Here is a 144,179-nt window from a genome sequence, read left to right on the forward strand (position 1 = left end):
AGAATCTTCTGTTTATAGACACCCACTGCTTCCCTGTTTCTGGGAATGATATTCAAGATGTTCCAAAAATATAGTCCCAAACCTAGTTTACAGCCTCAACTCCAAGTATTCCCAAACTCAGGCAACTGGCTGATTCTCTAAGTCCAGCCTGATTCTTTGAGTTCATGTGTTCACTCTGAACCTTCCATCAGCCACAGATGCACCCATTTGTAAGATTACATTTTCAGTCAAAGGGTCTGAAACACTGCACCCACTTTTAAGACCCTTTCAAACACCATTTCCCCTGAACCCTTCCCCAATTGCCCCAGCCAACAATGATCTTTCTAGTCATGAACCACCACCACAGTTCATCTATACCTCTCTTTTAGAGCTTTAGACTCTGCCCCTTGATTTTTAGTCCGTAGTGGACATTTCTTATCCCTTTGAGTCCAGGGGCTGAGTCCTCAGCTTAGTAGCACAGGCTAGTGCTCAGGTGAGGCACAGTGAATGTTCTTTGAAAGGAGTAAATGAATAGCTTTGGCTCTCTCACAAAATAGCAGCTCAACAAAGAATGTTGCCATTAAAATCAGTGCAATGCAAACAGTGCAACATGAGGATAACTTGGGAACCCCTGAAGACCTGGGCCAGGCTGGGAAGACAAAGGTTGGTATTGTCCAAAGTGCTCTTTGGGACTCCACTAACATATCTTGCCACATCAGGGCCAGAAGTGGCCACCCACTCCCCCTGCTGGCCACCACAACTGTTGCAACAGGACTCACAGCATGCAGCCCTGTGAAACCTTCCATCTCAGCAGCCACTTAGCTCCATCAGAAGGGAACCTGAGAATGCAAGGAGCCCTTGGAAAATTCCACATTTGCAGCCACTACTAACACCTGGTGGGGAATGCTGCCTCCCATAGACCTGAGTCTTAGGTCCAAATCTTCTGTTGCCATCTCAGGAAGATGGGGTGGACCTATAATTTCTCTCCCCCAGGGCACTTGCCCAGTGGTCCCCAAGAGGTGTACCTAGATTTATGGTTTTGACTATGTGGGCCTGCGGGGAAGAGATACCCAGGCCCGACCCTGACACTGGGGGGGGGGGGGGGGGGGGGGGGCGGGGGAGAGAGATACCGTGCAAAGAGAACCTGACAGCCAGTGGGAAGTCCGAGTAAAGAATCCAGAATCCACCAGAGAGAAATGTATGAGAATCAGAAAATGATCACCAAAATAGGGAGCAAGAGAGAGGGAAACCTGAGTGGGTGAATGGGAAAGGACAGTTAACTCAGCAGTCTGAGGTTGACATGGCCACAGCCTGGGGCTCCAGCACCTGGAGTCCTAGAGATGTCCAGGCACAGGGGTTTGAGTGCTTGCATCCCTTTAGGCCAAGGCCTCTTCAGACAGACCCTGGCCTTTTAAGTTAAAGCTCCTTCATGTTTGTGGCACCACAGTCCCCGAAAATAAATCAAAACTTTGTGGCTCAGCCTGCCTCAGGATTGCCTCCCTGATCCATGAGTCCAGCCCTAGATGCAACCCTCCTGGTACACAGTCGTCCCAAGCTGCAGGAGGGGTGGCCTGGGGGATGGGGTGTTCAGGGCCCCACTCACCTCACTATCCTATCTAATAAAGAGGGAATATGCTAATTGACCATCATGCCCTCACAAAAGATGGTGGCACCCACAGCCAATAAGGAGAAAATATACTAATTAACTGCCATGCCCTCAAAGATGGTGGCGCCAATAGCCACAAGATGATGGTGCCCAGTCCCCTCAGCTCCACTAGGGCGTCTGCCTCTGGAGTCCCCCAGTCCCCTCAGCCCCCCGGCTGCCCAGGGCCGGCCCAAGGCACAGGTAAGCCTCAGATGGCAGCTGCCCAGCCACTAAGGACTGCCTGAGGCTCAGGTAATCAGGGCCAGCCGAGGCTTGTGCTGCCAGCAATGGCAGCAGCAGAGGTGTGATGGGGGTGTTGCCTTCCCCTGATCACTGGATCACTTCTCACCCCTGATAGCTCCCAGACCATGAGAGGGGGCAGGCCAGGCTCAGGGACCCTCGCTCCAGTGCATGAATTTTCATGTACTGGGCCTCTCGTCTTTTATAAATCCCCTCAAGTGGCTTTCATTTACTTCTCCATGAACATGTCTGGTGGGATACATAAATCCCAGGGCCCAGAGGCAACATCGAGAAGCGGACTTGGAAGAAATAAGAGAAACCAGAAAGAGTGGTTGAGTCTGCATAGGGACTGGAGAAACTGGGTCAAAGATGAAAGTGTTGCTTTTCACTGTTTTACTCAATTATCCTATTTGTATTTTTATTAATTAAAAACACACTTGCCTTAGAGAGACAATAATTAAAAGGACAAAAATAGACAAGTCACAAAAGGACATCTTATAAAATACTTATAAACCCCACTAACAATACAAAGGAGGTTAACTTGCTGAAAGAGGTCAGTCTGTTATTCAAGAAGAGGTTAATGAGAGGGGCAGCTGGAGGAACTGCTATGTTTTTATATTGTTAGTGTCTGTGCACATTGGTATAGCCTTGAGAAAAGCAACTTGGCAACATTTATAGACTTAAAGTTGTGTGTGTGTGTTTTTTTTTCCACTTGATAACTCAGTAATTCCACTTCTAGTGATGAATTATGGGTTAGGAAGTCAATATTTAGAATTCTAGACATCCAATAATATAGGGGTGGCAATTAACCAAGTGGAATTCACTCGATGGGATGTTAAGCAGCATTTTAAAACATAATAAAGATTAACATCAGGAAACATACTTATTCTAATGCTAAGTGGCAACAAAGCACACTTAATCACAAACACCATGACTGTAGTTATCTTTAAAAAGTGCATAGAAAAAAAGACTGGAAGGAAATGCACTAGCATGCTTCTGATGGCTGCATTAGGCTGGTGGGATTACTTTCCAGATTTGGGGTAATATAGTTGCCTTATTTTATATGGAAAAATAAACAAATGAGGTAGGGAATGAAGAACAAAGGTCGAGTCTTCAACCCTATCCCAATGTTGTATTTCTTTTATTTGAGAAGGTGAAGCAGGCAAGACCAAACGTTAATCACTGATAATTCTTGGTGGTGGGAGTACAAATTCCTCAACAGAACAAACCAAAGTCCTTCCCAGTGCCATGCTGTGTTACTTGCCCAGTTATGTCTTCTTGTCTTTCCCTAATTGTCTTTGTTGTTTCATTTCCTATAAAATGGGAGACCATGGCACCTGCTGTCAGCCTGCTATAAATCAAGAGAGCATATGTGCAGCTCCAGGCAGTGTGCTCAGTGGTTAGAGCATTGGCCCGCACTGAAGCTTTGCAGGTTCATGCATGTGGGAGGCAACCAATCAATCTCTCTCTCAAATTGATGTCTCTCTCTCTCCCTCTCTCTAAAAGTCAATGGTCAATGGGGTGGGTGTAATATCCTTAAGTGAGGATTAACAAAACAAAAACAAAAAAGGTGAGAGATTATGTGCAAACTGATGACAAGAGAACAAGTTTAGTTTAGGAACAAGGAGTCAACAGGAGCCGCCTCTTTATTCTCAGTTATGAACACACTTCCCCGTTTGCTGGAAATGGGCAGTTTGAACTTCTCAGCACATCACAGGCACCCAGGCACACTCACTCTCCCAGTTCACCCTGACCCACGCCCACCCTTCTGCTTCAGAAACGGCTCTCAGGCTGGGATGCCACCGTACTTCACTTCCTGGAGCAGCTTCCAGCCATTCACTGCGGCTGTTTCTTGGCAGACACAGAGCCCCGCTCTGGAGAAAACAAGGAAGTCCAAATAATGGGAGCGCTGAGATTCCTGTCGGGTGATACGGTTTATTGAAAGGCAATCTTGCTTGATCCAGGAGTTCACTTACATGAGGCAGCTACGTCAGAACATCTCTTCCCATGACACACCTCAGCAATCAAACCAAAGAGTGCGGAAACCCAACGGAAGGAGCCGACCGGCGTTGTCGAATGACTCTCAGAAGCAGGAAAACAATTATAAAGATATAGGGTGATTGTCTCCTCGGCATTGCATTTGGCCACGTATTTGTTTATTAAATAAAATATATTTTGTTTTCAAGCTAGCTAAAGAATATATTCTTGAGTAGGGTTAGTCCTTAAAACAACAAACAAAAATCATGTGTATATAATAAAATCAAAAGATGAGAGCTTGCCAGAGCTGGGAAGGTCTGGGCTCTGGTCCTCATTTATTCTGGGAATCTGGGGCTCCGCAGGCATGTGCCCCATCGGGATCACCAGGGCAAGATAAACTGGGACTTGGAAATACCCCTTTTAACGTCCAGGCCAGTACCCACTCCCCCCACCTCAATCCTCACCCCCCACCCTCCACCCCCAGGCACCGAGGTCACTGCCGGCTCCAACACCGTGTAGAAGGGCACATGTAGCATGCAAAACAGCCCATTTCTTAGATAAGGATGCAATGGTGAATGGTGAGCTCTGGTCTCCATTCTCGCAGCCAGCCCATGGGAACCAGAAGGAAGTTGCCAACGTGAGGGGCAGGGACTTCCTCACCAACCAAGACGGACACTCACTGGCTCCCTCAGCTCCTGGGCCTCAGAGCTTTCTCACCGCCCAGCCTCAGCTACGAGTGGGCTGAGGCATTACCAGGCAGCCTCTTGGCAAATACCTCAGCATGGTGGGAGCAGCGGGGGAATGAGGGACCTGCTGAGGGTGGAAGGAACCCTGGAGTTGACCACCTGCAGGCTTGGTGCATCCCGAGAGGACAGCGGGAGCCAGGCTAGGTATGGAGGGCTCGGCCCCTGTGTCTGTTTGTGTGTCTGCTGTCTATCACGCCCTCTCCCCTGACTGTGCTGCAGTAGGAGTGGGATTTTGATCCATTTTATGTACTGTTTTATTCCCAGTGCCCAGGACCAGGCCTGACAAATTGTAGATGCCCAATAAATATTTGTAAATGAATCAACTGCTAAAGGGAGGAATTTCTCCACAGCCCAAACCAGAGGTGGCGGAAGGTTTGGCTCTCCTGCTCCAGGGGCCTCAGTTGTGTGTGTGTGTGTGTGTGTGTGTGTGCGTGTGCATGTGTGAGTGTGTGTGTGTGTGTGTGTGTGTGTGTGTGTGTGTGTAGCGTTAACACATGCCTTTAAACCAGGCTTCTCCCCATGGCAGCCGTCATGGAACTCTCCGGTGCACAGGCCTCCCATCTCTCGGATGCGTGGGCCTCTGAAGCAGATTAACGCTGCCATCTCTGCTGCACCCATGGCCATGACTCACAGGGTCCTCTCCCTGGCCCTGACTGATGGCAGCCCAAATGTGATGGCCCTGGCCTCTGGGTGTGCCTGGGGACTGGCACAGTGGGAGGAGACACCAGGATGGCCAGGAGGAAGGACGGGATACCCTGCACCCTCCCAGTGCCATGCCTGCTCCCTATAATTCTGTCCCTGCAATGTGGCCTGGCCCAGACGGCACCTAATGGCAGTCACTCCGTGCCTGGTGCTGGCTGATGTCCCTCCCTCTGCCCCTGGAAGTTGGAAAGAGCCTCCCCGTTTGCTCAGACACATCTCTATCTGGTTTCAGCTTCTTTCCTCCCTTTCCTGACATAAACCTGAGATCCTGTTCAATCCACCTCCTATCTACACATCCCCCAGCTTTCAAGGACTTCTTCCTTCCCACCCAAACCCACACACACCTGCTTCTCTCTCCTCCCTTCCCCCTTTCCTTGTGACCTTACTGGATACCTCCTGCCTCTTCCTGGCCCCTAAGTCCATGAGCCTTGACCCATATCCTCCCCTCTTCCCCATCCAGCAACCACCCTGCCCAAGGACCGGAGAGCCCAACACAGAGGCCTGCTGTCGGAGGAGGGAGGAGAGGACCAATGACAAATGACAGGCCAGCCCCAAGTTCCAGAAACCACATCACCTGTCAGAAGCCCTACTTGCACATCTCCCCAAGAAGTGGTGCCTGGGAACCAGTCTCAGCCCAGTTCAGAAATCACAAGGTTCCAGACAAAATGAACCACCGAGGCCATGGACACAAGTGACCCCCTGACTCGCTCCTCCGTCAGGAAGTTGTGTACGGAGACCCCCTGAGTATCTCTTCTCAGGGTTCACGGTCCCTTAACACCAGGCCGATGCCTTTTCTCCAGCTCTGATGTCCACGTGGTCTTCATTCTATCTTCTCTCTCGTGCCTCTGCTCCTCAATACTTAGAATCTAGTAGCTTCACATTTTTAAAAAATAATACTCAATACAGACGTGTGAACCTGACAGACAAGCCCCCGGGAAGCCTCTGTCACATCCCGGAACGGAACAGCAGCGGTCATGAGAAGCTGCTTTAAAATATGTACAGCCTGAGCATCACTTCCCACCGTGCACAGCGGCTACTGAACAGTAACTAGCATGTGGACGCTTTCTCCTGGCGGGGGGAGGGCAGGGGGCAGGAGCAGCAATGCGGACAGCGGTACAGAGGGGACTTGGGCTGACAAATTATATTTCCAGAGCACCCCAGCGGGCGGTGGCTGCCGGGCCTCAGGTGTCTCAGCCATTACCCTGCAATAGCTCCCTAAGACGGGAGAGCCAAGTTCGCCCACACACCCCTGAACGGAGCGGAGCGTGGAGGAATCGCAGGTTATGGGAAGAGGCAGCGAAGGTCTCCACTCCGGAGGACGGGTGCGGCCTCCCCGGCCTCCTGCTGCCGCGGCTGAGGGTCCCTGGGCGGAGCACGGCCACGTGAGCCCCCTCCACAGCCCGGAAGTGGGCTCAGAGCTGGCTGGTGGCATCCTTGGGGAAGGTGTAGCTCAGCGGCGCCTCGTAGAGGCTCCCCCCGTCGGTGCTGAGGTCGTCGTCGTCGTCCATGTCGTCCAGCACTTTACTGGGCAGCTTCTTCAGTCTGCGGGGACAGGGAGGTCGTGAGTCCCCGCCCTGGGGCCCACCCCGATCTGGAGATGGAGGAAGGGGCTGAGGGGCTGGGTTCCTGCCTCTCCACCCCGCTGAGTGGAAGGGGGCACGTGAATTTACCTCAACTAACAGGGAGCCAATGCCCAGCTCTCAGCACAGAAGCCACTGGCTGGGTGGGCGGGGCAGGGACAAGGTCAGTAGTGCTGAGTTTCCCTTTTGTCTCAAGCTCCGATGTGGCTCATCAGGTGGCTATTATTGATCCCATCTTAAATTTTTTAAAAAATATATTTTATTGATTTTTTACAGAGAGGAAGGGAGAGAGAGAGATAGAAACGTCGATGAGAGAGAAACATCGACCAGCTGCCTCTTGCACACCCCCCACTGGGGATGTGCCCGCAACCAAGGTACATGCCCTTGACCGGAATCGAACCCGGGACCTTTCAGTCCACAGGCCGACGCTCTACCACTGAGCCAAACTGGTTTCGGCCCATCTTAAATTTTTGATATCTTATCCAATGGAGGGTTTTTTTGCATTTAAAAAAAATATATATCGCATTTAATATTATCTCTCTTGATTACTGAGATTTTTGTGCCCCCTTAAATGCTGTCCTCTAATGCTGGCCCTGGACAAGCCCTGTGGATGGGATTCTCCAGGGGCTGGAATCTTCTGGAATCAAAGAACTACCAGTGTCGCCAGCACAGTCAGCCTCCGAGAAAGGCTCCACTCCACGGGGGGCGAGAACCTAACCCACCCCAACCCCAATGCCCACGGCAGTGACCCTGCAGGGAACGCCACCGCCACCCCACCTTCAGATCACGGAGGTGGGGCTGTACAGGCAATTCTCTCCTGCAACCAGGGATATCCTAGTCCCCATGAGGATGCACCCCAAAACTTTACCCTATTTCTCCCAAAGTTACGTGTACATAGGAGTGCTAAGGGCTGACCGAGGAGCTGCCCGCTCCGGGGCGGTGGGAGCTAGTGTTACCTGCTCTGAGCCTCAGCTTCCCTGTTGGACAACAGGGACAGTATCTGCCTGGCTGGCACTGGGGCATTGGTCTGGGGATGACCCATGTGAGACCCTACTGAGCACGTGGGGAGACTGCAGTGGGCACAGGCACTCTCGTCTGTAGATGGGATGACCCCGAAAGGCGACAGTAAACCGGCTTGAAGCAATAGGAGTGAGTGTGGCCTAAAAGCACTGAGCTCTCTTCAAATGTCCCTGTGGGGTCTCCGCACTTGCCCACCTTATGTTCTTCTTCAGATTGTTGAGCTGCCCCTGCAGCTGCTCATTCACGTCCATCTGCTCCTCCAGCTCCCTCTGCAGCTTCTTCTTAGAGCTCTCGAGCCTGTCGATTTCCTCCTCGGCCTCCTCCACCTGGCGCTTCATTGCTTTCAAGCGCAAGCTCAGCTGCATAGGGAGAGAGGGCAGATCAGTGCTGCTGCTCACCAGCCCAGCTGGATGGACAAGAGCCCAGCATGGACAGGCCAGCGGTCCAGCCACCTCCCTAGGCAACCACGACATGCGGGGCGGGGGGTCCAACCAGTCTCATGGGAAAGCGGAGATAAGCTCTGTGACAGACCAATCGCGTTCTACAAGTCAAGCTCAGGGTTGCAATTGGCTGAGACCTTCACTAAAGCAGCCCAGAGGGACCCCATTCTATGGGGAACGGGGTGGCGTGGAAAGACAGGGATAGGTCCACCACAGTTCCCTCGCCATCCACAGAGGCCTCGCTGCCCTCTGGCTTCCCAGCCTGGGACATGCAGGCTCATCGGAAATGAACTTGCAGAGGGCCCCTCACCTGGTCCTTCTGGTCAGTCAGCGACAGGTGCTCATCGTCCACCTGCATCACCAGCTCCTTCACCTTCCGCTCCAGCCGGCGGTTGCTGAGCTGGAGGCTGTTACGGTCCCTGGAAGGATGGGGGAAGCAAAACGGAGGGCTCTCGCAGGCCAGCCCCACCAGAGGCCCGGCCCAGGCTGTGCAGGAGGGCGAGCCCCAGCCAGAGTTGCCTGGTCCACTCAGGGCTGAGGGTCAGAGAGACACTCGACTGCAGGAGGAAAGGGCTGGTCATCTAACAGATGAGGACACGGGACCTCTAAGAAGGGGAGTGACCTGCCTCCGGCTGCAGAGCCAGCAAGGGGCTGAGCTGGGACTAGACCTGCCCTGGGATCCTCCTGTCCTGAGCTTTACTTTGTAAGACAGAGGTCACTGCCAGGCTACAACTATAGGCTGCTCCAGCCCAGCCTCCAGAATTCCTACTGCTAATAAAGAATGTGAAATGTCATACCCACACCCCTCTCAGAAGGAGAGGGGCCACAAGCAAGAACTGAGGCTGGTCAAGTTCAACCTGGTGCTGGTCCTCGGGCTGCAAAGGGAGAACTAGCTGCAAAGAATCATGGTATTGGAAAGGTGTGGTCGCCTGATCCCATGTTCCTCCCACCCACTGTGGGGCGACCTGCCATCTCTGACAGATGGCCGCTCGGCCTTTGCTAAGCTGAGTGAATACACTGGTCCTCAGAGCAGAGCCAGCCCCCATGCCTCTGGCTCAAACTCTGTAATTTATGAGGAAAATAAGCAGCAAGGAACAGAGAAAATGCTATGGACTAAGAGCAGGAGTCCTAAGTTTTAGACCGATGTTCAGGCTACCTTTCTCAAGTACTTCCTTGGATGGGTCTCAGTTTTCTCATCTGTCAAGTGGGAATAATAACAGCAAGGCTGAGCTTGCTCTGCCTTCCTCACACGAAGGCCTCCGGGAAGATGCAAAGGCAAAGCACTCTGCAATGTGCTGGCCCCCGCCCGCCAGGCCTCGCACCACAGCTGGGCAGGCTCACCTCTCCTCGCTCTCCAGACGGTCCTCCAGCTCTGCGATCCTGGCCTCCAACTGCACCACCAGCCCCTCTTTGCTGGACCGGTAGGAACCTTCCAGGTGCATAATCCGGCTCTTTAGGTCTTTGTTCTGGAATCAGACAGGGAGACAGTGAGGGGCTCTGTGTCCACCTCACACTCTGCAGAGCAGATCACGGGTGGAGTCAGCATTCGGTCAGTGACTGCGATGAACCCGCTTCCCCCACCAGGGTGGGTGGCCCGGGGGGACCTGGGGAGCCAGGGGTGTTTCCAGGGAATGGCTTTGCACCCCAGTCCTGGCAGGCCAAAAGGAGAGATTCTGTCACATTTGCTTATAAGCCGGAGTGAAATCTTTGCCATGGTCTAGGACTCCTATCAGACAAGGGATCTTGACCTCTCATAAACCTATTGGCAGGAGAAATAGCCCCTTCCCCAATATCACACGTCATATTCCGTGGAGAACTTACATGAACAGCATGTGAAAGAGATAACGAGTAAGTAAGCTTGGTTAGCAGCTTGTGTGTTTGGTGACACAAGTTCTTTATTTTTCCCTTTACCTTAGAATTTAGCCTGTTTTAGCATACAGAAAACACCTGCAATTCCACTTCCCCCACCTGTAAACTCCCAAGCATATTTAACATTTACTGAGAAAATTCTCGCTGGAAATAATTTTAGAAATACCTCTCTTGGGCAAGGTTGGCCCCCGATATCTCTGCATGCTGTGCAAAGGAGGGGTGGGGGGAGGGCTCACGGGGCCAGTGGCCCTCACCTGTCTCTCCAGGGAAATCTTGTCACACTCCAAGTCTTGCCTCACAGCTCTCTCCTGAAGTAGCTCATTCCTCATCTGCTCCATCTGCACCAAAACAGCAAAAGCCGGGGGTCAGAGGGGCTGTGCCCAGAGCCTGTGCACTGAGACGGCTCACTCATGGAATTGCAATCCCAGCCAGCTCCTCTTTGTGGCATGACGGGCCTCCTGCCTTTTCCCTTCCTGGGTGCAGGAGCTGTTTCTCATGTTCTTGTTTCTCGATGATTGTGAAGATAATGATACACACAGCAAAGACAGTCCATCGCTAGCCCCGCTGCTGTGAGTCACACTGTGTCCCCCAAAAGATACAGTAAAGTCCTGACCCCCACCCTGGGTGCCTCAGATGTGGCCTCCTTTCAAATGGGGTCTTTACAGAGGTAACCAAGTAAAAACGAAGTGGGCCCCAACCTAATGGCGGGTCCTTAGGAAAGGGGACATTTGGAGGCAGAGACAGAGGTGCAGGAAGAGCGCTATGAGAAGACAGAGAATTATAATGCAGCATCAACACGTCCAAGAACAGAGACTGCCAGCAAACTCCCAGAAGCCAGGGAGCAGCCAGCAGGGGCCCAGAGGGAGCACGGCCCTATGGACACTGATTTCAGACCTTGGCCTCCAGAACCCAGACAACAAACTTCTGTGGTTCTGGGCCCTGTATGACAGCAGGAGACACCCGCCGAGCACTCCACACACACTATCCTGTTACATCCGGGATAAGCCTAAGAAACAGGCAATACCGTCTCTGCCAAGGGCGTCAGTGCTTGGAAAGGTCATTCAAGTTGTGTTGTGACCAGCCATCCCGGCTTGCCCAGGACCAACATATGCTCAGGACACAGGACTTCCAAGGCTAAGGCTGAGACCGTCCCAGGCAAACCGGGACAAGACAGTCACCCAACCTGCCCGAAAACCGCACAGCTGGTAGCAGGCAGAGCTGGTGTTCCCGGAGCCCCGACTGCTGTCTTACAAGCTCAAACCACAGAGAGGCTTCCACAGTCAGCACACTCAAACGCGGCGAGACTTCCCCCCTCTTCAGCAACAGCACAGGGCAGCTCCAGGTGAGCTGGCAAAGGCCACGCATTACTTCAGATTTCTTCTCTGTTAGCAGGAAAGGAGCCTCGCCAGGCGGAGTCAAGAAAGACATCTGTCGCCTGCCTGGACATCCCGCACCTCTGTTCCTCACCCCCAGGGGGGCTTCAGCTGCAAAACAAAGTGCGTCATAGGTAGCGGCCCCAGAGCTGCTCCCAGGGCTGTCCATCAGAGAGGGGCCCTAGACCTGCTCCAGGGCTGTCCACCAGAGGGGCCAACGAGCACATGTGGCACGCGAGCCACGGTTTGCTGACCACTGCTCTAGACCAACTCAGTGAAAGGGCCTCACACAGATGTAGGGTTCAACTACAGCTGCCACATAAAACCCAAGACTTGGGGAGGCAGGCAGTCCGCCCAGGCTGTGCACACCAGGGAACAACGCCAGCCACGCCAGGGGTCAGCGGGCAGAGCAGGTAACACTCACCTGCGGCCCGTTCCCACTCCTCCTGGCCCAGAGCCCTCGAGTCACATGGTGGGAGCGGGTGCGGGAGGGAGGACGCCTACAATTGCTGTATGAGCACAAAGGCACGGTAACGAATGCGGGCGCACAGCCCCACTCCGAGCGTGGCTGAGCCAGCTGATGGCACCACACGTGGCTGGGCCACGGGACCGTGACGTGCACCCCTGGGGGAGAGTGTTCTGTTCACACCCCTGGGTGCAGGCCGGGCCTCGCAGAGGACACAGTGAAACTTTCACCGCGATGGGAAGTAATTCACAGGCCAGACCAGCAGCCTAGCTTCCCTCCGCTCGCTGTGACCTTGGTCCTCTCACCTCTGGGAGGAGGACTTCCAGTTCCCAAAACAACAAACAGAACGGGAAGCCTTGGAGCTGGCCTACAACAGTGAAAGCACACGCTAGCATCCTCCCCTTTTTGCTGGCAGCTCCCCTTCCGAGGAAGCCAGGGGACCCCTCCTCCATCCACAGGCTCTCCACACATTCTGGAATGTCCCTAGAACAGACTGCTCTGTCCAGGTGAGAGGGGAGTGTGTTTGTGAGCACCCATGTGTGTGCCGGCACCGGGGTGGCCGGGAAGGATGGGTGGGTGCATCTGTTTGCTCAGACCATACTATCAGCCCTGGGACACGGGGACAAAAAGCCCGACAGAGCACCCACCCGCCTTACAGCCTCGTGGGGGACGCACGGACTTGTCCTGGTCAGTGTTACTGCAATGGAAGGACGGGGGGCTGGGGCAGGGTGCACAGCAGTGGCCACAAGCCAGACACAGAAGGCCAGGGAAATTCTCCAGAGAAAGGACCCTACCTGGGACCTAACTGAGTGCCTGTGTCAGGCTGGGTGGGGAAGGGGGCAGGAAAGGAACTGCAGCTTTCCAAACGGGGACCCCGATGAGAAGGAGCACGAGGTCAGAGAGAGGACGGGCTGCTGGAAGAGTTGGAAGGACCGAGTTGTCATGGTGGCATCAGGGTGTAGGTTAAGAGATCAGGGGGATGGTGAACAACATAGACTAATGAACAAGAACAGACTCAGAGATAAGGAGCCATGGGTCAGACTGTTGGACCTCAGAGGGAGGGTGGGGATAAAAGGGAGAGATCAACCAAAGGACTTGTGTGCATACATATGGGCCTAACCAGTGGTCAAGGACAATAGGGGGGTGGGGGCATGAGTGGGGATTGGAATGGGGCATTGAGGATAAATATGCGATACCTTAATCAATAAAGAAATTAAAGAAAAAAAAATGTCAAAGAGAGAGAGAGAGATGAGGGGGAGGTAGACAAGGGCCGTCACACGGGGCCCACACAACAGGTGGCAGCAGCGAACACCTACTAAAGCACGTGCAGAGCAGTGTGACAGTGTTACCCAGGTAACCAGCTCCCAGGAAGTAGGTAAGTCATTGTCCCCATCACCCCGAGGGTCCAGGAGCGGCTGCAGGTGCAGGTGTGGAGACGGGGTGGCGCCACATGAAGCCACAGGACAGATGAGCTCACCAAGGAGAACACATGAAGAATGAGGGGGATCCAGAGCCCTGCCTGGTAGGGGAGACAGAAAACCAGGATGCTGTCCTGTCCCAGAAGCAAAGAGGGGCAAGGCCTGAGTAGGTCAGGCAGAAGGAGCAGGGAAGGAAGCACCTGGTTCGGCAAGAAGTTGGCTCTGGGAGGCTGACACAGAGGGAGCCAGGCTGCAGGGGCTGGGGAGGCGCTGGCCAGGAAGAACGCCTCCCTCTGGAACTCCCGTGGGGTGACAGGATGACAGCCTCAACCAGAGGGCTGTGAGGGCACAGAGGGGGTGGCAGGGGAGATGCCCTGCATATAGGGTTTTGGGGGGGGAAGGAGGAGGCAGGCTCCTCTGTCTCAGAGGGAGAAAGAGACAGGGGAAAGAGAGGAAAGAAGGAAGTGGGAGGTTATTTTCCCAAAAGTGAAGGAAGACCTGCAGGCCTGGAGAGAGAGAAAGACATTTAGAAATCTCGTTGCTATGGGATGTGAGGCCACAAAACGCCAAGAGACCATAAAAGGCCGGCAGCACAGAGGCAAGGGTCTCGCTGCAGCTGTACAGCATCTGCTTCCGGGGGTCGGGTGACTTCTGCAGCTGTGCTCCAGCCCGGGGGCCAGGACCGAGGAGGGAAGGAGGAAAAGGAAGAGGCCCTGGAGACAGCGCTGAGCGACTGGGAGTGCCTGCTGGGAGCCCATCAATCCTCCCGCACTCTCCGAGGCCGACGCCGTCACCCCCACTTCCAGGGGGAGGCTCGGAATCGGTGGAGGTCTAACCTGGGATTCTAGTCCGGGATTTCTGGCTGAAAGCCCTCTGTTCCTTTCCTTCCTATCAGCAAACCTGTAGGCCCAGGGCTCTCGGGAAGAGCAGCCCCTACAAAGAGGGGGAGCTCTGGCGAGGACTTAGGAGCCCGGAGCCCCAGAGGACGTCGTGTCTAGGAGGAGGGACTCGAGAATCGCTGAGCAGGCACACAGCACTGGGCCCACGCTGGGCTCTGGTCAAACCCCTGGCCAGGTCTTGCTCCCTCCCTCAGTGGCCTGCCCTGAAAGCTCTGGACCTGCCAGGAAGCGGGCCTCCGGGGGAGAGGAGCCTGGGGGAGCACCATCAGGGAGGCCTCCCTGGGTTCCAGACTCCCCGCTTCCTCCCCGGAGAGCCCCAGGCAGAGGGTGCCTCTCCCAGGAAAAGCACAAACCAAACAATAACCATTTCTCTCCACTCAGCCCCTCAACGATGGCCATTAAAATGGAAGGATCAAGCAGATCAGAGTGTGGAAGAGGAAGGAACACATGTGTAGCCATAAAACTTAACAGTTACTAGAACCAGGCGGCCCATTTCTCTTGAGTCTTTTGGAAACCCAGGTTTTTGGCAAACCCGACAGGCTTCCTGCAGCTCTTCACCGAGGACAGCCCGGCACTAAATTCTAAAATAAACCTGCCGTGCAGAGCCTTGTACAAGGCACGTCATGCGATGTTATGGGTAATGTTCCCGAGGATGAATGGGCTGGAGCGTAGGCCAGGTCCCGGGCCCCCGGGGAGTGGCCTGAGGAGCTGGGACTATTCCAAACCTCCTGAGCCCACGAGGCAAGACAACAGCAGCCTCCAGCTTCCTCCTTTGGGACCGGGAAGTGACTCTGAGGCTGGGAAAACAGTTTTACGTAAGCTCAGCGCCTCATGTGCTGTTTACCCACCAGCTGTATTAAATAGGCCAAATGAAAACCTTCCCGTCAAATGAAAACCAGAACGGGAGCGGGAGGCAGCCGCTCATCACAGCTGGGCTGAGCGAGTGCTGAACCCTGAGCCCGGGGATCAGAGCAACAGCATCGCTTGCCAGTGGGCTTGGGGTCGGAGGCACCGGTGACCTGAGCCAGCTCTCGGGAATAGAAGCAGCTGCCCTCTGGTTAATGAGCAGCCAGAGGTATTTATGATCGCTAATAACAATATCCAACCCCATCACCTGTGTTTGCCATCGGGCGGGAGAGGGGCGGGTGAGCCTGCCCTCCTCGCTGGCATTAAAATGATACTCAGTCACAAGGAAGGAAAACGATCACAGACCCAAAACCAACTGTTAACACTGGGGTTCTGAACAGTTGATATCACGGGAGGCGGTTCTGAGATTAGGATTGTTTTAATGAAAAGAAAGAAAGAAATCCCGTTTGGATCTCTCACTCACTGACTGCCTGGATGGAGCCCTATTTCCCAGTCCCCTACCCTGGCAGCTGCACCCCCCGGTGCAGACTAACGAGCAGGAGGGGCCGGCACTGGGCAGCCCCCGGAAGCTCTCAGGTTGGCATGTTTCATCCTGCCTGCCAGCTGCCTGGGCGGGAGGAATCGTCTTCCCACTGGGCTGGGTCGTCTTTGCTCTGCGGCCCAGCGAACGGCTCTCCGTTCAGACCCAGCTCCCTGCTCCCTGCCTGCACTCAGCCACCAGCGACACAGCAGTGCCCAGGAGCTAGGACAGTGCACTCACTTAAAACACACCAAGCAGGGCCTCCTTCTGCCACCTGGGTCCTGGACTCGTGAGGAGAGAGGAGAACAGGTGAACGGAAATCCTCAGCCATATGGAGAGACAGCATGGCGTGGTTTTTAACTTGGGAACTGAGACCCCACATGTATTGGGGGGGTTACTCCTACAGTCTGGTGCTGGGATGATGGGAACTGGGGGGGAAGGGGGGGGGGCAGTGGGCTTTGGAGTCATGCTGTGTGACCCCAGGCAGTCCCTTGGATCTCAGGCTTTTGAAAGCCAACCAAGGCCCCGGGCACAGAACTCAGCACCTAGGAGTCCTCAGTAAGATGGTATCTGTCAAAATGGCTTTGGAGGAAGAAGAGAAAAAAAGGATTATCTAGATTTAAACAGAGCAAATCCAGTAAAATACCTCTATTTAATTAAATTTTCCTTCAAAGTTAAGTCAATCAGAAACATCCCCCACCTCAACACACACACACACACCCTGTATAAGGTAAAACTGTATTTGGGTGAGAAAAGAAATATTCACCTTTGTTTTGTAAAAGAAATAATTTCACCAAATCCAAATCCAAATCCATCCCTCTCCTTCATGCTAGTCAGATTTGAAAACAAAACCCGGACATGCAAAAGGTTGAACAACTTGTCTCTCAGTTAGGATTCCCTGAATCCATCAGTTTGAACAATAATATCCTAAGCTCATTTGGGAAATAATGGCCTCAGGAAGGCTGGAAATTCAGAAAAAATGTGGCAGCATGTACTGAGCACCAGATATACTAGTACACAGGAGAAAGAGGAGGACGACGTGAAAAGAATAGAATGTCTGATCTCACACTGCCTTTCCTGTGATCTCGCCCTAAGAACAGCCCAGATGAGGTTCCTCCAGGTCTCCCCTTCTCCTGTCCTTACCCCCACCCCAGCTACAGTAATCTCGAACACTGTGTATACTTCATTGTTCTGTCCAATGACCTACTGTGGTCCCTGGTGCTGTCAGCATAGAGTCCATTCAAAACTCTCAACCTACCTGTCCTGTTAATCCTGTAGGAAACCAGAGCCCTGATCAAGCCATAGTGCCCCTACCTCCCAACCCTGGTTCACATTTGTACTTTCTAGGATTCCTTTCCCACTCCTCTTCATGTCTGAATCAGACCCTTTCTTCAAAGATAACTCCAGGCCCACCTTCCTCTAGGAACTTTCCCACCGTCTTGTTATGATGGTCTTTTCCTCATCAGCTGCCTGAACCCTTCACTTGACATTTAGTTATCTATTGCTTTTTCTTGTTAGATCCACTTTTCAGACATGCACCATCTCTTCAAACAAGGCACAGTACCTCAAGGACAGGCTAGAGACGAGTTGACTCAGAGCCCAGTGCTCTTCCCGGTAAGCCAAGTTAGTTCCCATAACATCCTCCCTGAGCTTAACTTCAGGCCCTTGGCTCAGTGAGAATATGTTCAACCATGGCCACAGAGAGCAGTTCTGCTCCCCAGGACCCCAGAGCTCAAGAAGAACAGTGACCAGGCGCCAAAAGCAAATGGCTCCTCGGGGTTGATTTCTGAGGGTGGGGCCATCAGCTGACCACGGGAGGCAGCCATCTTCTGGGTCAGCTTGTCTGTGTTTTGTTTGGGTGTAGGCCATGGGTCGGAAGTCTGTTTTAACCGCCTGGTTACTGACAGGATGGCATGCTTTCCTACCATTCCTCTTTGCACAGGTGTCACAAGAAGCACTGGCAAAACAAAGTTATGGCCACTTCTTCTCTCATCATCAATGTTTGGCAGATCCCGAAATGCCCTGTGGTAATGAGGCTACTTAGTCAGTTGGGTAACACAACAGCTTTTCTACCAGCAAGAAAATTAATAAAATTTTTGTAAGAGCCTATTAGGGCACAAAGGTCATGGTTGGGCTCTCCATCTGGCCCTCAGGTTTTCACGAAGGTCTTTCTCTACAGTGCTGCCACTCAGGCTGGAGGGAGGCCACACACACACACACACACACACACACACACGCACACACACACCCTGCCCAGGGGGGAGGCCGCTAGTACAACACTGGGCTCAGTGGGGAGGGGGATGGAGCCTATGGGTGGAACTTCCCTCACGCTCAGGAGCAGCATAGTGTGACCACCTTGTTAGATTGTAAAGAACCTGTCAGCAGGAAAACAATGGCGGATGGGAAAGAAGCCAGTGACTCCCCTCCAGCCTTGAGTAGAAGTTACCAGCTCAGAATGGCACCATCCCTCAGCATCGGAACCCGAAGTTCTTGGTCAGCCTGAGATGGGGGACGGTGGTGAACGTGAAATGCGTAAGAGAGGTCAGAGGAAAGTGCTTCTTTGAGAAGGAAGATTTTGCAAAAATTAATTTGTATTTCAGATTTTTTTTTTAAGTCAATCCTTTATACAGATAATTTCCTAAATTTTACTCAGTGTCGCCCAAGGCTTTTAGGTGTTGTTTGCATTGTTTAATTAAGACTAGCCTAAAGCAAATCAAAGTGGCGAGTTTTCTAAATGTCTCTGTCCAGTTTCCCCAGCACCATCCTCAGGAGCAGGGCGTACTACTCAGTAGTCACTGAAAGTGCGTCCCATGAGAGGTTTCTCCAGGCACCCTCAGGCATCATGTAAATGAAATGAGCGAACAGAAGTTCTCCAAATCACAGCGTGCACACATTTTCTCTCCCAGGTGCTCTGGGCAGGCAGTGGGGATGTGGCCACCAGGCTCTAGTGAGGTGATACTGCGTCTCCAGGATGTGACGTAACCACTCTGAACTTTGCCTTAGTTAAACATGGAAACACAATCTAAAAGTCTTGCAATTACACTAAGTGTAGTTTGGAAAATTAGCTCCATTACCTACAGGGTGAGGACAGGGTGAACTGTGCCCAGCTGTCTCCCCCCTACTCCCCCCCCCACCCCCCCACCCCGGTGGCTGTAAGGATCAAATGTAGTGAAACTCCTTTCAAAACTGCAGAAAGCATTCGCTTGGAAGGTACTGCTATTGTGCTGTGAATGCCTCATAGGTTTATATATCGCCAATTAGCGTGCAAAGTCCTTAAAGTAAAAGCCTACATCATATCATTGATTTCCCATCGCACTCACGTAGTGCAGCTACCGAATCTCCCACAATTGCTTGCTGAACTAATGACTCTTAGAGCTTCGGCTCTGAAAGCACTTCGCCTGCGATGGCTGAGGCTGTTATCCACAACCACTCAAGAGACTTCCACGTTACATATGACACCTCCCGTCTCGTAGCTTCCTATGGTGACGACTCTTCCGCCGTTCCCATAGGCATGAGCTTTCTTCCCTCCTCCAGCCGAATCCTCAGGTTTGACCTCTCTCATTTCCTTTTCCATGAGGGACAACCCCCTCATCGTCCCACCATGTGCAGTACCTGCTCCCTGCTCCGAGTGATCCTCTCAGACAGCAAATCCGAGTTATTTCTTTCTTCTTCCAGCTCCAGCTCCAGCTGAGACACCTTATCCTAAGAAAGAAGACACAAGCACAGCCCACTGACTTACCCTGACCTGGCTCTGGGTCAGGAGCAAGGAGTGCCCTGTGGAAGGAACCCCCATGGGGCACTGTCAGAGCTGAGTGTCCTCAGGGCTTGGGAAAGAATGTGTCTATTTCTCATGCTGCCCAAGCAGGTATTTTAAATCCGTGTTTTACTGCTCTCATGCTGTAAAATGTAATTGTGCAGTTAGGAAATACGTTAAAGGAGGAAAATATCACCCCAGACCCTGACATAAGCACTGAGGATATTTAAGTACATCTCTTTCAAGTCCGTTTCCTCCTTATGAAGCAATAACCGCTAAGATCTACCTTAGCCTAAGGCATCTACGTTACGTGTGGGAAATGAGATATCATCCAAGGCAAATGCCTCTAAACACTCCAAGCTCACGACAATGTTTTGCCTTCCTCCTGCTCAGGGTTCCCAAGAGCCTTGCAGGAGTAGAGTCTATAACAGCCTTTCTGCACCTGCCTCTTGCTTCCAAGCTCTGCGGGCCCAGCGTAACGTAAACACAGTATGGCCCATTCTGCCAAGCGAACCGTCACAGAAGAAGGGTAATTCCTGCCTTCCTTGCTGGCTCCTAATGGAACATCATTGAACACTAAGAGAAAAGAAGTGCAAAGTATCTTTGTATACAAAAAAGGTTTTTTTTACACAAACCACCTACCTAGACTGGGGATGTGGACTTTATGCATGTGTTTCTACTACCACTAACCAATTTGTCATATGTCTGGGTTAACTCAGAGTCGTGCACACACACACACACACACACACACACACACACAAGCAACCAGCATTGAGAGTTTTTAAACACGAGAGTCTGAGGCATCTGCACATAAATACTGTCTCTGCCATCGTCTAAGTTGACTGGCAAGCTATGGGTGCCTCTCTAAGTGCCAAAAAGAGAAGTCACAGAATCCATGTGAATGACTAAATGTGTATGCTTGCCTTCCCTGTTACTGACGGAAATCTGTGGGGATCCTGGACAGCTCTCTCATAGGAGCCAAGGGTCCCGAAGCCCAACTCAGGAAGCACAGCTGACTCAGCACCAAACCTATTTGTTCAGTGGTGCCAACCCCTCTGAGGCCAGTTTCACTCAAGCTGGGAAACCACAGACCCACAAGGGCCACATTTACATAAGACCGCCTACCACCTGAGTTTCCGAATTTACCAAAAAAGCTCTTCTTGAGAGCGCTCTTGAGTCCTGAGGATTAACGGAAATGCTGGTAAAGGAACAGGCAAGATATTATCACCGCAAGACAGCATGCCAGCTGGCTCTTAGGGGAGGAAATACCCCTGCAGGGTGCCTCTCAGGCTAGGCCCTTGAGAGCCATTCATTTTGTAATTAACAGAGAAATACCTAAAATATCGCAGAGGGGCAAACAAAGCTTAGCTATGCCATTGCTTGCAGACCTTGAGTTAGCAAAAGTCAATGCTCTTTTTGTTCGTTTTAGTCAGAATATTCTAGAAGGGATGACCTGACAACCCAATGTTTAGCTGAAAGCGGCTCTTCTCGGTGCTCTCTTCCTGCCTCGCACATGCTCCATACAGAACCCAGCCGGGGTGCTCAAGGGGCCAGGCCCAGGGTCCTTACACCAAAGGCTCTTGGTCTACTGCCTGACGAGACCTTAGCTTGCTTTCAACCAAATCATTTGGCCCAGAATTACTACTTCCTAGTTAACTGGGATGCATGGAGCTTACCTTAAAATGATATCCCCTAATGAAATCAAAACCAGGACATCAGCAAAACACAGAGCAACCCTAGAAAACTAACTAGGTTCTCCCAGCCTCTGAAAAGCACCCTTCTAATAAAACCTTTAATGGCTGAAACATCACTCCCTAGATACGAACTGCCTCTAAGCCCCTGGAGGTTTTAAAAGTTATTTCTATTTATTTGCAAAGTTGAATCAGGAATTCCATTGATTTTAAATTTAAGCTCTCTCTGTGGCCGTGAGCACTCGCTGCCCTTCATCAAAACCTTGGCAATTTTATCTTCTCCCATAGATCTAGGCGGATGTTTAAGACTCTTTCTCCCGCTACAAATTTCACTGGGATGTGGGATGTGGTATGGGGAAAGGGGAATGGAGGGTTTTTCTGGTTTGGCATTGATTTTATTCTTGAGGATTATTCTTTTCCATAAATTCAGGTGACCTGATATTAAGTTTCTTCCTGCCATTCTTGGTAGACTATTCCTATTTAGATTCTATGACTTGATTCACTTTCCTAATCTGTTGCACTTTCATCTTGTGAACAGATCTCCCCCAGCTGGTGACTCCGTTGAGCACTTTCTGACATCCTGCCTTGGACTGTGTTTATACTGTGTGTGCAAAAGTGAAATGAGCCGGTTGCTGCTAGCTTTGGCCAAGTTGGTCATCTGCAAGGGGAAATGGGCCAAAATTGGCAGACAAGAACGGATCTAGGACGTAGAAAGTCTGGCCTCACAGCACCGCTCGGCCCCTCCCCAGATCTGCAGCAGTCTCATCTCCTTTGTAGTCAACAGCGCAGCCCAACGCAGCACACAGAAAATGAACTGTCTATGTTCCCTGTGTGAAAGCCCTTAGCCTCCCGGGGGTTCTGTTTTGCTTCCTCTTCAAGGCAATGAATGAGGACACCAGGCTAAATTACTTCCATCACTCCCTCCAGCGCTGATGCCCCAGGTCAAGACATGACCTTCCTTTCCTGGCTGGGTGGCTCAGTTGGTTGGAGCATCCTCCCGGTCACCAAAAAGGTTGAGGGTTCAATTCCCGGACAGGGCACATACAAAAGATAAGAAACGGCCTTCCTGACCTCTGGCTGGTTGAGAGAATAAAAAGCACAGACTCCCCAGAGGCCGAGGTCTGCGCAGCGAGGCTGCTTCCCTCGTGTCCCCCTCCCGCTCCTCGCAGACCCTGGCCGCCCAGGTGGCCCACAGACCTCCATCTGCTTGACAAGTCTGCCGCGGTCGTCTTTGAGGTGGCTCTTGGCCTCCAGCTCGTACTCCAGGTCCTTCAGCGTCTGCTCCAGGAGCTGCCTCTTTGTGAGCGCCTCATCCTGAGCTCTCTGGGAGTCCCGCAACTCTTCCTCCATCAGGTGCATCTAGAAGGAGAAGGGGCTGCTCAGCTGGGGCACGTCAAGGCACAGAGCCCTTGACAGTGAGCAAGCAGAGCCCAAGGAGGAGCAGCTGGGCCCCACTACTGAGGTCACCGGCCTTGGGGCCTCAGGTTCCTCTTCTATAATTAAAAAAAAAGGGGGGGGGGGGGACCTTTTCCAGCTACAGGTAGCAACCCATTGGGTTATACATTTAATATAGTAGATGTTAGCCAGGATTTTAAAATTAAACATAAAAGAATACTCAGAGTAGAGTACAAACAAATAATGTTTTGTGAAACTCTTGCACTAAATATTCACATACCTGTAGGGATGTATCACTGGTTGCAATGCAAGAGGTATGTCTCCCCTTCGGACATAATCAGAAACTCTGAAAGCCACTGAGCTAGGTAAGGGCTTCCAGGGGATAACTGATTACCTGCCTGGATCAGCATCATTTCAGTAGAGGTTTAAAGTTAGGGGGAAATAAAAACAAAAATAAGGACGCCCAGTCCCTGCCAAAGCAACCTGCATGCACAAAATCTAGTAATATAAATACACCAGTGAGGTGAAAATCATGGTTCTCTAGAAGAAAAATCAGTGGTCATAACTGACAGTGCTCCTTTCATCCACAAGGTGGCACTGAGCTAACAGCTTTGAAGGCTGCACAGACAAGAGAGTTTGATTCACAGGGATGGTCCTGGTTTTCCTCTTCTCTGGAATCTCCCGGTTGGGACCAGCCACCTGCGCACACACCAGGTGTTACTGAAACCACTGTGTGGACAGATTCGGTGAAGCCCAAGGCTGCCCGTTTTGTTCTCAACTTCCTACCCTCCTGGAGAAGGTTGAAAGCAGTCTTAGGGAGACTACCCCGGAGGGTATTTCCTTCAGGAAGTAAATGAGGGTCAGTGACAAACTCCATGAAAGAATACTATTGCTTGGGAAGATTTTCACAGAAAAGATGTTCTTGGGAGGGTCAGTGGACCCAATAGGTTAGACTAGTTTAGAAAGATCAGTGGGGAAACTTTCAGATATTGTTCCTCTCTTGGTGGCTGACGGATCACCCGGCATTTCTATGAAGACCTCTCCTGGTGAAAACCCTGGTTTTGGTGGAAACTGAGTGAAAAGACGGCTGTGAAATGAAACTGTAGTGAAAACACAAGGGAACATCGTCCCATGAAAAAGGGATGATGGATCAGGGTTAGGGTTAGAGTTAAGATTAGGGTTAGAGTTAGGGTTAGGGTCAGGGTTACTCATTCGAAATCTCTCCAAAAACGTCTTAAAAATATAATCTCTCCATGCCTCAGTGTTCTAATTTGCAACACTGGAACAATTTTAAAACCATCTAGAACTGTGATGCGAATAAAAATAAAAAAATAATCTCAGAAAAAAACACAGGTTTGAGAGTCAGAAAAACTGACAGGCTGCGTTTCCTGGCTGCTCTCAGCACAGCCCTTCATCCCACCGCCCAGTACATCCCTCCACCACACCAGGATGAGCCTGGGACATCTCCAGGGCTCTGCATACTGAGAGCACTTAACCAGCACATGCACGAGAGCATGTGTATAGCACCTGGAATCACAAGTAAGCAAGTAACTGTTGAACCTACTCCTGCTGTCTTCCCAGAGTTAAACCTGCCCTTTGTTAAGTGAGATTTAGAAGATAAACTGAACAATAATGCATTCTGTCTTCACTCTCTAAAGATTACCTGCATCAGAACTTCCCTAGCTGCAGACCGAAGACAAAATGGGTAAAATGTCTATTTCCTCAAAACAAAGGAAGTATGACTGCATCTGGGTGGACCCTGTAGCTTTTGTGTGTGTGTTTTTTTTTTTTTTTTTACTTAGTTGGGGGGGCGGGGGGGAGAGATAAGTGAACAGAGTTGAGTTTGAGTTTTTAAGGATCCTGAGTGATCTTCACTTGTTAATTCACTTTTGTCTTAACTCCATGAGCCCAGCAGCTGGACTCAGGAGGTTCTGTCATTTCCTTCCAGAAGGATGAGGTGTCCATTTCTGCCATTCAAATGCAAACAGTCTCATAGGGCTTCACCCCTGAGAAAATCTACCATCTTGTTTTCATCACAAGGAATCCTTTTTTTCATTAGGGCCGTTTTATAGACAACATTGGTCTCCGTCTGACCTTAACTACCCTCTCTGGACCTCAGTTTCCTTATCCAACTAGGACATCACTAAGGCTCCTTCCAAAATGAAGATTCCAGCAGAAGAACTAGTAGTAGAAAAGGCAACAGAAGGGCCCGGCCAGTGTGGTCCAGTGGTTGAGCACCATCCATGAACCAGGAGGTCACAGTTCAATTCCTGGTCAGAGCACATGCATGGGTGTGGGCTCGATCCCCAGGGCATGCAGGAGGCAGCCAATCAGTGATTCTCATCATTGTTTCTCTTTCTCTCTCCCTCTCCCTTCCTCTCTGATATCAATTAAAAAAAAAAAATTTAAAAGAAAGGAAGGAAGGAAGAGAGGAAGGAAGAAAGGGCGGAAGGAAGAAGGGAAGGAAGGGCAACAGAAGCAGTTTGCAAGGGTCACTCTGATACTATGAGTGAAATCATAACTGCAGACTAGCCCTAACTGGTTTGGCTCAGTGGATAGAGCATCCACAGGCGGACGCCCTATCCACTGAGCCAAAGGTCCCAGGTTCGATTCCAGTCAAGGGCATGTACCAGTAGGGGTTGTGCAGGAGGCAGCTGATTGATGTTTCTCTCTCATCAATGTTTCTAACTCTCTCCCTTCCTCTCTATAAAAAATAAATAAAATATATTTAATTAAAAAAAATAAACTGCATACCAGGTGTTTGTTGTTATCCTGGTGAATATCTGAATCCTCCGCCCACCTGCTGTAGAATGGAACGAGTTTTTAATGCCAAAGAGAACTGTGATGTCAATGAGCTAATTTCAGTTTTTCCTTGGATTCCTGTAGCCTATGACCTGCGTCAGGGGGGCGTGCTCCCAGGATGCTTTCAGACGTGTTCTAGAACTCTGTGATAAGCATCCATTTTCTCCCACACACTTAACACTGACTCATGGGCTACTTTTCTTTGATCACCAAAGATGTTAAAAGTTTGTTTTTTAAAGAAAAACATGTTTTCCTGTGAAATCTTAGTGCTCTTGAAAGTGTTTATGGAAGGAAAAAAAAGGAAAAAAAAGGTAAGACTTAGAATAAAAAATAAAAATAAAAATAATGTTAGTATTCAGGATATACAGACTTTTTGCTATATAGCCTTGCATGTTAATTATTAAATCATTACTATTTTGTATATTTTTAAAGAGGGAACAACAAACAGATGCTCAGAAAATTGGGGCAATGTGCTCAAGGTCATGCAGCTGGTGAGAAGCACAGACAGCAATCAGCATTCACTGTATGCGCATTTCGAAGCCTTCAGCTTTCCACTGAAATAATCAAAACCATTTCCTTTATGTTTCTCAGTCCTTCAGAAGTCCAGACTTAAGGGAACTAACAGTTGGGTTACTTTGTTCTATTATTCTTCATGTAAAACCATAAATATGTTTTAATAATTCCAATACTCATAAATTCCTAAAGATTTCTTTTTGTCTTCATTATTCTGAAACTCTTGTCTACCACTCCCACAAAAGTCTGTATTTTCTAAGAATGGCAGAAAAAAAGAACACCATGGTTACTATAATCCCATGTAGTAATTCATTTCTAGGACTAAATTAAAACATTAATATATATGAATCATTTGGACACAACTGGTGCTCCATAAATGGCAGCTCATCTTTTTAGGCAGAAAATCTTGGATTCGTCAAGGAAATGGTCAAGTTACAGTCATGTCAATTTCACCTCCGAGGCCCTGGGTGCATCGTATCTTAGAAAACCATTTACCCCATGGAACCATCCAGAGCTTTAAGACGAGGAATCAAGCATGGATGTTGTCTTAAGAATGCACCCCCAGTCTTCCTAGAAGAAGTGCAGTCTGGAAGGGTACTCTGAATAAAGGTAGAACCAGGAGCTGGTCTGGCCTGGCATTACCTCCTCCTGCATTTTTGAAGCGGTCAGACGGGACTTTTCTGCCTCTAGGGTTTTCTCCTTCAATTGCCTTTGCATTTCTGCAAGCTCCCTGCGATTTTTCTCCTTGTAGTCATCCAGCTGGTTCTGGAGCTCCAGCGTTGATGTGCGGGACACCTCGACAATGTCAGCCATCTGGAAGAAGTGACACAGGGTGAGCCCACCTGCATGCTCCATCTGGAGCCGGGGAGCTAGCTTTGGAGCCCATGAACAGGTAGCATCTCCTCCTCTTTCCCCTTACAGCTTCTCCAAAGACTTTGCAAAGCATCTAGTCATGTGCTGTCCAGGTGTAGCCCCCTCTAACTGGGAAGCAGCTAGGCCCAGAATCCAGAGGGACTGGCACAGTCTAAACCTAGTTGGCTGAATCTGGGATTCTCAACAAGTCCAATGAGCTGTTCCAGGGAATCTGCGTTTGTGCTTTCACATGACTGCAGGTTCCTTAGCTTTCATCAGGCCCCCAGAGCGGCTGGATTCCACACCCTCTCCTCCCCCTGCTCCCCTCCCTCTACTCTCTCACCTCTTCCTGCTCCCTCACCTCCTTCTGCAGTTTCTCAATGGTCTTGTCAAGGTGCCAGCGCTCATTCTCCATTTCATTCTTCATTCTCCTTAACTGCTCCTTCTGCTCAGCCTCCTCTCTTAGCTTCTCAGACAACTGCTTCTGCTCCTGGGTGGCCCGACTCAGACTTCCCTGCAGAGAGCAGGGAAAGGGCAGTGTTGTTATCAACCCACTAGGTCAGGCACAGGAACAGGCGGCAGAGGGTGTTTCACAACTGCACCACAAAGCAATCAGACCCGTTACATGGGTGATAAGGAAAGGGATCAAAGTCAAGCCCTCTCAGAGACACACGGATACTGCTGCTTCTGAAGTTCAGGGGCCAAGTGCCCTTGGCCAAAAGCACGTAGAGGCAGACAAAGGATGCGAAACAGCCAAGGCTGCTGGGGGTGGCGATTCAGGGTAGGGTCTGAAAACCTGATTGCTCAAGCTTGGAAAGTGAGGTAAAGTTATATATGAGTTCTGGCCGTTGCGGCTGAGTTGGCTGAAAGTTGCCCGTTTGATTCTCGGCTAGGGCACATTCCCAGGATGCGGGTTCAATCCCCAGTTTGGGTGCATATGGGAGGCAACTGATAGATGTCTCTCTCTCATATTGATGTTTCTCTCCCTCTGCTTCTTCTTTCCTCTCTCCCTAAAAATCAATTAAAAAGGCATATTTTTTTTAAAAGGTTGGTTATACATCAGGCCAACCTAAACCTATGTGACAATTTACAAGTTGTGATATACAACATTTTACCTAATGTTCTTGAATTTGCTCTGCTGGGCAGGTGACCGTTGCCATTAACAATGAATCTATGAGGACAGAGAACACTGTCCACAGGCCAAGCGTCCACCTGAATACAGGAAGCCGTAATCCTCAGAACCCAGGGTTGGACTCATCCTCAGCAGAAAAAGAACGTGGCAATCCCCAGGGTGACAACTTGATAAGCAGGAGGTGTTACATGAGAGAGGCGCCAGCCAGGAAAAGTGCACGCATGGTTACCTAGTGACTCAGCCCCAAATACTAGTCGTTTAAATGCAACCATCTTGGGGGCAACATTTCCCCTAGGTTTCCCTGGATCTCTCATCTCACACCCTCACATACTCTAAAGCCCCTTATATAAAAAACATGCAATTCTAAAACAAAATCCTAAGGTATCTTGGGAAGGTCACAGCGGCTTCTATAAAGGGCTGAGGGTGAGACCACCAATGTGAGGATGTCAAGAAGAGACACAGCTCAGGAGGGGGCAGCGGGACCCACACCTGGGCGGGATCATCCTGAGAACGTCAGGAGGTGCTGAGGGCTGAGTGGGGGTTAGTACAGGTACCGCTGAGGACCTGCTGTCCCTGTCCCTGCAGAGGCTGCATACCAATGGTTTATGTGTTTACAGTGCTTCACAGTTTACAAGCTGCTGTCACGTGCAATAACTCAGGCATCTTGAAAACACTCCCAAATCACTTCAGGCACTCCTGGTTTGCAGGCCATGTGAACAGCTCCGCTGGCCAACCACCTGACCTGGGGCCAAACAGCCACCTGGGAGGCGTCCTTGCCCCTCTGGCTACAGGCAAAAAGGCAGCCAACCCAGCCGGCTGCTGGAGTTAATTGCTGTGGGGATCCAAAGTCAACAAAAGCCGTTGGGGGGAAATGAAGGTGCTAAGGAAAGGTAATCAGAAGTTCAGTGTGGGACCATGAGCAGGAGCGCTTCCCACCACAGCCCAGCTGGGTACACACCGGAGACGGAGACGGAGACGGGGCCAGTGCCTGCGGTCTGCCTGCAGCTGACACAGTGGTGTTAGGACCAAGGGGGCCACACAGGGTAAGGTAAGCGGTGTATAGTTCCATTGTGTGGGAGAAAAGTCTCAGAAACATGTTATCTCAGGATGTAAATTCTTGAAAAACAACAGTACCAACCAATCAATGGCTATCCATAGAACCTCCAGGATTCAACTCAGCCCCTGCATCTACAGGTCCCCCCAGCCTCTCCTTTTCTTCCTCCTGGATCCCAATCCCAGGGCTCCAGGTCAGCAGACAAGCCAGCTCCCGCTTTACTCAACTTCATGTGATGGGTGCATCTTGGCTCAACCCACCCAACGCTGCTCTCCTGCACGGCTGGAGCCAGGCCAACACCCACCCCCTCAACACACACACATTTTCTTAGAAGAATAGTTTTTGCTAAATTATTTTTAAAATATTCCTTGTATTCTTGCCTCTCTTGCAGGGTATTAAGATCTGTAAAATCAAGGAATCAATGTTCTATCTGGGTATATCTCATAACCCAGACTCACTGTTAAGGCATTTAATAATACTCATTGGTTGAAAATTAATATCTATTCCCAAAAGTGACCTAAAGACTTCTTATACCTGAGCCATCAGGCAAGGGTGCAGTCCTCCTTCCTAAAAATCACATTCTGGCCCTTTCTGATGCCATCCACAAATTCTTGGAGTGGGGCCCACACATTTGCACTTGAAAGTGACCCAGGTAATTCTAATATACTCTGAAGTTGAGAGATGTTGTTTAGCACATCTCTCCAGCTTTTCCTCTTTGGTTATTTAAGAAACAACGTTCTGATACATCATTGCTGATAAAACATGTCCCAAATTCACATGAAATATGTCCCAAATGGCAACTTTGCATTTAGCAGTTAGGGGGACAATGCTCTATAGCTACCATGACTATATCTCTAAGTCCAGCAATACAAGCCCCTCGACACTAGGGCCTAAACTTGGGAGAAATTTATCAACTTGATAAACTTGTCATTCATGAAGGTGCAACAGATTGCTAAAGGCAAGAAGACGTTGAAATGTAAAATGCTTCCCCCAGGGCTAAGTCCCCTTCAGTGGCTAGCCTTGGGAGGGGGCGTGCAGAAAGAGGCACTGCCTATCTGCTTTCAGATTTTAGAGAAAACGTAGTGGTTTAGGGTGATGGTGCACTACCATCACAGCACTAACTTTTGAGACCAGATAATTCAGCTGAACCACGATAAGGTGGCTGGGCCCTTCTGAATCCCTGTGGGACTGAGTGAGGATGGCCACACACTGCACTGAGCATCTGCACCAGCTCCCCACCTGGGAAAGCAGGCCCAAACAAAAGGAACAGGTGAGGGATAACTTCCGGTAATTTCCAAGGCATGGCGGAGCTCCAGAGGAGGGGGAGAAGGGGATGCATTATCTGGAGGCCTGGAGGCCGTCTGTTCTCTCCCCTGGATGGACTAGAAGCCTGGACCCACTGCGGGTGAACGACTTCCTTCCGTGTGAAACACCAAAGGACGATGGAGATGCAGGGCCCGCAATAGCTGCGCCCCGCGCTCCTACGGGCATGACCGTGTGTGTGTGTGTGTGTGTGTGTGTGTGTGTGTGTGTGTGTGTGTGTGACAGAGCTCTGTCCCTACAGAGGATAAACGTCTCCTCTTCCTGTCCCCAACTGGCTCACAGGCTGAAACCCCACATTTTGGCAGCTGGGCTGCAGCCATCACAAGTCTTAAACAGGCGCACAGGGAAATGGCCATCCACACAGGGAGGGAGGGAGGAAGGGAGGGAGGGAGGGAGGGAGGGAGGGAGGGAGGGAGGGAGGGAGGGAGGGAGGGAGAGATATCCGAAGCAAGGACATTCAGATGACCAAAGTCAGGGGAAAGAACAAACAAGGTTTTACCATATATATAAAGTCAAGGTCTCTGTCAAAAGCTAGAAAGAAGGTGGAGACCGCTGACAGGCTGGGGGCCCTGAGTTAAGGGGACCTGACAGAATCCTAGTACCTGGCTCCTCTCCTCCACCCTGAAGGGATAAAGCTGGGTACGGAAAGGAAAGCAACGCGGCCATGAGGCCTACAAACTTGGACACTGCCTGCGGGCAGCGCTCACCCCTTCTCACTGCCCCTCCCCACCCCTGCCCTCGATCTCCTAAGGCAGTGTTTCCCAAAGTGCGGTACGCGAATCCCCAGGGGTACGGGAAGAGTTTGGTGGGGGTACGCGTTGCACCTGAGTTTGGTGGGGATATGCACTGCACCGTGCTTAGCTGCGCCTAATTCTACGTTCTCGTGAGTATGAGGGGTACTCAGCGTTACGGAAATTATAGAAGGAGTACACACATGTCAAAAGTTTGGGAAACACTGTAAAATGGAAAACCTTAACAACCTCCTTCCAGACAATTGCTCAAAAACCTTGGCTTTCACCTTCTCAGCAACTCGCCTGCTGGTGCTGGTTCTTTAAAACCGAGAGCAGGAGGAGAAAGACACCTGGGTCACATGGAGGTCGCTGTGCAAAGTCAACTTAGAACTTCAGGGCAGACTTTTTTTTTAGAACGCACTTCAATCAAGCTTTCTATCCTTCCAGTGGGAAAAGCTAATGTTTCTAAGGACCTACTGGTTCTGATGGAGACAGCTATCTAGTTTCAAGGAACAACTTCCCCCCGCTCCTGTCAAAGCCATCTTCAAGGTCTGCACTCGCTGGAGGCTGAGGAGAGAGAAACTTGGCTTCTGCCAGAGAACCAATGCCACAGGGCCCGGGGGACAGCCCTGCCAGCTTCTCACACAGCTCACGTTTATATCAGGAAAACCGTCAAGTTCTTCAATGTCGAGATCAGCATTTTTCTTTTTTAATATATTTTTATTGATTTCAGAGAGGAAGGGAGAGGGAGAGCAGACAGAATCATTGATCGGCTGCCTCTTGCACGCCCCACTGGGATGGAGCCTACAACTCAGGCATGTGCCCCGACCAGGAATCATCAAACCACGACCTCCTGGTTCACAGGTGAACCTCCTGCTTCATAGGTGGAGCCATGCCGGCTGGGCAGGATTTTTTAACCCCGGTACCACTGACATTTGGGGCCAGACACTTCATTGCTGGGGGGCTGTCCTGTGCACTGTAAGATGTGCAGCAGCATCCCTGGCCTTTACCCACTCGATGCCAGCGGTACCTCACCTAGTGCGAGAATCAAATCTTTCTCCAGACACCGCCAAATGTCCTCCAGTGAAGACCCACGGGTCTGGGTGGACACTCTGAGGTCAGTGGTTACTACAAAGGAGCAACCCGGGAGGCAAGGACCAATGGCCATCTGGACACATCCCTCCGGCTCTGCTTGCCGGGCTCCCTGTGTGAGGGATAAAGATGACAGCCTCCGTGCTTACCTGAGCATCTTCCAGCTCACTCTGCAGGGCCCTTCTGGCTGCCGCGGCTTCCTTTTCTTCCTTTCTTGCACATACGAGGGCTTCCTCTAACTGTCGGATTTCCCCCTACGACAAAGCATGGGGTTACTAAGGTGACCAGACGTCCCGCCTTTGGCGGGATAGTCCCGATTTTTAACAATTTGTCCCGCCAAAAGCGGGACGTCTGGTCACCTTACCTTTTACATGTCTTTGTCCCCTCTTTTCCTGTCAGCGGCCCTCAGTGCCTGTCTCTTTAGAACAGCCCCCCACCTCTAGGAACCCGGCAAACCAGAGTTGGTTTGTGAAATCGGTGTGTGACTTCAAACACCATCAGCTGTGTGTTAACAGGGAATAGACGGTGATGAGAGATCACAGACCCCATGGTGGTGCTGAGATGGCCTTTTCAGGGATGCAGAAGCCGCTGCCCAGGGTCCAAACACTGAGCGTGTCTGCTGTCTGCGGTCTGCCCAGGCGTGTCCCACCCTGTTCCCAGGCCTCACTAGGCGCTCAGCTCCCATGCAAACCAGGCCTCACTAGGCGCTCAGCTCCCATGCAAACCAGGCCTCACTAGGCGCTCAGCTCCCATGCAAACCAGGCCTCACTAGACGCTCAGCTCCCATGCAAACCACTTGTGCGGAAACAAACAGCCTCGTGTGCAGAGAGGACGCAGTCACGAGTGCTGGGGCCCTTCCTGCTACATTACGGCACCACGTCCCTTCCCGCTCCTGAAACCCTTCACCCAGGAAGGCGGATCCGCCGCTGCCCAGCGCCACGAGCCTCACTCACCTCGTACTTCCTGAGGGTGTCCTTGGCTTTGGCCTCGTCGCCTTCAAAGTCAGCAGCCTGCCTCTGCAGCCGAGCCACGCTCTGCTCCAGCTCGCCCAGGCTGCCCCGAAGCCTCTCGTTCTCCTCCTCCAGGGCCCGCACGCGCAGCTCAGCCCCCTCCTGGGTCTGCTGTGAGGTGTTCTGACTGGCCAGGACCTTGACATTCTGTGCAAAAGACGTAAACCAGTGTCAAGGGGCAGTCCCCAGCTCGGAGGATAGCTGGCATATTTATTACAAAACCATGACGTGCCCCTGGTTGGTCTGCCTCAGTTATTAGAGCTTCAGCCCTCGGACTGAAGGGTCCCGGGTTCGATTCCGTAAGCCAGGGGCTGGCACATGGCAGCCCGCAGGCCAAATCCAGCCCGCCACCTGCTGTGATAAATGCGGTGTTAATGGACCACCACCACACATGGACACACTGCCGATGGCTGCCTTCCCGCTACCACAGCAGAGTGAGGAGTCGTGGCTGAGACCACAAGGCCTGTGGTGTCACAACACCCAACGAACGCACTAATTGGCTCCTTAAACCCCTGCCTGTGTAAGTGCTTGACGTCTAGAGGAGGCCCTTGTGCGCACGAAAAAGGAAGAAAGAGAAGCCAGAGGGCCTGGGAGAGTGAGCTAGGAGATGCTCAGGTCAACACTGAGGGCTCACACAGGTCTTCAACCTTGAACAGCTCTAGGAGGGTAGTACTGTTCTTATTGTCATTTTACAGACAAGACGCTGAGACTTGGGTGGATTTAGGGACTTATCCACGTTCACTCAGGAGGAAGTACATGCAGGCAGAATGAATCTGCAACCTGTTCCATAACCTGTAACCACTGCCTCCCAGTGAGGTCACTTCCCTGACCCCTCACCATATGCAGGGCCCCTTGATGAAGGGCAGTTTCTGTGTATAGATGTTCTTTAATGTCCAACACCAACTGAGAAATTAAAATGTGCTTTAATGACAATATAGCTCCTAGTACAAGCTCTAGGCACTATCACCTGAGAATGAGCCTATGCTGCACACAAGTCCTAACAGAAGGAACGGCAATAGCAGGATGGTTCTCGTTAGTCCCATAAGTCTCATGGACTTATCCTTTTTTTTGGCTCAGTAACTTGAAGTGATGATAAGTGGCCTTGTCCAGAATTCCACCTCTCCCAGCAGATCTCTCACCTTCATTTCTCCACTACGACAACGATGCCCAGACTAGCAAACCGAAACGCAACAGTGATGCAGATGCCCGCAAGGAAAGGAAGGCCCAGGGAGGGCGAGATTCACTTCAAAGACATGTCACAGCCCGCCTGGGAGAGCTAGTTGCCAGATTGCTTGCTTGCTTACATAGCCATTCAGAAAGATCTTTAAATCTTTTAACAGTACAGTAAGCTGTTCTATCCTTAACTTTACCAAGCAGAGAGTTTCAGAAACCAGCACATCCTTTCACAACCCAAATGTTCAATTCTATACATTCTACTGAGTCCGAATGTTCAATTCTATACATTCTACTGAGTCCGAACACAGTTAGCTGACATGGTGAAGAGAATTCAGGGGCCTGGCAGCAAATATTTTTCAGCACTTCTTGGATATCATCTCCTACTTAAACCAACAAGATGAACAAGGAGAGGTAACATGTGGCTGAAAGCTTGAAGAGGGATCTAAAGAATCCAATTAACTGGTCAGTCTAGGAAAAGAAAAAATCAGATTGCCCGTTCCTGCCCTAACTTTCCCATCTATATATATAAAAGCCTAAGCGACCATCTGACCGTCCAATAGTTATGATGCACACTGACCACCAGGGGGCAGAGGCTCAATGCAGGAGCCGAAACCACAGGCATGGATACATGGAACAGACTGATAAAACAATCTCAGAGGGATGAGGGAAGGGAAAAGAGCGGGAAGAAATTAACCAAAGATATTATATGCAGACTAGGATCCCTTGGTGTGGCCTGAGAGATCGGGCCGAAACCGCTTTCTGACATCCCCCAAGGGGTCCTGGATTGCGAGAGGTTGCAGGCCAGGCCAAGGGACCCCACCAGTGCACAAATCTGTGCACCAGGCCTCTAGTTAGAAGATAAGACACTACAAAGCTACAGTTATCAAGACAGGGTAGTACTGGCAAAAGGATACACATATAGATCAATGGGATAGAATTGGGAGCCCAAAAATTCATCCTCATATCAACTGATTTTCAACAAAGGGGCTAAGACAATTCAATGAAGGAAAAACAGTCTTCACTCTTCAACAAATGCTGGTAGGACAAATGGATACATATATCCACATGCAAAAGAAAGAAATCAGACCCCTTTCTTATACCACACACAAAAACTAACTCAAAATGGACCACAGACCATGATGTATAAGAGCACAGATCCAAAACTACAAGAACAGGACAAAGACACAAAACTGGATCTGGTTAAATCTGGACTGGGGCCTAACTGGCACCCTGACACACTAGACAAGGAGATCGTGCTGTGTTTTGATGTTTCGAACTTGGTATTTTCGGTTTGAAAGTTGTGGGACACATTCTGGTCCTGAGAGGACTGAGCAGGCAAGCAGATCACTCCGTGCGACCAACAGGGGTCAGCTCCAACCCCAGCTCCCAGCTCCCAGCTCCCAGCTCTCAGCTCCCAGCTCCCCAGGGCGAGCGAGCAGGAGCCTGAGTGTGTTCAGATGCTCAGTCCTGTTTCGACTGTTTGTAACAGATTTTTCTTTGTGTCTTCATAGTTGGTAGACCACATTATGTTTACAAATAAATTAACTTAAGCTTCTGTTGACAGTCCTTTCCAGAACTCCTTCCCTGTCCCCACCCTGTCACATGCACCCCATCTACTATTTTACGTAAAGCCCAGGGGACAAGCTTCCTCTTTCTGAAACCATACCCGACTCACCTGCAGCAGTCCTGGAATCTAAAAACCTCAAAACCATATCCCTTTGTTCAAGGCAAGTCCCCCATGCAATTCTACTCCATGACTTCCCAGTGAAAAGAAAACTGGCTCAGAGGCTCTCCAAAAGCCCTTACAAATTGGAACTTTGGTCTATGCGTCATCTTTTCTTTTTATTGATTGATTGATTGATTGATCGATTATAGTGTTACATATGTGTCCTTATTCCCCCATATGCGTTGTCTTTTCCAAATGCTTACAATGTGTCTCATGAATGTGGCAAAGGCAGAGGAAGGCTACCAAGGACAGGAGGTCACTGGGGACAACCACTGACCTCCCTGAAGCTGCTGGCGCTGCAGTTCAGTGAGTCTTTGATCTTAAGCCCTGCCTGTCCTGAAACTTGGGAGGAGGTTCCATCATAAGGACTCATTTTGCATGTCATGTCACCTATGTGACACCTATTTTCAAAAGGATTACATCCATTTGCTTTTTAACATTTTAACTATTATTCAGTCATAAGTAGTTAAGAAACAGCAACTTCGATGCCTATGCCACTCATTCCGAAAGGCTGAAGGCTCCTCACTGGGTCCGCACCGCGATGGCAAAAGCAGCAGATGTGCTGTTCCACGGTTTTTCAAGGTCAGACCATCCCCTATAATCGCACTGAAATCATTTCTGCAGCCACCCGACAGTCAAGGCCCAAGGCGGGGTAATAGTGTGTCGGGGGTGTAAGGAGGCAAGTTCTCTCATGCCTTGTTAAGGGGCCAGGAACTGGTGTGCACTCCCAGGAGACAAATTGTTAGCATCCATCAAAACGATAATGTGCGTTCTCTCCAACCCAGCAACACTTCCTCTAGCACTCATCCTATATGTGTGCAAAAGGAAGCATAAAAAAGGTATTAATTGCAGCACTATAAGGGCAAAAGATTGAAAACACCTAAATGCCAATTACTCAGGCATTTAGTGTGATATTTAAAAAAAAAAAAAAAGAGACCGAAACCGGTTTGGCTCAGTGGATAGAGCGTCGGCCTGCAGACTGAAAGGTCCTGGGTTGGATTCTGGTCAAGGGCATGTACCTTGGTTGCGGGCACGTCCCCAGTAGGGGGTGTGCAAGAGGCAGCTGATCGATGATTCTCTCTCATCGATGTTTCTAACTCTCTATCCCTCTCTCTTCCTCTCTGTAAAAAACCAATAAAATATATTAAAAAAAGAAAAAAAAGGAGAAGAAAATGTAAGAAACAGACTATGACACACGGTATACTCCTGTTTGTATAAGAAGGAGGTAAGGGGGATAAAGATGTATGTACTTGGCTACACAAGGAACACTGACTGACTGGTGTGAGGGAGGGATTGCAGTTATGGAAAGAAGCAGAGGCAAGGATTCCATTGTAAAACCTCTTATGACTTTTGAATTTTGAACTATAGAAATTCAACAAATACCAATTTAAAAAACATATATATAGTTTTCTTTGAAAAATGTGACTCTCCCTGGCCACAGGCATGCACTCGGAGGACAACCGCCTCCCCTGCCCCGCGCTCACCTCCTCCGGCCCCAGAAGCCCTTCCCGGCACATTCGCAGATACGTGAAACGTGAAAGATAGCCCAGGGAGCAGCTGTACAAACAGAGCGTGGCGCCAACTCCCCCACGCCGGCTGACACAGTTCAGAAGTTCCTTTTCACCACATAGAGCCGGGAGAGTGGAAAGGCCCAGATGGCCCCGGACTTGCACTTAGGGGAGTGCTGCCCCGAACTTCCACCAGCAGCCCCGAGGCAGAAACGTAAATGCGGGGCGATGAGAGACATCCACGGACTGCAGGGAGCTGTCTTCAAGGCCTGGGTTTTCCATAAAAAATGCACGGACATGCAGCGTTCGACACCATCACATTTTTCATCCCACTCCGTGTCTCTTTTTATAGTACGATACCGTGTCATCGGTGTTCCGGGAAAACCTGCCACTTCTCCTCTGGAGCACTGCCAAGCCCACTCCTCCCCGGCCACCCAGCACACATGCACACCTCCCAGCCCGAGTAACACAGACAGGAGTCATCCCAAGAGTGGGATTCCCGGTTTCAGTCCCGCAAATGCGTACCTAACAATTAGAAGGAAAAGCAGTCTCTCCTTCAGGCTGCGCCTCGATTCTGGTTCTGGGGCCTTTCAGCCGGCCTGGTCTCACAGAGCCTCAGTTTCCTCATTTGCAAAAGGGGGATGAAGCTACCGGCCTTGAAGCTATTGAAAATACCCAGTCAGATGAGGTGGTGGCTCGTATGGTGGCCCCCGTTTTACCACCAGGCCAATGAAACCCACAAGCGTTTCCCAAAAGGGCAGGGCTCTGCACAGCTCGCCCCTATCCTCAAACTTGGCCTCAGACAGCAAAGTGCACATCGTTACCAGGTAAACACCAAGCCTGGGTTCCTCAAAAAGAGGCTGAAATCTTTGAACAGTCTCTCCGCACAAATTAGATGACCCCTTCTTATGTCAAAGGCAAGTGAGGTTTCTTGGTTGGCTAATGTATGAAAAATGTAGTTCCGCCCTGGCCAGTGTGGCTCAGTTGGTTGGGCATTGTCCCAGGTACTGAAAGGTCACTGGTTTGATTCCTGGTCAGGGCACATGTCCAGGTTGTGGGTTTGCTCCCTGGTCAAGGTGCATACGGGAGGTAACTGATCAATGTTTCTCTCTTCTCTTTCTCATTCATATTCTCTCTCTCTCTCTCTCTCTCTCTCTCTCTCTCTCTCTCCCCCCTTCTCCCTTTCTCTTTCTTTAAAAACTCCAATACAAACAAATATATATATATATATATATACACACACACATATATTTAGTTGTAAAACACCACTGCACTCGGACCAGCCATATATATATATATATATATATATATATATACACACACATATACATACACACACACACACACACATATATATATGTGTGTGTGTGTGTGTGTGTGTGTGTGTGTGTATATATATATATATATATATATATATATATATACATATATATATATATGTTTAAAATGTAGACCCATAACCCAGTCAAGGATGGGCTGGTAAACTAATGACAACTAAAAATATTCTCCCAAAACAGACAAGCAGCACGTTTCAACGTGCTGAATGGCTAAATTTCCACAACTTCGGAAATAGGTGATTTTTTAAGCATATGCTCCAATTACTGACTTAAAGGGGGTGGAGAAAGAACATATAATTGTATCGTGCACACAAGTCCCAGTCTTTGCCAAGTACCACCATTCACTGCAAATAATGGCCTGCTTACAAGCGGGCACATGCTCATGAGTTACCACCCACATTTGCAAATGCCCGCAGCATCCCTTGGGGCCAAGGGAAACTTACCCACGGTGAGTGGGAAACTCCCATAGCACCACGCGTGGCACACCTGAGTGTCTGGTAGTGTTTCCTGCAGGAGCACAGACCGGACCTCACACAGGTTTGCTCCTGATGGACCACAAGTAACCTCAGGGGACAAGGCTCCCGGGCTTGTCCTCATGCAGACGCAACACAGACACAAACATCAGGTCTTACTCATTAACAAGGCCTCTGCCTCCGCCGGCTTTTGTTTCCCTTCTGTCTCCCTTTTTGGCTGAATGAGTGGAAACATCTGAGGCATGGAGGCCGGGGAATGGAATGTGGGTTTGTCGGTTCCGGGTCACTGGCCGCCCCACACGCCGGTGTTAAGGCTGCAGGAGCAGAGGACGCCGGGTCAGGTCATCTGCGGGGGGTGACCACCTTTGCGGACGTCCGCTCTCATTCCCACAGTGAGGACCGTCTCACAAACATCATGAGACCCTTTCTCACCCTGAAGTGTGAAGAACCAGGTCCCCTGTACTGTGTCTTCAACGTCCCCCTCATCTGAGCAACAGTAAACTATTTTGGAATAGAAACAACATATATATTTAGTCACACGTCACTCACTTCATCTCTTCCCCCCCCCCCTCGCTGTCTGTGAATTTCATAGCTTCAGGCCTCTAAGCCATGACTTATCGCGTTTTAATAAGCACAGGCCTCACCCAGGGATCTCGTTAAATAAACGCTCCTTCTGACCCAGGAAGGATGGGGTAGGGCCCAGATCCCGTAGTTCTAATGGGTTCCCAGGTGGTATCAGTGATGCTGGTCTGTGGCTCCCACTAAGAGAGGAGTGAGGTCTGGGCTGAGAGGCTGCTCAGACGGCAGGGCCATCGGTGGAGTCCTTTAGGCTCCTCAGAATGACTCCAGTGCAGGGGATGGGGCGTCAGGTGACTGAGGTGATAACGCAGGCTTTGCAGGCAGCTCACACCATGACCTCTGCAAGCCCCTGACCCCTCTGAGCTCAAGTCACATCCTTAAAGAAAGTGTAATAGGTAATACTTGCTCTAAATGGGCCAGAAAATCCAAAAGAAAGGCGAGACATAAACACCTGAAAAGCTGAACTCACTACATGAAGGAACAGCGATGTTTCCATCCTCAATTTTGACTCTGTCTACTGACTGGTCCAATAGGGGGAGTGAGCATTGAAAAACATCATTTCCAAACCCCTGTTCTGAGAATGACATCAGTTTCCAAAAATTCCCTCACCACGTTTCCCCAGGGCCAACACCATTCCTTCCTCACGTATTTGCAGTTAGAGCTGCACTGGTTCAACAGCTGGATACGCTCTTGCTATTTGTCTGTTTGTGTTTGTGTGTTTGTTATTGACAAAGGAGCCATGCATGAAAGAGATGGGAATCAATGTGGCAAAGAAGAAGGTGATACTCGTGGCCAACACCCAAGCATTTCAAGGAAGAGTTGATTCCAAAGCCAAGGAGAGTAGAGGTCAATATTCCTTTCCTTTTGTTAGAAGATGTGGATTCGGGACCAGAATCTGCTAATCATTTACCGCATGAGCTAATCATCTGACCTCCACCTGCCTTCAGTTCCCTCCTCTGGAACTTGAAGTGGTCAGCCTTTCTAATTTCAAGGTCTCTGCCAGATCTAAAGTCCGGATTTCCAGGATGCTCCCTTTCACTCAGACTTATAAATCAGTGATCCCATAGATTAAAAATGTGATCGACTTTCTTCACAGCCTCCTCGAGAAATAAGTCGCTATGCGTCCCTTTAAATAATTAAAAACCAACAAGATTTGCACTCTGAGAGGACTGCAATTCAGACACAGGCCCGAGACATAAGTTATGCTAATAAAGTACCTCACACTTGGTCACAGAATGCGTTTGACATAGGTGCTCATTTAAGCCACACAACAGATGTACAGAAACACTCATGCTGGGGATAGAAATAACTATGATAAAACTACTCTGCACCTAAATAGGTCAAGTGTTTCTTCCCAAGAGGCAACATGCTCAATAGTTCAGGCCCTGACATACAGAATGATTCCATTGCCCTGAAATGTCCACAGCAGCCAAACCCACAGAGAAAGAAAAAGAGGCTAATAGTTGTCCCAGGTGGGGGAGAGGAGAAATCACATATAAGGGGTTTCCTTTGAGGGTGGTGGACACCTTTTGGACTTGGGACAGTGGGAATGGTTGACCAACATTGTGAATTATACAAACCAGTAAATTATATTTAAAATGGTGAATTTTATGTTATGTGCATGTTATCCCAATTAAAAAAAAAGAAAAAAGAAAAGAAAAAAAGTCTAGGCTTTGGAGTGACCCAACTCAGACTGGCCCTACTTCTTCTTCTTCTTCTTCTTCTTTTTAGATTTTACTTTATTGTTTAGAGTAAACACACAGTATTACACATGTCTCCTTTTCCCCCCATTGACCTCTCCCCACCGTCAACCCCCTCTAGCCCCCACCATCACCCACATGCCCTCACCCCACTAGCCTACTTCTTGCTAAGCCTTGGTTTTACCCTTGTTCTGATACATGAGTGGAGTCACGCTCTAAGTGTGCAGCAATGTTTCCGTCACACAGGTAGCCAAGAGCTGCACAACTAGGACTCGCCCCAGCTCTCTGACTCCCTGTCTGTGCCTCTGCCACTGGCTACCATGTTCTCCCAAGTGGGACAGCAACCTCAGGGACAAATCCCCACCCGAGAAGGAAACATGAAGAGCCACACCTGCCAACGAGGGCCGTTAGCCACATCCACACACCCTGATTGGGGGCAGGCAGGAATATGCAGTATATCATAAAAACAGAATTTCAGCAACTTCTCTGAAACAGAGCCTGGGTCACATGCTTTTAATTATGTTTTTGCCTCTTTTTTTTTTAAACACCACCACTCTTCAAAAATTTCTCACAAAGATTTTCCCAGTTTCCTTGGATCCTTTCAGTTCCCAGCAGATAAAAAGAGCCTCCGTTGTGTTTGTAAGGCTCCACCTCCTTCACCATGATGGCCGCAGTCTAAGCTAATCTTCCCACCAGTAAGTAAACGTTCTGTTTCGGTGGTGCCGTTAGCCCTTCAAGCAGCTGCTGGCTGGAGGAAGGGACCCACCCTGCCAGCCGCTGTGAGACCGGGAATGGGGGTGGGAGTGGGGGCTGGGCGGGGGGAGGCACAGCAGGAAAGTGGGAGTGAGACACTGGGTTACACTCACTTTGTCACTGACAGGCCAGCCGGCTTTACAAATGGTTAAAATTGGCCGCTGTCAGCACACACGTGTCCAACAGGTTGGACAGGATTTTTGAAGACAGACCACAAACAAGCAGCTCCCCGGAGCACCGCCTCGCTGTGGGGACCCCTCCAAGATAAACCGAAGGCTCGGCCTGGAGGCCCGCGGCTCCTAAGCGTGCCCACAGTGCCATAGTGCTCCCTTCCCAGAAAGCTTTGTTATTTTTGAAAGTAAACCTTTCAACATTCCCATTTTGCTGCCCTTGTTTCCGTAAATGATGACATCAACGCCATGCTTTGGAAACCGTGCTATTTAAAAAAACTTAATGAAAACGCTCAGGTCGAGAGCTCTCATTCCGATACCCATTCCCATTAGGGCCTCTTCACACCTCCAAACTAGACCCGATTCCCATGCAGAAAACTGTGGACTCTTTTCTCTGTTCCCCCCCGCTCTGGCCACAGGACCTGGAGACAGAAAAGTGGAACTGACATCACGGGGCTGGGCGGCAAAGGGCTGGGAGGCAAAGGGCTGGGAAAATACCGTCACCTGCTTTGAAGCTGGTTCCCACAGGACCAGAGTGAAGACACACAAGGGTGACCTTTATGTATTTCCTCTTAAAATGTTGGCTGTTCCCTGGGACAGAGGTGAGCAGACCGGGCTCCGGCAAAGCCCACGGCCTCTGGCTTCCTCCTTGCGGGGCAGCCTGCGGGCCACCCGCCAGGTCCCCCTGAGGAGCCCAGGGTGCAGGGCCAGCAATGGGAGCGTCCGAACCCAGGTGCGGTCACCTGCGCCCTCTGAGGTTTTATCTGAGTAACAATGACTCCACATCCAAGTCTGGTTTCCTTAAAAAAAAAAAACGGGCGGCCTGATGGATCCATTCACTGCATGGATCAAGAAAAATGAAAGATAATAGTGCCAAGTGTCAAAACACTCGTCACTATGCAAACAGTATGCAGGAAGGAATTAGCATGAACCGCCCAGAAGCTGCGGAGCATAAATCACAGAGTTCCTCCGAGACAGGGGCGTGAAGGAGGCAGCTTTCTGGACTGGTCCCTGTGGACCAATTGTTTCCCAGCGTGGCTGCTGGCAGGAGTCTCACTCGGTCCCTCTGTTCCTGAATAAAGGGAAGACAAAATGCCACCTACCCCTCGGAATTTCTGGGAGAGACAGAGGGGGAGGGATGGAGTAACCACGTCTAATTGAAAACCTGCCCCAGGACTGCTCGGGGCCAAGGCCCATCAGAATTTTTTAAAGCCATAGAGGCCCCCACAAATCCCTGAGTTGGTCACTAAAGCTGCTCAACCATTATTTCAGTCCCTTCCCCTCCAAGCACATGTAAGATGGAACCTAAATGCCCCGCCCCCTTCCCTCCTTGAAGTCAGGTGTGGCCATATGACTAACATTGGTCAATGAAATGTGAGTCTGGTCTGTCATCATCCTGATTGCCAACCACCCCCGAGACAAAGTCTCCCAGTAACTAAAATAAATCCCTCAGAGTCATGTGCCTGCATAGAGGCCAAAGACGAAACCTGGTATTTAAACTCAAGTTCACCCAGAGACTCACAGACATCCATTAGTCCTTCCCAGACCCTCACCCTCTTGGAGAGCAATACTGCAGGGACCAGTGGGGCCAGTCAGGGCACCACTGCCAAGGTCCAACTCTTGCTCTCATCCCTCCTTCGGCTGCCAGTACCTTTCCCCTCCTTCCTTCCCAATCCGGGTAATTCTGACATCACTCTGACTGGCATGCATTTCTCAGACAGCTCCTGGGAGCTCAGCCTGTCACCCCAACGTCACTCTCTTTGCTGGTGAGTTATTCCTTAGCTCCTCTGGGGAAAGGGAGACAGATTCCTTTTCCTTTGGCCTCCTTCCCCTCCCACCCGTCTCTCCCTCTATGGCCAATGAGCTCCACCCCATCTCATTCAGGGGCTACGCTTGGGGACCCGGCCAGGGGCCCAATTCACTTCTGGCCCCTGATCAGTGAGCTCCTGGTTGCATCCCCAGGGACAAGTCTCTGAGCCAGGCAGGCATAACAACAGCGTCAGAGAGCACGCTCTCTCTGGATATTGAGCTGACTTCCATGGGCATCTCTTAAGTTACCACCTTGGGGAGGAGCTGTTCTGTCCTTTGCTGTGAGGAGACAGAGGCACTGAGAGGATAACCTGCTGAAGGCCTCAGGCTAATGAGCAGCAGAGCCAGGATACAACCCAGGAGGACTGACTTGAGAACCTAACAGGTTGGAAACTAGACAGTGAGCTCTTCACAGGCAGGACCTGCCTCTCACTCCAGGCCCAGCCTAGTGCCTGGCACAAAGGGTGCTCACAACCTGAGTTCTGTGAACTAACTGGCTCTCTTATGTGTTTTTCAGTGCCTGTATATCAATACTAGAGGCCCGGTACATGAAATTCATGCACTCGGGGGCGGGTTTCCTCAGCCCAGCCTGTGCCCTCTCGAAGTCCAGAATCCCTCGGTCCTTACCGCCTGCTCACTGCTCCTTACTGCTCGGCTCACTGCTCCTTAGCACTGCCATGGAGGTGGGAGAGGTTCCTACACTGCTGCACTCGGCTTCTGTGAGCCCGGCTTCTGGCTGAGCCGCACTTCCCCTGTGGGAATGCACTGACCACCTGGGGGAAGCTCCTGCATTGAACATCTGCCCCCTGGTGGTCAGTGTGTGTCACAGCGACCACTCATTCTGCCGTTTGGTCAATTTGCATATTAGGCTTTTATTATATAAAATATCCAGTGACTGTCCCCACACATACACACTGCCACATTACTCGTTGGTTCTATATTAATTTTTCACAGTCAACACATTATTTCTGCTATGTCATGAGCTAGATCAACTTTTGCTACTCAGCCTGAGAACCTAACCCCAATGTATAACAATGTCTCCATGAGAAAATTCCTTCAACTTCCAAACAGCCGACATGAAAATAAGTCTTAGCACTTTCCCTCCCTACACTGAGTCCCCCAACTAGCAGCTTCCCTCACGAGGGTGCGGTTAAGCTCTGCATCGCTAAGAAGTCTGTCCTGACGGAGTCTGCCTCGCTTTGCGCAGCTCTGCCTCAGAACAGATGTCTGAGTTCCAAAGGAATGTGAGAAATTGGACACCCCTCACATTTTTTACAAAGGCCCCATTCTCAACCCAAATGCTCACAAAGTTACGGTTCTCTGAGAGGCACGGGGTCTTGCCTGACCTGATGAATGCCTGCGCTGACTCATGACATTTTAGTTCCCTGAGATAGGGCTGGAATTCTCTGCGCGGGCAGAGCCTGGCAGCTGTTCTCGCCACGCACCTTCCGAACGAGCGAGCCGGGGCCTGGCGAGGTGAGGCCACGTGTTCAAAGCCACGCAGTGGAATGGCAGCCACGGCAGGAACCTGCTGGACTTCAATGTCTCTCCCTCCTCCTCATTATCTGTTAAGCTGAGTAACCCCCTCTCGCTCCCCAGCAACGACAATGCCATTCTGAACATGCGCCTTCTCTTCTCGCTCCGGCCGGGAGCCCAGGCCCTGAGGCAGTCCTTGCTTACCTAGCCTCAGAAACACGGCAGAAGCTGTCGTTTGGCCTCCTGTGGCTGACAGTGGCCACCTGCCAGGGGGACTGGGTGCGAAGGGAGATGTCTGACGTTTCTTTCTCAGCCTGAAAGATGCATTTCTCATCTACTCCAGGCTCTTGTCCACTCACTTCTAGAAAGCGAGGGCACCCAATTCTGACACACGCCTCACCACCCAGCTCATGGACGGTGTGTCTCCCAGAATGCTCTTGCCAAAATGACTCCTTCACCATGACGCAGCTCTGCTCAGAGTCCAGAGTGGCTCCCAGCACAGACAGACTGAATCCAAACTCCTCGTAACCTGGCCTCCACAACCTTTCGACATGGACTTCGCCTACCTAGTCACTCTGATCTTGCCCACGTCTTCAAACTGTGTCAAACTAATTCCTCTCTCTGTGGTTCATTCCCAAAAATATCCAGAAGTCTCTGTGGAAAGTAACCCCAAAGAGAAATTATGTAAAAAAAAAAAAAAAGAATTTTGAGGTTATGCATTTCTGAGAAATCCTTACAGTTGAGTCTCTTCTTAGAGAATCGTAACCTACAGATTAAAGGCTCTGAGAAGTGCTGTAATAAGAAAAGCCATCTAATTTTAAACCAGGAGTTCCTAAACTTATCTCAGATTTACCTTCCTTTCTCCATCTCCCAGACACCACACCAGTCCAAGCTGCCATCACCACCTTCCTGGACAACAGCTGGGTCCTCCAGCATGTCTACCCACATCCCATCTTCTGCTCAGAGGCCAAAGCAGGGACCAATCCCCACACACAGGGGCAGGAGAGAGGATTCTGGATCATGTTCACCCACTGCTTACATATTTCTATGGTCCAACTGTGCTCTTAAGGATAAAGGCAAAAACCAACAACAAAACTTAATTCAGTCCCCGGGGCTTACGCAGACTGCCTAACCCTCCTGGCCTGTCACATATCACACTCCTCTCTCCACCCAATCCTTCCTCTGGCCTTTTGGTGTGAAGTTCCCTCCTGTACCGTGTTCCCTCCCACCCCAGCACCTTTGCACATCTGCCTGGAAGGCTCTTCCTCTGCCTCTCTACACCATTAGCTTCTGCTCAGCCCATTCATCACCTCCTCAAGGAAATGGCCCCTGACCTCCCAGATGGCAAAGATCTAGCCTCTCTCCTCCATGAGCCTTGTCACAGCTGCAATTAGATTTTACTTACAGGATTCTCCACCGTACTCTCTCCCACTAGATTGTCAGCTTTCTGAGGACAAGAAGCATGTGTCTATTGTTGCTCACTAGGTTTTTGTTTTGTTTTAATATCATTTTATTGATTTCAGAGAGAAAGGGAAAGAGAGATAGAAATATCAATGATGACAGAGAATCATTGATCAGCTGCCTCCTACATGCACCCAACTGGGGGTTGAGCCTACAACCCAGGCATGTGCCCTTGACCTGGAATCAAACTGTGACCTCCTGGTTCATAGATTGATACTCAACCACTGAGCCATGCAGGCTGAGCTTGCTCACTAACTTTAATACAGTACCTGGCCCAAATTAAATAGTCACAAATTATTGAACCAACCAACCTAAAATATGAAAGAAAAAAAAAAAAGTATACTACAATCTATATATAAAAGCCCAGTGACTGGAACAGTGGAATGACAAGAATGACCACTGGCTATGATGTGCACTGCGGCAGCCAACCAGCCTGATCTGGGGCCCAATAGTGAGCGTCCACCCCCACCCCCCCACTGGCCAGCCTAGCCCTGACCAGCCTCCAACATCCTCATTGGGGGTGGGGCCAGCAGGCCAACCACCTGCAGCTCCCCAACCAGCCTTGCCCGATGGGTCCCCATCAGGGCAGGCTGGCCAGACCCCACCCATGCACGAATTTGTGCACCAGGCATCTAGTATAGCAGTCACTGACCTTTTGGACCTCACGGTCCACCAGTTGTCGACCACTGCTTTAGTATATTCCATAATGGAGATATAAACCAAATACCATGGGAGAGGAGATAAGCAGAGCCTTAACCCTATCTAAGGGGAGTGATGGCTAACACTGAGCCGAAAGAGAGGGGTAGGGCAAGGCAGTGCCCTTACGGAAGAACAGCACATGTCAAAGTAGGGAAGCTTGCACGGACCCGTCACCTCCTGGTTGATTCTGCTTTACACCTGGACCATCCCCATTTGGAATCCTCCAGGGAAGGGAAGTTCTTTCCACTCCCCTCTCCAGCAGGAAACCAAGGGCACTGGGAACACACGAGCATCCACTGATGTGAGACGTGAACATCTCCAGCTCTATACACAGGAACCCGAGGGCGCCTCCCGTGTGCATGTGCCCAGGCCCACATCTTTGCCGCCCAGCACACACGCTTGGCTTGCCATGGCCTTGACGTTAAAGCCGCTACTTGCAGATCCTGCAGGGCCTGCCCTTGTGCCTGGCCTACCCTCACCCTCCACTCCTGTGGAACTGGCCCCATTTCTAACTCCAGGCCCCTCTTTACTGAATCTCATCGTGGTTAGCACTGATTCCCAGCAATACTCCTATTGGTGCCGAGTAAGAAGCCAGATGAAGAGGGTCAGGTCACTCAGGACCCTTCTCTGTGGGCTTTAGCATCGCTGGACCAAAGTTTAATCATGTGCATCTCACTTTATTTTATTCCCCATCTGTGACAGAGAGACACAGACCAGACGCTGCTCCTAGAGTTTGTTTTCACCAAGAGAAGTCCTGCCGGGAACCACCCCTGCCCCTTCCCACCCCTGTTCTCACCCCAACCTAATCAAGCCTGTTCTTTGTCCCACAAAACAAACAGCTAGTTCCGCCTGTCAGAAAGACAAGGTGCACACACACAAGAGCAAACAAAGGGGCCTTCTTGCCCAGGACTTTCCTTTCCTGTTGGTGACAAGGTCACCGGGGGCCCTTTGTAAGAAGTCACCAGATGCGCCGGGCAGCCTAGGAACCTGCAGCCGCTGGGACTGTCACTCCTGGCCTTCATTTCCATTGCCACCCTCACGCCACCCACCCACTAGGTTGCGGGGCCAGGGTGTCTGCCTCTCTGTGATTACATGCATCAAAACATGCATCCTCCAGAACGTGAGAGTGTTGTCAAGCCCAGCCCCTCTCCCCTCTCCTCCCTGTCCGAGAGCACCGCCTGGCACAGCCACAGAGTGCCGGGACCGTGCTGCCAACAAGCTCGGTTCACCCTCACAGCAACATGGCTCTGTTATTAAACTCATTTTACTGAAGGGGAAACTGGGGCTCCACTGGTTAGATGACATGCCCCACATCCCAGGGCCAGGGTTCAACATGGAACTGTTTGGCCCAAGCATAAGCCAGGGACCTCTCTCTTGAGGGCCTTGAAAATTCCCTTACAAAGCACACTTGTGCAGAGGGGAAGGCGGCCCTCCACCCAAATACCAGGCCCAGGGACTCCCAAGCTGTTCAGCAGACAAATCTGTTGATAATTAGAACAGATTTCTTGGAAACAGTCACATTTTGGTTTTAAGAGCCAACAAAGAAGGACGCGAGGCAGCTGGGGTTTTGTTTTGACTTCTGAAGGTATCAGCTGCCTTTGTGAGCACATCCAATAGTACTTCATAACAACCCTGTGAATGTTTCCCCTGAAAACGCACTTCCCTCCTCTTGTCTTTCACTCATTTATCTTATCTGCACTCCCCAGAGCTCCCAGGCTCCATTCCCCAGACACCCCTGGTTATCACTTTTGCTTTTACGAGCAACATTTATCTGGATTGCTAAGACATTCTTGGCCTTCTAGAAATATGCTTTCATTTTTCTTGACAGTTAGTCACTTTCTATGCTTCCAAAGCAAAGGTTTTTTTTATGAAAACAGATGCCTTCCTAATTCCCTCACCCTTCACTTGGCTTTAACCGAGGCTACAGTGGAGCTGCAACACATGCTTTATTTATTGATTGATTGACTTTGAGAGAGAGGAGGGAAGGAGGAAAAGGAGGGAAGAAGGTATCTGAGAGAGAGAGAGAGAGAGAGAGAGAGAGAGAGATTTGTTATTTTCCTTATATGTGCCCTGACTGGGGATCGAACCTGTACTTGGCCTATTGAGGTGATGCTCTCACCAGCTGAGCTACCTGGACAGGGTTCCAACACGTGCTTTATTAAAGTTGATCCACATTAGGGAAATAATGCTGGTCATCATCCAAATCACATGAAGACGGGTAACTCTTTCTCGGTGTTTGTCAGCACCTCCCCAGACTGTTCATCGATGCTCTGACTCTACAGAAACCCAAAACTGTAGGGTGGCCACACCTCTGTTTTCTCCCAGGCAGTCAGACAGCCCTTCAGGCTAATGTTTATCATCACCCTTCCTTTCCCTCCTCAGTGGTCTTCCTAGGCCAAAAGGCAAAGGAGGCTGCTGCTCGGATTTTAAAGAACCATCAGGTAATACAGGAGGATTCCTGACATGGAAGGGAGGCCCTCCACCAGGACAGGTCAGAGCATCCTCGAGATGTGAGAGATGGCAGAGGTTTCACAGCCCCTGCATCTCACAGTCGGTGACCAGGAGGCTGGCAATGAGACCAACACAAGGAGGGCCTGGCGGTCGATGAGCTGACTGAGAAAGCAAGAAGCGTCCTGTGATACAGTGCAAACCAGCTGCTGAAGGCTGGTTTCTGGTTGCATGTGCATGTGTTTCAGTGCCTTTGCAGGAAAGGCTTCCTATGGAAACCACAGGGCAGGTTCGTGGTTTCAAGACCCACGGGGTATGACCAAATTACATGAACTGATCCTCTAACCTAGGAAGCCCCCAGAAAGACGTAAAGAAAAATAAAGGCCCTCTGCCTTTGAAGAGTTTCGACGTGATGACAGCCATCTTCACAGCTCCTGTCATACCAAAAAGGGGTGATAAATCCCTCAGAGAAAAGCAAAGAGAACACTATTGCATCCAGAGGAGGAGAGGAGCTACCTTCTGGCCTTATGGTCGGTTTTTTACAAGAAGCACATGGAGCTATTTAGAGGACAGCAAGCGTGCCAGTGTCTGAGCTCATGCCTAGACTCTCAAGTTTCCAGGGAACACCCTTGGCCAAATCTGCTGGACGGGATACCAGCTGGACGCTGCGCACCATCACAAGTGGCTGGGGTTCAGGAACGAACAGAGAAAGATAGAATCCAGTTGTTCTGGGATGGAAGATGTAATAGGCACCAGTGTGCAATTAGTCCAACGTGAACAATCGGGGCCATTTAACCCCAAACAGGAAGAACAGAAAGTTCATGGGATTGGGTCCGTTACCCAAACAAAATCTATCCTTCCCAAGGCTTTTAAATTTTCTATTTCTATTTTTAAAAGCCTAATCGTAGATGAGTAATTTATAATAAGCCGCTCACAAGGGAAAGGTGTTAACTGCTAAATCCAGGTGCAGTGGGGGGGAAAGGACTGAGAAGGGTGGTAGCAAACGTGGGTCCTTTCACACCCTGGATTCCAACAGAACCACAACGGGGACCTGAAGATAAAGAAGGAAGAAAGAGAATCATTTGTATTTCTACCATAAATAAAGCTTTTTGGGCCTCCAGAACACAGATCCTTCTCAACCCCTCCTTCTCACTGACACACTATCCAGTTACAAATGTTCATACGATGGCTACGCCTTTAAAACACTAAGTCACTAAATGAGCCTATAAATGTTAAAATTTTAAATGGCAAAAGCAAAGGATATAAAAATGACGGTCTTTAGAGCCTACACTTCCTTGGCTTGGGAGGCTTAACTTTTAAATGAGATTCAGGTTGATATCCCCAGTCAGTGTTCTCGCATCTCCCTCTGAGTGCCTACTGCTTCTCTGATTCTTCTGAGCGCGGTGGGGTACAGCAGTGGCATTTGGCTTTCTCCCTCAGCCACACATATTTAAGAGTGAACCCTGGATTTCTTGGGAATGGAGACCATGTCTCACTCCTTAGACCAGGGTCATACACACAACTGGAGCTCAATAAAAATTTGCTACTAGCTTAATAGCTCTGAGTGAGGAAAGTTACCAAGTGCTTATTCCAGCAGGTGGAAAAAAGTAGAATTCAGGAGTTTGCAATCTCACTGAATTCACGAGATGGTTCTTCGGAGGATCCTAATGTTTGATAGCATGTTCATTTGGATGTGACCATAGCTGAGGTTCTGTCGGGGTTCATGCAGTGGAGTTTCTGGTCCTACTAAGCCTTGGACCCTCCATTCTATTCTTAGCCCCTAAAAACGAGGGGAAAAGAAACAAGAGCTGTTTCTTATCTCTCTTCAGTTGAATCAAGTTGATTTTTAATCCACTGCTTCTGCCTGTAGAGACCACTCTGAATCTTGTGTCTATCACACAGTAGGGGGATTCCCTCTGCCTGGTGAGGGTCACCCACAGACTTGGTAAGTATGCTTTCTCTGTCTTGATGTCATGGAAAACAAGTTGACAGGACATGACCCTGTCTAAGGGAAGACAACCTGGTTTGAATGATTCTAAGTGAGCTTTTGCTAACTTCTTGGGATCATCCCTTTCTTCAGCTCTTACTTGAACTTTTAATACTTTCAGAAGAAGAACAAAGAATCAATGTGATTGGACACTACCATCATTGACTTTCCGGAAAATCTGAAATCATGAACTCACTATTATAAGCATTAGTCCCGGTCTCATATACTTACTTTCCTCGCCTTGTTTATTCCTAGTGTCAAACCAGATCTCAGAATCATGTCTACTCACATACCTATCTACGGCTGCCAGCCTAGTCCCCTTTTCCCACCGAGGCTAAAGGACAGCTGCACTCACACAATCCTCTATAAGGAAGTAAAATCTGGAGTGAAAACACCCATGCCCAAGAGGCTGATCAGGACCCCAGGCCAATGGCTTGTCTCTCTCAGTGACGTGTGAGCCCGGGGCATGTGCAAGTGGCAGCGGAATGTCTGGGTGTTCACATCTACCTCCTCTCTCTGCCCATGGAGTCCCCATACTCCTAGACTAGGTGAGAAACCTGAGTACAATTTTTATAATGATATGTGAAGAGAAGCTTTACTTCCCCTGAGGAAACAGCTTTTGGTTTCCTCATAGACAGGAAATGTTATGACGGTGAACATGTGTCTTTCTTCCCTTTGACTGCCAGGAGTCTCAGGGCCCTGTTTCTATTGTAATTCTCCTTCAGAATCTTTGGGCTACATGGTTGGCCTCTATTCTGCTCCCACTACCCCCAGAGTTGATTATTTGGATTTATATTTCCCACGATTTTTTATAAATATATATATTTTACTTATTATTTTTAAATATATTTTTATTGGTTTCAGAGAGGAAGGGAGAGGGACAAGGAACAGAAACATCAGTGATGATAGAGAATCATCGATTGGCTGCCTCCTGCATGACCCCTACTAGGGATCGAGCCCACAACCCAGGCATATGCCCTGATTGGGAATCGAACCAGTGATCTCTTGGTTCTTGGGTCGATGTTCAACTGCTGAGCCACACTTGGCTGGGCTATATATTTTTACTTTTTGTAGGTGTTTTTGTGAGTAGCCACAAATTCATCCTATTAAAAAAATAAATGCCAGGGTATAAACAAAGTTTTTTACTTTGTTTGTTCAAATTATTCAAATTGTTCCAGATTTGGCCCAGAGGTAAAGTGTCATAAACAAAGTGCAAGCCTATTGCTCACAGAAATTTCCCCCTTCAACTCACAGCTTGGCAGCCCTTAGTCACTGCACTGTTGCTAAAGTGGGCTCCTCCAGATTAGTCCGAATACATGAGGATTTCAAAGAGTAAACGCCTTAAGTGAAGAAATAAAGTCCCTAACTAAGGGGCATGGCAAGTTGGTCCCGCCAGTGCCATCTGAATCCCACATGGGATAAATGTATTTTTAGAGCATTTTTACCGCCATCATCTCATTGAGACTCTATGCTGTTCTCTGAAGCAGACAGAGCAGGCACTTACTTTTCTTGCTGCAGCACAGCATCATTATCCCATTACTATGCTGTTTCTTAGTTTTAATGTGAGCATCTTTGAGCCCAGAAACCAAGACAGCGAAAGATCAGACATGCTGTAGATTCATGAAATATCTGTTCTTGGGCTCATTCCTTTATCAGTTAACAAACATGTGAGTGTGTCCCAGAGGCTGTGCATAAAGATGAACGAGGAGCTCAGCATGTCGCAGGGAGGACAGGAAAGGGAATTAACTGCAAGGCGGTGTGCACGTGATGTAACACATGCAGGAGGTGTGCATGGAGCGCAGTGCCATTGCGGTGGGTTGCTCAGGGATGACTTGACAGAAGTGGTACCAAATTGGCTATCAGAAGGTTTCACCAGGTTTCTTTGGTGTGTGTTTTTCTTGGGGGAGAAAAATAAATTTAAATTTGGCTTTCCTTAGTTTTTACCTAAAGTCCTTTTTCTATTCCAGGACCCCATCTGGGATCCCCATCTGGGATCCCACACGATATTTAGCCACCGTGCCGCCTCAAGCTCCTCTCGGCTGTGACAGCTCCTCAGACTCTCCTTGGTTTGGGTGACCTTGATCGTTTGAAGAGTCCTGGTCAGGTATTTTGAAGAATTCCCCTCAATTGGGACTTATCTGATGTTGTTCTCATGATTAGGCTGCAGACAAGGGCTTTGAGAAGAAGGCCTAGAGGTAAAGCGTCATTCTCACCACATTGTATCAAGGATATATGCTATCAATGCGGTTCATCACTGTTGATATTCACCTTGATAACCTGGCTAAGGTAGTGTTTGTCAGGATTTTCCACTGACAAAAACAAAAACAAAATAAAAAAGTCACTCTTTATTCCCTTTCCAAACTGTGTACTTTAGAACTGAGTCACTGTGTGCAGCACATCAGTAACGAGTGAGGTTAAGCTCTACCTTCTTGAAAGCAAAGTGCCTATAGGAATTGTTTGGAATTCTTCTTAAGGGAGATTTGTCTATACCTCTCCAGTTATTTATGTATTCGATCATTTGCTTATATCAGTATGGATCCATGGGTATTTATTTTATAATCCAATGCTACTTTTATTGTTCAAATCGTTCGAGATTTGGCTGCCAGGAGCTCTTTCTGTTGGCTCCTGTGTTAGTTTACTATACCTGCATCAGGTGTGTGAGTGTGTGTGAGTGTGAGTGTGTGTGTGTGTGTGTGTGTGTGTGTGTGTGTGTGTGTGTGTTTCCTTTGAGTGCTTCCTTACTTTCTGGCATTCAGTATGTTTTTATAGCATGGTTTCTAAACAGCAAAGCCTGAACATGTTGACAACCTCTTCAAACACACCAGCATCAAAGAGCTTTAACGCAGAGGACTGCCAGAGTTGTTAACCAAGCATCCCCCTTTGACAAGGGAGAGCACTGAGAGGGAAGTCGAAGCAGTGTACCTGGGGTCACACCGCTTTTTAATAACAGAGCCATTACACTCAGGAACCCGTGCTTTCCACTGCTTAAGCTCGTCTCCTTTTTTTTTTTTTCCACTATTCCAACTTTCTATTATTCCCCATATGTGAAAGAAAGCCCGGTGGCCATCACTAAATTTCTCCAAGTGACCTCAGTAAGGCTGCTTATAGAACAGGGTAAAAAAAAAAAAACGTGCTTATGCTACCTGCAGATATTCAGGGGAGATAGCACCCTTCCCTAAAACTCGTCTAATTTTTCTCACAATCCCTCACTCGCCTGAGATGGCAGCAACCCTAATTTGAATTTAGTAGTTAGCACTATTTCAATCCTCTCTGAGGAACAGTGTGGATGGTAATGAGGACAGACACCTTAACAGGGACAGAACAGTGCTAAGGCCATTTGATAGAGAAAGAATGGTCTCAAGAAATGGTCCTGGGACATTGACATCTACATGCAAAAGAAAGATAGACCCCAGCTTCACACCATATTCAAAAATGGACTCAGAATGAATCTTAGACTTTAATGTAAGAGCTAAACTTAAACTCTTAGAAGAGTAAGCTGGTTTAGACATTGGTTTCTTAGATACAACACAAGTAAATACTAGTGTGTGTGTGTGTGTATATAAATATATATATATATATATATATATATATATATATATATATACACACACACACACACACACACACACACACTTCTTGGAAGCACAAATACTATATATATATATATATATATATATATATATATATATATATATAGTATTTGTGCTTCCAAGAACCACATCAAAGAAGTAAAAAGACAATCAACAGAATGGGAAGAATTTTTTTGCAAATTAAGTGTGATAAGACATTAATATCTAGAATATATGAAGAACCAATACAACTCAATAATAATAAGAACCCTATTTTAAAAATGGGCAAAGGATCTGAACAGACATTTCTCCAACAAATATCCTATATAATAAAAGCTAATATGTAAATTGACCAAACAGTGGAATGAGCAGTCTCTATGACACACACTGACCACTAGGGGATAGACGCTCAACTCCAGAAGCTGCCCCCTGGTGGTCAGTGTGCTCCCATGAGGGGTGCACCAGTCAGCCAGAAGCCGGGCTCACGGCTGACAAGAGTAGCAGCAGTGGCGGGAGGCATGTCCGCCTGCCAGCTTAGGCCTGTTCCTGCAGACAGACATCCCCTGAGGGGTCCTGGACTGTGAGAGGGCACAGGCTGAGCTGAGGGACCCCCCTCCCAGTGCACGAATGTCATGCACCGGGCCTCTAGTATACTAATAACCAATAAGCACATAAAAAGATGATTAATATCATTAGCTATCAGGGAAATGTAAGTCAAAACCACAATGAAATGCCATTTGACACCCAGAGGATGGCTGTCATTAAAAAAGGAAATAATAGCCGAAGCTGGTTTGGCTCAGTGGTAGAATGTCGGTCTGCAGACTGAAAGGTCCCAGGTTCGATTCCGGTCAAGGGCATGTACATTGGTTGTGGGCACATCCCCAGTAGGGGGTGTGCCGGAGGCAGCTGGTCGATGTTTCTCTCTCATCGATGTTTCTGGCTCTCTATCTCTCTCCCTTCCTCTCTGTAAAAAAATCAATAAAATATATTAAAAAAATAAATAAATAAAAAGGATAAATAAATAAGTGTTAGAGAGAATGTAAAGAAACTGAAACCCTCATACATTCCTAGTAGGAAATGTAAAATGGTACAGCCACTTTGAAATTCAGTTTTGCAATTCTTCATATAGTTCATCACAGAGTTACCTTATGGTCCAAAGAGTCTACTCCCAGATTCATACCCTAAATAAGTGAAAACATCTGTCCACACAGAAACTTGTACACTTCATATACCCTGAAATTATATCTAGAGACTAGCATATTGCAGACTCTTTTCAAGAAAATCTATATTAAAGCTTTTTTTTTTTTTCCCCTACATAGCATACCCAGCAGCATCTAAACTTGCACCCAAATCTACTTCATCAAGTCAGAATACTTGAGCTCTATTTCCAGACCTGCTTGTTATGAGAAATAAAGAAACCGGTAAAGGCAAGATTCTCAATAACAGCAACATCTACAAAACTAACAACTAAACTAACCATCCAGTCCCATGGAGATACTTGCCTCAACTTGGGCCTTTTAAAAAATAAAAAATAAAATAACCTGAGCAAAAAGAAAATCTGAGTACCTAGATTTATTTGGCAAAAACCAATGACATTTATATTATTATCAGTATCAGAGAACACCAACACCTTAAAATTCCTGAAATCACTTGTGGAAAAATAATGTATTCTAACCCAGTATGCCAGTCCTAGCCAAATGTTCCTAGTAAGTATCATTCTGTCCAGAAAAACAAAAATAAACCAACGCTTCTCTTAATAACTTTTATTTTTTTGGCTCTGCTCACCTGAAAATAAGTAATGTTGGCTTAAGGCAAAATAAAGAAGCCAAATAAACTCAAGAAGAAAATATTGTTCTTTGAAACTCACTTACCATCTTGGAGAAGCTCACCTCCAAAGAGAAGCCATCCTGATCTCATACTAAACATGAGTTTGCAAATACTCAACCCCAAATTACACATATACAATACAGTTTGATCTTAGCTTCCTTCTAACTGTTATGCAATTAGAGTTTAGTGTGGTTGTGCTGGTAGAAAGGCTTCTAAGTCTGCTTGTCCACTAAAACACTTCCCTTCACTAAAATCTAGGCCTGTATCAGCAAATAGTTAAGCTGAGGAGGAAACACAAAGAAGTGCTTTGCCTCCCCAATATCTCAAGTATGGCTGGCAGGGCCAGACCTGCAATTGCTGTGCCATCAGTAGGAAGTTCTGGAACACACCCTCCCAATGGGAATACTATGGAACTAGGGCAGATTTCAAAGAGCCTCTTCCTTAAGATCATTTAATTATTGTAAGTGCCCACTGCAGCCAACCAACATCGGTAGCTGTGGCCCAGCCTCTCTCAGTTGGGCCAAACACCTCTCCTTGGATGTCCCAAAGGCCCCTCCCACTCAAAACAATATGAAAAAAATGTCAGTCCTCAACCCACTCAACACTCTACCAAGACGTGGCCCTCCTCTGTCTGGAGTTCTCAATGCCTCAAATATACATCCAGTCACTTAGTGTAAATATCAGAAGGTCACTCTTGACAACCTGTCCTCGCCCATTCAATCAAACCCTGGCTGTGAGCAGGCACTCCCATTTAAGAACTTAGATAGTAGAAGTGAGGTAGAGGAGTGGGCAGACTTACCTGAGAGGTAGATACAATCAGGCCGTGACAAGACTTGCTTACTTCCAGAAGAGCCCAGTGTCTGACTTGCTTTCTGATCCTATGTTTTCTCTCTTCTTCGCTGTTAGGCACCTCCTTCTTCCTTACCCTTCACCATCTTTTCCCTGAGCCTTTGCAATGATGTTCTTCCCATTTTCACAGACAGAAACAGAGTCACAGGACCCTAAAGTTTGGTTTACATTTTTCTGGCAGGGAACTTAACCCAGGAAAGGTGGGGCAGCTTGACACGGGCCACATTCCTTGGCCATGTCTACAGGAGATGAAGTTTCACCACAGTTGAGCCTAACCCTGCCCAGGAGCATCGGGAAGGCAGCAGATTCAACAAGGTCACCACCCCGGCCTGCCTGGTTCTGACTCACACTCTCTTTTGATTCCAGTCCCCTGAGTCAGCTGCTCATGAACTCTGAGTTCCTGGTCCTCCCGGCTCTGACCTGGTTTGCCAACTTACCTTGGCTGGCTCTTTCCTTCTCTAGAAGGAGAATGCCAAACTATTAAGGAGAGCTCAGCAAGGGAAGCGCCAGAAGAGATAGGAGGAATCTAAACACTATTAAGTCATTGTCCAGTGGGCTGTGCTCCTGCCATTAAAGAATAAGGGGACATTCTACACATACTCAAGATCTAAAAGGATATTCTTCCAACTATATTGTGAGAGAGGAATAATGTGTTGTCAAAAGTATGATCCAGCCAAAACCGGTTTGGTTCAATGGATAGAGCGTCAGCCTGCGGATTAAAAGGTCCCAGGTTCGATTCCGGTCAAGGGCATATACCTTGATTGCGGGCACATCCTCAGTAGGGGGTGTGCAAGAGGCAGCTGATCGATGATTCTCTCTCATCAATGTTTCTAACTCTCTATCCCTCTCTCTTCCTCTCCGTAAAAAATCAATAAAATAGACTTTTAAAAAAAAGTATGATCCAATATGTTTCTTTTCCTATCTTAGAGTTAAACAGTAAAAGTCCACGAAATTATAATTTGAATGGGAGAAACACTCTCAATGGCAAATAATAGGATACTTCACATATCCTAAACCACTCATTCTGAGCATGCAAAAATAGTCGGAACTGTAAAACATTAAAAAAGGATACATGCTCATTTTGTATAACTAAGGCTGGGAGTGGTTAAGTGACTAGAAACAATCTTTCTGCTGCCCAAGGGGGAAAAAATTATTTCTTTTACCTCTGAGATTAACTTTTTTTGGTATTTGCTATTTAAAAACCCTTTTCTAGTAAAATATACATTATTTCCAAGAACTCACTGAATATATACCAAGATAAATTAAATCCTGGGCCATAAAAGAAACCTCAATAAATTTAAAAGAAATAATTGAAATCATACAGAGTGTATTCTCTGATCTCAATGGAATCAAACTAGAAATACATTTTTAAAATCTCCAAATCTTTAAAAATGAAACAACACACTTCTAAATAATCCATTGGTCAAAAAAAGAAATCCTCAAGGAAAATAAAAAATACATTTACCTCCTTAACCGGTTTGACTTAGTCGGCCTGGGGACTCAAGTGTCCAGGGTTCAATTCCAGTCAAGGGCATATACCTAGATTGCAGGCACATCCCCAGTATGGGGCATGCAAGAGGCAGCTGATTGATGTTTCTCTCTCATCAATGTTTCTAACTCTCTCCCTTCCTCTCGGTAAAAAAATCAATAAAATATATTTTAAAAAATACATTTACCCAAATAAAAATTAAAATACAATATATGTCTCAGTTGGTTGAGCATTGTCCCACACACCAAAAAGACTTGACCTAGTTGGTTTGGTTCAGTGGATAGTGTTGGTTTGAAGGTTCTCAGTTCGATTCCAGTTAAGGGCACACGCCTGGTTTGCAGGCTCAATTCCCTGTAGAGGGCATGCAGTAGGCAGCCAATGGATGTTTCTCACATCAATGTTTCTCTCTCTAAAATAAATGTTAAAATATCATATATCAAGATTTGTAAAACATGGCTAAACAGTGTTGAGGGAAATTTATAGCACTATTTCCATTAGAAAAGAGCAAAGTCTGAGTTCAATCATCTAAGCTGCCACCTCAATAACTTGGAAAAGGAAGAACCTTATAAACTGTGCCCATCTCCTCTCAGAAGGTCATACAAATTCTCGGCTAGAGTTATAAACCAAAGCACGCAGAAGGAAGAAAATAATAAAGAGAAGAAATCAATGAAACTGAAAACATAAGAAAAGAAAATTGATGAAGCAAAAAACTGCTTTAAGTTTTTTTAAATTTTTCAAAAGCTGATTAGTCTAAAAGATCAATAAGATTGACAAAATTCTGACAAAACTGAAGAAAAAGAAAAAACAAAATTAAAACTATCAATATCAGGAATGAAACAGGGATATCACCACAGGCCCTGCAAGCATCAAAAGAATGAGGGAATGTTGCCAACTGCTCTACACATGTAAATCTGGCAACTAAGATGGCACGAACCAATTCTTCAAAGAGCACATTCCCCCACAACTTACCCACATGAAACAAATAATTTAAATAGTCCCATACAATGAAGGAGCCTGAATTCCTATTTTTAAATTTTGTAAATGAAATCTCCAGGCTTGGATGGAGAGTTCTACCAAGCGTTTAAAGAATAAACACCAGCTGAAACCAGTTTGGCTCAGTGGATAGAGCGTCGGCTTGTGGACTGTAAGATCCCAGGTTCGATTTCAGTCAAGGGCATGTACCTTGATTGCGGGCACATCCTCAGTGTGTGTGTGTGTGTGTGTGTGTGTGTGTGTGTGTGCAAAAGGCAGCTGATCAATTATCTCTCATCAATGTTTCTAACTCTCTATCCCTCTCTCCTTCTCTCTGTAAAACAAAACAAAACAAAACCAAAAAAAAGAATAAACATCAATCCTACATAATCTCTCCCAGAGAGAAGAGGAAGATAGATTTCTCAATTTGTTTAATGAGGTCAATATTACCCTGATATCCAAACCAGACAAACACAATACAATACAAAAAAATATATATCTCTCATAAATATAGGCATGAAAATTCTTAACAAAATATTAGTAACTAGAATTTAGCAATATGTAAAAAGAATTATATACTATGAGCAAGCAGAGTTTATTTTATGGATGCAAGAGGCTGGTTCAATATTTGAAAATTAGAAGAAAAGTTACATGATCATATCAAAAGATATAGAAAAAGCATCTGACAAGAGTCAACACTTGTTCATGATTTTAAAAAAAAAAAACCTCCCAGTAAACCATAATTAGAGGAAAACATCTTCAATTGAATAAAGAGCGCCAACAAAAGATTTACAACTAACAGTATATTTAATGATGAAAGATTGAATGCTTTCTTCCAAATGTCAGAAATAAGGCAAAGATGTCAATTCTCACCATTCTTAGTCAACGAAGTACTGGGAGTTCTAGCCAGCAAAAGGTAAGAAAAAAAAGTAAAAGACATAAAGATCAAAAAGGAAAAAAATAATACTACCCCAATTTGCAGATGACATGGTTGACTATGAAGAAAATTCCAAGAAATGTTTTAAAAAATGAGAACTAATAACGTATTATATTGGCTTATCTGGTGTCTAGATACTGTTTATCACGGAATGATTTGGAGGGAGTAATAGAAAAACTCCAAAGACATATCAAAGAAAGTTGGTTTCAAGAGGAAGGGAGATGGCACCAAGCCAGCGAGTAGGAGAGTCCACAGCTCACAGATGGATCACTGGCAACTGAGACTGTGCCCATCTCCTCTCAGAAGGTCATACAAATTCTCGGCTAGAGTTATACACTTTTTAAGTGAATATTAGTTTCATTCTCAAGGATGGCCCCTGAGTTATTTAAATCAGCAGTGGCTAACCCGGTGGTCCTCAGACCACTGGTGGTCCATTTCCAATGGTGTTTCTTCCAACTCCTACCCAAAGACCAGAAGAGTCTTATTGAACTACTAGAGGCCCAGTGCGTGAAAATTCATGCATTGGAGGGGGGTTCCCTCATCCCAGCCTGCCCCCTCTCACTGGGGTGGGAGGTGACCCGGTGATGAGGGGAAGGTGATGCCCTCATCACACCGCTGCTGCTGCCATGGCCCACAGCACAAACCTTGGCCAGCCCTGGGCAGCTGGGCAGCTGTCATCCAAGGTGTGCCTGCACTTCAGGCCCACCCTGGGTGGCTGGGTGGCCACTATCTGAGGCTTGCCTGCTCCTCGGTCCGGCTCTGGGCAGCTGCAGGGCTAAGAGGACTGGAGGGACTGTGGAGGCAGGTGCATGGAGTGGCTAGGCCTGCCATCTTTGAGGTCATAGCAATCAATTAGCATATTCCCTCCTTATTTGCTTTGGGTGCTGCCATCTTTTGTGAGGGCGTGACAGTCAATTAGCATATTCCCTCTTTATTAGATAGTATAGTCCTATTTCCCACAGACAAATAAGTGGCACTTGTAACAGTTTTAAGCATTGAATTCAATGCATATTTTCATACCCAGGCTGAAAGCTATTAACAGAGAATCCCTAGTAATAGGAGGCATAAAGAATACCCAGCTCAGGTGATAAAAGGTGGATGTATGCTAACCATGTATTTCTTCTTTTTTTTTTTTACATTTTACATTTTTTTTTTACATTGATGTTTTACAGAGAGGAAGAGAGAGGGATAGAGAGTTAGAAACATCAATGAGAGAGTGCGAGAGAATCATTGATCAGCTGCCCTTACCCGGAATCGAACCCAGGACCTTTCAGTCCACAGGCCGACACTCTATCCACTGAGCCAAACCGGTAGTAACCATGTATTTCTAATGTTGCAATAAAACCAACTCTGGCTGCTCTTTATCTGGGATAAGTGTGGGTCAACATGCCAGGAGCAGATCCCACACCTGGCATTACTTCTAGCCCACAGCTTACCCCCATCTCTGCTGGCCCTCAGGACCATCTTTTCTTCCTCTACCCTCTAGATCTTTGGCTCAAATTCCAGACTCCTCTGAATTTTATCTGATGCTTCCAGCTTCCCCACTTCCTATCCACACCACCTTCCACCTCCCTCCTGCCTCCAGGGTACCTCACCATGCCCACCACCCTTCCAACTGCCACTGTTCCTCTTGCCTGGTTTGGATGCTGCTGTTTTTCTGTGTTAGAGTATTGGTTCCAGTCCCTGCCCTCTCCCTCCCAGCTCCTGTTCTTCCTCTCTGCCTCTCTCTTTTCCTGGCTCGCTCTGTGTTGTGGTCCCATCCTCTACACCCTCCCATCTTGAGCCAGGGGCCTTTCCCAAAAGCACACCTGTATTTACAGAGCATGTATTCGCTGGCTAGATCACAGTGATGGCCCGTGTACTGGAAAAAGCACCAACCAGGAACCCGAAATCTCAATGTGAAAGCCATCTCTGGCCAAGTCCCTGCACCTGGCTGGGGGTGGGAGGGAGCTGCTAGGCTTCCCTGCTCCTGACAGGAATGTAACTGCATTCCGACTTCAGAGAACACTGGTTCCTAACACACAGTCATCTAGATCCTCCCTAAGAAGTAAGTATCTGCCGAAACCAGTTTGGCTCAGTGGATAGAACGTTGGCCTATGGACTGAAAGGTCCTGAGCTCGATTCCAGTTTAGGGCATGTACCTTGGTTGTGGGCACATCCCCAGTAGGGGATGTGCAAGGTAGGGAGTGTGCAAGAGGCAGCTGATCGATGATTCTCCCTATTCGATATTTCTAACTCTCTATCCCTCTCTCTTCCTCCCTGTAAAAAAATCAATAAAGTACATTTAAAAGAAGAAGAAGAAGAAGAAGAAGAAGAAGAAGAAGAAGCAGCAGCAGCAGCAGCAGCAGCAGTAAGTATCCACCTTTGGCTCACCCTTGTGGGCAGGCTAGGTTTATCCAACAGTAAACCAGAACTCCAATCTGGATTTCATCATGGCCCTGGGGCTGGCTTCATTTCAGGGAAAAGAGAAAGCCCATTCTGCAGTGCGTGGGCCCCTCCGAGATATGAAAGGGCCTTCGAAAGCAGCAGGGCTGTTGACTTTACTGGGAAGTTTAAGCAGTTTAACCTTCTCCTAGTGCCTGGGGTAAGAGATTCAGAACCCACTCAAGAAAAAGAGCTATGACTCTAACATTAAAGAGCCTCAGAGAGGCCTCTGCACCTGCCATGCTCCCAAGCCCGAAGGCTGTTCCCCTGCCTCCCCTCCAGGCTTCCCCAACAACAACAACGTGGCTTTTGTTCTCGGACCCCTGACCTTGTGTGACATTGCGGTCTCAGGAACACTGTGAGCACGATAAGCTAACGGGTCCCTGCCGCTGGATGCGCACGGCACCCAGCGTATCCAAACGTCAACAGTAAACGCGGAGGCGAGATTAACCTCTCAACAAGAAGTTATTTTTGTGCCGCATTATCCTGCTAGCTAAATGCCAGGCCAGGCTTGACTAATTTCTACCAGCGTTTTGTCAAGGTCAGCCCTGGTGAGTGCCCAGAGGTACAGTAAATGATTAACCCCGGTTCTCAGCTGGGCCCAAATCAGCCACAGAGTTCGCCGCCTGCCAGCCACGTTTGCTCCCCGGCTCGGCAGCGGGAAGTTCACGGTACACAGCTCAGGCGTCTGCTTCTGCCTGGAAGGAAGGGCCACGAAGTCAGACACCGACATGGCAGAGAGTTATGGTTGCACTGTGCACAGCAGGGTGGGTAGGAGGAAGCCCAACAGGCAGGGTAGGTGCCTGGCGTCCTGAGGTCTCAGGAACCAGGTACCGAAGCAGCAGCGGAATCTTCTCACACAAGGTCACAGGCTTAAAGATTGAGAAGACAAATGCCTGACAGGCGGGGAGAACCCCTGTGGGCTTGAACTTGAACTCAAGTGCAGGGTCATATTTATACACCCAACTGGCTCAAAAGACCTCTCCATATGGACTCGACAGGACAGCCCCACGGCCCATTTTCCAGGGCTTCTTACTGCCTTGGCTCTCGCTCCAAAGCCACGGAGAACTCCGTGTTTCCCAACTAAACTGGCAACGTAAGCCTTCCCTGTGCTGTCACGGGGCCAGCACGTCCCCCGGTGCAGCACAGGCGTCTCCAGGCTCCTGGAAAATTCGGGGATGGAAAAGACAGCGTTTGCACAGCCTCCTGTGCCACATCTGCTCCCATGTCCGACCCATCGCTAATGCCACCTCCCAGTCTTGTCCCAAAAGGGCTTTGAAGGCCGTCCAGACCTTTTTTCTAAAGTGGACTCAGAGTTTCCTAACTCCAGACTCAGCCAGTATTTCTTCTCTCTGGACCACACACTTGAGGAACATGTGCAGAAATATAACAAAGAAAACAGAGAAAGAACAAAAAGGGAAGTGTTAAAAGCAGAAATATGTGCACTTGGCCACATTCTCCTCTTCGCCTGGAAGTCCCCAAGGAGGTCGATCCATGACTCTGGAATTTCCTAGAAAAGGAACAAACCTCTCCCACCCAACTCCTATCAACCACTGACAAAATACCATTGTATTCATTGCGCCAGCACTGCTGTAATCGGCCTACAGAGCAAACCTCTTGCCTTTTATCTTTCTCAAAACCAACCTAATGATGTCAGCTCAAAGGAGTTCCGTTCCCTAGTGGTCACTGGGGAAGGAAGAGTTTCTGACTTATTCTTACTCACATTTCCAGAATCCTCCCATGTGCACACAACTCACAAGACTTAATCTGTAGCTCAGACATCGCTAAACCACATCTGATCACTGTGGAAGCCACCTACTATTCTAATGGAGGATTTTTTTTTTTAATGCTATTTTGGAACTGATTTTTTTTTTAGAGAGAGAGAGAGGAAGTGAGACAGAGAGAATCAAGCCTGGCACCTTTCAGTGTACAGGACCACACTCCAAACAACTGAGCCACACCCAGGGCTCCTCTTGTGGTTTTTGTTACCATCCATCTGCCACCAACAATGTGCCTAAATTCACTGTATCATCACTTCAGCATCACAGATATGGAAAACACTAAAAAACATTTGTTGAACGAATAAAGACATGAACATACAAATCTATTCACTGCCTAGAGTAAGACTATGAAGGATACAAAAGTGAATAAGGAAAATGGCCACCCTAAAGTCTTTGAAGAGAATAATCCAAAATGACTCATGCTCCAACTTCTGAAGTTCTTCATCTACAATAGAATGTCCTTCCCCACCCCTAGGTCACCTCACTAACTCTCACTGCTCCCAAGACTCAATCCAAGCCTCCTCCCCGCTTGGGAACTTTTCCTCACCCGCCTCCATGGGACAAAGGCATCCCTTTTTGCATTTCTGCTTCCCATGGCATAGAAAAGCCTCTCCTAGCCTGGATGCCATCACTCAGCGTGCCCACCAGCAGCATCGACCGTCCTGCCTGTCTCAGGACAACGCAGTGGGAGAGCAGAGACCAGCCTGTCCATCTCTCCACCTCAGGCTCACACAGTGATTCATATGCTGCGTCAACAACTCCTATAGGCAAAGCAAAACACAACAAATGCTATAGGAGGGGCAAAAGGCTCTGAGGATCTTGAGGAGAAAGTACAGCAACTGCTGGATCACATGAAGAGAGAAGTCCAGGGGGAGGACACAGGAGAGCAAGTCAGAAAATACAGATGGGGCTAGAGTATGCACAACCCTGGGAGACAGATACTATGGGTGTTGTTTTCCCGACTGAGAAAAGAGCATTCTAGAATCACAGGTGTGGTTTGCCAAAATTATTTAGTCATTCTATCTACAGCTCACCAACTATGTTTAAAGTCAGATAGCAGTCATTTGTGTAAAAAGGAAGGAATACACACACACACACACACACACACACACACACACACACACACTTGTGTACATAGATCCCATCTTTGCAACATTGGGGGAGAATGGAGGAAGGGGGTGTCCTGTGCATTGTAGGATGTTTAGCAGCATCCTTGGCTTCTGCCCACTAGATGCCATCCCCCTCCTCCAGTTGTGGTGTTGTAAAATGTCTTCACAAATGGCCACATGTCTCCCAGGGGGAGTGGGCAGGATCACTCCCAGCTGAGAGTCACCGACAGAGAGGATCTGCCAAAAGCACACAAGGGAGTTTCTGGGATTGAAAAGAGGCAAGAGAATTGGGGGTATTTTGGTGACTGATGCACAGAATTAAATTTTTAAAAAATTATGTGCAATATTATTCCACAAAATAAAATAAAATATAGTTCCAGCCCTGGTCAATGTGGCTCCGTGGTTAGACCAAAGGGTTTCAGGTTCAATTCCTGGTCAAGGGTGTGTACCTGGGTTGCAGATTTGATCCTGCATGCAGAGGCAATCAATCAATCATTGCCTCTTTCACATCGATGTTTTTCTCTCTCTTACCCCTTCCTTTAACTCTCTCTAAAAATCAATGGATGGATGGATGGATGGATGGATGGATGAACAGATATATTAATAAAAATAAATAAGATACAGTTCTCCCCCAAAAGGTCCTCCCTGCAATAAGCAATGGAAACCCCTCTACCTTCCAGATTGGAGGGGTATACAAAAAAGGCCCAGAGGTGGCAAGCATGGGGGACAGGGAACACAATTCTGAGCAGGGAAACAAGGAGGAAGCCACATGTCTTTCATGGCCTAGGCTTGGAAGTCACACTCCAGTTCCCATTGGTCACACAGACCAGCCCTATTCCACATGGGAAGGAACTGCAAAGGAGCAAGAGTGCCAGGAAGTGGGTCACTGAGCCATCTCAGAGGCTGGCTCCCGTAAACGCCTGTATATCTATCTTGACTTTGCTTTGACATCTGTTTCCACACTGCTTCTTATCTAATGGGTTTAGAGCTTATGACATGTTCCATTTTCTGCTTAAAAGCGATCGCATAATAGTGCCAGATTTTCCCACCGAGCAGAAATCTACTTAACGACCTTGGCGAGTCTTTAGAAAAATAGTCACCAGACAGAGTTTAGAGGGTCAGAGAGAGGTTAGAGGGTCAGAGAAAATATAACACAGATTGAAAAGGATGTCTGATAATAAAATTAAAGCAGTTTTCCTTCCGTACGTTAAGGATCCAACTATTTGCAATGTTATCGTGACCGCGATTGACCTCAGCTATTTCAAATAGCCCCTCTCATGCTCATTCCACTGCCCAGTGCTGTGGGTGGACCATACCCACATGTGGAAATGCGTCAGGTTGCTGGCCCTCAGTGCATGGCCATCGCTCCTGACTTGATCACACTCTTGGATTCTGATTGGTAACCAAAGAGAACTCCGAACATTTATTCCATTTGGGGAGATAGGCAAGCACCCCATGAGGTTATTCTCTCAACTTCTACAAAATTTGTTAAAGGTGTTCCCAGCACTCAGCAAAGAGCAAAACCTCATGAACAAAATGGGACCTCCCACGACCCTCTCTTCCCTCTCTGCCCTTCCGCAGAGGGGCAGCTGACAACCCCTTTAAAAAGGGAACTGGGTTGCCGAGAAGTCCTCAGAGAACCTGCACCTCCATCCTAACTGGCAACATGAACAAACCATCCCAGGGCACACGGTTTAAAAGTCTTTCATGATTTCCGTTACTCTTAGAAAAAGAACAAATCTGTAAGATGTACAAACAGGCCTGCACGAGCTGGTCCCTACTTCCCTCTCTACTTCATCTCACACCATTGCCCTGCACAGACCAGCCTCACTGACCTCCATGCAACGTCTTGAGGAGACCACAATCCTTCCTGCCACAAGCCCTTTGCACCTGCTGTTCCTTCTGCGTGGAACATTCTGAGGTTTCATCTAAATCTAGTCATTTCCTATTCATCCTTCATCCCATCATCGTTTTCCTCAAGAAGCTTCCCTCCCTCCTATCACAGCTGACACAGCTACACATGTGATTAACTAAATAATGTCTATCTTACCCGTTGATTCATTTATTCCAACAACCCAGCACAGTGCCTGGCATAAGTTAAATGCTCAATAGACATTTGCTTAGTTAATGAATGACTATAAATGACCTGGACAAGGATGGAGATTCCAAAAAAACGGCCTCAAGAATCCATTCCACAACTAGGAGTTGATGCCGACTAGTGAACGTCAAATCTCCTGAGTTATTAAGCCTCGCCTCCTGGCGATTCCACATTCCAGGGGGAAACGGGCAAGCACTGTCCTCCCTCCTCCCACAGGCACAGAGCCTGTGTCAGGGGAGGCACAGAAAGTGTGACTTTTAGACCAGGCTGTTCTGTTGCTCTTCCTGGCACTAGGACAAGGATTTTTATTTCCTTCTCCACTCAGTGAACTGTCACCACTTCCTCTTCACACTGCATGTGAGTTGGTGGTGACCTTCTGCATCACCTGGGTGTCCTGGGTGTCCTGCAGGCCCTCTCTCCACCACCCCTCCCGTTGAGCCTGCAGGAAAATGCCCTCCTGCTTAGTCATGCTCAAGAGGCGTGAAGGTACTATCACTCAAAACTGTCAAATGTGCCCGGTGTGGCTCAGTGGTTGAGCATGGATCCATGAACCAGGAGGTCATGGTCTGATTCCCGGTGAGGGCACATGCCTGGGTTGTGGCTTCAATCCCTAGTAGGCAGTGTGCGGGAGGCAGCTGATCTATGTTTTTCTCTCATCGATGTTTCTATCTATCCCTCTCCCTTCCTCTCTCTCTAAATCAGCAGTCACCAACCGGTGGTCTGCGGACCACTGGTGGCCTGTGAGGTCCGAAAGGCTGGCAATCACTGCTCTAAATTCAAGTAAAACTTATTTTTTTAAAAAACCATCAAATGTCCTACTGCCTACCCCAGCACGAGGAATCTTCCTAAAGCAATCTGTTTTCCTCCTGCCCAGGGAGGTCTCCCCAGAAGAGCTGCAGCTCAATCTATGCACCTAAAGCACATGTGTCAAACACAAGGCCCGCGGGCCAAATCCGTCCCGCCAGGCCTTGCAATGTGGCCCGCACCGCGCTGTCATCACTGCACTCCGCTGCGTTTCCATCACAATGACAGTTTATGACTGTTCAGTAAACCATTCGGCCCGCGATTTAGGCTGGATTTTAGATTTTGGCCCCTTCTCTGATTGAGTTCGACACCCCTAACCTAAAGTCACAAGAGCACACCCAGGGCGAGCTCTTCCAAAGTCATAATCGGGAGAGGAGAGTCCCTTCTCATAATATTTCATTTTATGAGGTACTACCCACCGGAAACCCTAACTGTAACGAATCCAGTAGGTTTTCTGAATAAATGAAATATATTTTACCTCGTCCCTCAGGCCAACATTCTTTCTTTGTCTCGCCTCTAGATTATATAAACTTTCTAGCAATTCTAATTAACTCTGATTTACTAAAAAGAGTTGGATACAAAGGCAGCAAGTTCAAGGTTTGCTAATCCAGAATCTCTCAAGCGGTTCTGGGAAAAAGTACCTTTCACATTTCTAATTCTTCGGTATTTTGGCACATCGGGTGTCCTTACAGAGCTGATGTGCTTTCTCTCCTGAAGGTTGTCTTGTGAAGCAGTCAGCAGTTCCTGGTCTCCTAGATGCCTGAACCACACATGCCTGAACCACAGCGCCTTCAACTTTATCGTCCTGATATTTGTGCATCTTCTTCCCACAAAATTGTAAAAAGAGCTTCAAAGCTAGAGACCACACTCAAACACCTGAGGAGAAATGAAAGGGCATGGCTGGGCCTCTTGCTCTGTCTTCTACATCCCACAGCAAGCGACTTAGGCAGCTCGGGTGAAACCCCAGGACTGAGGTGGGAGGCTCACTGAGAGCTTAGTTCCAGGGTGGGTCCGACCCGAGGGCCATATAAGGCCCAGGGAGTCATTTAGTCTGGCCCTGCCGAGGCATGAGCGGTGAATTAATTATATGCTTGACCAAATAAATCAGACTAATTTTTAATTTGATAATTGTGTATGGCCCGTGAATTATGTTATAAATATCCCTATAGCCCTTGGCGGAAAAAAGGTTCTCCACCCCTGGCTTAGGTGGAGGGCTCAAAAGGAACATCCAAGGACATCGCACCGTGCCTCTTAGTTTGCTACCTGAAATCAATACAGAATGCAGAAGCCTAACACAATTATTAAAAGGTACATTAAAAGCTGCAATTATTGCCCAAACTGGTTTGGCTCAGTGGATAGAGTGTCGGCCTATCCACTGAAAGGTCCCGGGTTCGATTCATGTACCTTGGTTGTACCTTGGTTGTACCTTGGTTGCGGGCGCATCCCCGTGGGGGGTGTGCAGGAAGCAGCTGATTGATGACTCTCTCTCGTCCATGTTTCTAACTCTCTCTCTCCCTTCCTCTCTGTACAAAATCAATAAAATATATATATTTTTTAAAAACTTTTAAAAAGCTGCAATTATTAAGATAGCCATTGGGGAGGGGGAGAGAGAGAGAAAATAAAGGAGGGGGACATTTTTTTAGCTGGAATCTTCCCCATTCTACTTTTGCCATCAGAAGATGCTGTCCCCTCTCGGCACACCTGAGTCTGCAGAGAAGGGGGTTTTCCTGTCCTGGGCACGGCCCTGCAAGCACACTCGGCCGCTCCACCCGCTCGCCACAGTTGTCATAAACAGTAAATCCATTATAGGAAGCTAAAAAGCTGAAAAAATTAGGTTTTTTTTTTTTTTTTAAACAGTTTCCCTTGCTAACCTGGCTCCCTCGGAGAAGACAGAAATGAGATTTCACACTGAATTAGCCTTGTAGTTAGGGAGTCAGTGCCACTGATCCTGAGATTAGCACTGGTTTCACCTGACCCTCCGCTGACCTTACGCTTGGGGAGCAGCCGTTCCCAGGCTGGCAGGAAAGAGGGAAGGAAAAACCTAGAAGCAAAGTGGGGAAGGAACACCCAAGCACATACCCATGACTGTCAGATCGAGGGACATTTCCAAACTGCGGGGCGAAGCACGAACAGCCATAATGTGAACAGTTCTAGAGGGGAAAAACTTTCAACATTATTGAATTTGAATAAAATTCCTACAAAGGTTACAGCACATAAAACATGGGTGTAATGCTAGAAAGAATGTGCACTATGAGAAGCAAAACAAGACAAAAAGTACAGAGACTCTGTATGTAAACACATAATGTAAACACAGGCTGCTTTTGGATGCTTCTCAAATATATCATTAATTCAGGCAAGCACGGTGCTCTTTCCTAGCCAGTTTAGCTCAGTGGATAGAGCGTCGGCCTATGGACCGAAGGGCCCCAGGTTCGATCCCAGTCAAGGGCACCTATCTGGGTTGCAGGCTCGACCCATTGATGTTTCTACCTCTCTCTCTCCCTCTCCCTTCCTCTCTGAAATCAATAAAAATAAAAATATTTAAAGGACCTCAATGATTTCAAGCACGTCTTGTTTTTTACAGCTGATTTGTGTAATTGGGCCATGCCTTGGGTCTGGGTCCCTGCCTCTGACTCTGGAACCACTGGAACTGCTGTGGCTTCACCAGGCTCCAGCCCAGACACACACCTCCCTTTCCCAGCTACCGGGCGCTGCTCGCACCCAAAATGTCCTCAGCGTCCATGTTCACAGGTCCACTCACCTTTCTCAGCCCTACCCAGCCCTGCCCCTCCAGGAAACCTTCTTGGCTGCCACCACCTCCTTCCTGAGCACGGCCACCCGCTCCGCACTCCCCGCACTCGGGGCAGCTGCTCTTTCCCCCTCTGTAACGAGCTCGAGGGTTGCCGATCTCCCCTTGTCTCCTGGGAGGCAGACTATTCTGATTTCTCTTCCTAACCCTCATGTGTCTTAGCACAATACTATGCACTTGGCAAGTGTTCAGTAAGTAAGTTGGTAAATGTGTCTCTCACACATCCTACCTCCTCTTCCCCTTCATCCAGTCACTGAAGAGATATTTGTTGCTTAGCTGCTGTTTGGCAGGCGCTCTGAGAGTGCCTCATGGCCCGGAAGTCATATTACCAGAAATAGAGTGGCCTTTTCATTTATCATCCTCAAAATACCTGCTTCTTTTAGACACAAAGTAGTCCTTCCAAGATCAACATTAACATCATGATCCCAATAGACAAGATTTGTTCATTTTCCTGAGAAGCAATTTTAAGTGAGACCCCCAAAACAGTCTAATGCCTGGCCTTGGGATTGTGGGGGTCTTAAGGTGTCCTTCCTCTAATCCACAAGCATTTTCCAAGCACCTATTCAGTGTCAAGCACATTGGGGATGCTTTGGGGGGGGGGGGGGGGGGAATGATGACAGTACTTACTATGACAGGGAAGAGAAAACCAAGAACAAAATTCCCAGCAATTCCAGGTCCAGCAATTATAAGGCCCAAGAGGGAACCAGGGAGATTCCTGGAGCAGCTGGAATTTGAAGTTATCCTAATCAGAGAAACCTGACAACACTAAACAGTATGTGCTTCTCTTTGGTACAAGAGTTTGAGACTGGATTGGGGGGGTGGGGGTGAAGGGGGTGAAAAAGAGAAGCCAACAGCTATGGACAGCCTTCACTGTACTCGCAGTCCGCAGTCACTCACATCCCCACTGACTGTCCATCTCTGCATGTGGGCTCCAGCCGCTGCCACGCCTCCTTGGGAAGGGATGGGAGTGGCCCCCTGAGGAGCACCCCACCCCACCTGCGGCGAGTCCACTCACTCTGGAAGCCCACAGCCCGGGCTCTCAGGACTTCTCTGGTGAGCCGTCAGTCTGTTCTTAAAAAGGGGAGGCCATCGGGTCTACAAGAGCCATGTTTACACAGGACCTGCTTGGAATCCCTGTGAAATGTTCTTAATAGACTTTGACAGTCTTCACCACCTGCTGTAGCAATTTAAAACTTTTAGTGCTCAAGCTCAGGCCAGGATGAAATGTTTGTTATCTGACGATAATAAAATAGCACTTTTGGGGTTTTAGGCCCTGGAGCAGCTGCAAAATTAGAAAAACGGACGACCAAGGAAATACACTTTGCAAGGCAGGGTTGGCTTTTCGTCAGTGGTGAGTGGGCAGGTACTTCCCCAGGGACGGAAAAGGGTAACGCTGGTGCAGATTTGAGAACTAACTCTTGGCCAAGTTAACAAAGTATATTTAATTCACTCTCCGCCAAGGAGTTAATAGAATAATCTTAAAATTCCGTTGCAGAATACTCGCATGTCAATAATGTAACAAAAAGGCAGCATCTGTCCACTAAATTAACATAACTTTTTCCACTAAATATGCTTTGGGCACAGTTGATCAGCAACCACCCTCAGAAGCAAAAACTAAAGTATAAAAACATAATCATAGTTCTCCTTAAGAAAAACCACAGGGACAGTCAAAAGCAGGCACAGAAAATCTCAGAGCAATAGCAGATTTCCTAGAAGTCCTCCCACATCATCCTCGGAGAGAATTCAGCAGGAGCCACAACCAGCCCCACACCCCGTTACAGGGGAATCTGTGCTCCACTTACTTTCACTCGTCAGATGCTGCACAGATGCGCCCACAGGCAGGGCACTGTGCTAAGCTCCAGAGACAAGAGCACATGCTGTCCACCTGCCAGATGGGTTGTTTCTTTGTTTTTGTTGTTGGGTTTTTTTTTGTTTTTTGGTGTGTGTTTTTTTTGTTTTGTTTGTTTGTTGTTGTTTGTGTGTGTGTGTGTGTGTGTGTGTGTGTGTTTTATGTGACCTTTTTTGTTGTTGTTGTTTATTTTTTAATGTGAAGCCCCGCTTAAAAGTCAGGAGATCTCACATCAACATCCAGCTATCCAGCTTCTCTTTAAAAATTGCGAGATCTAGCAACATGGGCCCCACATTCTTTCACTGGCAACTCTGAACTGTAAGAGAGAAGTGACTGACTCCACAGCAAAGGACACACTTTCCAGCCTACCACAGTCCCCACGGTGCCCTACTGTCACCCCAACAGCAATCCCAGAGCTTCACTCATTTATGTCCCTCTCTGGATGCTGAAGCACTTGAATTTGCCACTTCTAATCTAAGGGGGGGGAAGTGGATAAAAAATGGCCCCTGTGCCCTGGCTGGTGTTCTCAGCGGCTAGAGTACTGTCCCTTGCACTGCAGAGTCACAGGTTCGATTCCCAGTCAAGGGCACGAACCTGGGTTGTTGGGGTGAGTATGGGAGGCAATCAGTCAATGAGTCTCTCTCACATTGATGTTTCACTCTCTCTCTCTTTCTCTCTCTCCCTTCCCTTTCTTCCCTTCTACTCTCTCTAAAAATCAATGGGAAAAATAGAGTATACTCAAGTGAGGATTTAATAAATAAATTTTAAAAGGCCCCTGTGCTTAAGAAACTAAGAGTCTCACAGAGGCAGCAGACAAGATGATAAATTACAACATGGTATGATACAAACTAATAATTCATGGTAAAGGAATAGCCAGGACGCAACAGAAATCCTGAGGAAGGTGTACCTGACTGCACCTTCAGAGAAGAGAGGACATTTGGGGAGGGTCTGGAAGGATGAGTAGAGGTTGCTCAAGTTGAAACGTGGAAGGTGAGAGGACAAAAGAATATGGAACTTTCTGGAGACGGGGTTAAGAAGAGAAGGGACTTCTATTGCCTACCATGCTCACAAGGTTGAACTAAAGGCTGGGGCCATGGGAGCCAGAGCAGTGTAAAGCAGAGGCTGAACATAACCGGATTTGTTTCTTTAGGGAAGGACGCTGGCAGCAGTGCAGAATATGACTTGGGGCAAAGAACCTTGCTGGCACGCAACCCACTGGATGCTAAGGGGAACCCCTTTGGGTTCATTTCCTGCTGCTCTGAAACCCTACATCCTCTGCCAACGGCACATACCTTGGCTAACTCGCCTGTTGTTTATCTCACAGACTGATGCAGGTCAGTTCAGTTACCCCTCTTTAACTGGCATAATTCAAGTGCAGTGAACACTGTGACCTTCAGAAAGGTCAAAATGTGATAGCCTGAGTCTCTACAGATTATCTCAGCTCCATACAAAAAAAGACACCCTCTTTCACCTGCCATGTTTCCCTGTTGAAACTGCTGACCTTATTGCAGTTTATAATGTCTGGGAGAGACCCAGGTGTGGTGCCAGTTTAATTTTCCTCACAGTGAAATCCCTGCCTCAATGCCAGCTCCCGGCCCTGTGATGAACACACCTTGATAACTCAAGCTTTGATGCAATGTCTGAAGATGACACAGACATGATAGGCGCAAAGGAGAGTCACTTGATTCAGTAGCCTGTGTGCGTGTCCCCCGGGAAGCAGCACATGAAGGCCGCTGGCAAGGAGGCCAGGATTGGCACATAAGCAAAATGAGGTGGAAAAAATAAACTCCACCTCAAAGCAATGAAAACTCCATCAGTTTTGCTTTTCTCCCTCAAACTGAACCGTATCTCCAATGAATCTAAGACAGGCAAATCAAACAAGAGGCTGCTTTTCTGGTAACTGCCTGTTATAATAACCTCCAACAGACTCTTTCCCAGACTTTTTTTTTTTTTTTAATATATTTTATTGATTTTGTACAGAGAGGAAGGGAGAGAGATAGAGAGTTAGAAACATCGATGAGAGAGAGTCATCGATCAGCTGCCTCTTGCACACCCCCTACTGGGGATATGCCCGCAACCAAGGTACACGCCCTTGACCGGAATCGAACCAGGGACCCTTCAGTCCCCAAGCCAACACTCTATCCATTGAGCCAAACCGGTCTCAGCTCTTTCCCAGACTCTTATTGTTATAACAAACAAACCCATCTTTCACTTCTTGTCATTAGCGATTACCCTGCCATAACTGAACATCAGTGAGTCACTATGGGGCTTACTGAGGGAGGGCCGACCAGCTCTGAGCTGTCACTGTGACCATCACACAATGCACACACCGTATGGGGAGTTCTTTCTTCATCATCTCTGACCTATGCATTGCAGGGACTCTAAACGAAGCCATACTCAGTAATTCCCCTCATTCCCTAAAGATGGCATGTTATTTCAGAGCATTTTCCCCTTCAAAACTTTGCTTTTTCTCTTCTTCAACAGCCAACATGAGGCCCCCACCAGCAGACTTCAACATAATTTAGGAATATCTATTTATAGGAGCCAAGAATTCAATTAGGAGAAAAATTATCTCGCCAGGGTTCTGGGCAATTCAGTCAATTAACCCTCTCACAACTGTGCTGAGAAAAGAACCGAGCGTCTAACAAAAAGCTTCCCAGCCAGAGGCACAGGCGAGGGCAGGGTGAGGGATTCCAGAAACCTGGGTGTTTCCTGCCATGTTGTGCCATTCACAAAACCACCCTCCAGGCACAGCGAGAGGGTGCAGATCTCTGCTCTGCAGGGGGCTCCAGAACTGTACCACACAAGTCTCACCGAGTGCAACAGTGCTGAAACAATGACCTCAAAAACGTTTAAGTTTATAGCCTTAACGTAGTCAACAGCAGCACTGCTGACCTTACTCTGGGAGTAAGCTCTATTTCCAGGATGAAAGTTCACTCTGTAACAAATAGGAAGCAAGACCCTTGGCATTGGGCTGGGAGACCTTGTGCCCTGTTATCTGTTCCCAAGCCACCTTTTCCTGCCCATCCCGACACCCACTGCGGCTGACCCGCCAGCGGGGCGGCCTCACCTGGGTGGCCTCCTCCACGCTCTCCCTCAGGGCCTGCAACTCGGCGTCGTACTGCTCCTTCAGCTTCTCCATCTCCTGGTCGTGACTGGAAACCTCTTCTTTCAGGGCTCCCTTCAGGGCGGTGAGCTCCCGCTCCCGCTTCCTCAGGAGGTCCTCCTGCTCCTCTTTGGCGATGAGCAGGTCTTGAAGGTCCTGCTTTGCCTGTAAGAGCTCCTGAAGAGAGGAAATGTGGACAGGAGGTGAGGATGAGCCACTATGTCCAGCTTCTCTCCTCCAGCTCAGCCACTCAGAGGAGCGGCCACCATCCCACTGTCCCTCCCCACGCCCCTTCCTCACACCGCACATGACTGGCTCTCCTCCCCACTTCCTTCCACTCCTCAGAGGCCATCATTCCCCCTGATTTGATGAAAGCCCAGCTTTCTTGAGATTTGAGGCACAGAGGGAAACGGACTTCATTGTCATTGCTTGGAGGGAACATGTCTTACTTTTCCACCTCACTTCATGTCTGGGCCATGGTCCGTGGCCCTTGCTAATGGCTTGCTGCCCTCACGGACTTCACACCCCACTGGAACCCTTAACCCACGATCCCAGTCCTGCCCCAGTCTCCTTCCCCCTGAGCAGGGCAAAGGACTCACGTTGCTCTAAGCTGCTCAGGGTTCCTTCAGGAGTCACCAAACTGGGACAACAAGTTCCACTACAAATCGCATTACCGACACCCCAGTGTGTCCTGCCAAAAGCTCAGCAGCCATTCCTTCTGCATTGCCATCTTCACCCCAGACCTGCTCAGCTCTCCTCGAGCTCAGAACCCACCCCCTCCTGCAGGCTACCTTCCTTCAGCCACAGCGGGGCTTCGGCATGACCACCTCACCTTCCACTCGCCCCAGTTCTTGAACTTCAAGCTTCTCCCCAACACAAAGCCCTTCACAGTGAGCTGGCCCTTGCTAGCCGGCTCCAAGTCCTTACTCTATCAGCTGTCCCTCCCCACCCCCACCATCATTTTGTTCCTTTCTGTTTCTGGGCATCTAGGTCCTTTCCCTCAGGGCACAAGAATCTTCTGAGTCAAGGGCAAAGAAAGGAAAACAAAAATGTAAAAGTTTTTTACACCAAATATTTTTTTTCTTCTTTTAATTTTAGAAAGAGAATGGAGAGGGAGAGGAAGGGAAGAGAGGGTGAAGGAGGGGGAGAGGAGGAGGAGTTGGAGGGGGAGCATGAGCAGAGGGGAAGGAGAGAGAGAGAGAGAGAGAGAGAGAGAGAGAGAGAGAGAGAGAGAGAGAGAGAGAGAAACATCCATGAGAGAGTGAAACCGATCAGTTGCCTTCTGCATGCACCCTGACAAAGACTGAACCAGCAACCTGGGCATGTGTCCTGATGGGGAATTGAACCATGACCTCTCAGGGTATGGGACACCACTTCAACCAACTGAGCCACACCAGCCAGGGCTACCACCAAACTTTTTAAAAGTATAATTTCTGTTCACTGCCTCTACTTCTTGACCACCTGCTACTGATCACTCCTTAATCTCTTGCTATGGCTTTTTTATGGCTTTTGTTCCTACTCTACTCAGACTGCCCCACAAGGTCCTAGGGACCTCTTCATCACCACATCCAATGGCCCCCTCTCAGTCCTCACTTTTCTTGTCCTTCTTTGATCCTCCACACCTGTCTCCTTAAAATTTCGCATGCCTTGCAATTCAAAGACACTGTACTCTCCTGTTTTCTTCCCTCGGGTCATTTTTTCTGTGACAATCTTTTCTGGCTATTCTCTCCCTCTTCCCCAAAGCTAAGATGATCCCCAAGAATGCATTTTTTTTCTTTTTCTTTTTCTTTTTCTTCTTTCTTTTTGGCAAGTTCATCTACTTTTCTCCAACTATTAAGTCTATGTAAATACCTCCCAAAGCTTTACCTCCAATTCTTAATCTAAATTCAGATCTGTACTTTTATTAACCTGCTAGATTATCCCAAGGGCACCTGAGATTCAATAGGTTTGTGTTTTTTTATCATATTCCTTCCTTTCCATTTCCTTTGCTCATTATTCTTATGAAGGCACCACCTGCTTAGAAGCTTGGAGCAACCTGACCAACCTCATCCTTGTCCCTCATAAATAGTTCTGTAATATCTTTGATCCTTCCCCTCACCTCCCTGATTTAGACTCTCATTGCCTCCTACCCAGGTGGTTTGCAATAGCCACCCAACTGCTCCCCACATCCAGTCTCTCACCTGTGGCCTCCATGACATTAGCCACAAGGCTTCCTCTTTGTGAAATGCCCCTCTCAGTCCCACCTCCCTCTGCCTTTCAGAAAAATCTCTGAAGACTCATACAATATTGACCTCCTCCAAGAAGTCTTCCTGCAGTGCCCTCCCTGAATATCCATCTCACTTTGGCTGTACTTACCACAGCACTTAACACTTTTACTTTGCGGTCCACATATTTATTTTCTTATCTCCTCTTAGACATTCAGCAACTGATTTACTATATCTTAGATACATGGATCAATGATATCAAGAATGTGTTTGTTCTGGATATTTAAAAACAAAACAAAACAAAAAAACATATACAGTACAGCCGGAGTCTAGAGATACCAGAATGGTTGGTACTGGGGACCTGAGACTTCAGAGAAAAGCTACTTTCCATTCAAGAAGTGTCACTGATGAGGAGGAAAAATACTGCCGATGGAATCTCTTTCCTTTTCTTTAGGACATGTATATCCATTGAACCAAGGGAACCTCTGCCAAGGGGAACCCCTTTGCGTTTGCTTCCTGCTGCTCTGAAACCCTACATCCTCTGCCAACGGCGCACACCTTGGCTAACTCGCCAAGTCTCAGGGTAGAGCTGCATTGCACAGAGCAAGATGTAGCCCTTCAGGAATCTAGCTATAGGCACTGATAAGCTCAGATGAAACATCAAGAGATTCATCCAGAGCTAAGGTAACACTGGCTCTTCCAAAGCACCCAACACAGAGCAGAAGCAAATCTTATGAAAATATAAGCCGTCCTGGTCCTGACATTTATCAAAGGGCAAGTCCTGCTGCTGCCATTGTCCACCCCCCCTCAGGGAGCAGCAGAGACCCCGTCATCACTGTTGCTGTTGGCTCCGGTCTTCCTGGAGCCTTCCGCCAGCCTCTGCACCCTAGCTCCTGTGAATCTAACCCCTGTTTCCTGCTCTCACTCTCACACGTTTCTCAATTGTTTTCGAGATAAGGCAGTTCCTCTTCCCACACTTATCTTTTCCAGGATGTATCTGTGTTTTTGAGTTGCCTTTTGTGCCCTGCCGCCAATGCACGCCAAGAACCTGGCTTCATGGTCTACGCTGCTATTTGCACCTGGTTGCTGCTGAAGTGGACTGTGCTGCACGAAGCCAGTCAGATTACACCTCACCAAGACACTTAGAGCACTTGACGTTTTCCAGGGCAGAGACCAAAGAGCACAGGAGATTCCAAAAACATCACTTCATCGCTTCAGTGGCTTGACTGACAATTCTACCAAGCCAAAGAATGGAGAGATAAGATGTAAACTTCAAAACATAAATCAATACCCATTACAACTGAATATGCCTCTCTACGGACTCCAACCAAAGAAAACAAGGGAAGACAGTGGCCACTCAGAATCAGTGCATTCTAAACCTAGGTCAGGTGTACACAGCAAAGCAGCCAGGAGATGAAAACCAGACATAGATATGTGTGTGTGCAAGTGCAGTAGGCTGTGAAAGTTGGCTGTGTGCAGTACTTATTTCATAACTAGAGGCCCAGTGCACAAAATTCATGCACTTGGGGGAGAGGGCCTAAGCCAGTAGTCGGACACGCTTAGCGCTGCTGCGGAGGTGGGAGAGGCTGGCTTCTAACTGAGCGGCGTTCCCCCCCGTGGGAGCGCACTGACCACCTTTGTTGAGTGCCTGCCCCCTGGCCATCAGTGTACGTCATAGTGACCAGTTATTCCACCATTCAGTTGATTTGCATATTAGCCTTTTATTATATAGGATAAGACTTGTGCTAAACATTTCCAAACTAAAGCAAAGAAACATGCACTTCCAAAAAGACAAGAAGGAATGAAAATTGAGACAAAAAGGAAGTTTGCTCTGGGACTGGCTGTCCTGACCACAGGTGCACGAAAACACACATACCAGAATGCCCAATGCAGCAACTTACTTGCCCTCGGCAGGCTCTATCTCACACACCACATTCATAGGGATCCCATGTCAAAATGAGAGAAGTACTGACCTATATTAAAAAAAAAAAAAAAAAACCTCTTCTACATAAAAGCTTCTCAAAGGTTCTATAAGATCCCTATCTCTGGCCCATGTTCAATTAAAGGGTGAGTAAATGGTTTTCTATCAAGACTGTAGCTGACAGAAAATTATGCAATTTTTTCCAGAACGATAGGCCTATAAAATGTAACAGGGTTAGTGAGAAACATGAATTTTTTTCAGTTGTTTTATTAAAATTCCTATAATGTTCAGTAATATTTCTGAGAACAGTCTATCCCCAGATCAATACAATTTCATAACCAGCACATTTTACTGGTACGTAAAGGATTGCGTGTTGGCAAAGGCCGGGAATGAAACACGCGGCTGCTGGAGGGAGGCCCAGCTGTCAGCACCGCCGGCTCCCATCAAAGATGATGGTCAGTAATTAGAAAATTCCACTGCCCTGGCACTCGGAAAGATGGCGCATGTGTACCCATTTCCCCCAGAATGGAGGAAAACACATTTTTTGGACAAAGAAGTGGCTGAAAATTTGTTCTATGATCATTGTTTTGTAACTTGAGTTAAAAACAAAATTTCAAAACTATCAGTAGTTTAAGAATAAAAAAGTAAAAAAAAAAAAAAAGTCATCCTATTGTTGGCCCACTGTAAGGCTTATCCAGAGAAAACAGGATTATTTTCCTCTCTTTCTTTCTTCCTTTTAAAAAAAACTAATAGCTACTGTATTCTTCCTTAATGTTATTTCACTGGTTCCACATCGAGACCCAGTGTTACTGAACAAAATGGAAAGCCGTATTAGAAGAGATTTCATGCAAGTTCTTGGTGCACTGGGCATCTCAGGAAATACAAGGCCCTCGGCCTCGTTCAAACACCCAATACCACAATGTGTTTCATGTTCATGGTGCTTAAGAGTCTGTTCTAAGCCAAATGCCATGGGAAACTTGGCCCCGACTGTAATCTGTTGTCAGATTCCCCAGGCCACTTCTGATTAAGAGATGAAGAAGATACTGAAAGTGACAAGGAGATGGGGTCTATTTTGTGATCATTCTTTTAAAATGTCACTGGCAAGTCCAAGGAAACTCATTTAAAACAGTGAGGATGGTTTTCCAGGGGAAAGAGCCCCCCTTTGGCGTTCAGAAGCCAACTGTGCCCTCACTAATTGTGCAGAAGGGCTGCCGTGGAGGATATATCTCCCATCACAGGAAAGACGCAACCAGAAAGCCAGCGACGTCAGGAACATTTTTAAGAGATGTGCTGTTTCCCTTTCCTGTTCTCTCATTGTCGGCCCTTCCTGAAAACACGTCACCCACACTGAGGCGCATGGCCTCCCCCTAGTTACCACTGCAGACTCACAGGTAAGCTATTTAGTTAATTCAATCATATTCCTTGATAAAGAGGCAAGGAAGCAGATGGCTTATTTCAAAAAGATTCCTTTTTTTAAATGGTAACATTTTTAAAAATGTTTTTATTGATATTAGAGAGGAAGGGAGAGGGGGAGAGAGATAGAAACATCAATGATGAGAATCATTGATTGGCTGCCTCCTGCACACCCCATACTGGGATCGAGCCCACAACCCGGGCATATGCCCTGACCGGGAATTGAACCTTCATCGATCAACATTCAACCACTGAACCACGCTGGCGAGGCTAAAATGGTAACATTTTAAAAATAATTCTGATACTGAAAACACTTTATTCATTTGCTCTGTTGCTTGGCATGAAATGGGGGGAGATGCAAAAATGAAATGGTATTGACTTAGCTGTCTAAGAGAAAGAGATAGATACAAAAATAGGACAAGGTCAAATGTGCTAAAATAAAGAATTTAAAAGGATAGAGGGTATTATAAAAAAGGGAAAATAACAATTATAGGTTTCAGTTACTAGGAAAATTCAGCAACTTAAGGGACTTCCCTATAGCTAAGATAACATCTTTCCCTTTTCAAATCAGTCAAGGGTCCACACAAGGAATCATGAAATAAGGCAAAGTCTTGCCCTCTATTTAAATTTGTTTTCGAAGCTACATTTTTATTGAAAGCCAGAAACTGTACAATGACATCATTTCTGGGAAATTATCCTTAGGATATTTTTTCAAAAAGTATAAGGATACATGTAAAAAAAATGTTCACCATATTTTCTCATAATTAAAAAAAAAAAAGAAATAATACAAGCATAGGAGAATAATTAAATACATTGTGGTTATCTCCTTAAAAATGAAATATAAAGACTATAAGGTATAACAAGGGAAAATGTTTCTGACATTGACCTTTAAGAGCAGATACCAAAACAGTAGGGGCACTAAAACTGTCCCCACAGTGTAGGCAGATGGATAAAACCCACCAACGGGTAGGGAGGCACACAGAAAACGTAGAAATAAAAATCGTCGTTAAGATGTTAGGAAAATAAGTGTTTTTACACCAACCCACCCACCCCCACTTTAAAATTTCATTTTGTGCTTTTAATAATATTTCAGTGATAAATTCACAAGTTCTCAAAGCTGCATGCTAATACCCTTGTCTTTGTAACTCGGAGCCCTGAGAAAAAGGGCCATGATTAGCCGTATAATACCATGAATATGGTGATTTTTTAAGAAAACCTTGGATAGAAAGAGAAATACCAGGTGATAGGAAAGAAGACTAACACCTTCTCAGGAGAAAAGGTGTAAACAGAGAGAGAGAGAGATGGTCGTGTGTGGAGAAGGGAAATGACTCCCAGCTGTAACCACGTGAAAAACGCATTCATGAGAACCCTGTGCGGTGTGGTCAGGGTGCTCAGCGCTGCCAAGTCCTGGGGAAGAGGGAGGCTTACTTCTAAAGGGCAGGACCTAAAATCCTTCCGGGGAATTACTTCAAAACCAAACAAGGAAGAGGGAGAAAACAATTGACAGAGGAGACTTAAGAAACTTAAAGAGCCAGCAGCTTTTCAACCCTAAGAAACAGTCAAAGAAAGACTCAGCCCTCAGGGGGAAAGCAATAGAAAATAAAAACTCAGTACCAACAAGGCAACTTTCTAATTTCTTTTTTTTTTTTTTTTTTTTTTTGCTTTGTTCTAAATTGTGTTGTTTGGTTTTTTTTTTAACTGTTCCTACAAAACAAAGATTATTATGGAAATAAATTTCAAAACTATGCCAAAAATGTAGATGATTATGTTATAGCAAGTATCAAAATACCTAAATGGCACTTGTACATGTTTGTGACTCTCAATTAGATTCATTTCCCCCCCAAAAAAAGGTAGATGTAGATGTTTAAAACCTATTCTTGCTCTCTAATTACTTTTATGTGTTTCTACACCTCAACAAGATGGTAATCCAATTCAGGGGGGAAAATAATAATTGTCTTTGTAAAATCTCATAATAATTAACAAATACTAGGCAGTTGATTTTATCCACTTGCTCACTGATTGGTAAGAGCTAAATATTTAAAAAGGGGGCAGAGGCCAGATGGGCAGCCTCTGTCCCAGCAAACAGATTCATTCATTTGCTCATTCATCCATCCACTTTCTAACTCATAATTGATCCATCCAACCAACCCCCAAATATTTATTGATTGCTGTATGTCCCAAGCACTGGGATAAAATGCTGAGCCAGCCATCACCAACCCTGCCCTCCCGGAGCTTACAGTCTTGTGGGGCCTTAAACAAAAACTTAACCTGCATTGTATGGGCATTAATATATTTTCAATGCTTCCCATTAAATAGCATTACTTACAACGTATGTTTGCCCAAAGTTTAATCTAAATCTATTAGTGTAGAGATCTAAATACTGATTTGCTAGAATACAGGGGACACTGGGACACCATAATGGACACCATAAGGAAATAATCACACAAATCAGAGGGGCATCGGACTAATCTCATCAGAAGATGGATGGGATGGGAGGAGAAAAGCAGGCCATAGGGAATGAGGGGGCAGGGTGCTATCCTGGATAAATGAAAACAGTGAAAGCAAGGCGGGATTCTTGATTGGGTCCTGGCTGGGAGGTGGGGGGATTACAACCATAAAATATACCTGGAGGACAAGTGGAAAATTTTGAATGAGGGCCCAGGTATTAGAATTCTTGTTATGTTATATATACATTATAGGAATTACTAAATTTTTTAGGTGTTATAATAGTACTGTGGTTGTAAGAAAATTCCATCATTTTCAAAGATGTATGCTTGAGAATTTAGGCATGAGGCACTGTGTTATCTATAATTTGCTTTGAAATAGTTCAGCAAAGATGGGTAACTGGATGTATGGAAAAAAAAATAGAAGAATGAATGGATAGACAGATGAATAAGTGGAGTTAATATCACAAAGTATTGGCAACTGTTGGATCTGGGTTGGAGCTCTGTGGAAGTTACTGCAGTACTCTGTCTACTTTCCTGTAGGCTGGAAGTTTTCCTAAGGCGATGTTTAAAAATTATTACATATGATGCTCTGACAGAATCTCACCACAGGCACAGGTGTAGTAAACACACAAAACAGAGTACGGCTCAGGATGGTACTCAGTCCCCATCTCACCCTCTTCAGGCAGATGGGGCCTCTCTTGTCACCTGACCCCACAGGCCCCTTACCTCAATCAGAGCCCCCTTCTCCCTGTCCTCGGATCGTTTGGCGCTGTCCAGTTCGTCATGCATTTCCGAGAGCTGGTCTTGGAGATCCCTGATCTCTGTCTGGTGCTGTTCCCGTTCCATCTTTACCTGAAACAGCCTGACAGAAAGGAGTCCCTCAGTCAGACCTCGGGCTCTGCTGACATTCATCCCATCTGACTGCAGCCCTCCAGAGGGTCAAGCAGAGTCATCGAAAGCCCCAAGCAGCCTCCCACTCTACCTCCTCCCCGGCCCCCAGGACTGTAGACCAGAAGAGTCCACAAATTATGACCTAGGGGCCAATCTGGCCCACTGCCCATTTTTGTAAATAAAGTTTTATTGGCATACAGCCATGCTCATTCTTTTATGTATTGCTTACAGCCATTTGCACAATACAATGGCAGAATTGAGTGGTTCCAACAAAGACCATATGGCCCATAAACTATAAAGTATTTACTATTTGACAAAAGTTTGCCAACCTCTGCTCTAAATCAAATTCACAACGTTTCTACCTTGTTATTCTGTAAAGTCTTTACTATCCCCTAGACTTTCTGATTGTTTTCTTACCAACTTCTTTTCTAAAATTAACCTCTAAGAATGTTTTAAAAGCAACAACTACACCATCAAAATTGCCAAGGCAATTAAAGGCTTTTACTACATAATGTCTTATTTTTCTCAAATTTCCCTCCAGATTTCACTCCTGCTCTAACCTTCCCTTAAAGTTTCCATCACGTTCACAGGGCTTCTTAGCACTGCACCCTTTCCGACCTTAATTTCAGATCTCTTGTGCACAGATTTAAAAGCACGGCCACAATGACAGGGCCCTCGGGCTTGACTTTCCATCTCTGCAGACGCAACAGAAATATTAGCCCAGGGCACACAGTCCAGCACCACCCAGGATAGAATCCACAAACCGGGAGAAAATGGAGGTCTGGTGACGACATGCTCTTTGGAGACTGGGCCCAGGACCCTTGACATCTCAGTCCTTAGATATCACCACTCCGCGTTCCCTGCTTCTCACTTACCTACAGAGCCACCCTAAGGGCTGAACCTGTGCAAGACATCCTTTAAGGTGTACGAATAATTTTAAAGTTGTCAACCTATCTGCTCACCAGGGAGAAAAGGAAGAGGGAGCAGCCGCTGTAAATATTTGGAAGACCGGGTAGTACTAAACGGACAAAAAGGTTCTGGCCACATCAGACGAAGAGCCAGGAAGGACAGGCCGAGGCCCAGGACTTACTCCTCCAGGCTTTTCCGGAGCTCCCCCTCACTCTCTTCCAGCCGCCGCTGCAGCACCGAGTTCTCTTTCTCCTGGTGGTCGTGTTGGCTCTGGAGCTCTTCTAAGTTGGCTTTCATCCTCTCTCTCTCTTCTCTGATGTTCTGTTGATTCTAATAGGAATGCATGTGATCTTAGAGGACCTCTGCCATACGTTTATGTTACGCTGAAACTCTACCAGACATCCTCCTAAGCTCTGGTGGACTCCACGTCTTTTTACTTAACAGTATTAATTATTAGTGATATCATGATTTATTAATCAGACTATTTAATTAAGGCATCGTTGTGAGTAACTAGAAGCAATATTACATATTTAATGAATTTAATACTTTTAAAAGAGAAACAAACACAGCTCAACTTCATTGTACTATTTCAATTACTCAGTGCCAATATTTTTTTTTTTTTTGAGTGCCAATAGTTTATAAGCACTTAGTTTCCTATTGGCCTGACTGAAACCAACAGTGTTTCTTTTACTCTGTCAAAGCAAATAGTCTCTATATGCTTTGGGTTGTTTGTTGTTGTTGCTGTTGTCGTTTTTTAAGTTCTTTGGTCAGTTGGAGCCAAATATATAGAAATTTACTTCTGTGATGAGAGGAATGTTTCTTTTGGGGGGGGGAGGATATTGGCTTTCAATTCGCTTGGGCATCCAAGATACTTAAAATATTCTTTGCCAATCAAGAAGGAAATAAAAATAAATAAATAACTAAGGAAAAATCAGATACCTTGACTTCCAGTTGAAGCTGTCTCTGAAGTTCAGCCACTTCTGTGGTCAACTTGGTTTTCTGTTCCAACAGATCTTTGACTTCAGATGAAGAGTTAGAAGCCTACAGTTAATTGCAAAGACAAATGCATTGAAATGTTCAAGGTGATTTTTTATTTTAATTCTCTTTCCCTCAAAATATAATCAGAGCAATGATTCTAAAATCTTAAAGATTCCACTGAAACTGATTTGGCTCAGTGGTAGAGCGTCGGTCAGCGGACTGAAAGGTCCCATGTTCGATTCCAGTCAAGGGCATGTACCATGGTTGCGGGTACATCCCCGGTAGGGGGTGTGCAAGAGGCAGCTGGTCGATGTTTCTCTCTCATCGACATTTCTAGCTCTCTCTCTCCCTTCCTCTCTGTAAAAAATCAATAAAATATATTTTAAAAAATAAAATAAAATCTTAAAGATTCCAATGTAGATCCCTACAGGACTCAAGTAAACCTTCTGGGTGACGGGCATGCCCTGTATCTTGATCTGGGTGGTGCTTGCATTTGAACTATGCAGTTAAGATTTGTGCAATTAACTATAAGTTATACCCAATAAAATAATATAAGAAGATAAAAATAAGTTTTTGTGAAGATTCACCTATTGCATAAAGTAATACCCAAAGCCCATGTCATGTTCCCAAGATACTCTGTATAAAAATCTATTACAAACTTTACATTAGATTGGGAATTATTGCTCCATAACCAGCAATGATATTTTTATCCCTCACTCTGTATATGCCTGGATGCAAGCAGTAAATAACTATATGCTGGCTAAATTGGCTGTCTTCTTTTAGATGTCACATTTCCATAATGGAGAGAGACAGAATGAAGAGGGATCTGATTAAACAGAGTCTACTAGGAAGCATCCCTGACTGAGTATGAACACTAATGGATATCGTTCTTTTCTTCCATGGATGTAATAATAGGATGATGTTCTCAAAAGAATTTGGCTAAAAAGCTAGAGCAGAGTGGTTAGAAAACTACATGGCAGGGAAGGGGATAAAAGCAGGAATCAAAGCTGGAAAAGGTAGTGACTTGGCCCTCATGCATCTGAATCCAGGTGTGAGTTGTGCCTGATGAACCTGGATGAGGCATTTCCTCACTTTCCCCTGTGAAGTGAACCAGAGCCCCCAGCCAACAAAAACACAGGACTCCCAATTCTCTCAGACAAAATGAGAACAATCCATTTTAGGAGTCTGAACCTGATCCACGAGGAAACTTGCACACGCTCCTTCCCAAACAGAACGCCTGCCTGCTTTGCTGCCATTTCCCAATGTGGTCGCAGTCCACATTCCCTCACAGAAAATCACTTAAATGGCCTTTGCCAGAGAATAATCAGATTCAGAAAATAAGAGGGAGGTCGAGGGAGCAGGAAAACATGGGCAATTAAGCCGTCAGGGCACTGTGATCACAGCCAGAAGTCTAAGGGCCTCAGTTCACCTTCTCGCCACCTCGCACTTGATTCCCAGTGCTTCTTAACTGGTCTCCCCTCCTCTGATCTCACCTCTTTCAGAAAGCAACCACGGGAATGAATTCTTAGGAATATGGCACTATTCATTCCTGCTTAAAGCCCATCAGTGGTGGCCCATCACCTTCAGTCTGAAATGGAAACTTCTCATGCGATTTCTGAGGTCTTTCCTACCTGGTGCTTCATCCCCATGTGCTCTCTGCTCCAGCTACACATCCCCTCCATCCCCTCACCATAGCTAGTACACGCCTCTACATTTTGTATTTGCCTGTGCCATCCCCTCTACCTACCACGCCCTGCCTCCCCTTCTTTCAGAGAATTCTATAATCTTCTGACACACCATTAGTGTTCGTGACTCCAGAAAGGCTTCCCTGATACCCCTAGTCTGTGAACCACAATGACAATCTTAACATCAAGACCAAAGCATGTTTAAAATATAAAAAAATAAAAAAAAGACCAAAGGATCGAGTCCCCCATGTATATTCAGATAAATGAAAGCAAGAGTCAGAGTGATAATTTAGATGTAAGACTTTTAGCAAAAAAATCCTAAGCTAATTTTAAGAACTATGTAGCACTCTTGAAGCAAAGTGTATAATCTAAAAATTCCCCAGTGGGAACAGTTAATATATTTGTATTATAATAAATGTTATAAACAGGGGTGGGCAAAAGTGGTTTTATAGTTGTAAATATATAACAGTTTATTCTTATATTATTATTATTTGTTTTATACAAACAACTGTAAACTGACTTTTGCCTACCCCTGTGTGTATGTGTGTATGTTTATGTGTATGTATGTATGTATGTATGTACATATACATGTGTATATGTATGTGTGTATATATATACATACACACATACATACACATATGCATGCATATCTCTATTTGATGGAGAGCAGCAGTCATGGATTAGCTGAGTGCTAGGGGAACACTGAGCAGTAGAGAAAAGGGTAGTAGTTGATGCCTAAAAATGTCCATTTTTTCAACATTGAAAAGAAGCTATAGACAAACTTCCTGTTACCTGCCTCTGGGTATCCTCTCTTTCCTGCCTTTACAGAATTCCCCTGGGAGGAAAAAGTAAAGATGCACAAGCAAGAAATGGGTCCCAACACACGGTGGTGTAGGAAGGAGGAACAAGTGATCAGTAGTCTCCCTTAAATGCCACTTCCTTTCAAGATACACGGTGTATGCGACATACAGCAGATGTTCATCAATTATGAGACGAATCCTTTTTTAACAAAAGCAACTCCAAGTCCCAACTCGAATTCAGTACCATCCGTTAAACAGACAGTTTTTTAAAAGAGTGTGGCATCACTCCACCCCTTCCTTTCCCTTCCACCAATGCTGGTTGGCTTCACCTGTCTCTAAGTCCCTGGTTTTTTGTTCTTATTCTCTTATTTCTTACTCTCTGAAGTTCCAAAGTTTAGGGCCAAGCCAGTTCACATCAACCTTCCAAATCTGCCTATGAAATCTATCCATTAATTTGCTTAGTTCTTTCTATTCTTATTTCCTCTTTCTAAATTTGTTTCATCCTATTATTTTTTTTAATAAAATATCTTAAAAACCTTTCTGAAAAAGAGAGGCAGAGTATAAATTTATAACATGTAAAATCTCAGGAAACTTCCCATTCGGTGTCATAACCAATTGTACAGACTGAACAAACAGCAACTTGTCTGCCACAACCCATGTTAAGTGCCCTCTGCAAGATACAAAACTTCAGCTTACTTGGTGATTTCCTTGTGTACTCCCCGCTGCTCGAGACTTTAAAGTCTGGATTTTCTCAAAGACCAGGTTGACTTTCCTTTTAGTGGCATCATCATTATCGGTGCTTCTGGAAAAGAGGCAAAGGAAAAACCAGAGTGAGGAGCAACCACTGGTCCCAGAATATTTTATGGGCCCTGACACACAGACAACCCCTTTAAGAAGACAAATTGCAAGAGGCATATTTTTTTTTAATTTATTATTATTTTTTTTTTATTTTATTTTATTTTAACAAAACCAGTGTTGAAAGAGCAGGGTGGATGGTGTATTTTTTCATCAAATAAAATGTCCTATGTTACCACTCAATTTGAGACAGAGGTTCCAACTTTCAAACGTGAAAGAGACATAGCAACATTCTAAATAAGCTTGGAGAACACATCCAGTGAAAATGTAGTAATTTGCTGTTTGATTCAAACGAATTATATTCATTCCAACAGGGATTTCCCCTCGGTGTGGGTCTCACACACACATACATTTTTGCTTTTAAATGTTATGCTTTAGAATGATCTGCAGTGATCTGAACTTGGTTAGCCTATGTCTAAAAAAACAAATCCCCAAGCCCAGACTGTCAATACAGCAGCCCTCTGTCTAGACTTTGACAGGTAATGATTGGTTAAAGTCTTAATAACCTCAATCGCATCTTCTATCACACATACCTAACAATTGGGGGAGGGGGGGCAGGAAATAGTTTTTTAATAAGTTTTCTTAAATAGGTGCCTCCCATTAAAGTCTGTTTCAAATCATGAATCAAAAAAAATAAATAAGAAGAATTTAGAGAATTTTAAAAATCCAAGTTCTTCCACTTTAACCGTAACATGGGAAAACCCTTCTCAGAGAGGCACTAATACCCTGTTTCCCCGAAAATAAGACAGTGTCTTATATTAATTTTTTCTCCCAAAGTTGCACTAGGTCTTATTTTCAGGGGCTGTCTTATCTTTCCATGCGCTAGGTCTTATTTTCGGAGGATGTCTTATTTTCGGGGAAACACGGGTAACTAGTTCTCAGCTAGAAGAATAAAAGTATCTCTTTGGTTACTGTTGTTTTTTTATTTCCAAAAGAGCCCTTATCTTATAGTTTGAACCTGACCACTCTGTCAGGTCTACTATTACTGACAAATAATTGTAAGGCTCAACACAAAAAACACACAGTGTTTTGATACCAGTGAGTATTTGCCACGTGACTTCCAGTCATGTCAGACTGTAACGCTTTTTCTCTTTTTAATCACATCAGATGAGAGAACTGAAACAGGAACCTGGAATTCCTGACCTAGAATTCCAGCGCCCTCAGTATCTCAGTAAGGACTGAAACCAGATTATGCACACTCAACTTCCAAGATAAGTGTGTGGCAAGCACTGCTGTTAAGTGACTCATATGTGCTTTCAAAATGCTGGAAGCAAGGGCTCCTGGCCAATGTCAACTCTGGGGAGGGAAGGAGGTGTTTTTATTTGTAACTTCTAATAAGGGGTGATTGGAACTAAGGTTCAAGACTGGACAACAGACATCCTTCCTATCTTTTGTTTTTAACAACAAATTCAGTAGAGTCATTTTTTAAAATACATTCACTTTTAATTTTTAAAGTACATTATCATTCCCTGTACTCCTCTCACCTGCTCTTCACTCTCCCCCACCCAAGATTTAAATGCTGTTGTGAGAACTCCGGTCACTGGATCTTAACCCCCCCGTGGCTCACACAGGGCGGCGAGGGAGGGCAGAGCACAAGGTCTCAGAAAAGGAAGTGAAGAGCCCCCCAGAAATGACAATACTCTGCTCCTTTAAGGAAAAGCACTGACCCTTCCTTGAGGTAATTGTAGAGGATCTGCTTGGCCGTCTCCTCGTTGGTTTGCTGGGTGAGCTCCTGCTGGCCTTTTAACAGGTCCGGCGTGGCCTGGAACAGAGGGCGGTGTAAGATCGCTGGAGACTGGAGACGGTGTTTCCAGGCAGGAGGCGAAACCCGTCACAGGAGCTCCTCCCAAACACATCCCAAAAGTGACTCCTCGGGTAAGGATCCTCATTACAACGGGCGCTACCACGTGGTTAGTAGCTCTGTTACCTGGAGCAAGCTACTTCAGTCCTCACCTCCATTTTCTCACCTGGCAATTGAGGTTAATAGGACCGATCTTCACAGGGTTGGTGCCCATCCTCTAACATGTAACAAAAGGTGCCTGACACTTACTAACCTTATTATCCTTTTAATCATCAGCATTGATGTTTTTATTGGGTCTCGCAAAACACTAAATGTACCACTTAAATAAATTCATCTCGCCGAAGCCTGTTTGGCTCAGTGGTAGAGCGTTGGTCTGCGGACTGAAAGGTCCCTGGTTGGATTCCGGACAAGGGCATGTACATTGGTTGCGGGCACATCCCCGGTAGAGGGTGTCCAAGAGGCAGCTGGTTGATGTTTCTCTCTATCTCTCTCCCTTCCTCTCTGTAAAAAAATCAATAAAATATATATATTTTTTAAAAATCCATCTCTAGGGTTAAGCTTAAATTAGGATTAACCTACTTTCTCAGGCCAGACATTAGCCATCACTCGAGTTCATGAGGGTCATTAACACATCTACACAAACCTGAGCCCCGAACCTCAGTGTGGAAACACATTCCGCATGCTCCCCGATGGCACATCTATACAAAAAGTAAAGTCGGGCCTCTCTAGGGTGCTTGACAAATTACTTTTATAAACTAGACCCTGTGGAAATCTAACTGTACTTGGATTAATTTAGAAAGCCATACCATCAGCAGTAGGACATATATTTAGGAAAAACTTTTTTAAAAATCCATGTGTGCCATGGCCCGTGTGGCTCAGTTGACTGCACTCAAAGGTTGCCTGTCCGATTTCCAGATAGAGCACGTGGCCAGGTTTCCTGTCACATCGATGTTTCTCTCTCTCTCCCTCTCCCTTTCTCTCTCTAAAAAAATCAATAGAAAATCTTCAAAAACAAAACAAACAAACAAACAAAAAAACTATGTGCAATCAGATGCAGGTATATATTGCTATAACCTCCCATAGCATGAGACTGAGACTGCAGGAATTAGGAAGGGGGGGGGGGGGGGGAGACACCCCAGTATTACCTGGGTATTTGAGGCGGAAGCAAATGTCTTCACAGAAACCTTCTTGGCACCTGAGTCAGGCGAAGCCGCCCGCCCGCGGTTCTGTAACATCAGCGTGGCCGTGGCCGTTTTGATCTCCTCCTCCTTTTTCTGTGCCGGGAGGGAGGATGCACGCGTTGCTGTTGCACTTTCCTGACCACCGCCTTTGCTTTCCAGAGCTCTCCCCTCTCCGCTGTGCTGGGACGGCCTGGGGAGGGCCCCCTGCGGCTGGGCGGGGGCTGGGTGGTGCCCTGCACCCTGCTTCCCGCGGTGCCCGGGGGCCTGCGGCCGCTGCGGGCACACCTGCGAGGGCCGCAGGAGGTGCTCGCTGGACTTGCCCAGGTTCCTGCTGAACTCGGACAGGTACTCGGAGCTCCCCTGCAGGCCGAAGGGGAAGGCGCTGTCCACGCTGCGGGACCGCTTCCTGTCCTCCGGGTGGATCCTGCTGCGCCTCCCGGGCCGCCCCCTCCTCTGCAGCCCGGGCCTCTGGTCAAACTTCTCGATCAGCTGGTCCACGCAGGGCATCGATCCTGTGTCGATATCCCGCCCCGTGCCTGGCAAGAAGGGGATGTACCTCCGGTTTTCGTGGCGGTTCACGTGGTCGGCGTGCAGCGCACCCTCCTGGTCGTCCAGCAGGAAGCGGTACAGGGAGCTGGCCGAGGTGGGCGTCGTGGAGGCGGAGGAGGAGGACCGCCGGGAGGAGCGGGCTCCCTCCAGGACGGCACCTGCAGAATCTTGGCGCCGGAAGGGGAGCACGTCGGGCCTGGTTTTCTTGGCTTCGGAGGAGGCATGGGGGTGCGGGCCCAAGGCAGGGAGGGGCCTCCCGCCCGGCAAGGGGGCCTCCTCCGCCTCCGAAGGCCCCTGCTTGGCGCAGCTCTGCACGTTCACGCACACCGAGGTCTGCTTCTTGGGGTCCTCGATGACCACCGAGCTGCACACGCGGATGGCCGTCACGTTGGGCTTGGCCAGCTCGTCCAGAGGAGGAGGGCTGGCAGGCTGGGAGCGGCTGGATTTGGAGCAGTAAGTCCAGCCCTTCTTGCCGTTGGGTCCTTCTTCGGGGAGGGTTTTTAGCCATTGACCCTGAGGCGGCTGGTGATGATGGTGCAAGTTCAGTTCATGCTTCTCAGGGTCGTAGGGCTGCAACAGCTCCGGGTGCCTCTGGAAGTTCAGCACCTGGGACGGCTTCCCGGGCCCCTCTTTGCCTTCCAGAGCCCCATGCCTGCCCTCAAAGAGAGAGGGTGGTTGCTTCGGGGGTCTCCCTGAGCTGGGCGGGGCATACGGGTTTTCTGGAAACGGCAGGTCCTCGGCACTGTCCTCCTCTAGCCCGGCCCCGTTGCTGGGATGCACAGGCAGGTCGTTTACCCCGGGAGGTGGAAAGGATGGCCCGTTCTCTGGAAAAGGTGTGCCCGGCAGGCAGCGCTCTGTGTTGTTCAGGACGATGTAGGGGTGGCCATCAATGCCCTGCACCCGGATACTGACCCCGTAGGAGCCTGCCTTAGGGTGCTGGGCATTCCTCAGCTTTTTGGTCTCATCGCTGGCGAGGCGCAGGTGGACACCGTATTCCTGCTGCACGTGTTGGTATTCACCAAAGTACAGCTCCATGGCTCACTGCTCCCGCTAACCAGGGAGAGACGGGGTAAAAGAGGACATTATGTTAGAATGAATGGCGATTATGTGGGGAAGCTTCAAAGTTCAAAGAAAACAGAACGCCTTAAACAGCAAGGAAACTTTCAGAGCCAAATGCTTGCCCAAGCAGGACTTTCTGGAGGCCCCTGGGCTCACGTGACCATGGGGTTTGTCAACACCGGCCTTAAGTCCTGGCCTCCGGGCAGATGACTTGGTGCAATGATCTGAAGCCTTTGGCATAGCTTCATGATTCTGTTTCTAGATGACCGGCTGTTCTGGTTGCTTCATCTTTCTTTCCCTTAACTGGTTTCCTCACACTTCATGCTATTTAATTTTAACAAGCAGGGATATTCCAGTTACCAGCATGTGAAAACAAGGTATTTTTCCATGAACTTAATTAATAGTGTTCTGATGCTCACCACTTTCCTTTCTTCCTATACTGTTAAGTTTTCTGTCAAAACAACCCTTTCCGCCTTTCAATGCATAATCTGCTTTGAAAGCTTTATCACTATTTATTTGGATACTAGAGGCCCGGTGCATGAAAATTCATACACTGGAGGGGAGGTGGGGGAGTCCCTCGGCCCAGCCTGCTCCCTCTCACAGTCCAGGAGCCCTCAGGGGCAGGAGGCAACCCAGCGATCAGGGGGAAGATGATGCCCCCATCACACCTCTACTGCTGCCACTGCTGGCAGCGCAAGCCTTGGCCGGCCCTGATTACCTGAGCCTCAGGCAGCCCTAAGCAGCTGGGCAGCTGCCACCTGAGACTTGCCTAAACCTTGGGACGGCCCTGAGCGACTGGGGGGGCTAAGGGGACTGGGGGACTCCGGAGGCAGGCGCACAGAGCGGCCGGATCTGCCTGAGGGTGGGCCCAACCATGCCACTAGCCTGCTGCCCCAGTGGGGCTGAGGGAACTGGGCGCCGCCATCTTTGAGGGCATGGCATGTCAATTAGTATATTCCCTCCTTATTGGCTTGAGCACTGCCATATTTGTGAGGGTGTGACAGTCAATTAGCATATTCCCTCTTTATTAGATAGGATACTGTTTGAAACATTTGAAACTTTAAGGAATCAGTTGCTTGTGAGTCCAACAGTGAGAGTAAATGATTAAAAACAATTTTAATTATTTTTTTCTTACTAAAAATGATTGAGTAGCATATTGCTCTGGAAAGAGTCATTTAAAAAAAACTGAAGACTCAAGAGCTCTTTATTTTGGGAAAGGTCCTAATGCCAAGAACCACTGCCTTCACCTATCTGGTGTGTGGCCACCTTTGCCAGAGGCAAACTTTGACTTTTCTAGACTTAATAAGTCACTGCTATTTTTACTTGTCTTGTTTTCTGTATGTCTATCCTTAGATCCTTTCATCCTCACAACTATTAGATACTTACTAATCTTTAGTTCTATGAAATGTTCTTGTATTATTTCTATGATGATGTTCAGAGAACCATTTATTTTGTTTTTATCTTTGTATCTAATATATTAGTCATTAGACTGAATTTAAACTTTTTGCATTTCTATCTCATCTACTTTTCAACTCCAATTTTTGTTCTACTTTTGGAGAAATATATATTCAACTGTGTTTTCTTTAATTCAAGTAATGTTATTTCCACTATCACTAATTCTCTTTCATGAGTACTATTCTCATGTTAGACATCACATCGCTTCTCTCTTTCTGCTGTAACTCTTTTCAAGACACACATTTCCTGCTATCTACACCATTTCCACTTCTAAAAAGTTTCTCTTTTCTGGTTTGTTTTGGTCCATGTCTTTCGTGTTGAGGCCTCCCTAATATAACTCAGATCCTTAGCCGCTGGTTCTATTTAAGAGCAAGTACTAAAAGCAGATTGGAGGCTCTATATGCATGGAGGAGGTGTGCATGGTGAGCTTCAAGTAATGTAAGCAAAAGGTGCCAGGCTGTTCACTGAGGGGCCCATACATTTCAGTATCTGGGCATTTTTTTTCCCAGAACTGTTCAATTTCCCATCCCTTGTTGGGGGTACACAGGCCTAGCTGCTGGCATAATGGAACAGGGCAGGAGACAAGCATAAAGGCGCAGCTCTAGGTCCTGTTTTCAGTCACTCACAACCCCCTTTCAAAATTATTCCAGTTCAGTTTCTCCAGAGAACAGACCTCCAGCCTGCTCTGGGGTGGGAGGAGGTGGGGAAGGTGGAAGCCAGACATCTAGGGTGGAGAGGAGGCGCTACTCCAGTTCTCCTGTCTCTGAAGTTCCTGAGTGTTGGCCCCTTCCCCTGCCTTCTACAGCAGCAGGTGCCTTCCCTTCACCGCCTCTCAGCGGTTCTGCAGGCCAAGGCCCTCACCTCTCCACTGCGGCCCTATGGGCGGAGGCATCTGTCACTCCGCTGGCCACCCACCACTCCTCCGCGTGCCTCCCAGCTCTCCTCTGCTAAGGCTCCACCGCCATTCTTCATCTTTGTGGGTTTAGCTTTTATCCCTTTACTATCTTTTGAGTGGGAGATTTGAAAAGGAGAGAGCTACCATTTAGCTTGACCAGGCGAATCATGTTTATGACACACTTCGATGCTAGAGCAAGAGCAGCAGGGGTGCCTTGGACGGACGAAGCAATGCATGACAGACCAAACAAGGGACTGGCGTGTCCTGATCCCGTTTCTCAGCCATGTGGGCATGTTTCATTGTGGGTCTCCAGAAGTGTTTGCATTCATTGAAGTTTACAAAAAAAAAAAAATGTTCTTTAACAGAACATTCTATACAAACAAGTGTATTTCCCTGTGATGTCTTTTTATATAATATTTACTAAGTGAGGTCATTTTACTCACCAATAATCTCCTCTTATGGTGGGGCTGACTTTTCTATGAAAATAGTTCTTCTACTATTTATTAATAAAATTCTTTTCTAGGGTTTTATAGTCCTTTTCATTAGCTGCTGCTGCTACTACAGTCAACACTAATTGCATCTCAATCTTTGAATAAGGCCAGTGTGGCTTACTGCAATCTTAGCTCCCTATTAGCAAATTAATCCGCATGTTTGAGTTTTCATGAAATGTCCACAGTTTACATTTCCTTGACAACAAACCTCAATCCAGCATTTTCACAGTATGACATTTCTCAGCTGGGGACGGGTGTCTTAAGCAAACGTGGATTTCCTGCCCAATCGCAGTGTAAACACCGCACTAATGAATGAAGGTACGGACAGCTGTTCCCTGCTTTCAGACGGGGTCCCCTCCCCAGCTCACGCTCCCCAGACACACTCGGAAACCCAACCAAGGGTTTACATAATTTGGCATTCCATGCTGACCCATTGCCAGGATGTAACGCCGTGGCCCTTGGCAAATAAAAGTGGTGTTTTGGAGTGGAAGTAATTATTTTGGAAAAGACCACTAAATGAAGATAATTGCTTTAGTTAGTGAGATCAATGAGTGTGTGTGTGAGAAAGAACAAAGAGCGTAGCTCTTGGATAGAAACACAGCCTCTCTGTGGGCGTCACTCGTTATCAGCTGAGCTAGTCACAACATTGGGCTACACATCCACTCTGGTGCTCAGTGGCACCTCCAAGACGTGGAAGCGTGTTCCCCAGCAATTCCAGAGGCCCTCGAAGCTACTACGGATAAGCACCCGGGCAATTGGAAACCATTCCGCCATGGCTTGCTCTCCCTCCTGAGGACAACAGTCCCCACCTGCCAGGCAGGCCGGCTCCGGCACCAGCAAGGCACCTGGCACCGGGGAGGGTCTCCATGCTTGTTGGAATGAATAATTCTGGTTTATCAGACACGTCGTTTAAAAGAGCATCGAAGCAGAAATGGGGAGCTAATGAGCGTCGGTGCAGCCATGAGCTTAATTCCAGGAAATAAGAAGGGAGCCATCAAGCAAGAATTAATTTCCCCAGAGTGGGATTCGCTGACTGTCTCGGTCAGAGAGGAGTCACTGCAGGTCAGATGACATACACAAGTTAACACCTGTAGAGTGAGCAACACATTCACTCCTTAAAGGGCTTGCTTGTAGGACTGGAAGAAAGACATGAATTTTGTATGAGAATATCCACATTAGGGCCTCAACCAGTCAGATACACAGTGATGGGCCAGAGGAAACTAAAATTTGGGTGTTGAGCTCACAATGGAATATACAGATGATGTTCTATAGAACTGTACTCTTGCAACTTGTCTTCTCCAACAAAGTCACCCAGTAAGTTTAATTTAGAAAAAGAACCTCAACTAGATAAAAGTAAAAAATCAGACTGTGGAAAGGTTAGCAAAATGCTTACCAATTTTTTAATGTATTCCTAAAATACAGAAAGATGCATCCTTACCTAAATGAAGCCTTATTTCCCTCGTTCCTTGCTTCCTTTCTCCTTTTCTCTTTCTCTCCTTCTTTCTCTTTCTTTCTCTTTCTTTCTTTCTCCTTCCTTTCTTCTTCTTTCTTCCTAAGTATCTACCTACCCATCAGCTCGAGAGTGCAAACAAAGGAAAGTGATCAAACTTTTAAAAGGAAATGTCAAACCTTCAGAACTTCCTGGGAAACAATTTCAAAAATAAACATTGAGATTTAAAAATGACGGCAATGTTGCTATCTCCTTTACATAGTTCTGTATGGTTTGTCTCTCTTTAAATGAGTACAATGACCACAATTTTGGGGGGAAATGTTAATATTGAGTGCTGCCGCTTCCCCCCACTCCCACTCGTACAAAAGGGAGGATGGCAAAGAGAAAAGGGGGGTCTGCAGAAAGGTTCCTTCCACACGGGGGTTGGAAACCGCGGAGTATCAACCAAGGGTGTGAAGATCGGGGTCAGGCATACTGGAGCCACCACCTCACCTCTGGAAGTGCACCCCCTCCCTTCCCCAGAGGGTCTCCCACCACATCAGTCTGTTCCACTTTTGCTGATTTCGATCCCACTCCTTTTTGGGTTTTTTTTACTGGTGTTACTATATTCCCAACTTTAATTTTAAAATCCAGCGAGTGATATTTTATAATATATTCCACATGGTCTCTGAAAAAGTAAAGAATTCAGGTCCACAAAATGTTTAGAAAATGTGATCCATCCTTTTTCACCTGTTGCCCCTGAAATGACTTCTGAAAGTCCTCCCACCAGGACTCACTGCAGAGCTGAGACACGCAGCCTGCAGCCCCGCAGACAGTGCTGGAGCACACAGACAGGCGCCGGGATGAGAAACACGCCTGCCATTTGCCTGGGGTCAAATCAGGCACATTGTTCTTTAATTTCTCAGTATTTTCCTATCTCAAGAGTCAAATTATTAATGACAACTTTAAAAGGTACTTGAGAAAATTAAATCATATATATCATCTGCTAAGTAAAAAGCAGGAAATGATAAATGAAAAAGATTCAATGTGTTATTTATGGCCACAAGAAAGCTGACTTTGATCATAAAATGTTTTCAAATACTTCTGAGGCAGAGGCAAAAAGAAAAACAAACAATCCAGTGGTTAACCAAACAGCATTAACTATCAACATCCTGAAATAGCTTATTAACTAATTAAGAAACCAGAAGATTAAGAGTCTAAAGTTAAAGTACAGTGCTGTGTCCAGTGGAAATTTAATAAATAACTGTTGACCAAACTCATGAGTGCCTTTATGTTGCCAGGTACCCAGAAAGATATCTTAACCAGAGATAACAGATTCATGACATCTGTGCTGTAGTTTCCTCTATGGTAGGGGTGTCGAACTCAATCAGAGAAGGGGCCAAAATCTAAAATCCAGCCTAAATCGCGGGCCGAATGGTTTACTGAACAGTCATAAACTGTCATTGTGATGGAAATGCAGCGGAGTGCAGTGATGACAGCGTGGTGCGGGCCACATTGCAAGGCCTGGCGGGACGGATTTGGCCCGCGGGCCTTGTGTTTGACACATGTGCTATGGAGTCTAAGCCCTAAACATATCACTACACATTTATTTTATCACGGCACTTTCTCCCTAAGCCCAACCCGGCTTCAGAATCCTCCTCAATATGGCACCTTTGCAATCAGTCCCAATCCATCAGTGTGGACACAAAATGAAACCTGTTTGCATCCCTGACATGCTTCATGATGCTCACCTAACCCTACCTCTGATAAAGCCAAAATGGCCAAGAAAGTAAATTATGTCATAAAACCAGGGGGGTCTTCTCAAACTTCTCAGTTTCGACATTCATTATGTTACAGTCCACTTTGAGCACTGAGAAAACTCTTCAAACTCAGGGTGTATCTTATGCTCACATTCTCACTATTGACATTAGCACAACTCTATCAGGCCACCAAGAGGAAGGGAACATTGTGTTGTTGTTCCTCACCCGAGGATATTTTTTCCATTGATTTTTAAAGAGAGTGGAAGGAAAGGAAGGAGGGGCGAGAGAGAAATATGAATGTGAGAGAAACACATCAATTAATTGCCTCCTGCATGGGGAATGAATCTGCAACCCAGGTCCCTTGACCATGAATCTAACCTGCAATCCTTTGGTGCATAGGTTGATCCCTGAGCAACATCCACCAGGGCATGGATGAGAACATTTTGCAGCTTACTGGTAAGAGAAGCTTCTGTCTTCACACTGTTTTTATGAACAAACCTACTTTCAACTCCCCCTCCCCCCAACCTCCCCACCCCCTCCCCCGTAATAAAACGATGTCCCTTCAGGTGCAACAATCCTGTTCTTTCTTCCAAGCTAGCTCACTTCCTCCAGCAGTCTCTGGCTTTGGCATCCCAGTACACAGTCAGCTCTACACAGTCAGCTCTACACAGCATAGCATAGCTTTCCAGTCTTGTCCCAGCAGCCACATTTTAAGTATTTTCTGCCGATTCTGAATCAGACATGTGCACTGTCCCTCCACAGTGCAACGAGTGGGTGCTTTCTCTATATCCCAGGGCTGGTAGGATCCTCGCAGCCCCTGCCTGAGGGACCCCATGTGCTCCTCTTTACAGATGTGTGAACTCTGAGTGGTGTCAGTTTCCCCAAGGTCTCAGCTGGCTCAGGAGGCACCAGGAGTCAAAGGCTGACCTTCTGTCCCTAAGAGTTCCTTCTTGAGCAGGGGCCATGTTTTCATTTTTCTGCTTTCACACTATCTGGTACAGTTAACCTGGTGTGTTCACTGGGAGGTCTGGGACCAAATCAGGTCACTGTGTCCCACTGCTGGTGAGCCAGCAAGGCAGCGCTGTCAGGTCTCACCGGACTGTCACTCTGCAGGAAGCCTTGATGTTCCAGCACCCAGAAGTGTCCTGCACCCACAGGCACTGAGCGAATGAATGAGTGAATTAATGAACTCATAAACTATGTTCTAGGCCAATAGCTCACTGAATCCCCTTTTAAAATCTGAATTAAAGGAAGGTCAGTTCAGTCGAAGTGGCTGAGTGTTTGAGCGTCAACCTATGAACTAGGAGGTCACTGATCAATTATCAGTCAGGGCATATGTTCAGGTTGTGGGCTCTTTCCCCAGTGTAGGGCATGCAGAAGGTGGCTGATCAATGATTCTCTCTCATCAATGATGTTCCTATCTCTCTCCCTCTCCCTTCCTCTTTGAAACATATATATATATATATATATATATATATATATATATATATATATATATACACACACGCACACACACACACACACACACACATATATGTATATGTTTTTGTTGTTTGTTTGTTTTTTCCCCAAAAGAGTGACATCAGAGGAATGGCAGTGTGAAGGAATCCCCTTCGTTTTAAAAATTTGAACAGCTATAACTCAACAAAGAGTTTTCTGCTCAACACACAAGCAGGTCTAAGAGATCCGCACATTGAAACAACTAAAGCTGCAAAAAACTATTTTTTGTGAAATCCCAAAATAAGAAAAAAATACATTATCTTAAATGAAAGTAAAAATCATATATATATTAAAGTCAAGGATTTTCTTTTTTTTTTTTTTTTTTTTTAATTTTTATTTTTTATTTTTATTTTTTTATTTTTTTTAATTTATTTATTTATTTTTTTTACATATTTTAATGATTTTTTTTTGCCCCCCTCCCTCCCTCCCCCATATCCCCTCCCTCCCCATAGTTTTATGTCCATTGGTTGTACTTATATGCATGTATACAAGTCCTTCGGTTGATCTATTATCTCCCCCAGATCCTCCTCCCCTCCCCGCTGTAATTTGACAATCTGCTTGTTGCTTTACTGTCTCTATATCTATCTTTTGGTTCATCAGTTTATAATGCTCTTTATTATCCACAAATGAGTGAGGTCATGTGGTGTTTCTCTTTCATTGATTGGCTTATTTCACTCAGCATGATGTTCTCCAATTCCATCCAGGTTGCTGCAAATGATGAGAATTCCTTCTTCTTTATGGCAGCATAGTATTCCATTGTGTAGATGTACCATAGTTTTTGGATCCAATCATCTGCTGACGGGCACCTAGGCTGTTTCCAAATTCTGGCTATTGTAGATTGTGCTGCTATGAACATAGGGGTGCATATATCCTTTCTGATTGGTGTTTCTAGTTTCTTGGGATATATTCCTAGGAGTGGGATTACTGGGTCAAATGGGAGTTCCATTTTCAGTTTTTTGAGGAAACTCCACACTGTTCTCCACAGTGGTTGCACCAGTCTGCATTCCCACCAGCAGTGCACGAGGGTTCCTTTTTCTCCGCAACCTCGCCAACACTTGTCGTTTGTCGATTTGTTGATGTTGGCCATTCTGACAGGTGTGAGATGGTACCGCATTGTTGTTTTGATTTGCATCTCTCGTATAATTAGTGACTTTGAGCATGTTTTCATGTGCCTTTTGGCCTTCCTTCTGTCTTCTTTTGAAAATATTCTATTTAGGTCCCTTGCCCATTTCTTAATTGGATCATTCATCTTCCTTTTATTTAGTTGTATCAGCTGTCTGTAGATGTTAGAGATTAAACCTTTATCAGTGGTGTTATTTGCAAATATGTTCTCCCACACCGTGGGCTTTCTTGTTGTTTTGTTGATGGTTTCTTTTGCTGTAAAAAAGCTTTTTATTTTGATGTAGTCCCATTTGTTTATTTTCTCTTTAGCTTCCATTGCCCTAGGGGCAGTATCAGTGAAGAAGTTCTTTTGGCATACGTCTGAGATTTTGCTGCCTGAGGATGCTTCTAGTATTTTTATGGTTTCCCGTCTGATGTTTAAGTCCTGTATCCATTTTGAGTTTATTTTTGTGTATGGTGTAAGTTGGTGATCTAGTTTCATTCTTTTGCATGTGTCTACCCAATTTTCCCAACACCATTTATTGAAGAAACTGTCTTGACTCCATTGTATATTCGTGCCTCCTTTGTCAAATATTAATTGAGCATATTGATTTGGGTTGATATCTGGGTTCTCGATTCTATTCCATTGATCTATATGTCTGTTCTTGTGCCAGTACCAGGCTGTTTTGAGAACAGTGGCTTTGTAATACAGTTTGAAGTCCGGTATTGAGATCCCTCCTACTTTACCCTTCTTTCTCAGGATTGCTGTGGCTATTCGGGGTCTTTTATTGTTCCAAATGAACTGTTGGAGAGTTCTTTCTAGGTCAGTGAAATATGCCCTTGGTATTTTAATGGGGAGTGCATTGAACCTATAGATTGCTTTAGGAAGTATGGACATTTTGATGATGTTGATTCTACCAATCCATGAACATGGTATGTTCTTCCATCTCCTTACATCATCCTCTATCTCTTTTTTCAATGTCGTGTAATTTTCTGCATATAGATCTTTTACTTCCTTAGTTAAATTTATTCCTAGGTATCTTAATTTTTTTGGTGCGATGGTAAATGGAATTGCTTTTTTAGTCTCTGTTTCTGTAGTTTCACTGTTGGTGTATAGAAATGCCATGGATTTCTTGGCGTTAATTTTGTATCCTGCTACATTGCCAAATTCATTTATTAAGTCAATTAGTTTCTTAATGGAGTCTTTTGGGTTCTTTAGGTACAATATCATGTCATCTGCAAATAAGGATAACTTTACTTCTTCTTTTCCAATTTGGATGCCTTTTATTTCGTCCTCTTGTCTAATTGCAATGGCTAGTACTTCCAGTACTATGTCAAACAGGAGTGGTGAAAGTGGGCATCCCTGTCTTGTTCCTGTTCTTAGAGGGAATGGTTTTAGTTTTTGCCCATTGAGTATAATGTTGGCTGTGGGTTTATCATATATAGCTTTTATTATGTTGAGGTATGATCCTTGTACTCCCACTTTGTTAAGAGTTTTTATCAGGAAAGGGTGTTGGATTTTATCGAATGCTTTTTCTGCATCAATTGATATGACTATATGATTTTTATCTTTCAATTTGTTTATGTGATGTATCACGTTTATTGATTTGTGGATATTGTACCATCCTTGCATTCCTGGAATAAATCCTACTTGGTCATGGTGTATGATCTTTGTGATGCTCTGCTGGAGCCGATTTGCCAGGATTTTGTTGAGGATTTTGGCATCTATGTTCATGAGGGATATTGGCCTGTAATTCTCTTTCATTGAGTTGTCTTTATCTGGTTTTGGTATTAGGGTGATGCTGGCTTCATAGAAGGAGTTTGGAAGTGTTCCTTCCTCTTGAATTTTTTGGAAAAGTCTGAGGAGGATAGGTTTTAGTTCTTCCTTGAATGTTTGGTAAAACTCTCCTGTGAAGCCATCTGGCCCTGGGCTTTTGTTTGCTGGAAGCTTTCTGATGACTGTTTCAATTTCTTCCCAAGTCACTGGTCTATTGAGATTTTTAGATTCTTCCTGATCGAGTTTTGGAAGTTTGTATTTTTCTAGGAATATGTCCATTTCCTCCAGGTTGTTCAGTTTGTTGGAATAGAGTTGTTCGTAGTATTTTGTAACAATCCGTTGTATTTCGTTGGGGTCTGTTGTTATTTCACCTCTTTCATTTCTGATTTTGTTTATTTGGGTCCTCTCTCTTTGTTTCTTAGTTAGCCTGGCTAGAGGTTCATCTATCTTGTTTATTCTTTCAAAGAACCAGCTCTTGGTTTTGTTGATCTTATGTATTGTTTTTTTGGTCTCTATGTCGTTTATCTGTGCTCTGATTTTTGTTATTTCCTTCCTTCTGCTTACACTGGGCTTTTCTTGTTGCTCCTTTTCTAACTCTTTGAGTTGTAGAGTTAGATCATCTGTTACCCCTTTTTCTAGTTTTTTGCAATAGGCTTGTAAGGATATGAACTTCCCTCTCAAGACTGCTTTTGCTGTGTCCCATAGATTTTGGATTGTTGTGTTTTCATTGTCATTTGTTTCCAGGATGTTTTTAATTTCTTCCTTGATTTCTCTGGTAACCCAGTCCTTGTTTAATAGCGTGTTGTTTAGTCTCCATGTGTTTGATTTCTTTGGATTATTTTTATTGTAGTTAATTTCCAGTTTTATGCCATTATGGTCTGAGAAGATACTTGATATGATTTCTATCTTCTTGAATTTGAAGAGACTTTGCCTATGACCCAAAATGTGGTCTATCTTTGAGAATGTCCCATGTGCACTTGAGAAGAATGTATATTCTGTGGCTTTGGGGTGGAGTGTTCTGAAGATGTCAATTAATTCCATCTGGTCTAGTGAGTCACTTAGGATCGATATTTCTTTGCTGTTTTTTTGTTTAGATGATTTGTCGAAGGGTGACAGTGGGGTATTAAAATCTCCTACTATGATTGTATTGCTATTAATCTCTCTCTTAATGTCCTCCAGCAGTTTTTTTATGTATTTGGTTGCTCCTGTATTGGGTGCATATATATTTACCAGGGTTATTTCTTCTTGTTGGATTGTTCCCTTTAGTATTATGAAATGGCCTTCATTATCTCTTATTATGTCCTTCACTCTGAGATCTAATTTGTCAGATATAAGTATTGCTACCCCAGCTTTTTTTTCATTTCCATTTGCCTGGAAAACTTTTTTCCATCCCTTCACCCTCAGTCTGTGTGCATCTTTTTTTCTGAGGTGGGTTTCTTGTAGACAACAGATGTATGGGTCTTGTTTTCTTATCCAATCTGTTACCCTATGTCTTTTGATTGGAGCATTTAATCCATTTACATTTAAGGTTATTATTGATAGGTACACATTTGACGCCATTTTTATTCTATACCCGTGTTCCTTCTTCACTTCCTATTTCTTTGTTTTTACAGTAGACCCTTTAGCATTTCTTGCATTACTGGTTTGGTGGAGATAAATTCCTTCAGTCTTTTTTTGTCTGTGAAGCTCCTGATTTCCCCTTCAATTTTGATTGATAGCCTTGCTGGGTACAGTATTCTTGGATTCAGACCCTTCCTTTGCATGACTTTGTATATTTCATCCCATTCCCTTCTGGCCTGGTAAGTTTCTGTTGAGAAATCAGTTGCTAGTCTGATGGGGGTTCCTTTGTATGTAACTTTCTGTCTCTCTCTGGCTGCTTTTAAGATTCTTACTTTGTCATTGTTGTTTGCCAATTTGATTATAATGTGCCTTGGAGTCTGTCTTCTGGGATTCATTTTGCTTGGGACTCTGCGAGCATCTTGGATTTGTGTGGGTTTTTTCTTCTCTATTTCAGGAAAGTTTTCTGTCATTATTTCTTGAAATACTTTTTCCATGTCTACCTCAGTTTCCTTTCCTTCTGGAACCCCTATTATTCGAATATTATTTTGTTTTGTAATGTCCCAAAGCTCCCGTAGGCTCTCCTCCTGCTTTTTAATCTTTTTTTCTAGAAGCTGCTCTACTTGGGTATTTTTTTCCATCTTATCTTCTAGCTCACTGATGCGGTCCTCTGCTTCCTCTAGTCTACTCTTGATGCTTTCTATTGAGTTCTTCATGGTAGCGATGTCATTTTTCATTTCTTCTTGGTTCTTCTTCAATTCCTCATGGTTCTTCTTCAGTTCCTCATGGTTCTTCCTCATTTCTTCTTGGTTATTGTCAAATTTCTCTTCCATTCTTTTTAGCCAGCCTATGATCATTATTCTGAATTCTTGCTCTGGTAGGCTGCTTACCTCGGGCTCGTTTACTTCCTTTTCTGGTGATGCCTGCTTTTCTTTCATGTGCGGACTATGTTTTTGTCTCCCCATGGCCTCTCTTCTCAGGATGTCTGGTTATGTGGTGTTCCTTCTCCTTTCCGTGGGTGACTGAAGAACTCCCCGGATTCCACGCGCCCGAGCCGATTCGGGCTTCTCAGCTGCTTGATGGACCTCCCCGCTGTGTGTTTTTCCAGGCCTCAGGGATGCTCCTCCTTTCCTGGTAAGATGGCGCTGCCTTCTCTCCGCGAGAGCTCGCTGGGAGAGCCACCGCAGCCGCGGCAGTGCTGGCCTCTTAGTCAGGAAATCTTGTCCAGCGGACCTTTCCTTACCTTCCTAGAGAATTCCGAAGCCCCTTAGCTGCCAATCAACATTCCCTGAGCGACTCAGACGCTGTTTCTATCTGTTCTGGGACCAGAGTCAGAACAAGTCCGACTGTTCGGTCGCCATCTTCAAGCTCCTAAAGTCAAGGATTTTCATAACAAATCTTCTCTGCCCACCTCCAGTAGGAATATAGATCAGTGTTAAAACACTGGAATCTGACTGTCAGCATCATTGTGGCTGTGCGTGTGTGTGTGTGTGTGTGTGTATGTTTAATTATTTATTTATGTATTTATGTATTTATTTATTTTTAATCCTCACCCAAGGATATTTTTTCCTTTATGGCTTTTCTTCCCACCTCCAGCACCATGTTCACCAGATGAGTGTGTTTCAAAAGGAGAAAACAGGCCCCAGGTTATCAGTCCTAAGGGGAGGGGAGGGACACTGTGGAATCCCAACAATGCCAGCGGTGAATTCCCGGCACCTCCTCCAGAGGATTTCTGCAAAGTGAACGCCAAAGCTAAACATCCTCCTCTGGAGTGTGGTATGCCTTCTGCAAAACATCTCTTCTTAGTCACTGAAAACAAGATCAAACCAGGGAAACCGATCTGTTTTTGTCCTTATCAGTGAAAAGATGGCAGGAGTGAGTGTCATGACCAAAGTTGGCCAAATCCAGAGCCGCTGGGCAAGCTCCGTGCTGATGTGCAGCCTTCCCACCTCCCCACAGACATCAGTTCACAATCAACCAACTCTCAGAAATGTCTCAGCTCTTTGCAAGACATCCAGAAAGACTGTGCTATAAATGAGAGGCACTTGCACCCATCCACAGAAACCTACTGAAATCATACAGTGTAACTGTTAAAAAAAAAGGGGGGGGGGCAGAAAATAACGCTGTGGTGTCATTCTGCCCCCCCCCCCAAATTTTTTTTAATCGAACCTCCTAAAATGGAAACCTAACAGGTTCCCACATGTATAAATTCATGTCTGCTGCCCAGGACAGTTATTATCCCCAAAGATGGGTGACACCAGGGTCTTTATTCCCCTCTTCAATCTCCCAACCCAGAATTTTGGGTGCACAGCAGGGGAAGGGGGACAATCCCAACCCCAAAGTCACACCAAACATGTTGCATCTTGTTGTTGCCAGGAGCTCAGGTAATTGAAGAAAGGACCATACTTTTAAATTATCCAAGCTTTTTTTTTTTTTTTTTTTTTTTTTTTTACTTATTGATTTAAGATTTGAGAGAGAAACATCGATTTGTTGTTCCACCTACCCCATGCATTCATTGGTTGATTCTTGACTTGGGATCCTGTGTCCTGACTTGGGATCAAACCCAGAACCTTTATGTATCAGGACAACCCTCTAATGAACTGGGCTACCTGGCCAGGGCCAGATAATTCAAGCATTCCTGATATCCTTGAGTTTCTTTCTCCTTTCCTAAATCTCTATGATGCAACCCCACCTCCACAGATGCTCCTGTCTTCAGTCCCAGTCTTCCTGGTTTCACACTTCCACATAGCTGGGCTCATTAGTATGAGAGCCTAAAATTATACTTGGTAGTTGCTAGGTTCTGAACGGGTGAGTCCCCAAAATTCGTAGCTCCCAAAGATAATAATATTAGGAGGCAGTCTTCGGGAGCTGTGCAGGTCATGAAGGTGGAGTCCTCAGGAATAGGATCAGTGCTCTTATACAAGAGACTGCACAGGGATCCCTAGTCTCTCCCATGATATGAGGATACAGTGAGAAGGCGCCACTATGAACCAAGAAGAGGGCCTCATCAGGACACCACATGCGGTGTCTTTGAACTTTCTGCCCCTGGAACTGTGAGAAATTAATTTATCTTGTTTGTAAGCCACCCAGTCTGTGGTATTTTGTTAGAGAAGCCCAAAGTGAACAGGATGTAAACTAATACATATGTTCAAATGAGAAATGTGAGGAACAACCATTCACATCTTCCTTCAAAGCAAGAAGGAAGATGTGAATCTCTGTCTTGGACCCCATTTCCCAAAAGCAAATTCCTTCCCTGTCAGCCAAACGTCAGCAGAGGGCCTGGGGCAAAAGTCATATTGGAAGCTTCTGCCTGAATAACTTCCTCTAACCTGGACCTGGCATTGGTGGGTAAAGACCATCAACTCCATTATTTTTATTTTATACTAGTGGCCCGGTGCATAAACTTTGTGCGGGGGGGACAGCCTCAGCTCACCCTGCACCCTCTCCAATCTGGAACCCCTCAAGGGATGTCCGATTGTTTGATGCCTAACTGATCCCCTGCCAGCCTGATTGCCCCTAACTGCCCTCCCCTGCATCCATGTCACCATGGTGAAGACACAAACTCTCCTAAACTCCCAACTTAAAAAAAAAAAAAATAAAAACAAAAAAAACCTCAAAACTAAGGTCCCAGCCGAAAACGATTTGGCTCAGTGGATAGAGCGTCGGCTTGCGGATTCAAGGGTCCCGGGTTCGATTCTGGTCAAGGGCATGTATCTTGGTTGTGGGCACATCCCTGGTAGGGGGTGTGCAGGAGGCGGCTGATCGATGTTTCTCTCTCATGGATGTTTCTGACTTTCTATCTCTCTCCTTCCTCTCTGTGGAAAATCAATAAAACATATTTTTTAAAAACAAAAAAAAACAAAAAAAACTAAGGTCTCAGCCCAAACTCTCCCTCCCAGGAGAACCCTTCACCTGTCCTTTCCCCCTTCCTTCCCTGACAGGCACACATCCCTGACTCTAAGGGACTTTGGGAGACTTGCAACCAGGTAGCAATGGGCAGTGCTACCTCATCCCGGCCTAACCCCGTGAACCTGTCCCCAAGACCTCTTTTCCCTGACTTCTCAGAAAGCCAAAGCAGCCCAGCCTAGGCTCATTTCCCCACCTAGTCCCTCTCCTGTTGCCTCTTCTATCCTAGGCCCTTCCTTGTTTCACTGTCCCCAGCTTTACTAAACATACTCTCAGTTACCTAGACTTTGTGTTGTGAAATCTTTTCCCACATGAAGTCAAGAACCTCCACACTACTGGCTAGTGCTAGGCAGGCCCGCTCAGGGCCAGGTCCCCTTTCCAGTAACATAAGGACTCTGGATCTTACCCCAAGTGGGCTGGGAAGTTACCAATGAAAGCCAAGAGATTTATTTAAAGCAGGAAGTAATGTAGATAGAGAAGCTGAGGACAGAGCTCCAGCACCTTGCTGCACAGGGTGCTCCATGGACCAGCAAAATAGCATCACCTGGAAGCTTGATAGAAATGCAAAACCTTAGGCCCTGCCCAGACCCTCTGAATCCCTGCATTTACAAGGCCCCAGGAGGGTCTAAAACCTAGCACTCTAACACTGAGAGGTCAACAAGAGAAGAAGCAGGCAGAGACAACTGGGAAGGAGCAGCTGGTGGGATGGGAGGAACCAGGAGTGTGGCGGTTGCCTAGAAGTCAAGAAAAGCCGGTGTTTTACAAAGGAAGGAAAGAGTGGTCAAATAAGCCAAACACAGCTTCTAAGCAGATGAAGACTAGGGAGAGACCGTTGTTTTAGGAAGGATGGTGATCAAAGGTGATCTTGACAAGAACTTTGTTGCTAGAATGGAAGGCATGGAGTCCAAACAGAGTGGGCTAACAAAAGAACAGGAGAGCCCTAGCCGGTTTGGCTCAGTGGATAGAGCATCGGCCTGCAGACTAGAGGGTCCCAGGCTCAATTCCAGCCATGGGCACATGCTCAGATTGTGGGTTCCAAACCTCTTTTCCCTGCCACAGAGTAGGGGGCATGTAGGAGGCAGCCAATCAATGATTCTCTCTCATCATTGATGTGTCTATCTCTCGCCCTCCTTCTCTGAAATCAATAAAAAATATTAACAAAAAACAAAAAACATTAAAAAAAACATGGAAGGAAAGCAACTTACAAGGAATTTTAATTATCACAGAAATTAAAATATCAAAATAAAGGCAGTCATGGAGAACTTAGATCCCACCTGCACCCTAAATCTCTGTTGTATGTTCTCCTCTTCCCAGGGATGTGTATGCAGAGGTGGGGTGTGGGAAGGGTACAAATGAAAATACATAACCTGGTATTCATGCTCCAAGCTTTGTGAGCCAGACTCTACCTAGTTTTATGGAATCTTACTTTTCTCCCTCTCTCTCTGGCAGGTGCCTATTGTCCTGAATTGCACCTGTGCCTCTAACGGTGTACCAAGAATGCTGAAGAGGTATGGCCTATGTTTAATTAAGGCCACTTGCAGAAGCACATGGAAATACCTTTATTTCGATGTGAAAAACAGAAAGGACGTTGGCAAAAAAAAATCCAACTCAGAAAAAAAGAACTCCCTGGCCAGGTAGCTCAGTTGGTTAGCGCGCCACCCCAATATGCCAAGGTTGCAGGTTCAATCCCGGAACAGCATACAAAAATCAACTAATGAATGTATAAGTGAGTGGAACAACAAACCAATTTTCCTCTCTCTCTCTCTCCCCCTACCTCTGTCCCTCCCTCCCTCCGAAGTAATCAATTTTCTTTAAAAAATAAAATAAACTCACTCTTTTCCTTCTCCTCTACAGAACCTTTTGATCTATTAATGCTCACCCCTACTCTGTAGTCCCCTCTTTAGGTAGAAAGAAACCTACAGAGAATCACCTTCTAACCCATCTCTGACTTCTGGGAGATGAGCCACTTTCGAGCTCTCTAGTTCCGAGTTTTTAGACCCAAACCTCAGCTCTGGGATCCATTCTCACCCCCATCACTACTTCTCTTGCAGTAATAGCAACACAACAATCCCAGTTAACTTTTCTGCACCTACACCCAACCCTGGCATCAGGCCCCACATCTTTGTCTTACCATCCCACAACAAGCACCATGGAGCAATTCTTTCGTTTGCAATAATAACAGCAATGTAATTAACTCTTAAATACAGGAACTATGTACCAACTAGTCTTCTAAGTGCTTGTATATTGAATATTAACCTACTTTGACCTGTAATGTTCAACCTAACCCCTGGACATTAGCCTAATGTTGAACATTAACACATACACTTTAATCGGGGTGGTTAACTGATGACCACATAGAAAAAAATTTGCAAAAAAAAAGACAGAATACTTAAATATCTTCTTTTCTCCCAGGGGCTCCATTTGAAAAGATCTTATATTAAAAACCAAAGAGCAATTTGTTCTCCTGGGGAGGTCTTTCCAATGGGAGCCTCCTCTGAGTCAGAGCCATGGAAGTCACCGTGGAAGCCCTGGACACACTCACCCCACACACTCTGACCGTCCCCAGGCGGCAGGAAGCAGGCAGCCCTATCAAAGCAGGTGCCCAGTTGTGAAATGAAATAGGCAATAAAAGTAATTTTATTAAAAAAAAAAAAAACACAACCCTGAACATGAAAAAAATAATCACTACAAAGAAAAGAGAAAAAACTGAAAAGGAAAAGGAAGAAACATAAAAGGGAGACAATGAAAGGAAGTCCTTCCCTGGAAGTTAAAGGATTTTTTTTTTTTTTTTAAATCAAGGGCCACACATTTCTCTCAAGCTTCTTTTCTTTTCCTACATCAGTGACAGCGCCTAGGACTTCTCTCCTTGCAGGAAGTGAGCAGAGAGTTGTAGGGTGAAGACACCATGACTTAAGAAAACTGAAAACACTAAACAATGACAAGAGAAACATTAAAAACCCACAATCAGCGTCTAAGAGAAAATCTGCACCAAGAAAGCCACTGCCTTTTACTGACCTTTGAACAACCACTCACTCCCACAGTGTGAGGCGATGGTTTACAAGATGCTTCCAATCTGATCTCGGGCAGGACCCCAATATGGGCCCCGGTCCACACAGAGCACACGCTGCCATCCAGCCCACGGCACTGATGGGCCAGGACTCGATTCCAGCTCCAACCATGAGTGCGCTCTGCGACCCTTCTCAGCGTGCCGCCTGCTTTCAAAACCAGCCCTCCTGCTCTCACAGAGGCTCAGGATGTTTGAGGAAAGGGGTTACGTTTTTTTTCAAGTAGGTGATTATAACCGTTCCGCTGAGACACATTTCGATCCTAACAGTTATTTTTGTCCAGAGTCCCATTAAATACCTTCAGATTCTAGGAGAGGCCTTACCCTGAAGCCTCATATCTAAATACACCACTAAGAACTTCGCCTGGACCCATCTCCTACCCCAGATGTGTGGAGGAAAGAGATTTCTTTGTTGTTTAAAGGTAGAAAGGGAATTGGGGGTTTTGGCTTAAGAAAGGGCTCCTCCACAGTTCAGGGTACCTATCCTGTTTCCACATAAAATGGTGTCTGCGACAGCTCAGGCTGCCACAATACAACACATGGACTGAGTGGCTTCAACAACAGGAACTCCTCACAGTTCTGGAGGCTGGACCATCCAAGATCAAGGGGCTGGCTGATGCCGTGCCTGGTGAGACTCTTCCTGGCTTGCAGATGGCAGACTTCTGACTATGTCCTCACATGGCCTTTCTGGTGCATATGCACGGGGGAGCTCTCCTTCTTCTAACGCCACTAATCTCATCATGAGAACACCACCCTCAAGGCCTAATCTAATCCTACTTACCTCCCAGGGGCCCCATCTCCAAATAATGTCACATGGGGGTCAGGATAGGGAGACACAAACATTCAGACTATAGCAAATGGGTAGAAACAAAAGTACGTAAGCAGAAAAATAGCCGAAACCAGTTTGGCTCAGTGGTAGAGCATCTAAGCAGAAACTGGTTTGGCTCAGTGGTAGAGCGTCGGTCTGAGGACTGAAAGGTCCCAGGTTCGATTCCGGCCAAGGGCATTTACGTTGGTTGCGGGCACATCCCCAGTGGGGGTGTGCAAGAGGCAGCTGGTCAATGTTTCTCTCTCATTGACGTTTCTGGCTCTCTATCTCTCTCCCTTCCTCTCTGTAAACTATCAAATATATATATATATATATATATATATATATATATATATATATATATATATTTTTTTTTTTTTTTTTTTTAAGTAAGCAGAAATTTTTTTTAAAAAGTAAGCAGAGGAAGAAACGATGTTAAGAATCCTGTCATATAGCAGCACAGAGCCACCGACACTTGGTAGATAGAAGAAAATTGTTTGTAGCTTTTCTAACTCAGTCCCCTGATGGCTGATTCTTCATCTTCCCATTTCTCTCTTTTAAAGAGCCACCGGACCAAAAGAACCTAACTGCATTACAAATATGTGAAACAACCTAACTGAAGTGGGTGAGAGACAAAGGTAACACTGGAAATCAGTAGAGTCTATAGGAACAGAGCAAAAGGAACTATACCTAAGTGTTTTACTGTCGTTAATAAAAATGCTTTTCATAGGGATCAGTTAACATCTCTGAAACCACCAGATATGTACACTGGAATTAAGTAAGTAAATGGATGGCAGGAGCCTGGTGGAGTGAGAGGTTATAGATATGCAAACAAGGAAGGCTAGAATGATCCATGTGATGATGGATTAGAGTTGGAGATATCAGTATAAATTCATGTTTAGCTTAATGTAAATACATATGATTAAATACTTATACACATACAGTGTACACGTTTTTTCCTTGCTCTGTCATCCAGGGAGCTTAGTAGCAATAATACCCCAGTAGCAATGAGCACACCTAGTGCCCAGATCTTGGTTCCTAATTCCAATAAATTTTCTAATTAAAGGAACTAGGGCCACTTGGGGGGGAGGGGGGAAATGGCTGATTCTCAGACTGGGGCAGGAAATATACAAGATGAGCCTGGAGCATCTTGCAGTATTAGAAAGTAAGGAAGTGCCTGAAGAGAGAGAGAGAGAGAGAAAGGAAAGGAGAGAGGGAGGGAGGGAGGGAGGGAGGGAGGGAGGGAGGGAGGGAGGGAGGCAGGCCCACAGTGATGGAGACGTGGATCTCCTGATGACCAAAGCTGGAATATCCTGAGCAACAAAGTAAAGTAGCATTGGATTAGAACCCAAAGTACAAAAATACAAACCCATGAGTGCATACCGATATGAGCAAATGACTGAATAAACACAGAAATGGGAAGAATAGACAAATCTCCTTTACAGAAGAATTCCAAATAATGGGTTCAGCTAGTCTGCCCTGAAGGAAGGAAAGGGAGTGTGACGCCTCACTCCCTAAGTGTAGGCTGTGTGCAGTGACTTCCCACCGGGAAGACAGTATCAAAAGGGGGAAAGAAGAACGTTACTGTGGAGAAGCCTGACAGCATGACCAGGCCCTACTTTATCCAGATCAACATCAACAGGGGTGAGTCATACTGACAGTATACACTGTGGTGAAATGGCACTTCACCTCTGTGATCTTCCTCCCCAAGACCTCTAACCCCAGTGTAATCATGAGAGAAACATCAGACAAATCCCAGTAGAGGGGTACCCTGTGAAACACCTGATGAGTCAAAATCATCAAAAATAAGAAAAATCTCAGACACTGTCACAGCCACGAGGAGCCTAAGCTGACACAACGCCTCAAGGTGAGGTGGTCTCCTGGAGAGAATGCTGGACCAGGAAAAGGGCCTTAGATAACACCTAAGCAGACCTGAATAACTATGGACTCTAGCTAGAAATAATTTGCCACATCTGTGCCTTACGCTTGACAAACCAAACGCATGATATTAATAAGGGAGGAAACTAGGTGGGGTTTTATGGAAGCTCTCTGAACTATTCACAATTTTCTCACAAATCTGAAACTATTCTAAAATCAAGTCTTTTTTAGGAGAGGGGGATAGAGAGCCAGAAACGTCCATGAGAGAGAAACATCGACCAGCCGCCTCTTGCACCACCCCCCCCCCCCACCGGGGATGTGCCCGCAACCAATGTACATGCCCTTGACCGGAATCGAACCCGGGACCTTTCAGTCCACAGACCAATGCTCTACCACTGAGCCAAACCAGTTTTGGCTAAAATCAAGTCTTTTTAAGTAACTGCGAATAAAATGCCAGCAGATAGTCAAACCCATTAACTGTGGTCAGTGTGGTCACTGAAGAGCCAACACTTGTCATTTCTGACCCATCCTACCCCTCTGTTGGGCAGCCAGAATGGAGATCTTCATGTCTTTCAACAGATCACAGGGCAAACCGTCCTGTTAGATTAGTTCTCAGCACCTTTCCTGGATTTCCTGGATGATACCTCTGCCAAGACGAACAGGGTGAACAGTGTTCCTGGACCCAGAGACCGCTCAGCATCACATCACTGGTACCTAAGGAGACGTCCAGCCAGCTCCCGAGCTCCAAGTGCTGCACAAGGTGTGAATATGACCCACGTGGCGATAATTTATGAGCTGTGCACAGTTTCCCACGAGCCAAGGAGTCGAACTAAATGACTAAAACACTTAGAAACGGCACTTGAAGGAAGCAGAGCAAGCAAAGAGCAGGGAACATACAAGATACACCTTTGCCTGAGAAGGTGACATCAGAGCACAATTTAAATGGGAGCTTAAAGCAAAACTGATACCCCGGTGTTGCTTCGGTGAGACAGAACTCTGCCCCCTTCATCTCCATCTCAGAGTCACAGAAAATGCTTCTCCAAGAGAGAAACGGTTAACTGGATGGAAGACAAAAGAGCTGAGTTAGTTGCAGAGCAGAATGGGAGAGGAGATCAAACAGGAGAAACATAGAGGGATACAAAGAGATGAGAGCAAGAAAGGAGGGAAAATTGAGAGGTGAGATGGAGGCAGTCAGAGGGGGAAAGATATTAATTACCTTGCTTGGCCTTAGGAAGCATGAAGGGGTTGCTATTTGGGTTGAATATAAGGAGTGGCCAAGTTAACGTCCCACATTCCTTAACAAGCACCACCTGAGAGGCAGCTCACTGACTGGACAGCAGAAAGTCTCCTTTCCTCCCAGGCAACACTCTTCCCAGCTGCTCCTCTCTTACAAATGCTGTGTCTCCCATGTCTTAGACCAGTGGTTGGCAAACTGCAGCTTGCAAGCCACATGTGCCTCTTTGGCCCCTTGAGTGTGGCTCTTCCACAAAATACCATGGCCTGGGTGAGTCTGTTTCGAAGAAGTGGCATTAGAAGAAGTTTAAGTTTAAAAAAATATGGCTCTCAAAAGAAATCTCAATCATTGTACTGTTGATATTTGGCTCTGTTGACTAATGAGTTTGTCGACCACTGTCTTAGAAACCTTGGACAGTCCCCTGCGGAAGCCCACGCTACCACCTCTCCTGCTCTGATCTGAAGCCCAAGCCTCAAGTCTCCCAGGTGAAGACAGTGTCTGCCGCCAGCAGCACGGATCCCACCCAGAGGCCCGTCAAATCCCAAGCAGCACCTCCCTACGCCATCTACCAGCTCCTCTCCTCGAATCAGCTGTATTTTCCCACTCCCATGATTTTTTTATCTTAATGTCTGTCTTCCCCACCAGGTTATAAGATCCATGAGAACAGAGACAATATTGGTCTTCTCACCATTTTGCCTGCAGTGCCCCAGAGAATAATGCAATTATTTATGAACTGAATAAAGGTTACAAGGTTCCCCCCTTGTAACCTCCAGCTATCTGAGAACACCTGAAGAGGGGGAAAATACATTTGAATGAATGACTAATAGAGTTTGACCTTGGAATCAGTTTAGCCACAGAATCATTATAAATAATGATTAAGCATCTGGTGCTATTAAACAGACTAGACACATAATTAATAGTATAGTAATAACAAATACTAATCACTTTTAGTATTAGTAATAACTAATACCAATCACTTACAAAGCTGAGCACTTTTTATATGTTATTCAGCAATCCTACCAGGTAGGTATTTCTTACCACCATTTTGTAGGCAACTGAGGCTTAGGGGGTTTGAATCACTTGCCCAAGGTCACCCATAGCTGTGGCAGCACCAGAAGTCACCACGGCCTATCTGACTCCAAGCCCATGCTCTTCATGACCCAGAGCTGGCTGCATAAGAGGTGCAACAGTGTTAGCTGGGGACCTGGAGCATAACCACCATTTATGCCCTGAATCACCAGGAAGGTATATACCACCGCCAATCAATCAACAAACTGCAAAGTAAACTTTCAGATCTCATCTGGTTTGTAGTTTGGAGCCCACCTGCAGAGGATTACACGGAGAAAGAAGGCTGAGGACACGGCTGCCAGGACAGCACCCAGCCAGCAGCAACGGAGCACCTCCATGTGCGCCCCAGCAGGAGGCATGACGAGATGGGGGCCCCAGAACACCCGTCAGCAGGTGCCTCCGAGAGCAGGTGCTGAGCTGGAAGGCCTTCCTGGAGTATCTCCAAGTCAAACCAGGAGGAAGACGGCTACAGGCCTGGGCAGCGAAGAGATGATGTTAAGAGCAGAGACAGAGGAGGTCATGAGAGGATGCTATCTTAACGAGGAGAGCAAAACTCAAGAAGCTGCTAGAGTTTTGAAGGGAACATGAGAATGTTCTTGACAAACTTTGAAGAGATGGTGAGCGGTGGTTCCAATCAGCCCTGAGAACAAAACTGTCTTCTAGCTACACAAGCGAGTCTCCACCCTGAACTCTGACCCATGAAAAGCGATGGCAGGTGCCCAGCCCAACATGTCAAGGGACAGGACCACTCCCACCCTGACAGGGAAACTTCACGGGACCACTGTGGGGAACAGATGAGACTGCGAAAGTGGAAGCACTTTTTCATCAACTGCAGCCACTAAAGAAATAGAAGCCACCGAAACATTCCGGTGGGATTTTCCATTGAACCTCAGATATTTGAAGAGTACAAACATGGCTACATTTCAGTCCCCAAAAGCGGGTGGGTTCACCACACAGAGGCCACGGAGCAGGGCTTGCGAGCGTGGAGGACAAGCAGGCCCGTGCACAGACAGGAAACCTTGAGGGACTGGCTTTTCCTCTCCTGGCAGGGCTGCTGAGCTGGGGCCAAAGGACCTCAATGGCAAAGCTGGGCTTCTGAGAGGCATTATCAGCTTTCTTTTGGGCTCCTTGGCTCCCCAGATTTACCAAGTACCCGCCCTGTGTCAGGCCCCAGGCAGACCGTGATGCTGAGGGGCGTGGGAAGGCAGGGACAAACCACAGGGCCTCCACCTGGTGCACGACAAAAGGCTGGGAGCTCATTACTACAGAAGGGTGGGCCGTGGGGAGGAGGGCTAAGGCCGAGAGGCATTCGCAACGCAGTGGCTTAAAGCAACACATTGATTTTTGCTGTAGTGGAAATCTCAAGTCTCAGTAGGCTAAAATCAAGGAGGTGACAAGACTGAGTTCCCTCTGGAGGCCTCAGGGGCCGTTTCCAGCTCCCAAAGGCTGCCTGTACTTTTAGCTCTTGGCCCAGGCCTCTGATTTTCAAAGTCAGTGTACCACCTTCTCTGCTTTTGCTTCCATCCTCACGCCCTCTCCCCAACTCCAAATCCTGCCTCCCTCCTCCCTTGTCAGGACCTGTGATGACACTGGACCCACCTGATAATCCAGGAGAACCTGCTCATCGCGAGGTCCTCCTTCAATCACATCCCTTTTGCTGTGGACGGTGACAGGCTCACAGGCTGCAGAACGAGGGTATGGACATCTAATTTGGGGAGTGAGGGGAGGGCGTTATTCTGCCTAAGCAGACAGGGGAAGTCAGCCAACAGAAAAGAAAGAAGTGTTAAATGTTCAGAGGAGCAGAGATGAGATATGTCGTTTTTCTGCTTCCCCACGCTGCCATGCCACCTGCCCTGGGGTCTCCTGAGACACCACTCATCTGCCCGGTCAACTGTCCCAGAAGACACTTCACTATTCCTCACGAGGGATTCACACCCATGTCTCTCTCACCTTAATGCTGGTGCCCTGAACCAACTGGAAGCAGTGCATTGTGGGAGAGCTAACTGGACCAATGGATCAAGTCTAACAAAATGAAGTTTAACAGGGAAAACAAAGGCCCTGAAGAATGAATTGTTTGACTGAAGGATGGGTGAGGCACAGAAGTAAACCCTTTTTTTTTTTTAAGGTTTGGGGACCACTGTTGATGCCAAGTTCACTGAGATGCTTGTCAAAGACCACTGTGACTTCTGGAAATTATATATCCAGATTCAGAGCCATACTGTAGACTCCCTTGATATCAAGAACAACTCCCCCAACTATTTCAGAAGTGCAGCACACAGCCTGGGGAGCATCCTGGGAGTCCTGAGAACAAAGGGGCCACCAGCCCAGCAGCCTGCTGTTTGGTGCTCTCAGGCTCCCTCCCTGGTGGTTTAGGGAACCCCCTTTTCTGGGAACTGATTAGCAAGAGCCTGGTTTAAGAAAAGGGTGACCAGGGTGGTCTCAGGACTGAAAGCTAAGAGAAGGCAGCGGGTACAGAAGGAGAGGACCGGGGCTAAGAACACGGGAACTGTCATCCAGTATGAATAGCAGAAGGGCTGTCATCTGAAAAGGGCATCAATTTTGCTCTGTGTGGCTCCAAACATTAGAACAAGGAACAATGAGTACCTAGATGTGCCAGGGAGACAAATTCCAGTTCAATCTAAGGCAGTGTTTCCCAAACTTTTGACATACGTGTACCCCTTCTATAATTTTCGTAATGCCGAGTACCCCTCGTACTCATAAGAACGTAGAATTAGGCACAGCTAAGCACTGGTGCAGTGCATATCCCCACCAAACTCCGGTGCAACGCGTACCCCCACCAAACTCTTCCCGAACCCCTGGGGGTACGCGTACCACACTTTGGGAAACACTGATCTAAGGGATGGGGATTGGGGGCAGAGGGAGGAGGGGTCCTAACACTTAGCAGTGCCGCAAGATAAACTGGGTTGTTTCATAAGACTGTGGAGGAACGCTGGGGTGAGAGGGGCTGCCCATAGGGGGGGGGAAGGTTTGAGAAGAGACTCCAGTGTCAGCCCCTCAATAAAGGCAGGTTCTTCCAAATCTGAGCGTCAGATTCCATCTCATGTTTACTTGGCAACAATCATCTATTTACATACAGAGGAAAAAACAGAAAGACAGTCACACCAAAGATAAGACACACACAGAGGTGAGAAGGACCAGGAAGAGTCTTCAGGAGGGAAAAGGATAAAGAACAACCAGAGGACAAAGTTTCTCCAGGTCATCTCCTTCATTTTCCTCTGTACAGAACACTAAAGTCTCTCCATTGATCGAGGCAGCTCTAGCTGGCTGCGGGCATGAGGATGTCCGGTCCACCCGCTGGCCTCCACTGCCTACGGGACTCCCTGGGGACCAGACATGAATGAGAGCCTGGAGACGTACTTCAGGCACATCCCTGTCATTAGGCTGATCCCAATATAAACTCAAAACCGCCATTGGCTGGTTGCCCTCATGACAGAGGAAGGAAGTCAACCCAAACCCGTCCCAAAGGAAACCTGGGGATGGCAATGAAAAGGCTGTGAACACCAGGGGGGCAATTGACAGTGAACTCGGAAAGTATGAGCCATGATGGAATTTTCCAAGGAGCACTTGATACTCATGGTTTAAAACATAGAACAGTTCAAGACTAGGAAAGAGGTGGAAAAGCAGCATGACGGCTCTCTGGGAGGTGTTATAACATTTTAAGAAATGCCATATAGCCCTGGCTGGGTAGCTCTGTTGGTGAGAGCATTGTCCCGATATGCCAAGGTTGCTGGTTCAATCCCTGGTCAGGGCACACACAAGAATCAAGCAATGAATGCATCAACAAGTGGAACAATAAATTGATGTTCCTCTTTCTCCCTTCTCTCTCTTTAAAAATAAGTGAAAAACAAAATTATTCTTTTTAAAAAGCAAGAAACTCCATTTAGAAATGGAGTCAAGCCCTAACCGGTTTGTCTCAGTAGATAGGGCATCAGCCTGAGGACTCAAGGGTCCCAGGTTCGATTCCCATCAAGGGCATGTACCTTGGTTGTGAGCACATCCCCAGTGGGGGATGTGCAGGAGGCAGCTGATTGATGTTTCTCCCTCATCAATGTTTTTAGCTCTCTCTCTCTCTCCCTTCCTCTCTGTAAAAAATCAATAAAATATATATTTTTTAAAAGAAACAGAGTCAAAACTCAATTAAAGTATCCATGTCAAATCAGAGAATGGAGAAAACTAGTGAGTGCTGAACAGTACATGGCAGAAAAATCAGAATAGCTGAACTGTAAGGTCCCTGAGGGCAAAGACACCCAGATCTGGCCTTGGCTCTCTAGTGAGAGCACGCTGGTCTAATAAAGAATGCATGAATTGCCGAAACTGGTTTGGCTCAATGGATAGAGTGTTGGCTTGGGGACTGAAGGGTCCCGGGTTCGATTCCAGTCAAGGGCATATACCTTGGTTGCGGGTTATCCCCAGTAGGGGGTGTGCAAAAGGCAGCTGATTGATGACTCTCTCTCATCAATGTTTCTAACTCTCTATCTCTCTCCCTTCCTCTCTGTACAAAATCAATAAAATATATATTTTTTAAAATGCATGAATGAATGCAGAGACAGCAGAGAGGGGGTCTGAGGCTGAGGAGAGCCTCTTGGCAGCTTTGACGAGTCAGGTCTCCTGGTTCTGGTAGAAGATAAGCTCAGCCGGGCTGGTGTGGCTCAAGGTTGAGCATCGACCTATGAACCAGGAGGTCACGGTTCGATTCTGGTCAGGGCACAGGCCCAGGTTGCAGATCGATCCCCAGTAGAGATGTGCAGGAGGCAGCCAATCGATGATTCTCTCTCATCATTGATGTTTCTATTTCTCTCTCCTCTCTGAAATCAATACAAATATTAAAAAAAAAAAAAAAAAAAAAAAAAAGATAAGCTCAAATTCTAAAGGAGACTCAGAACCTGGAGGGTTGGCTCTGGGAAGACTGCCCAAACCTCGTCTTAATAATCAGCTCTGTGAGTCCAAAGGGAACAACTGGGCCACGCACATTCAAGAAAAGCTCCGCCTCGGAGGAGGCACGCTGGACAAAGGTCGCTATCAAAGGAAGTGATTTCACCTTATGAATGTCTGTGGTCATCGGCCCTGATGCTCGGCCCAGGAAACTGAACTCTCTTTTCCCTTTTCCAAAATAAACATGAGGAGGGTGTGTCCTCAGTGCTTTTGGGAGCCACTCCTTGGGATGGACTCTTTTTCCTTCTGAGCATCCCCCTTGCTGAAAGGTTTCAACAGGACAGGACAGGACGCAGAAATTTAATGTCACCGGGTCACCTAACTCCCTCAACTTCCACCCCACCCTCTCACCCCATGTCTTTGAAGATACTAAACAGGAAAATACTTTCAGGCATGGAACAAAATGACAGACCCCCTTTTCTGAACTCAATTTAAATATCATCACAAGTGGACCGTTTGTTTTCAGGAGCAAAAAGGCCCCACCTTATCCTAATGAGCTTCTGATAAGAAATCTCACCCACACTAGGCCTACTTTTCAGTTATTTCTTTAAAGATTTTGGGGAGGTAATAGGACTAGAAGCAATTCAGTAAACAAAGGGGATGAAGAGTCTTTTTGTTTTACATCATATTTTCTAAAAAGCAAAGAAGAAGAAAAAAAATAGATACACACACATCAGGAAAGTTACAGCAAGTGACTCAAGACGTCCCGTGAGCACTGAAAGGCAGTGCTGCTGTGGCAGCCAGCTGCCCTGACGCTCCTCACGTACACAGAGGGCCACTTGGAAGTCCACTCCCAAGAGCAGCAGCTAATGACCGGGCTCTGCCAGCAACAACCAAGTGATTCAACAGTCACCAATGCTACCCACGTCAGATAACAGGAAAGCTCATTCCAAAGAGACAGCTGACCCAACCTCCCAAGGGGGCTGTGAACTGACCAGGCATAAATTCTAGTATCACCCAGCACAGTAAGAATTAGGTGACCATTTTCAGTTAATGTTTTGATAAGTAAATGAATGCAAGAAAAAAAATATTTGTTCCATAATAGTTTTTCGAGCCCAGAACTATGGGTAACTCTGGACAGTAGGTCAGTACACGTTCTAATAATGTTTTGGATTTACAAAGCATTTTCATGTGAGTGTAATTTAAAAAATAAAGAGACTCCATATAGAAGCTGAGCCAACACCAGCTTTGTAAGTGACATTTTTAAACACATTTTTAAATGAGGACCCTCTGGACCAGGCAGGCGTCTGGATTCCTGAGGTGCTTGCTCCAGCTCTGCGCTCCCTCCCGCCCTCCGGGCCTGGCCTCCACCGACCCTGCTCTTCCACATCACTGAGCCTGGGCCACCTGTAATGACCGCAGACAAATGCCACAGAAAGGCCTGGGACTGCACTGCCCTCACTGGGCTGCCTGCCTCCTCCCTTCTCAAACCCTTAATTGGCCTCCCACTCCCATCACAATAAAATCATTAAGATGGCCTGCAAAAGCCAGCATGCTATGCCCCACCACCACCACCTCCAATCCCACCCCCGCCTTAGACCTCTCCCTTAACTCCCCTCCAGCTACCCTGGCCTTGTTGCTGTCCCCAAAACATCCTCCTGCCCTTATGCCTAGTGCCTTGGGGTGGTTCCCTCAGGGAGCCACACTCCAAACCTGCCTTCAGGTCTCAACTTGTTGACCATCTCAGAGGAAAGACCTTCCCCATCCAGCAGGATTCTCTACCATCCCCACCATCCTTCATTTCACAACCCACAGCACCTACCCTGAGCTCTTATCACCCAGTGACATGCCTCGGTGTGTTTGCTGGCATCTCCTCCGCTAGGTCTCTCCACTGCAGTGCCAGCTGCCACGAGTGGGACCTGTGCTTTGCTACCCTTCCTCTAAGAATACTGCCATATCCTTAGGGTTAGTGTAGGGCCTGGCAGAGTGGGCACCTGGTAAAGATCTGTATTGAATGAATGAATGAATAAAATGCATTTGTATTAAATGTGAGTTGTAGCCCCACAGGCTTAAAAATGGTCAACACATGCCCTAGCCAGTTTGGCTCAGTGGGTAGAGTGTCAGCCTGCGGACTGAAGGGTCCCAGATTCGATTCTGGCATGTACCTTAGTTGTGGGCACATCCCCAGTAAGGGGTGTGCAGGAGGCAGCTGATCGATGTTTCTATCTCATTGATATTTCTAACTCTATATCCTTCTCCCTTCCTCTTGTAAAAAAATAAAAAAATAAATTATATATATATATATATTTTAAAATAATAAATAAATAAATAAATAAAAATGACCAACACCTTCAAAGAGCTTTCCCATCTTCTCAGAGCCCTGGGGCAGAGGGGAACGTGGAGGGAGCACAGAGGAAGTCAGGCCAGTGGGTCACTTTCTCAGGGGTTCCCAGCCCTCCCTCAGCAGAACAGAGTCGGCCCCTCCCCCACTCTCCCTTAAAACATAGGAAAGAGCCGAAGATCGCAAGTGACAAGGCAAAGGATGCTACAGCACACAGGAGCCTAGACAGTGTCCGAACAGAAAGATATGGAAAGAGAAAAACGACCCGAGAGCAGGAAAAGTGAAGGTCCGCGCTGCCAAATCAGGGCCAGCACAGAGAGCGGCACAGGAAGGACCAGACACACCGCACGCGTGTGAGAGAGACGACGTCCACGCCAGGGATGGGGGGCAGTGATGGCGATGTCGCCTCTGTCAATGGAGGCAGTGGGATGCGATAGTGAAAAGGGGACTATCATCTTGATAATGATATTCCAAAGCACTTGACAGCTTTTTTAAAGGAAATTCCTTTTTATCATTTTTTAATAGGTTTTTATTGGTTTCGGAGATGAAGAAAGAGAGGGATAGGAACATTAATGATGAGAGAGAATCATTGATCAGCTGCCTCCCGCACGCCCCTTACTGGGGGTTGAGCACACAACCCAGGCATGTGCCCTGACCAGGAATCGAACTGTGACCTCCTGGTTCATAGATCCAAGCACAACCACTGAGGCATGCCTTAACAGTTTAGAAAGCATCAATACAACGTGCCTTTATTGACGCACATAAAAAGTCCCTGCGGTGGGTGGTAATTTTACAGGTAAGGAAACTGAGGCTCAGAGAGGTCGAGGGATTTTTTTTTTTTTTTTTCCCCAATACTGCACAGCACGCAAGTGAACTTCAGGGGACTTAGGGCTCCAAGGCCTCCCGCTCTTTTAACCAACCCTTCACATCCCAAGGGGCGAGGGAGTGCCAACCTGACTGCCCACCAAACGTGACCAACAGGACTTTGTCCATGTTATGCTAATGACTGCTTGTTCAAAAGCAGGTGCTCCTCCTGAATTGCTCCAGGGACTTTTCTATGGCCTCTTGACTTGAGAAGAAATTTGGTCTTCCTGGGGTGCTCAAACGCTGAGGAGACCACAGAGAAGCCAAACCCCCGCCTTTAAAAATGTCGCCTCGGGATTCTGCAAAAGCACGGCCAGAGGCTGCAGAGTAACTGGACAGAACCACCTCAGAAAGCATTGCTCGGGAAATGCATCCTCGGCACAACCTTGCTCTACAGGCCCACGTTTTCAGTAAGTCCCTTCCCAATGTTGTTACCATAGCTTTTCATAGAAACTGGATTTCAGAAAATCCATGACAGGCTCACTGCGTTTATCAGAACTGCATTCTCCACTTGGAAATGTCTCCCATGCTATGAAAAAAGAAGAAAAAAAATCCTCCACGATCATACATCCATGAGCATGCTGTTGTGCTTTTGTGACCAGATGCAAAACTGCAGAGGAGAAAAAGGGCTTTGCCCTGGGGTTTTGAGAGGCCCAGAGCTCAGGGGGGGTTTCTCCCTGAGCAGGGAGAAGGGAAAGAAGAGCTGCTGCCTGGCAGTGCTGGGAGCACCAGGTCGGGGCAGGGTGAGTGAGAAGCGCACGCTGCCTTGAGGAGGACGAGGGGCAGAGACCTTTCACCGGTCTAAATCAACACCTGGGATTGCACTGGAACCAGATGGCAGGTCCAGGCTGACCGCCCAGCACTGGCCCGGGATGCGCCTTGGACAGCAAGCACCATGTGGCTCTGGCTCCCACCGGGTGTGGGAGGTCCCGTTTCCTCCACGGAAGCCTCGGAAGGGGAGGTGGCAGGTAACTGGGTTTTGGGCCGGGCATCCTTGCAGAACAAAGACAAGAGTAACTGGCAGGAGAGGTGTCAAGCCCTTGACAGGGCAGGGGTGTCTTCCTGGTGAGCACTAACACTCACTGGCCCTTTTCTCAGGCCTCTCCTTTCCTCTGCACAGCATCACCTCCATCTATTATATTTAGACTGAGTATGTGCCAGCCTGTCTCCGTGCAGCCAGATGTTACCTTTCAAGGATTGTGTATTTCCATAATTATTTCCAGGACAAGCAAACACTCTTGAGCCACTGGGGTTTTCTATGGAATTCATTTTCCCCCACAATGGAGTGTGGGTCCCACCACTGCCCCCTGCTTTTAGAGTGCACACAGAGGTGGGCCATCAAAAGCCCTGCAGTCAACGAAACCTATCCCATACAATAAAAGGCCAGCCACCATAAGCGTAACGACCAGAATGACCAGAGACCCCACCACGGCCCCTCGCTGGGCTTGTCTTGCCACCAAACAAGCTGCTAGGGGCGATCTGGCAGGCAGACAGAGTGGTTAGGAGTGATCAGGTAGGCAGACCAGCCCTTAGGGGAGATCAGGTAGGCAGGCAAGTGGTTAAGGGCGATCAGGTAGGCAGTCTGGCAGGGCTGGCCCTACCCCCCAGCAAAGAAAGAGGGAAGCCCAGGCCACCAGCGGTGACTCTGTGGCAAGTGTTTGGCCGGCCAATGATTGCCCCACAGAGGGATGCCCAGGCCAGCCAAGCCATCACACCCCACACCTGTCGCCTGCCATAGGAGGCCACTGGTGGGGGTGGGGGAACAGCACTGCACAGAAGGCAAGCAGTGGCCGTGGCAGAGGTGGAGCCAGCTGCCTGCAGCCTGGGGGGAGGAAAGCTAGACAGGCTCTGATCTCAGGCCAGGCCTAGGGTCCCTACCCAAGGGATCCCAGATTGTAAGAGGGACCCTCCCCCACCACTACCAGCCCGTGCATGAATTTTCGTGCACCTGGCCTCTAGTTTTGAAATAAACTCCTTGGCACCAGTGAAGAGTTAATTCACCTCCCAGGTTTTGCTTTTTGTTTGGGATGGCTTTCCTTTAACCCCATCTTCTCTTGAAAAGAACTTACTCTTAAGGGGGAAAAAGAGTTTTAAACACACTCCCATTAGTACATACTTGCAAAAACAAAATCATTTTCTTAGCAGCAGAATCTTAGCCCAAATGCTTCCAGGAAACCAGCATGTTGTCCTGGGCCCCAAAGAGGGGTGTGTCAGCCTGGCCGACTGGGCTCAGCATGAGTCAGGGACAGGCGGGTCTGGCCAAGACCACCTCCGAGGCTGCCCCTGAGAAGGCAGACCCCTGGTCAATAGCTGGCAACCAAGGCTCCTTAACTTTCCAAAGACTCCCCTGACATCAAGCTGCTGGCAGGTGCTGTGGAAAGTACAGCCTCCACATGAAAGCAGAGGATTCCATAGCGGGCTGGTCTGACATCATTCGAACCTCCACCTCCAATTTCTTGAGGAGATGCAGAAAAAAGTGCCCTGCCTTTGGGTTTTCATTTGAAATAGTGTGTGCACGCAGCTGGAATCTTAAAGGCCTACTGCCCACTTGCCTTGTAAAATGTTTGCGCCTGTAGCCTTCAAGCCCCGAACAAAGGACTAAGAAATACCTTCCTGGAGGTTGGAATAGGAAAAACAAAAGGTCCCTATGAGAACTGTAATCTAAGGCAGGAAGGACAGAGGTCAGAGCAGTTGGAGCCTTTAAACTATTGGGCATTGAACTTGTCAAACACTGACCAAGCACCTACTGTGGACAAGCCACCTTCAAGATGGGGTGGAAAACACAGCGAGGGTATCAGTTAGGTTAAGGTCAGCTGCAAATGCTAGAAAACACAAAATAACTTTGGCTCCAACAATAAGAAGAGAGTATGGAGGTAATCAGTGGTGGGCTGATATCGTGGCTCCATGGCCACTGGGGATCCAGGCTCCTGCTTGGTGCCCCACTCGCTTAGAGTATGACTTCCATCTTCATGGTTACCTCATGACCTAGAAGCTGCTGGGTCTCAGCCATCATGTCCATGTTCCAGACAGTAGGTAGGAAGACAGAGCAAAAGCAAAGGGGTGCCTTGTCCATGCAAGTCAGTCCCTGGGATGTTCCCATCAGCCCACACTTAACACTCACCTTTCATAGACCAGAGCTTAAGTCACTGGCCCCTATCAGGTGAAAGAGAGGTTGAAATATAGAGTTGCTTATCTTTGCACATTGCTACACCCTCAAAAAAAAAAAAAATTGGGCTTTTTGGTTACTGACGGAGAAGATAGGAAGGAGATAGGAAGTTAGCAGTCTTGCCAACAGAATGCATGAAGGACAATTTGAGGATGAGCCGATTTGGAGCTCTCCCTAAGACCAGAGTAAGTATGACTGGAGGTGATAAAATAGGGTGTTTTCAACTTACATCACACATTTCCATAGTGCTTCCATTTTGATTACAAACAAGTTATTATTATAATAGAAAAAAATCAGTGGAGCTGAAATGGCCATTGAACATGTAAACCAGTGATGCTGGAAGCCCATGGTTTCCTTTTTAAGGAAGCAGGCTGTCTCAGACCCAACACCCAACACGTAACACAATTCCACATCAGCTTCCTTCTTCCTTTCCTTCTTACCCACAACCCGCACCATCGGAGGTCACAGTTCCTAACCCAAAGCGAAGTAGAAGCAGTGACACAGAGTGTGAGCTGCTGTGGGAGCCGCTGACAGAACCACAGAAAACAGCCACAAGAATCAGATGCACAGCAATCTCCACAGCCATTTCCCGAGGAACAGGGATGTGCACACCTAGAACCTCTAACGGTACTATCTCCACATGACCAATTAGATTAATAAGAATGAAAATGGTCAATTTTATTCAGTGGCTAGGAAATGTATCTCTACCCACTGCATAGCCAGTTATATAAAAGTAGAATACATACATGTATCTTACCACCTGAAGAAATTTCAGAAATCAGAAAAAGAAATGAACTAATATGAAATATCCAACTGCCCAACATGTTATATAACTAAGCTATTGTTTTTACTTAGGTTGTATTTACTGAATTAGGTTTTATGAATCCTGGTTTTTCTTTTTAAAAGCCATTAGACTTAATATTCATTATTCTTCAAAGTAATGCATACACACACACACACACAAAATTAACTTATACTCATTGAGAGACCTTTACCTAGGTCAACGATCCTTAATACAAAGATCCCATACCCTCTGCTCTTAAGAGAACACCAAGAGATCTCTACTGTTTGTCGTGAAGATTCAGCCAACAATGCAAGTAAGAACTTAAATATAGACTATACTTGGGATTTTGAGATCAAGATCAATCTTGAACAACCAGCAACTGGATTGAATGCATTTGAAGGAAACAGGGCATTGTTTTAAAATGTGGAGCTTGTGCACTGAATAATGAAGTATTCTCCATTCAAAGTGTTAATGTTCAAGTGGGTTAAAACAATGTGTGCCCTCATACCTGGGCAAACAACCGCCAGTTTAATGAAACTCAATTTACACTCTGATGCAAGCCCAGCTTTCCAACAGGCTGGGTGACTAGGTGTGAAACAATTATTTTTCAAACATGCTGCACGTATCTGGCTGCCATGGAGCTCCAGTCTACTCCAGGAGGGTATATCGCTCCCAGCACCACGGTGCCCGGGCACGGCAGCAGCACATAAACGCTGGCTCTTTTTCCCCTTTCCTTCTTCCTCCAAATGTAATAGGAAAATAGCAATACAATGCACACATATCATTAAGACTATTCCTGGGCATCCCACTCATTGCTTTCCTATGTCATTATATGGATACCCAAAATACTCCTTTAACAGTATCTTTCTTGCATGAAACAACTCCAATTTTGTATTTGGAGGAAAGGAAATACACCCAAATATTAACAGCTATACAGTCATGAGCTATTTAACAAAAAGGATATATTCAGAAAAATGCATCAGTAGGTGATTTCGTCGTTCTGTGAACATCACAGTGTGTACTGACCCAAATCTAGATAGTATAGCCTTTTCCACATCTAGGCTATATGGTCTGGCCCATCGCTCCTAGGCTCTGTGTCTGTACAAAACAACATGAGATTAAATCAAGCACAAGAGAAATAATGCAATCAAGAGATGTAGTATGTATGAAGCTGCTGCCGCCATAAAATGGCATACTATTTATAGCAAACTTTTTAATAAGTAGAAAGAGTACACTCTAAATAGTAACTAACATAGTATAGTAAATACATAAACCAGTAATGTAGTCAGATATTATCATTATCAAGTATTATGTACTACACTAGAGGCCCAGTGCACGAAATTTGTGCATGGGTGGGTTCCCTAGGCCTGGCCAGCGACCAGGGCCTGCTGGCTGGGGGGAGGGGCCAACTGCCGCCATGATCAGGGCCAATCAGGTTCCCCGCCTTCCCTCACCACCCACGCGCCACCACAATGTGGTTCCCCGAATCCTTTCCTCAATGCCCGTGTCCACAACCACCCACCCCTGGTTGCCCGTCCCAGCCCAGGGTCCCAGCCGAGGGTAGGGACTGGGTGGTTGGCTGACAGGCCCCATTGGCAATCGGGGCCAGCGGGCTGGGGGCAGCTTCTGCATTGAGCATATGCCCCCTGGTGGTCAGTGCACATCATAGGAACCGATGGTTCTGGTCTTTCCATTGTCATAGTCACTTAGGCTTTTATATATATAGATATAATTGCACATGCTCTACTTTTGTGCAGCTGACTGCACAGTATTCACCAGCATCACTACAAACACAGAGTAATGCATTGCACTACCACATTACCACAGCTACCATGTCACTAGGTTACAGGAATTTTTCAGTTCCATTATAATCTTATGGGATCACCATTGTATATGTGGTCCACCATTGACCAAAACATGATGTGGCATATGACTATAAATCTTGATCACAGAGTTGAAAACAGTTTCTAATTTTCATTTTACACTTTCTATATTTTCCAAATGTTTTACAATAAATAGCTGTTGAGTCAAATCCAGTTTGATACAACACAGTTCCACTATACACTCACTAGAATAACTAAATGAAGATGACACCCAATACCACATGTTGACACTGGAACCACTGAAACTCACACACCCCTCTGGAAACTGTTTCACGGTATTGACCACAACTCCACATATATAAATACCCAGGCTCTTCTGCTCCTAGATAAAGAATTTGCATGCATATACAAGAATGTATCACTATTAATAACAACCAAGAACTACAAACAATCCAAAAGACCATCAATAGTAGTTACTCAATTAGCAAAGTATACTTATACACATCAATCAATAGATGAATTACAGACATAATGTTGAATGAAACAAAAAAGTCACCTGGTGCTAAAGGGTATGTTCTATATGAATATGATTCTATTATTTAATAAAGTTCAAATTTCAGGTAGAAAAAGGATGGTGGTTATCTTTGCTGAGAAGAAGCACAAAAAAACTTCTGAAAGATTCTGCATTTCTGCATGCTTATAATTTCTTCACTTTTCTACCTAAAAAAAAACAAAACAAAAAAAAAAAACAAAAAAAAAACCAACTTGGTTTGCACAATAGCTCTAACAACTTACTAGCTGCATAGCCTTGGGCAAATTTCTTAACCACTCTAAGCTTCCCTTTACTAAGTCTGTAAGTGGGGATAAAAACAAAACATCACTGGCTTGATGGAAATGTGATAAGAATTACATTAGGCAATGCAGGTAGTGTTTAACACAAAACCCAGCACCAGGCACATGCACAATGCATAGCCACAGCAGCAGCGGGGGGTAGGGAGACAGCATCTCCTGAGATCTTCCTGGGTGCCAGGCAGTGAGTACAATGCTAAGTTTTCCCCCAGTTCTTGCTCTTATCTATCTCTCAAGGCCAGAAGCGCGGGCTGTGACCTGGGCACACAGAAGCCTGCAGAACACCAACCACAGCACTTATTTCAAGGAGAAGGGTGAATCACTATTTGGTTGCTGCTGAGTTTTCAAAGAAAGGAAGCTGGCAGGAGCCAGGCATCAGGATTAATCACAGACTATTGAAAAGAAAAACGATGTTAGCTTTTGAAAGCAGTAGCTGCTTTTGCTGCAAGAGAAGAAAGAATATTTTATTCTGGTGGAATAATTCATTTTAAATTGAGGAGTCATTTGGGAACGGAAAGAGCTCATCTTTCTTCCCTAAGGAAAGAGAGGAGACAAGAAAATCTCTGTTAAAAGTTTTTCATGTGGACTAGCTAAATTGACTGTCCTTTAATGTATTTCAGATTTATAGCTAAAATAATTTTTAATGTATGTGCTTGCTTTGGAAAGCAATTTAGAAGATTGGTCATGAACAAGGAATTCGGGTTATATAAGATTATTTCAGTTACATGACATACTATACACACTGATAGGATAATTCCCTATTTCCAAGATGAAACTGCAGATTTAGGAATGACGGATGTCTCATAAATTTTTGTTTCAATTAAATTTAATTTGCTTTCAACTAAAGAAAGGCAGACTGCCTGGACTTGAACACAGACCCAGCAATTACTAGCTCTATCATCCTGGGCAGGTTACTCTATCTCTCTATGTCTCAGTTTCCTCAACTAATAATTGGGATAATAATAGGGTTAGTATAAGGACTAAGTTAGTTAATAAATATTAAATGTTTAAAACAGTACCAAGCACTATTGAGTGCTATATTAGTGTTATTATCCATTTTTATATTTTTATGTAGATGCAAAATATGTCTAAAATTGTAATATTTAATCACATATTTTGCAAATACAGGAGAGAGTACCTAAAAACCAGAGGAAGATGTGTACTAAGATTATGTCACATGAACATGAATATTTAGTTTTATGTATGTATGTATACACATGCACATATACAAATGCTTTCTCCTTCCTTCCTTCCCTCCCTCTCTCCTCCTTCTCATTCTTCTTCTTTCTCTCTCTTTTTCTCTCTCATAATTTAAATCACTCTAGAGTATAATGTATCAATGACCTATTACTCTTCTTTAAAATGTTTCTAAGGGCCCAATGTGAAAACACAGTGAAAAGGTACATTGGGTTTTTGTATTTCAAGAACACGTTGGAGCCTTTCCCCACACAGTTGAGCCACAAAATGGGTGGTGTTCAAACATGGACTCTTTTCAACCTGCAGAGGAGGCCTACTAAAATTTTATATTTTCCTCCAATTGTGAGCACAGAAAGCTTTTCATTTTGTTCCAAAGGAAATGATCTTACCATTAGCTCAACAATATCATCGTCTGAATAGAGTGGGCATCCGGTAGCCATTACAGAAGGGCTAAATGCTAAAACCCAAGGGTATGGAAGTTAAAGCGACTCAATGGAAATGTCAGTCACAACATTCTTTCTCTGATTTAGGAGAATCAAACAGAGAGAGAGCCCTCAAGCAGAGGGATTATGAAGAAGACAATCAGCACAGCACCAGGGCAGCATCCTCCTTCCCCTCTCACACCCCCTCTAATAGAAATGCTTTTTACTACTCATATGCCTTTGCTTTTCTATGTGGAAGAGAATTATGTTTGAAAATACTACTACATAAAATTCTTTTTTGCCAATTGGCAGATTCATACTTTTCTACCAACACTGGCCAAAAGTCCCTACTCACTACTGTTAACTGTGGTTTTTCCCTATTAGCAGAGTAGCATAATTTTCTGATTAGTCCAGGTATCAAAGAACCTTATTTTGCTAAGAAAATAAATAAATAAAATAACTAGCTCATTCTATCCTTTAGAACTTTAGAACTTCTGGACTCCTAGATACCTCTCCCTTTAAGTCACATGCAAACACAGTAACACATGATGGTGGCTCCTGTCTTTGCTCTTACGCTGAGATGTATAACCTTGCTCAGCTTTATGATCCAGAACCTGGCACAGTAGCCTTCCGTGTGAGATGGATGATGAATAGAAAATTGCATTCTGCACTGATTCCTTGCAATGAATTAGATTCTGGGAGCTCAAGGAAAAAGTAGGAAACGGCAGCCATATTTTATTTGCAACATTAATTTCCAACAGAACCTACTTTCTTGCCGACTTGAGCTGCTTGGTTTGGTTTGCACACTTCATAAAGCTGCTTTGGGTCTTGATTGATCCAGCCATTCATTCCTCAAACGTGGACATCACACAGCCAAAAGTGGACATCACACAGCCAATGGCACTCCCATCCCCTTACAACCATGTTTCGAGAATGCACACATAGGGCCGGAATCCTCTCCTTAACCCCCTGCCCACACACTAATAAAATAACTTTCGTTTTCTTTTTATCATAAAGGTAATACATACTGTGATTCATATAAAATGTAAGTAGTCAAAAGAGCATGAAGTAGAAAAAAAAAAGACATCCCTCCCAACCAACATGACCAATCCCCACAGCCCAAATAACCACATTTCTTGGGACATCTTCCAGAAATTTATATTTGCAATCAAGAATTAAAAGATTTTTTTTGAACAAAAATGAGATCTCAGAATATGTACTTTGTACTTTGCTGGGGAGAAAAAAAAAAACCTTAATAGTATAATTTTAAATTTTTTCTTTATCAACATTTACAGATTTGCCCAATTAATTCCACATTATGCTTATACCTTTATTTACTTAACTACTCCCTGCTGATACTAGGTTATTGCCAGTAGTTTGCTATTATAATGCTGCAATAAACACTTTTGTGTGTGAGCCAGCCTACTTGTACAGGTGTATTTATAAGATAACTTCTTAACTATGGAAGGGCTGAGCTATGAACATTCTTGATTTTGAAAGATAAAGCTGTGACTGACACACCAGTGGCTACCTATAGCAACTGCCCGCTTCCCCAGCCAGCAAAGCTCAGGATGGTCCCCTCCTCCCAGTGCTCATGCACTTCAGGGAAGGCTGGGCCCTTAATTGGCCCAAGACTGGCCTAAGTGAGCTACGGAAGCCCCATCTCCGCATGCAAGTCATTGGTCTAGGATGAGCCCATATTTGCCTAAAGGGCATGAACATTCTCCAGGCACTCCTGGTCAAAGTTTCTCTGCTTGCCTCTTTTCCTGCCTCTGGACATCACTGGATGTGAGGACATAATTTGGAGAAGCTGCAACCACACTGGCACCATGAGACAAGCTGGAGCACTAATATCAAACCCTGAGCCTGGCTAAGAGCTACAAGGAAAAGCACATAGTATTCCATTCATTAACTGCCAACTGCCCTAACTCTGGACTCTGGTTTACAGGAGATAATAAATGTCCTCACTTTTAACTGGGTTTTGGTTATCTGCAGGTGAAATATCCCCACTGCCAAACTGCTCTCCAAAAAGAAGTCCAGGGGATGTGAGAGTGTCTGCTCCTCTCTCCACTCTCAGCTTCATCGAGTTTAGTCTCCATCTATCGATATTTTCAGTGCATTTTCACCTACGGGCCAGAGCCTTCTCTTCCTCGGAGTCTAGCAGCCCTTCGCTAAAAGGGCACATTGCAGAGAGGTCCCTTCCGCTCCCCCTGAGGCACCACAGTGCGGCCCAAGGCTCCCTTGGCTCCTGCAGGGCGCGGCCCGTCCCTGTGAGGCTGGGATACCCTGGGACGCCTTAGGTCGCACACTGCCTGGGCTGAGCCAGGAACGCGTGGAAAAACAAGCCCTGGGAACCGGGCGACCTCGTTTGGATCTGAGACGGGTGGCTGAAGAGACAGCATGAACTTCCCAAGGCCTGTTTCTTCAGATAGGGCAGCAGAGCTCTGGAAACCAAGACCCAGGGTCCTTACAAGGATGGTGATGGTCCTGATGATAAACTTAGGTGAGATTTAGACTGACTTCCAAAGACCTATCCTAAGAGGTGACCATGTGAAGAGGAAGCCAGGCCCTTGGCCTCCCTGGACACTTTGGCCCTCTTTGTCCTCTTTGCTCTCTGCCCGTCACTCTCCTGCCACCACAGAGGGCAGCGGGTCAGGTCTCGGCTGCTCACCAGAAGAAAGCCCAGCCCATCACTCTGCTCCTCCTGCCAATGAAAGGTCACACAGGAACGCCATCACATGAGTGAATACACAGGACACTCAGCCAGCCACGGGTCAGCGCATGCCAGGCTAATTTACAGTCCTACCCAAGTCTAGGCGCTACCAGATGGCCTAAGTCCATGGTCGGCAAACTGCGGCTCGGGAGCCACATGAAGCTCTTTGGCCCCTTGAGTACGGCTCTTCCACAAAATATCATGGCCTGGGCAAGTCTATTTGAAGAAGTGGCATTAGAAGAAGTTTAAGTTTAAAAAAATGTGACTCTCAAAAGAAATCTCAATCATTGTACTGTTGATATTTGGCTCTCATTAGTGGTTGACTAATGAGTTTGCTGACCATTGGCCTAGGTTTAGCAAGCTCCCAAAAGGCTGGTTTGGCCCACATTTCCCTCTTTTCTCTCATTCATTCTCTACCACTGTGGTGGGTGGAAGCACTGTTCCCAGAGCTTCAGTCCCCTATAATGGGGTTACATGTCCACCTTCTTTGCCATGTGACTTTATAGTCCCTCCCACTAGAATGGCCCAACTCTACTCCCCCACCTCACTGATACTGAGGTTGGCCATGTGATTCACGTTGGCCAGTGGAATGTCTGCGGAAATAACAACACAGCAGTTATGAGCTAAAGCCTTAAGAAGTTTTTGCCCTCCTATGCTACTGTGATCTGCCATGAGATGAGCATGTCCTAGGTCCGTGGTCAGCAAACTGCGGCTCGTGAGCCACATGCGGCTCTTTGGCCCCTTGAGTGTTCTAACGCCACTTCTTCAAAATAGACTCAGCCAGGCCGAAAACCAACTTCTGCGCATGGGCCACAAAGTTTCAATCACACTATATGTGCGCGCCTGCACGTGGTGTTTTGTGGAAGAGCCACACTCAAGGCGCCAAAGAGCCGCATGTGGCTCTTGAGCCGCAGTTCGCCGACCACTGCCCTAGGTAACTGATGCCCCTTTAGCCTGGGTCCCAGGATAAGCACATAGGGGACAGACCAGAAATCAAACAGAAGCCTGTAATCTAGCCTAGCCCAGCCTACATCAACCTAACCATCCCCAACCAACAGATGAGCAGTGGGAAAATAAATAGTTAAGCAATGAGATCTGGATTATTTGTTACCCAGCAATATTATACAGCAAAAAAATAACGCAAACATCGTAAGAGCAAATTATAAGTTTGCCTGGCACATAAGAGACATGCAATAATAAAATATTCATACCTATTTTTAAAGAGCTCATAATTCATTCATCATTGAAACACACATAGAACACTCCTACATATGAGACACCATGCGAAGCCCACAGGGAGCTGAGCAAAATGAAAGCTACAAAGGCAACCTACTCCTGCAGGTGTCTTTACTCCAGCAAAACTCCAAGCTTCCTAAATCCTACTGGGAAGAGGGAGCTGTGTCTATAGAGCTTCCATTTGTTTCTTTCATTCATTCACTGTCCTGGGTCAAATCACAGAAGGGATGAAATTCAGCATCTCTACAGGTACTGACTGATGGTGGAGTTATATAGACTGGTGGTAGAATCTGCGTCCTTCTACAAATGTACTATTTACTTAAAAGACAGTTAGGAACCAGAAGTTATTTTTTAAAAGATAGAAAGAACTTTTGAGACCATTCAGAAGATGGATTTTGGCCATATTCCTTCTTATGCTCACCCCCACACAGAGCGTTGTTGGAAGCTCAAACACTTAATGACCTTTGGCACCAAGTCTTTGCAAAGGGCTTTTAAAAGTCTAAACAAATTATATCCAATGGTTTGCCCTTCTTCCCACATTTATCTTCTCCCTCAGAGAACATTAATAGACTCATCAAATATGACTTCTCCATCTGTGTCATGTATTGTTAAGGGTCCAGTGATATCAGCCTTTCCCAAACCTACAGGGCATAGATGTGGATTAGCTCTGAAAACAAGGAGCTGTTCTAATGATTCCAGCTGGGAATTCACAAAAGGGAAGTGTCAGAATAATAAGATGGCACACATACATGCCTTCCCATGCAGACATTGGTGTAAGCACTTTAGACATCCTATATAGTAAAAGCATAACATATAAATCGACCGAATAGCCGATACCGGTTTGGCTCAGTGGACAGAGTGTCATCTGCGGACTGAAGAGTCACAGGTTCGAATCCAGTCAAGGGCATGAACATTGGTTGTGGGCACATCCCCAGTGGGGGGTGTGCAAAAGGCAGCTGGATGATGTTTCTAGCTCCCTATCCCTCTCCCTTCCTCTCTGATAAAAAATCAATAAAATATATTTTTTTTAAAAAACAACAACAACAAACAAACAAATCAACAGAATGGCCAAACAGCAGAACAACCATCCAGATGACCATCCAGACAATTATCTGGGCCAATGCTATGACACCCACAGGCGCCAGGCCAGCCAAGGCAGGTGCGATGCGATTGGTTAGGGGTCCGGCCATCGCCCCATGATTGGCCCACAGAGGGAGGCCCAGGCCATCGACCGGTGAGCTGTGGCAGGTGGCAGGGTCTCCCTCTGCAAGGGAAGCCCGTGTCCCTGCTGCTGGCAGCTGGGGAAGGAAGGCCTGCTCTTGCACGAATTTCATGCATCAGGCCTCTAGTATGAACTACTACATTCGAGGACATGCCCTGGGTAACTGCTGCCCCTTCAGGGAGCCAGGACTTGGACCCAGAACAGCCAGTCCCTGCAGCCTCTGTAAATCCCAGCCTTGCCAGAGACTCGGCTTCCTTCCCGCCCTCCTATCCTCGCTCAGGATCCCCAGGAAAGCAGCACAAAGGAAGGCCGTCCTGCAGCATCCTTTATTTCAAGACTCAGCTTTTCTGCAACAAAGCCTGCCACTTCCCTCAGCAAACCCCGTTAAGCTGCCAACATCCTGCTTCCTCTTGTGCGGCTACTCACCTCCAACATCACAGCAAAGGTAGAGCCTCCTCGCCCATCAGGGCCCTCGGCCTCCCGCGAAGCACAAGCAAGTTCCAAACCCAGGTGAGAGCTCAGGCCTGGCCTCCAGGCGGTCCCAGCAGCTCCGAAGCCCAGCCGCTCTCCTAACGGCTTCTGTCTCTTCTTACCAAGGCCCCCACCCAGAATCACTAGGGCCAGAATGAGGGGGAGCTGCTAGGGAGGGAGGCATCACCTCTCTCAGCCTGGTCCCTCCCCACACAGCTATTGACTAGTTTTGCATCTCTAAGGGCTTTGGGCCTCTCTGACTGGTCTACCAGGGGTGGCTGGGGGAGGCGGGAGGGGAGAGTCAAGATTGTCTGGGTCAATGACAAGCTACAAATCTGGCCCAGGCCTCCACCTGGAAATCCAAAGCAAAGCACCTTATTAAAGTCACAGGTTAAGGATCACTCACTCCACAGCTCCTCATTTAGAAGCCCGCGGTGGCGTTAAATGTAAACACTTCCCAGGAATGCTTTAAAACAGAGGGAGGTTTTTTATTAAACGACTTAATTGAGGGCCACTTCTCATCATGGAAAGCTTTTAAAACCGAGAAATGAGGGGCCTGTGGGTGTTTCCCAGGCACTTGTTTTTAAAACCTGCCACGCTGTCCCTGCGTGTGATCCTGCCGCTAATTCTTCAGCAGAAATGAAATACCGAGCCAGACCTACTCCCCAGCAGCACCCAGACCCTGGCGTGGCAGCTTCATTCCAACATTCATTTCAAGGGTCAGTAGAATCACTGGGTGGAAAGAATAAGGCCGGCCACAAAGGGCCAAAATAAATGAAGGCATTTTCAGACCTGAAAAGAAGGCATAAAACATGGGACCCCAGGCCAGAGGAGGCTGAGGCTGCGGTGGATGGCGCTGGTACCTGCTATCACACAGGGATGGATCTGGAAAGCATTACACTGTGAAGGAAGCCAGACACAAAAGGCAACATACTGTGTGGTTCCATTGCATGTAAGATATCCAGGTCAGTCCATTCCAGAGACAGAAAGGAGACCCGTGGGTGCCGGGGGGGGGGGGGGGGGGGGGGGGGGGGGGGGATGTGAAGGGACGGTGGAGTGGGTGCAGGTTTCCTCTGGGATGATGAAGGGTTCTGGAATTAGATAGTGATGATGGTTGTGCAATGCAGTGACTGTACTTAATTCCACTGAACTGTACTCTTCCGGTTGGTTAAACTGGTCGACTTTATGTCATCTCTATGTTAAACACAATTTTTTTTAAAAAAATTCCTGATACCAGGGACTCCAGGAAAATCCTTTCTCAGCCCTTAACCCAGGAGCAATCCCTTCCTCACCGGAGTAAAAATATACATGCCGTAGGCCATAGTAGTAAATAATATTTTACTAATAACAACTCTTTGATTAAGCTGAGCTTCCCATGGGCACCGAGCACTTTCCGAGGACACATCACTTCCCCCACGCCTGTCCTCGGGGCGGTGGCAGTGTCACCATAGCCTCATTCCACAGTGAGAAAGCCAAAGAGGTCAAGCAGGTTGCCCAGGGTCACGCACAAAGGGAAAGCCAGAGGATGCACGGAGGTAGGGTGGCCAAGTGGCTCTTCCCCACTCCCCTC

General features: G+C 46.8%; 1 protein-coding gene across 3 annotated transcripts; it reads right to left on the bottom strand.

Annotated features, from left to right (window-relative positions):
* Positions 1-3,472: 3,472 nt before the first annotated feature.
* CGNL1 (cingulin like 1) lies at positions 3,473-96,696 on the bottom strand. 3 transcript variants are annotated; one of them, XM_036440813.2, is made up of 18 exons: positions 95,062-96,696; positions 93,783-93,877; positions 91,957-92,062; positions 88,737-88,838; positions 87,979-88,127; positions 86,724-86,859; positions 77,977-78,189; positions 33,034-33,237; positions 32,230-32,334; positions 27,110-27,262; positions 26,539-26,709; positions 22,384-22,545; positions 19,354-19,443; positions 10,453-10,536; positions 9,671-9,795; positions 8,640-8,748; positions 8,085-8,248; positions 3,473-6,831 (listed from the first exon to the last, which is right to left on the bottom strand). In XM_036440813.2, exons 1-18 carry the CDS (start codon positions 96,679-96,681, stop codon positions 6,702-6,704), a joined length of 3,918 nt encoding a protein of 1,305 aa, XP_036296706.1. In that variant the 5' UTR covers positions 96,682-96,696; the 3' UTR covers positions 3,473-6,701. The 3 variants fall into 3 exon arrangements, with proteins under 3 accessions (XP_036296706.1, XP_036296716.1, XP_045438173.1); XM_036440823.2 differs by lacking the exon at positions 32,230-32,334; XM_045582217.1 differs by lacking the exons at positions 3,473-6,831; positions 8,085-8,248; positions 8,640-8,748; positions 9,671-9,795; positions 10,453-10,536 and adding an exon at positions 13,934-14,388.
* Positions 96,697-144,179: the final 47,483 nt, after the last annotated feature.

Source organism: Pipistrellus kuhlii, unplaced genomic scaffold (assembly GCF_014108245.1).
Source record: "Pipistrellus kuhlii isolate mPipKuh1 unplaced genomic scaffold, mPipKuh1.p scaffold_m20_p_1, whole genome shotgun sequence".
NCBI lineage: Eukaryota > Metazoa > Chordata > Mammalia > Chiroptera > Vespertilionidae > Pipistrellus > Pipistrellus kuhlii.

Bases quoted from the DNA above. Each gene is read 5' to 3' on its own strand.
- CGNL1 (XM_036440813.2), bottom strand. From the start codon at position 96,681: ATGGAGCTGTACTTTGGTGAATACCAACACGTGCAGCAGGAATACGGT. The intron at 93,878-95,061 runs GTAATACTGGGG...CCTCTGTTCCAG, and splicing joins CTTCCGCCTCAAATACCCAG to GCCACGCCGGACCTGTTAAA. The intron at 8,249-8,639 runs GTGAGGGGCCCT...CTCCCTATGCAG, and splicing joins TGACTGACCAGAAGGACCAG to CTGAGCTTGCGCTTGAAAGC.